Raw genomic sequence first — 105,676 nt, 5'->3', positions numbered from 1 at the left:
CCCCCAAAGTTTCTGTCATTGATTTAAGCGTTGGATCTCAGTCTACATTTTGCTTTGTCTAAAATTAATCATTCTTCATCCTTAGACTAACTGAGGAGGAGGAAGCTGCTTAATATTGTGCATAATAATAATCTGAGGAATAAAACGTCATCAAAACAATAAGCTTTGCTTAATGGTGTCACAGAGAGGAGCAAACAAAGCGGATGGGTAGGCAGAGGGGGTTATTAAGGAGATGGGGGGTCTGCTCACATGGTGATGAATGCTCAAGGGCCCTCAGGGTAATGATCGCAGTGGGGGTCGCAGGCATTCTTCCACACAAAAAACCTAAAAGGAAGAGAGAGGGGCTGTGCAACAGAGGATGTTGCAGCCATGCAGGCGTGTGTGTGTGTGTGTGTGTGTGTGTGTGTGTGTGTGTGTGTGTGTGTGCGGGCATGGGGGCGTGTGTGTGGGGGTGGGTGTGGGCGTGCGTGTGTTTCCATATTCATAAGAATCATAAATGAAACATGCTGCTTATGCACGTCCATAACTACATTTGTATGCAGATGTGTACTCGTGTATGAAAGCTATTTGTTTAGCTTTTGGGAGAATTGTTTTGCAGAAAAGAAAACATGTTCAGTGAATTGTGAAAAGCAGGTCAGGAGGCTGAATTTAAATGACGTTAAACTGTGCTGCTTCTACAAAGAAAATTGAGTCATAAAATGTTGCCAGAAAGAAAAAAAAACATCTTCTGTCTCAGTCTCGTGTTCTTCCTTTGACAGCAATCTGGTCCCTTTTGATATCTTCCCAGAAAATGTTTTCCTGCATCCTCACAACATAAACACTGTTTGCAAGAGTTGCAGAAAACAAAACAATATGCAAACATGCCCACATCTAATTAAACTAAATGATTCACCCCATAATTTTAGCTGCTCATTAACTGACAGATGCACATTGAGCCAGATGACTTCATTTTTTTGAACAATCTGTTATTCCGTAACTTGAACTTTAATGATTTCATAACCAGGTAGAGATGATTTAATTATGTTCAGACACATAGAACAATTTTATGCAATGGTAACTTTGGGCCAGCATTAATGAGGATTAACTCTTCATTGTCGAACGTAAACAAGACAGGCGTCCCACCGCCAGGCTTTAATCATTTCTGACATTCCTTAAATGAACACAAACATAATCTTAATAAACCTTTTATCCTCTGTTTGGAAATAATGAACAAATCTAATTAACAAAGAAGCAACTTTTCTTCTACAGTGATCACAATGTCATTTTGTTTTAATCATGAAAAGAGAAGGACATTTAAAAGACAGAAATACACAATGTGTCGTTTTAAGAAAATCTAATTCTCTGTTTTTGACAAAAATTGCTGTTGTAAGAAATTCTGTAATAAAATGTGAAGACAAAATGTTCCTCATCTGCTTTTGATTCAGGTATTTATTTGCTCTGTTGCTTTGAGAAGCACAGGCAGGATGATGAAAGTATTTCTAATAAGCTTGAACAAACAACGAAAGGCTTCAGCAGTGCAATATTATTAGATTTCATGGAGAGAGAATATCACAAATAGCTTCTCAAAATTAGATGCTATTTTTAAAATTATGTTGATTTTAAAAACCAAAAACCTATTAAATTTTAGAATGTGTAAATTACGTGTACCTAAAATTTCTCAAGTTTTTGTTTCATACCGTGAACCAACCTGCTCACTAAAAATGCATCGTCATTATAGCATATAGATCTAAAAACTAAAGCATCATGAGGTGTAATAATTATGTTTTAATAACAGGGTGGGTATTTTATGACCTGTAAATTACTTCTATCAATCAGAAGCTGCAAAATTGTTTCAAATGTTTGTGTTCCTGCATAACTTTCATAAACCTTTCCTTCCTTATCTGCTCTTTAATATATTCTAGAAAATTGATTTAACTTTTTTCCACATTTCTTTACTTAACAGTTAAATAAAATCACAATAAACATACCAGAGATTATGGTTACTTAAGAAATGCAAAAAAAACATTAAAGAGATTAGTATTTTTGTAAGGTCATGTTTTCATTTTGGATGTTTTTTCTCTCACTTTGTCGCCTTCTTGTCACCATAACCACATGTTTTAAAGTGTTGCTAAAAAAAAAAATTAAAGACAAAAAAAAATGTCTCAGAACCAGACTAATATTTCTGGAAAATTTTGCAATTAATCTCATAGGGGGACTTGAAAGATGCACATTTTTTCTTTTACCAAGTGGTCATCTTTTGAATCACAAAATTTATTCCTCTTGTTGAATTCAGTTTATTTATGTTGTGCGAATTCACAAAAAAAATTTGTCTTAAGGAACTTTACAAAAAAAACCCTCTGTAATGTTTTTGTTGGATTCAGCTAAAGAAACTGAAAAAAAACAGCAGTTCTATGACGGGATGCTGGTAATTAGTAAACCTAATTCATCTTTTAAGCTGAGTACCATTTCATGAATGAATAATTAATAGGTTAAAGTTAATTAAAAAAAAAAAAAAAAAAAAGATCCATGTGAAAATAGCCAGCCTGGACTAAATATTTGTGGAAAAAACTCTTTGAAATAACTTCTGAAGAATCTAATATTACATAAACAAAATGATTTAAATGCAGAAGATTTTATGCTCATGAATTCAACTTAACTCGTGTGCATGAGTTCATCCTTACAGCAGCTAGAAGGAACAAAATGAAGAGATGAGACAAAAGAAGGGGAGAAGGGGAAGGGAGGAGCTCTCATCCTGCTGCTATGAACCTCTGGCCTACTTTACACTTCTCCATATTTTATGACACACACAGTTATTAGCACATAAGCTGTGCTCACACACACAGAGCCATCGCTATGCTCCATTAGGTGCACAGACATAGACATGGCTGCAACAAGTATGCCCTCATCAGCACCAGACAGCATGTGACATGTCAGGGATTGAAATACACATGGCGCGACGTGTATCTAAAAAAGAGAAAGTAAATGTCCTTGGTGGGATTTCACCATCAGTTTGTCTTAAATGTATTAAATCCACTCCATTTAATATGCTGCATTTTTCATATTTACATTGTTCAAGCATGTGTTTACGAATACTGGCTGCTGAAAGGCAAAACATTGATGTTTCTACCTGTAACAGGATCTACCAGCAGCTGCGATGTGTTAAGAAGAAAAAATTCAGTTTTTTTTTTTTTTACCCTCTTTCTACAACAACATCTCAGTGATTAAATAAAGTGGTTTTAAATAAAGCAAAAGCAGTTTTTATTTGAGACTGATCAGGTAGTCTATTTCCAAATGTACACACAGTTAGAGTTTGGGAACTTCTTCTAAACCCACAAACCAAATTGTATAAGATGAATACTGACCGATAAGGCTGCAGCTCACAGCTCCAAACAGTCGAGACTGTTAATGGAGGTATAAATGGCTGTTATGTGACCTCATTAACTATAATCGTTACATCAAATGGCCTCAGAGGAGAGAGATCTCTTAATTGGCCCAGCATTTTGTCAGGGATATAGATGTTGTCAAAAGTCATATTTATGTTTTTTCTTTAACTCATTTACTTGAGCAGTTGGTATGAGCATCTAAAACTGAAGCTGTCATCGGCCTCGCCACTGACCTGCCAGTCGCATCCCAAACGCTGAAGGCAGTGTAACCATGGAGCCGTTGTTATGGCAACAGCCTCCTCCAACAAAAAAGCAAGGATCTGCAGCAGGTTGAGCAGCACTAGAAAGTAAACACACACCAAGTTTGAATTCATTTACCAAATTAAACTCTCACTTTTAAAAATCCAGCATTTTAGGAATTAAAAAAAGTAGATGTTAATAAATCAGTTCCTGGACTCAATCACATCACCATTCATGGTCAACCAGTTGAACAGGTCAGTACTTTCAAATATCTTGGGCTCACAAGAGACAATAAACTGAAGTTCAAAGAACATGTCATCATACAGAAACATTCGCAGCACAGCCACAGACTGTAAAATGCTAAAGAAATCAACTGGAAAGACTATGGATTAACAGCAGCAGTATTATTGTCAAAATGTTGCCTTTACAATAAAGACACTGATGCTGTAAACTGTCTCTATTCAGCCTGAGTGAATCAGAAAATGAAAAGTTGCTGCTTAAAGTAAATTTTCTGTCTTTCAAGTAAGATATGTGAGTTTGTTCAGTTTTATTTGAACATTTTCTTGTTTCTGTTTGATCTATGCAACAAAATCACCAGAGTTAATAAAATGCCATGGTTTGACATTTAGACAGTTTCTTCAATTCAAAGATACTTTATTTGTCTTTACATAAAAATACTGGGGTGTTGTGTGTGCCTGCTGGGTGCTTTGGGTCTGGTGTGCTCGTTGTCTGGCTCAGTGTTGGATTGGGGGGTGTTTCGTTGTTTTTGCTTGCCTGGCTGTGGCCACAGCCCGGGCTGGGCTGGGGATCAGGCCCAGCCCAGCCCGGGCTGATCAATAGTACAAAATTTTATTGTACTATTTTTCAGGGCTTAAGTTTCTTTCTTTCAGAGCTGTTGCTCTGGCCATTCTGCACCGATGATCCAGTGGATGTTTTAACGTGTTGGATGTCTGCCTTCCTTTGCATGGCGAACTCTCATTGCAGATGTCGCAGAGGATGGGCTGGTTGGTTCCTCCTTTGGAGTGGGGATGTGCTCTCAGTCGCTCCAGTACACTCGGTTGGCTGCCTTCCTTGGGATTCGGTGGTTTTTTGGTCGGGTGCGGTATTGGACTGGAGGTCAGGTCTGGGAGTCTGTATGAGTCCAGAGGGGTTTGGGTTGCTGGTCTCAATCCCTTCTCCAGGTTCTGTGCCTGTCCTTGGTCCCTCATGGTTCTGCTGCCACTTAAAATCTGTCAAGTAAAATTTTATGTTAAGTTTTAATTGAGTGACTTGGAGAGGTATTGTTTATTTTTCCAGGGACATAGTGCTGTTTTATGGGACAGTAAAGTTACAATGTTGCCTTTAGTTGTTATAACAATGCTTTATTGAAAATAAAACGTTGATTTTTGCATAATCCCTATAAAATCATTAATTACACTTGCAGTAAATAACATTCACAGAGTGTTAAAAATTGTATTTATATCACTGTATGGGAAAACTTTCTCTAAATTGTAAAAGTTGCCTAAATTATATTGTGCACTGATCAGAATATCTAACTATTGAGTAAGAAAAAATTTTATTGTACTATTTTTCAGGGCTTAAGTTTCTTTTTTTCTCCTCTCAAATTCAACTTTAAGGAAACCAGAGGCATCTCTGATACATTCAAACCTGGGTCCTGTGAAGTGACTTTGATCACAGACGTGGCATGTTAAATATGAAACATTACTCCAAAAACGTTTCATAATTAACACGTCTGGCCCCTCTGGCCTCCCACATCTGCGCTGAATCTGCCACAACTGATGAGCGTCACACTTCACTACTCAGCCGTTGAGGCTGTTGCTGTCCCTGAAATTTACCTGTCAATATCTCCAAAGCCTCTGCTAATTTTTCTGACACCAACAGCTTCACCTCTCCAACCTTCTTAAATTTATCTCCAAATACTTTTAAAGTGTGTAATAATAAACAAAAGGGGATTCATCTGTTCTTGGATTTCCGTGGATTTAGCCAGAACCCTTCCAGAAAAATAAATGATATTGGCAGTGGTGGCAAAGGGAAGGGAGGAGAAATCTGTGGAAAATAAAAGAAAAAGACAACTGAAGTTCCTACATCAGCAGTATTTTATCAGGCTAAGAATAGACTGCTGTGTCGGTAAAAGGTCAGGATGCAAGTGTTTGGGTTTCGGAGTGAAATCTAACCTTTCCTTCTCTTCCCTTTGTCAGATACTCTCAATGGATTGCAGCAAAATGCCAACTCAGTTTTTACTGCCTCGTCGGGAAGCCGGTGGTCTGATATTTTACTTTGTCAGTGCCACACTGTCATGAATGTCTGCTTATCTTTTATTTATTTCACTTCATCTTTTATTGATTGTTTACTGATTAGTTGCATAGTTTTTGTCTTTTCCTCCCTTTTTAAACTTCAAAACTGGTAATATTCAAATAAAAATAAATGCAAAATACTACACAAGTTGAATCAACTTTAGATTTAAAATCTGTTATTCTCGTCATTCGTTTTTATTTCCAAAATGTTAGTTTTAATACATTTCTGTATTAATTTACTTTTCATCTTTCTGATATCTATACGCAAACAAAAGTCATGTTTTGTTTTTTCACTTTAAATCCTGAATTTTATTGTATTTTTTAACTGTTAAACAAAAATAAGATACAATTTCAAGAGGAAATCTGAAACTAAAGTATCAATCTGACATTGATTTATTAATACGGATTGATCCGGCAACTCTCGACTATTGGTACATTCTGATAGAATCTCACAAAACATCAGATATTATACTGTATGTGTTTCTAGAAAGTTTGTAATAATTATCTAGTGATTAGGAGAAAAAATGTCCATTATCTGTTCCATCTAGATTGCAGAAATATGTCCTGGCCCACATCTGAAGGGGAGATGCTTACCCATCCTTCTGGATGCCCTTTCCCAGCTCAAGTGGTACCAATCTCTTTCTACCCTCCCGTCTGGCTGAGTAATCTCTCTCTAGCCCTTCATCCCACTCAGTAACACACTCATGCTCAATCTGCTGGACACTGAAATCCGCCCTCAACAGATTACAGCACCAGGCGGCTTGGATTAGGTTTGAAATGGTATCAGGACTCACTTATTCTTCTCGTTTCTGTGCAGCCGCAGATGCTACAGGAAGTTTATGCTGCAAGAAACGCACACTGCATGGGTCTCCCACTGGTAATAACCAAACATTTACTGATGGTTTTCAATCTCAGTTAAAAGTACAAAGAACATAATCAGAAAGCTATTTAGACATCTAACATGATTTTTATATGCATACACATTATACCTGATAGTACGTAATCATTTCATCTGGATAAATTCAAATTTCTGCTTAAAAAAATGTATTTAAGATTTGTAAATGTGATTTTCACTTAAATAGTTTCTGTTACATGCCTTGATTATATAGTAAAATAACAGTTGTCTGCATCAGAGGATTGAGTTGTTTGAGGAAATTTAAGCAGTTTTCCTTTACAATAGGTGCATAAGCCTGTGAGGACACAAACCACGTAATTCATACAACGTGAATGCCTCGTGTGCAGATGTTTCATAGCGTTGCCCCTAATCCCAAAACAAAAGCAAACCCCAGATAATCCATCTGCTCATTGTGGATCTGCTGTTTTGTGAAAAACACGAACACAGTGAAAGGAAATATTGTAACGATCCAGAACTTCGCAGCCCAAATCCAGTAATCCACTTTTCAATTCTTTATGTTTGTTTTTCCAGAAAAAGTGGTGGTCTCCATGTTGTCATTAGAGATGATTAGTGAGTGCAGCTGGTTGTTTTTCAATGAGGACATAAAGGTTTGACAATGGGAAACAATGGGGGAGAACAAATTAAATCAGTGAATTTCATTGCAGAATTTTACATCTACACCATTTGGGGAAATCCTTTGGAGAAGAAAATATTGCTAAATAGTGAAAACACCAAAATCTTATCTTTACCTTTTGTTTAAAGGCCAGTTTGTGGGAAGTGGACATTTTCTATTCCTTAGAAACAAATTTCCAGCGTTGTTCCTAAGGTGCTGGAAATGTACTCTTTTCAGCTTTATACGGGGTTCACACACTTTCCCTGCAGTGAAATAAAGACAATTTTCAAAGATTTCAAGGTAAGGTTTCAAACTTTTCCAGCAAAACACTTTGGAGATAAAACCAATATAAATGAACTAAAATAGACTGCCACAATTCACTGTTATAAATCATCCACTACTGCTAATGTTTTTGTGACAGTATTCTACATTCTACAGCAGGGACGAGGTAAATTAAAATATAGCAAAATTTTATGTTTTAAATGTTTAACAAAATAAAATATCCTGCAATTTCAATAACACTGTTTCATGTAATACGATTAGTAAGTCATTAAGAATAATAAATATTCATGACATATTTATGAATATCCAAACATATTGTGTAAAAGCAAAATACCTTCCTGATCAAATGCATAAACACAAAATAATAAAGTCACAATTAAATCTCCGAAAATGTTCTCACCACATTTTCTAGCATTTAGAAAATAAAAATAATCTAACTTAAAAAAAGTTCACTCTGATTTAACTTTAGACAGTGAGAAAAAAATAGTCTTTTTATTAGCTGTATGAAAATAGCTGATTTCAAATGTAAAAAACAATTTGCAAATTTATGTTTTTAATCATACTTTTGAGGACTTTATAAATAAATCAACTATTTTTAAACCTTGAAAACACCTAATCAAAATTCAAGCTTTTTCAAGGATTTCAAGCACCCTATTTATATAAGGAATATGATAGAAACAAAATGTTTTGATATTCAACTGATTTTCATTTTTATCCAAATGTGGAATATATTAAAAATCAAACTGCACATTTAAACCTAACTCATTTTGTCTTATTACTTTATACAAGACTTTTAAGTAATGAGAAAATCCCAAACCGATTATTAGAAAACAGTTTATTTGACAGTGTCTAGGTCCAAGTACCAACAGACCCCATACAAAATAAAAATAAAAACAAAACAAATGCTACAAACAGAGAAAACTTCCATCTACACAAAACTTCTCTTTAAAAATACATTACCATTAACACAAAAAAAGCATCCATAAAAGATAATATATGTAAGAAGGGAATCATGTCATGTTTAAGTGAAGATAAATCACACATCTAGTTAGATGTTAACACAGGAAAAAAAAAACAAACAAAGAGGGCACGGTGAATGAGAGCGCGATGAACGAATGTTTGCGTTTTCTTCTTCCTGCAGCCTGGGAGAAGAGGGCAGCGGTGACAGCAGTCATGTGGGCAGCACTCAAAAACAAAGACTAAAAAAGGAAAGAAAAGGCTAACAAGAGGTAGCTAAAGGGTGCGAGAGGTAGCAGAGAGCAAGAGGAAGATTTCTAGAAGAGGTAGCTAGCAGATGAAAGAGGAAGAGGTAGCAGAGACACCGACAGCGCTATAAAGGAAATAGGAACAGTTTGAAGTTAAGGTACCGTTTTTGGGTTTAGTAGTAACTTGTGTGAACTTGTGACTTATTTTATACTAAAGAAGTTGTACACAGGAAGCAGTTATCATATGCAAAACAGATCAAATTTTACATCTATAGGCTTAAATACCGACAACCGAGACAATGGTCAGGGAAAAACAACAGCGATGGTTGTTAGGAGTAATTGCAAACAGAAACGTTTGTTTATAGTTTTGGCTATTGGTGAAGTGAAGCCGAAGTTTAACGTCACATTTCGACAATATTCTTTTCAACCAAACAAGAGGGTACTACTGGACTGCATCAACAGAAATTTCAAGAATCAACACATCATTTGTTTTTCTTTGTTTCGACCACAGATTGCAGAATATTGCAGAGCTTTACGGCGATTTGTGAAAAGTGAGAAACGGAAGAGGAGGAGGTGTTAGCGAGGTAGGCAGTGCTAGGCGTGAGGAAAAGGAGCAGAGGAAGAGGAGGGTCGAATAGCTACAGAATCGGCACCGTCTCGTTCGAGCAGAAACGCAGCGTCTCTCACTGTGTGAAGGTCAGCAGAGGATTTGTGTGTGTGTGTGTGTGTGTGTGTGTTAGAGGGTCAGTGCCAGGTTTTAACCAAGATGTGGGTGTGTGCATGCAGCCTCCAGTGTTTGCCTGAGCTTAGCTTACATTTCTCTGTGCGTTTTCGCGCTCTGGGAGCTGAGACAGAAGAACGGATGTTTACAGTCTGTGAATCCTTTGGCGGCCCGATCAGATCTGTAACAAAATTCTATATTTAAACAAAATAAAATTAAGAAATACTTCAGCTTCGGATTTCTAAGCTTTATTTATTCATATTTTGTTGCTGCTGCTATTGTATTTGAAGCAAAATGAGGTCAGCCTGCACCTGGAAGTAGCTTCCTAACAGCATCAAATATATTTATTACATAAGATCAGAGCAAGGCAGGTGTTTAGTTTAACTTAAAAAGAAGAATGCTGCCATCTTGTTTGTAGAAACTGATCAAAGCAGCTAAAATGTGACGCATTTAGAAGATTCCTGCATAATTTTCTGATATTTTCTTTAATCTGCAACATAAAAGCTATTAAAGACTAAACATATTACACCTACCAGCTTTGTTTGGGAGAACCTCATCAGAAACATAACAGTCTTTCCAGCAACATTTGACCTAGAAGGCTTTTCGTCTGAAGGTAAATCGTAACTTTTTGTCTCTATTGTAAATTTCTGTAACTTCACAGACTACACAGACCAAATTCAAGCCTCCATCTGTCTTCCAGGCGCACACACACACAGAGCTACAGTGTATCATTTAAAAAGAAGAGCGAGAGGTAGATACTCAGCAGGAGTGAGGGCAGGCTGGATCCACTCACATGTCACAGCTCAGGCTACTCAGCACACAGACTGGCTGTCTGGCCCAACAAGCCTCCTCTAGGGGTTTATCGCTTAAGGAAACGGGGAACAGGAGAGCATGGGGTTGTTTTCGTTACTCTGGAAAGCGTTACAGTGTCATTCGAACAAAATAAGAAGCTGAGAAAGGAGGATTTTTCAAAAATATTTTCTGTCTCCTTGTTTGGTTTTCTATACACAGGATTGTTGTCTTCAGCCTCGCTGTTACTCGACAGAGTGTAAAACAGTGTTTATTACTAGATGAACCTCGCCGCTGTGCCCTGAGAGGAAGTCTGCATGTGTGTTTGTGAATTTGGATCCCAGAGTTCTGGGTCTGTGTGTCAGGGGGAGTAAAGTTTATGGTTGCTTGAATGTGAAGGAGAAAAACGTAGCAACAAGCAAAAGTCAGAGACAGAGTTTTAGCTTTATGCACGTGTGCTTTTTCTGTTTGTATGTCTTAATTATCAGACACCCGGCCACTTGGGGGCGCTGGAGGAGCCACAGGAGCTGGAGGAATCGCCTCTGGTTGTGCAGGTGGGGGGCCAGGATCTGCAGAGAGAAGCATGCTAATTTTAGAAAACTTTACAGGGCAGGTAAGAGCAAATTTTCAAGATTGTTCCACTATCAAAGGAAAGATTTGACTTTAACTAAAGTAGGAATATACTAATTGCTACTTAGTATATTGCTTTGAAAATCCAACAGAAAAAGAGATTTGATTCAATGAGTATCTCAGCAAATTATTATGGAAAAGTTACTGCGATGTAAGCAACTTGAGCTCTTTAGGCACATGACTGATCACAAATACCCGAAAGTGAGGCTGTCACAAATAAATATTTTGATATAATCAACATTAAAAAAGAAGAAAAAAAAATTATACCTTTGTATCTCTACCAAACAACTTGACAGTGAAGAACTACACAAATACAAAACCTGAAAAATCGAGACTTATCAGAACAACAGTCAGCTGGTACTGAAATGTAAAACTGCAGTCGTAGCAAGTACAACCAGACATGAACAAGTGCGACGGCTCAGACCAAGTTTTCTTGCCCATAACATTTTTTTTTTTTACAGCAGTTTTAATGACATAATTTCCATCTTTTCACCCCCCAAAAATACAATCTGTGCCGCTTACATATGTGAAACTAAATCAGATACTTGTCTGTTTGTTTTCAAAGCTTCTGCAGCCTTGAAGGTCCTGTCATATTTATTTAATCTGACTTTTATATCATTGGTTTAAAACATGCGTTATAATTCTGCACCAGAAGTAAATCTGGGTGTAAACAATGGCTGAAAATTATAACTGTGAACTTATGAAAGAAGTCTGTCAATAAGTGCATCACAGTAAAACCCCACCACTCCTACAGATCCAAATGAATTTCTCTACAGACGTTGTAGAAAAACACCACAACAAGCCATTGCTATTAATTGTGCTTTCTCTTTATTAGCTTCCTCTTGTGACAATACTGTCAGCTCCAGTTGCTGAATAAACTTTAAAAGCAATCCATAAATGGTGGCATCAATTATTACTTCTATAAAGAAAAGTATGAGAAACAAAATAAATAACTCAAATTGTTAAAATATTTAAACACACAAAAACCAAGTTAAAATATATTTCCATGACCAGAATCTTTAAGGTTAATAACCTGCATTTGTAAAACTTTTAATGAAGACCGATGTAGTATGAAGCACTTAGGAGTCAATCATTCTGTCTTTCATTTACACAATGATAGGGGAAAGCTACAGTGTAGCCACAGCCGCCCTGTGAGTATTCAATCCACGCCATGGGGCTCTGACCACCATCAGCAGGTACAGTGTGTGAAGTGTCTTGGCCAAGGAGCAACAACCGAGGCAGACGGAGCAGGTGTTCAAACCGGCAACCCACCAATTTTAGGAAGAACTACAACTCTCTACAACATAATCGTTAGTTGAAGCCCTAATTTTTATACTCACACATGCCATTGGGGGCTCCAGGGTGACGTGGGGGCATCATGGGAGGCATGCCCCCTGGTGGCGGTCCGGCAGAAGGCGGAGCGGACAGCATCCGTCCCGGCATGGGCTGACCCGGTTCCATCGGTCCTGTAGACAAGTGGAGGCAACGCAAGACATTAAAATGTTAGGATTTTTTTTTTCAACCACACTTTTTATTCATATTTTAAAACGGGTTTCCTTTAAATCAAGACTAAAATCTGCCTGTTTAGAGTTTCTGTTGAATCATAATAAATGGAACATTGATCAACATTTCTGCTGTTGCAAAGTAACTCCAAAATATTCCCTCTGATTCAAAACTAATAAACAAATAAAGTTTTAAAACAGGTTTTTTTATCCACATGGATAAAATTGGCTTTCATTCATTTTTATTAAATGTTACGATGAGTTTAATGAAGGCACTTTACAAAATTCAGTCGTTGTTCTGGTTTTTGGAATTGTTGACTATATGATGTGTTTATGTTTTCATGATGTGAAGCGCTTTTAATTACCTTGCTGCTGAAATGTGCTACACAAAAACTTGATTGATGAACAAATAATAAATATTTCTGCAGTTAAAAGATGTTGGTAACACTTTATTTGAAGGTTATGAATAAGACTGTCATGACACCGTCATAAACATGACATAACACCTGTCATGAACACGAGTTAGTCTTCATGAATATTTATGACTGTTGTCATAAAGTGTCATTCAGTAAATCATGACACTTTTAATACAAAGTTGACATTATTCAAAGTGTCTTTGTTATGACAACTTGACATTAACCAAGAAATCATGATCTGACATAAATTTGTTATAAAGGTATTACTGATTAAACTTTAGCTTCAATAACATAAAGCTACATAATTTTTAAAGTTTAATCAGTAATACTTTTATAACAAATTTATGTCAGATACTAATTTCTTGGTTAATGTCAAGTTGTCATAACGAAAACATTTTTGTCTAGGTTAATGACAAAAATGTAATAAAACTATGACTTCTCCACACACACAGAAAGTCTTAAATTGACCTCTGACCTGTCTGTCCTGGGTGGTGGGGGGCCATGGGATGGTGGCCCATTGGAGGGAACCCAGGATGCATTGCAGCACCTGGTGGCGGTCCTCCATGGTGGGGAGGAGGCCCGCCGTGGTGGGGCGGTGGTCCTCCATGGTGAGCAGTAGGAGGGCCGCCGTGGTGGGGCGGGGGTCCGCCGTGATGCATACCGTGTGGAGGGGGACCGGGGTGGGGTCCAGGTCCAGAGCCCTGACCTTGAGCCTGGGCGGCTGCAGCAGCAGCGGCGGCGGCTTGCTGCTCCATCTGTTGTCTGGCCTTCATCTCAGCGTATTTTAGCTGCTCCATGTGGAACGCCTGGCGCTCGGTGAGGAGCTGCTGCCGCTGAAGCTCCAGCTGCACAAAGAAAGACCAACACAACCAATTAGAGGTCGAAAAATCACTCCTTTCTTAGAAGCATCATGACAATTCGACTGAGGAAGTTATAGGAGCTTGCTGCCAGCAAAAGGTTAATAAAAGTATGTTAACTAGTGCTTCAACCAACTACGTTTAAAAAGCTAATGGTAAATGGCAGAGCTGTAACGATTCATCAGATGAGTAGAAGAACTTATTTGAATAATCATCAGAATAATTTATAAATCACTCCATTAATGAAGTAATTGTTTACAAATGTTCTAGTAAATAGGTAAAGATATGATTTCATGCCAAGACTGTGTTAAGAGTTAGGAGGAAAGCCCCAGATTAATTCACTTATTGGCTATTTCTCACCACCTTTCCACATCTATTAACTTAAACCATTGAATTTCATTATATTTGCCTTGATGCTCACTAGTACATAATCATAAAAATAGTAATGCTTACTTGTTAAACTTAGTTATATAATATTTGACATGAGACTGCAGGAATCTATTTGCTTTTACTGAATGTTTTCTCCATTACCCAGACAGTTTCCGTGTAGAAGAGCCGAAGAATGGTTTGATGTGTTTCTGCTGTTCTGTGTGGATCTTTACAACCACAATGTTTTATAGCAGCAGCCCAGGTTTGGTTTCTCTCCAGTTCTACAAAAACTTCTTTAAACAGTTCTTTTCATGAAGTGTTTGCATCTGTGAAACTGGGCTTGAATCCCACCGCTATGAAAACACAGTTTTCCACTCCCACCAGCGTCTCCAGGACACACGCTTTGAAACTAATAAGCTAAATCACTCATGTGTCCCATGAAGACCACTGTCGGTTCAAACTGCATCACTAAACAACTGCTTTGTTCTTGAAAACCTTCTCCTAGCAGCTCAATTTCTAAAGCTGCCAAGATTTTAAGTTTTGTTTCTGCGTCAGTATCTTTGAAAGACCTAAGACTAACTCAGATTTAACTCACCCAATGAGAACATGTGCTGATGGACTATATGTTTCTTGGCTACATCATCAAAGTGACCACAGAACTGGGCTGTATGGTACAGGAAATGCAAGACAGACAAGTACTCTCAACAAAAACAAGGGTTCCCAGTGTCTCTTATAATAGCCACCCCATTTGCAGTAACAAAAAACAAAAACAAATTCAAAAATTAACAGAAGAAAACCAGGATGAACCATAAAAAATAAATGACCCAGCAGCTTTATGATTTCAGACAAGAGTAATTTGTCTTTGGGAAGCTAACAGAAATAAGTTTATCGCTTGAACAGCAGATAATCTAGCATTTTGTAGTGTTTTCAAGCTCACACATTGTACAAGTATTTATTTCAAAATGGGACTGTGTGTTAAGTGAAGTGGAGGAGGTGCAAAACGTGGCCCGATAAATCCAATTCTGAGCATTTTCTCATTCAGTGAGTGACACTGGATTACCAATGGATGATTTAACCAACATTTTCACAAAATAACAACCTTCATCTAAAATAAAGAAACCCCTGTTTCACAATAACATGGTATTTAAAACCTAAATATCCACCATTATCTAGTCAATTTTATTTAAAACAGAAAAGTAGTAGTTTTATAAAAATAAAAATAACATACCACATTTTGTATCATGGTTATAGTGCTGCCATTTATACCATATTTATTATTTTCATACATAAACTTGCAAAACTTACAAAAATGTTGCTAAAAAGAAATCTCTTAAGGTACTTTTTAAAACAGTTAGTAATAAATTGACCTTTTTAAAATCTCTGTTTATTACAATAATTACTTATAGTATTAGCTTTCAACTAAACATGTTGATTCTGCAGAACAGTTTAACTTTTTTGGACATATGTAATTGGGATAAACTGATGGGAATAAAAATGTGTCATGCAAACACCCCAATCGGGATATTTCATCAGTTCAACTTGATCAAAATTAATTTATAACCTGAATAAGAGGGGTGAGTTATGCCGATTGATAATCTGAATGGCGTGAATGTAAACACAGTTAATGTTAATAAATTTGCTGTGCTGCAAACTTCTTTGACATCTCATTATAAAGGCTTTAAACCAATCAAGATGCACAAACTAGCTTTGTAAATACGTTGTTGATCGATCTTCAGGGTGAAAAACGCGTTTTTCTCCCAATTCCTAACATGTAAACTCTGACTTACAGCTTCCTTTTCGCGGTCCATGATGGTCTCTAGCTCTTCGAAGTGCCTCAGCTTGATTTCCAACTTCTTCATCTGGGTTTCCACCAGCAGAGCAACCAGGGACTTAATTTTCCTTTCTTCAACTGCTGCCAAGTGCTGAGAAGATGGACGAAGTAAGATGATAAATATCCAGGAAAACATAATTCCGCTGCAGGCCAGCATAACGGAAACATGTGATCTGTTGAGCGGCAGGCCTCACCTTGGCTTTGGTGGCTGCAGAAGCGAGAGCAGCAGCGGCCGCTGTAGCGATGTTTCCCTCTCCAATGTCATGCTCCAACTTCTTCTGCTTTTCCTCTCCCTCCTCGGTAGCTGTCTTCTCCTCTTTTTCCTTCTCTTGATCTGAAGATGAGGTGTCCATAGTTTCATCCTTATCTTTATCTGAAAGAAACAGTATAAGAGTTTTTTTATTACTTCATTCCAACAAAACAATCTCATTTCTGTAAAATAAAATGTTTCGAAGGACTAAGAACGTCTTGATAGATGAGGTTGTTTTTAGGCTACAGATTTCTAGTTTGTCTCCAAAAAAGTCTTTTTTTTTGTTTTAGTGGTTCGTTGAAGAGACGTGATGACTTGTATTATGTTTTACCTGCTGAAGCTGTTTTGGTCTCTCCTTCTTCCTCCTTCTCCTGTTCATGCTCTGATCCCTCTGCTCCCTCCTTCTTCACCTTTTCCGTGCTCTCCGTCTTGTCGCTTTTCTCTGCCGACTCACTGGGCTTTTCCGCCTCGTCCTTCATCTCAGCCTGAAAACAAAAAAATCACATACATGAGCTTAACGTATGAGAAAAGACATTATTCTTTGGGACGACTTAACTGTATTAAGTCTGTCTTGTGAAATTAGGAGTGCCTGAAATTAGAATATCTGCTGATGGTGATATTTGTAAATATTGAGATATTTATGGTATCAGGTGCAATATTTCTTTATTTTCTTTTGTCCTTCATTTGTGCTTCCATAACTCCAGGACCTTCACGCACGTTGGACAAAGTCATTTGTGTCGGTGTGAACATCTGCTGCCGTCAGACTCTGTCCAACTGACTAAAAAATGCAAAACTCATACACCAGGAATATATTAGCCAGCAGTTATTGAACTCCAAACAGTCCTTTGCAATACGAGTATGAATACTGCGCACACGATGATGATATATTCACAATATATCGTGCAGCAGCCCTATGTAAAACAACAATTTACATCACTGTGAATTTGTTCTACATTAAATAAAGACTGCGCTGCTTTAAAATGCAGCCATGTTCATTGTTTGTGGATTATTAGTTCAAATGTCTCCTGTAGTGATCCAATCCAAGCACCTGACGCTTGTTAACGAAGGATAATGATTCAGCCACAGACACCACATGCACTTTGGAAAATACATTTACTTTCACCTGCAGCTCCTTCTAAACACAGATGACTGGAAGGATAAACTTTATTCACCCCTTGGGAGACAGAGAGAGCACTTATAAAAGGAAAACTGATGGTTGCCAAGAACTATTTAACACCTTAACAGATTTAAACTGTGTATTGATTTTCCTGTTTAAACATAATGAATGTTCCTGACTGCAGATGTAACGACATGATTTCAACCATTCACACATCACACCAATGGCTCATTGTGTACAGAAATGGTCAGACATGACCATGGTCAGTGTTGATCGTTTGATATGACAAATATAGAAAACCAATGACTATATGTAGGGCTGGGCGATAAATAGGCCTGATCAACTAATCAATTTATTTATTTATTTAGACTTAGGTAAACTCTATGACGGTGATTAGGCTGGACTATGATTTATATTTTTATTCCTTTTTTAAATTACAAGAATAAAATCATAGTATTAGGAGAATGATGTAGTAATTTTATGAGAATTAAAACACAAAAAGAAACAAAAAAATAGAGGAATGTTGAGTATTTCATGACGTTATCCTTTGGTTTCTGCATTATAAATAAGGAAATACACATCAGCATCATAAATTTTTATCTGTACAAACAACTGAGTGTATTTGGAAGAAAGAATCACATGGACTGAGCTGACCATGTCAAATCTTGATAACTAGAAGATTTTTTTCAAATAAAATTACTTTCTCGTAATTTTAAGATGTTCTGGTAAAATTGTGTCTTTATTCTGCTAATAATATGAACATGTTATCTTAATTAAAAAAAGATTATTGAGCCTGGCCCTTATTTTCCATCGTGTAACTCAAAATATTTTCTGCCATTTGTAATTTATTTTATTTTTTAGGAAAGAAAGCAAGAAAAAAAAAGATTTAAAATTGGATCTTGTATGAAAAACACTGGTGAATTTAAAATTGTTTTTATTTAGTTTTTTTAATTAATTTTTATTCCCAGTTATCAATATCTTCAACCTAGATTTTTTCAAACAAATGCACAACTGTAAGAAGAGGTAAGATGGTGGTATAAACTGGTGACTCCATAGGTTTGTAGCATTTCCTCCGGGTTTTATCCTCAATAGTTTGAGGAATTACACTTTTTTTCTAAAGATGGTTTATCAATACATTTCCAAAATAATTTTTTATAAGTTTCCTTTTTATCTCACCTTATCAGCCTGTTGGGAGTCCGAATCTGTTTCCATCTTTTCTGGTTCTGCGGTTTCTGCGAATGAAGAGGTGAAACAAAATATACATCAGGAAAATAATTCATCAAAACAAACTCATCCTTTTTTTTTCTTTTACAAAAACATGTTTTATTCCTTCAGATAAAACCCCTTAAGAGGAATGAGATTAGCAAGTTATTTTTAGTAAACAGACCAGTGGGGAAAAGTGTGAAAGCATCTGCACACAGGAGAGCAGCTGAATGTATGTTTACAGCTGAGAGTTAAACCATGTCACGGTTGCACTTAGGCCAACGTTAAGAGTCTGAAAATTGATTGTGGGTCGGGCAAAGTGCTTCAGGCCGAGTGAGAACTGGAACACATTTAGAGTTATTGATCACTAACTGTAGTTGAAGAGGGCAGTAATTCAGGCAGCAGAGCCATTTTATCAGGGATCATACGTGCTGTGATGACAGTAAAAAGACACATTTTTAAGAAGCTGCTCAGCAAAAATCAAGAGAGACAGAACGATGACCCAGTTTTTCTGTTTTCCCTCCACCCAACTCCTCTGCCCCATCTGCCACTGTTCTTTTAATCCACTGGTTACCACGGCAGTATAAACACACACCAATATCTGCACTGCTCAGCGCGTGCTGATATAAACAGATGCAGATCAGATCCTTCAACGATCATAGAGAGTCATCATCTCCTGCTGGGGTTTCTGTGGATTCTTCCTAAAACATTAACATATTCTCAGAGCACTAATCTGCATCAAAACTCCCAGCTGCATTACCTTTGATACTGTGAATGTGTGCTGCCATCTAGTGGCTGCACATTTTTTATCTGAAATATCTTGTATGCATGATTCATACACTTATCCCACAGTAAAATTCAAGCACTTTTAAATAGGCAAGTGTTCAACTTTTCCACACTTTTGAGTAAAAAACAATACAAATGAACTTAAAAAAAAGAGAGCTTCAATTCACGATTATATATAATTTTCTGTCATTGATAATGTCTTGTGATGGTAATCTACAAGCTACTGCAGGGACACAGTAAACAAAAATATAACAAAATGTTTTAAAATGTCTCACACACACCTTATATACATGACTGCTCCAAAAACAAAATATTAATTTAACAAAACATTTCCTCTAATTTCAATTATGTTGTTTAATGTATAAAATATAAACTTTATTTCAATCACACAGATCAATAAGCCATTGTGAAGTAATAAATATTCATTATACTGAAAAAATTCCAAACAAATTGTGTCAACAGCAACTTAAGTGCTTAGACACAACAAACTAATTCACAAAAAACCTCTAAAAAACATCAATAAGGTATTAAGTTTTCTGGCATTTAGTAAATAGAAATAATTTTGCTAACATTAACTAACCCAAACCAAGAAAAACTAAGTGTGACCGAACTTCATAGAGTAAGAAAAAAATCTGTATGTATGAATTTATTAGGTCTGAAATTTAATGTAAATCATGTTTTCCAAATTTGGGTTTTTAATCAAATGTTAGATTGCACTTTATTACACAACTGTGCACTCAATGAATTTATACATAATACAAGCACTTTAAAAATATTGAAAACACCCAACTGAAACTCAAGCATTTTCAAGGGCTTCAAGCGCCATTACAAACACTTTATGTATTGTAAACTTGCCCAAAAATATTTTTTATAATGGTTCAAAAGAATAAAAAAGTCTCCTCTACATTTGTCCTGAAGCTATGTACCTGTTTTTTCGGGCTCCTCTGGTGCGGTTCCTGCGATGCCGCTGCTCTCCAGGCCGAAGGTGGGGTCCACCTTGCCGGTGCTCCTTGCTGCCTCCTGGACCTTCTTGACGTGAGCTTCCACCAACTCAGCAGGAACTTCCTCACGCACGCGAGAAAACTCCTCTGGAAAAGGAGAAAGGCTATTTTTACCTTCATGTCCTTTAAATGCTACCAGGACTAAAACAATACACGGAGATTTGCTGATTAGTTTTTTGATTAACAGATTAATAATTGGATAGCCAAAGCTCCCTAATAGGAGAAATATTTTAAAGAATTTAAACTACGTAAAACTAAAACTTCACTTGACGAGTTTTGGATAGAACGTATTTACAGACAAAGGCTTTACTTTTATGTTAAATGTGAAATGTATATATTTTTTGGACAGTTTCAGCTTTAATGTTGTTCTGAGAGTGGTGTTCTTTCAACAGATGGCCTTTCTGTGTGTGTATACTGCAGTTAACAAAAACACATTTGTTGAGGATTATTTCAATAATCGATTCATCACGATTGATCCAATTAATGGTTTCAGCCTTAAAATAGTTGAATAATGTCATTGCAAATTCACAAATCAAATTCCAATGCACCAAATTATAGTAAAAGTATGACACAAAACCTGATCTATTTCAGTTCTTTCTCCTGTTCTCACCTAAAGCTGCCTTGGCTGCAGCAGATGCCACTCTGGGATCCACCACAGAGGCCAGGAAGGCGACTGTGCTCATTACTGGGTTTCCAGACTGGCTGAAGGGAATGGGCTGGTAGGCCAGAGGACCCAGAGACGTTTCTGTGCTCTCGAGGTAAGGATCTTCAATGGGCAGCCGCAGGAAGTGCAGGATACATTCATCTTGGGTGCGTGAACCAACATGCTCCGACACTTTGTTCCAGTCGTCTTTAAACATTTCCAGGGCCTACAAAGAGAGAGATCTTTATCAGAACAGAGTATTTGTTTCCAATAGAAAATAAACACAGGCAATGGATCCTAGAACATATTTAAAAATTTAACATTTACTGATTTATTATTATAGTGCAAGAAAGTAAGATAAGGAAGAGTAAAGTTGGAGAAAAGTGTTCTTTGCATAAAAAGACTGACCTCAAGCAGTAGTAGAGTCTCTTGCTCAGTCCATTCTCTGGTGGTACCGCCTCCCTTTCCCTGCTGTGATTCAAAGCAAATACACATATAAAATTAGACCATTTATAAGTCATTTTAAACAGAATTTAGAATTGTACAGGCAAAATCCACTTTGAGTTCTCACTTTGGCGTTTTTCTTGTAGAGGTCAGGGCGGAGGCCAAAGTTCTGCAAGTCAATTGCTTTGTCTTTGGACTTATCTGCAAAGTTGGGCATTGGCTGAGGAGGAGGAATCTGCAGAACACATTATAAACGCCATAATGTTAACCTTTAAGTTTTTAAAGGTTTATTCATGACGGACGATAGAAAATGTTGTCCTTACAGGTGGAGGCCGGTGGTTGAGGGGAATGAGGCCAGAGGGAGTGTCAGCCAGCACAGTGAAGTGGGGCGTGGGAGGGGGGCCCATGGGTAACGGCCGACTCTCAGCATCCACCTGGTAATTTACCAAACCCCACTGCTCCAGGAATGCATGAACCCTGAAGATGATAAAAACAGAAAGTTTAAATTCTACCATTATGAGCGTTTTCGAAGTATTTATACTAGGTCTGAGACAATTAATCATGATTAATCGATTATTTAAATAATCTTCAACTAATGTAGTAACCGATTCTTAACTATACTATAAAGACTAAAAAGGGGCTAATCACGAAAGAACATACTCAGAGCAATAATTAAGACAAAACTGTACAAAAATATTTACATTTGAATTTAAGATAATAAAAAATCTTTGGCTGTAAATATATTTTACCCAGAAATCACTGAATTGTATATTTTTAGCTTTACCTGGTTCAAATTCTGTAAAAAAAAAAAAAAAAAATCTATTATGAAGCACCTTTAGCTTAATTAATTGTCTAATCCAGAAAATAATCAGCAGATTAGCCCTACAATGTATTAGGTCAGACAGAAAGGTCTGTGCTTCTCACTTATTAATGTTAGAAGTATATTCTGGGCTGCAGATCCTTTGCTACAAATGATCAAGAGTACACTAAATGGATTGCTATGTTATTGCATTTTAGGCAATAAAATGTTTTTTATTTAAAAAACAATTTGAAGTATTTGGATTTTAAATATATTTCTAATATTGTACAAAATATTCAATAACAAACATGCAGAATGTGAAAAATTTTATACAAATGCATAATTGACATGTTTTTCATATTTTTTTGCAGAGAACTAAAACTGGGTAAAACTGAAAAGCTAAGAGCCACATATTTAGCAAACCTCATGATGGCACAGACGTCCCCAGTCAGGTTTCTGCGACAGGAAGTGGAGGTCAGGTACTCTTGAGGGTTCAGCCGATAAGTGTCAATCATGAAGTTACGATAGGCCAGGTATCTGTGCAGGAAAACATGAGCATGACAGGAAATGTTTACATTAATACCAGAAATGTTCCTCACAAAGTAACATTTCCAACTCTATGTGGCTGATGCAGGACTGAATGTCAAACTCACATTTCTGGAGTTTTGGATTTGTTCTTCCCATTAAAGAACTCTGGAAGAGCTCTCCTCTCAATCTCATGGATGCTAAAAAGAGTTAAAATAACAATAAAACATTATGTTTAACTTGAAGTAGGCATATATTAATTACTGTAAAATGGTCTGTTGTGATTGAATTTTATATAAAATGTAAAAGAAAAACTATAAATCTGGGTCAACTTAAAAACTCTATCACACTAACTTTCCGAATAAAATTTTATCTGTTGTTGACTCCTCAGAAGGTCCAGCGGTTTTTGACCTTATATGGACAATGCAATAGATTAAAGCATTTATAAACCTTTGTACAAAGCATGTAATCAGTAAAAGCACTAAATGTAGCAACAAAAAAAAAAGGACAAAATAACAGAGATGTTTCCACTCTGTCTGAGCTGACCTGTTGTAGTCGAACCAGGCAGCATAACTGGGAATGATGATATGATGAGTCTGTTCAGTTACATTGTCCTCTCCAGCATCCATCCGATTGACTTCTCCTTTGCCTTGTTCATCATCATCCTGCAGATACAGTTCTCTAAATAATGACACTAAAAATATTGTTTTGATTTTTTCAAAACTGTCAAACTTTAGTTTCTTAGTATACATTTAATATGCCATCTAATCCACAAAAACAAAACTATCCCAACCAAATATATTTCTTTTAAAGACAGCCCAAAGACTAAATTCAAAACAGCCTCAGCTACAAAAGTAAAACTACAGTGGACCACTGAAAAAAATAGCTCTACAAATGTAGCTCAGAATACTCAATACTGAGCTACTGGAACCACATTTAAATATGCTTCCAGTAGTCTGATAAAAACAGCCAACAGGAGCAGGGTGTGAAAATTGTAGGTGTGTCAACTTAAATAGATCACATTTTTAGAGATGTGTTGCTTTCTGACCCCAGTTCACTCTGTGGTGTAGTAGAGTATCGGAGGAGACTGATTGGGACAAAATATCTTCCCAATTTTGAGAGAGAGAGTAGTATATTTTGCGGTTTAGTACAGGTAAATTCCACTTATTTTACTTATCTTAAAAGACGTTTTCAACCGACAAATGGGATGGCAATATTTTTTCCCAATGAGCGTTAATCTGACAAATTAACATAATTCTGCACCAATAAAATACAAACTTCCTGGCACAGATTAAAAATATGGATTTTTCTGGAGTTTGAAGTTCATCTACAGTAACTGAAAACAATTTTTAAAATACTTTGCAGTCCTCATGAAAGTAACAAAGTCTATGTAACGTGCAAGTGAAATAGCTCGTTGTGACATCACTGCTCCAATCACTGAAGGCCTTTTTATGGTGTTTGCAGCTTTTTAATGTTTTTTGTTTGTTTAGTTATTGGAAAATAATTCTCTATAATTTAAAAATTTCTATATTTGAAAATTCTTGATTCATCAGTTTACCAATAAATTTCAATTCACTATGATAAAAATAAAAAAGATAAGTTTTTTCGGACCTTTCCACCGGACAGCACCGAATCATCCTCCATGTCATCTGGGAAAAATGCAAATAAACTTTATGTTAGACACATAGCAGCGCTAAAGGCGACATTTTAAGATGATTAAACACAATTATGTTACCAAACACACAACCAAGCATGCAAATCCAGTTAGGATACAAACCCAAATCTGCCATATTCCCTCCCTTGACTGGAGTATTTTCACTGTCTTTTTTTGAATTAGCTGTGCATGGAACAGAAGTGAGAAAAATGAACCAAGTGAAACACTGGAGGGGAGATAAAAGATTAAAATAAGAAAAACCTTCAGAAAGCATAATTCAGGGGCATGGAGGTATTAACCAACATGAAGCAAAAGTGGGGGGGAAAAAAAGAGGACTCTAAAATAGACTGAATTAGTTCGGGTGCTTCAAAAAAAGATGATTTCTTTGGGGAGACAAAAAGTGGGACAACATTAATGGGACTAGGTAAAAAAAAAATGTTCTCAGTTTTATGTGTTTGGTATTAAAGTATATCCTAAACTCACATCGAGGGGGAAGAAAACGTTTTGAACCTGCTATTCCTCTTAATAGACCAAGTCTTAAAAGTTGGAGAATGGCATTTTGTTACAAGATACAAGTATTACTCAAAAAGTGAAGGACAAAGAGTTAAAAACAAAACTATTGATAAGTAGGTCTGGAAACTTGGGTTTGTTGTAAGTGTAAATGCTGCTGCTGCATTTAAACACCTCCACAGCTCCTCTGAACTCGATCACAGAGCCATCAACATGACGTGCAGAATGTTGAAACAAGTACAATGCTTCTGTATTTACAATTACTCAAACAAACTCGTCTTGTGCAGGATACCTTTAATTAATGTAAAGTTTTGAAAATTTTCTAACATTTTGAAAAACAAAAGTGTAGAGTATCCAGTGTCAATTAACTGGTTCTTTTTATTTTATTTTACACCCGGATAGTAACAAGTTCGGCAAGTGCTCTCCAGAGAATACACCATGCTGTCTTGACTTGAATCATTACAGAAGTTGTCTGTCCTCTCTTGCTTATTGTTTCATCATCGTTTAACTATGTAATACTTTAGCAATGTTATATTATATGATTACAGACAGTATCATCCTGAAAATTACTGATCTGAAGAGCTTGTTTAGGCAGCGTGTGGATGGAGGTCAGGACAAAATTTTATTTTACAATGTTTTCCTTCTGGAAATGAACTTCCAAATACATCTTTTTAAACTAGGTAAATATGCATTCAGAGGCTCCACTGTACATATTTACAGTAGAATTAGAATTTTAATCACAATGAAGGTGAATAAAAATTGCTCTTAAAGAGAAATGTGAATAATTCCACATTGACATTCAATGGTATGTGCAATTTTACTCACTTTAGTACAGTACAGATACATTTTATTAGTACCTTCAGCTACACTTGGCCATAGACTGCGTTGCCCAACTTAAATAATGTATTTTAGTTGTTCCATTTAACAGGATTTTTAAAAAATGGTCAAGATGACTTAAATTAATCAAACTATCGAGATGCTCAGGTCTAGGAGTAGTGAGAGCATTGTGATTCAGGAAAACAAAAGTTAAAAGTAATCAATATTCCAATATGCAGAATAGCTCCTTGTGCAGCTTTCAGAAGCTTTGTCCCTGAAAAAATAAAAACAAATCTAATTTGCTGTAAGCTCTGTCCTTTGCTTAAGCAGCCCACATACCATTCTTGGACACACCATCCTCCATGCTGGCGCCGGCAGAGGAATCATCCATGTCCTTCGTCATGTCCTCCTCAGTGTCCTCTTCCTCTCCTCTGTGTCCCCGTCGCTTCCAGTGAGGCCCTGGGTTCCTGAGAAAGTTCAAGGGTCAATTGAAACCAAATGGAAACTTTTCAGCACTGACTATTTTTTCTGTGTGATTCAACTAAACATTAAGAGAAGTTTTAAGTATGTGCCATAGATCAGCTTTAAATAATGAGACTCATTATTCACTTCTTCATCATTAAAAGTAATTTATTGGGGCCTGCCATGCAAAGCCATAGCAGGAACCTATTGTTATCTTATCTTCCCAATAAGGCGCCTCTTTATTCTTTAGTTCTTCTTCCGTGACCGTTACGCATCACTGTAGTTCTATGGTGGAGACTCAGTTAAAACAGAGGAGGACTGAGCTGCCATTTAGAACTACTTGCTGCCATGGGCTGTATAGAACTGATTTAACTCAGTCACTGTTACACATGGGATGAGTTTGGCCCATTGAAATGAAGCTTACTGAAAATTTCAAAATAAAAGCCTTGAATATTTTTTACATCAGGTAATTACTCTTTTTGGCTTTATGTGACTGGTTTATCCAAAGCACTGTTACACATTGGATTAATGTGGGCATTCAATATGAAGCTTACTGAAAATTTCAAAATAAAAGCCTCAATATGCCCCTCAGGGGCATATTGAGGCTCAATAATATTATTCTGCATTAACTTTTTCTCTCAGGTTAGGGAATTTATTAGCATTAGCCTTTTAGCTTAAATAAGCTATTACCTATTTTTCTTACTTATTAGCCATGTTTAGTATACCGAATGGAGTAGGTCAGTGTTTCTCAATTCCAGTCTTCAGGCCACCCTGCCCTGCATGTTTAAGGTGTTTCCCTTCTGCTACACACCTGGATTGAATCTATGGGTGATCAACAGGTTTCTGCAGCACTTGATGGTCATGCAATCATTTGAATCAGCTGTTCTGGAATAGAGGCACATCTAAAACATGCAGAGCAGGGGGGCCTGAGGACTGGAATTGAGAAGCACTGGAGTAGGTCAATTACAGACAACATGTTACTGATGCCCCACCTGCTACTGAAAGTATTTAGGCTTACATTAGCATTTTGGCTAATTTTAGCTTATAGACTCATTTTAACATACTGAATGGTACAAGTCCATGTTAGGCAAGATGCTTGTGACTTTCCACACACTAATGACTACTATTTAGCTAAGCTTAGCATTGATGCTCATGTTTAGCATCAGAACGCTAGGTCCAAACCGACAGGCACACTTTGGCAGGCCCCGGTTAAATTTCTTCAGGAATTTTCTAGTTTGACAAATACCATTCTGCCATCATTAAAAGGGGAGTTTAAAACAAACATCCATTAAGCCAAAGAATAAAAAAGCCATCTAAGAGATACAGCTTAGAAAATTCACTAAATTGTTTTTCTTACCCCTTCTTTCCTCCTTTTTTTCGGGACTCGGCTGGAGTGCTGGGCGGCGAGGGCGAGCGTCTCCTCTTCTTGCCAGCAGAGTTTGCCTTGCGCTCCTTGCGATCGGGTGTACGGGAAGACTGATCAGACAAACCCCGTGCAGCGTAGGGAGCGAGGGATGGAGGATGAGAGAAAGAGCGGCAGAATGAGAAGAATGGAACGGTTGCACACACAAGGAGGGGAAGCAGAGGGAGAACAACAACAGGGTGGGGGGGGGGGATGTTTTGGTGGGTGGTGGAGGAGACAAACAGGGTTCCTGTACACCGTCCAATCAAAAATAGTCACATTTGGCTAACAAAGTTGCATGTTTGCTCTACAAATGTTGTCATTTTCCAACTTATATTGGTCAAATCCTAAAGAAATTAAAACAACTAAACAGAAAGTAAAAACATTGACTGCCTACGTGGTAACGCTGACAGGAACCCTGAACTCAATCAGAAAGTAGACAAAGTGCAACGAAAGGTTTGAAAAAGGTGAGCAGCAGACAGAAGCCGGATGTGGAAAAGGACGACGAAGAACAAGGCCAAGATACAGGCAAAACGAAGCTAACTTGCAACAAAAAATACTCTCATACAAAACATGCACACATGCCGTCAAACTGAATATTTCAAACACAAGACACACAAACCTACCTCCTCCTCTTTGGGGAAGATTTTCTGTCGGAAGCTGACAGGCTTTTTGTTTTCGTCCAGCTCATAGTCTTCCTCATTCATCCACTCATTGAAGGCATCTGTGTCTAAAACCCACTTGGCATGAACCTAAGGAAGCAAAGAGAGGTCTTACCTCTGTAATATTTGCAAATGATCAAAGGAATATTATTAATAAGCAATGACTGTGAGAGCAAATAATCACCTTACCATTAAAATATTAATGAAATTATTTCATTTAGTTGGTATTTAAATTCAACTGCATTTAATTAGCAGTATCATTATAATTCTGCAATTATTATTCCAAATAAACTGCATTTCATGACATTGGTAGATTTGTTTTTGTACATTTTTTTTTAACCAGAAGCCCAGTTATAGTCTTTTTCTTCAATAAAATCCCAAACTTTAGTTATAACAAAACTTGTAAAGTGATATAAGAAAACAGCATTTTTGAAACTTCCAAGGCATTCAAAACTGATCTTTTCCAGGAACTAGCTTAAAAACTCAAATAATTTTGAAAAGAATCAATTATTTTAAACAGAGCAAAGACATGTTAAGCAGTTTTTTTTTTCTTTTTACACAAAAAACATCTTCATAGACCATGATACTTACCTTCCAGGGTTTCTCAGAGCTGGGAGGATCTTCCACATCACCATCCACCTCACCAGCGGATACCCAGGTGTCATAACTAACAAAACATGAACCGTCAGTGATCAGTCATGCAGCGTAAAGACAAGGTGAACTGAATTTTTTTTTTTTTAAACACTTAAAATAAACATGCAAAACATTATCCAGAAAATATGAGAAAAAACCAGAAGGAAAATCTGAGCTTTTCAGCAACAGACTCTGTTCACCTGTCTGGGTAGAAGCCCCAGTGAACAAGGACCTGCTTGTCCTTCCTCATGACCGGACGCAGCCACTCCTCTGAAAAAAACAAGTCAGTGTTTAAATTCTAAATGTTCAGGAGGAAAACAATACATTTACCATTTCACCCACTTATTACATAATTGTCTATGTTGGTGAAAATGGATATCTATGTCTAAACCACTGTTCGCTATATTTTTATACAACTAAACACACATTATGTGGCATCTAAAAACAGTTGGATTGGACTGGGAACAAAATAAATTTTTCCCCTGAACATTTTTAATACATTTTATATAATTAACAAGTGAATCTGTGAGTCAGAAAAATCGCAATCAAATTTATTTATATTGCATATTTCAGCAGCAAGGTGGTTCAAGGTGTTTTACAAAATAAAAACACAAAATTACAAAGTTATAAAGAAAACAACATACAGTCAACAACTGAAAAAACTACATTTTGATGAGTAGCATCACCAAAATCATACACATCAAATATGATACACATCAATTTTTCACTTATTATGGTTCAAAAGATTTGAAACGAACCGTCTTCCTGCTGTGTCAAAGATGGGTGAATGTGATGAGTTGCCTTTGACTTGTCATCAGTGACTGAACCCTGGAGAGGAGATTAGAAAAAACAACTAATACATCAGCATCTATTATAAAATCTACTTCCCAAATAATTAGGATTTTTTTGGTTTGACCCAAGCTCACCTGGTGCCTCTTGATGATGTCTTTGAGTTTGCTGACCTGCTTCTGTTCAATTTCTGGCGACAGGTAGACGAGGGGCCGTGTCAGGCAGTTATTCTAAAAGCACACAAACACTTTCAGGAAACCAATTAAAAGCTAAATGAAGACATATTTAGTCTAAATAACACACACTGAACATGTACAGTCAGCAGCTTCTTTCTAAACTCTTGCTCTCACCTGGACCAGGTGTTTTTCAACATTTAGGAACATTTCCACATTCCGGTCCATCCGAGACGGATTTTGCAGGTCAAATCTCCTCCTAATAGTGAATGTCAGATAATATATAATAAAAACCCTGATAAATATCTTCAATCAGTACTTATGGACATACATATTAAATCAATCAAGTTTATTTTAATACCACATTTCAGCTACTACTCAGTTCAAAGTGCTTTACATCATAAAAATACAAAGTAGGAGAAAACACAGTTGTAACATTTTGCCAAGTGCCGTCCTTACACATCAAAATGTTGGGTAGTATTTAAATTATTATGGTTCAAAAGAAACAGTTAACTTACCAGCCCTGCTCACTTTTATACTTGTATACTGATCCCAAGATGTGACAGAGAGTTCCTCCTGCCTTGAAATCAAGGAAACATTTGGCCTAGACGAGGAGAAGGAACAAGTACTGTGTTTTAGAACTTAGGGTATGTAGTTAATGTCCTTTTCACAAGTAATGAGTGTGTTCTTACAGGTAGCTTGGTAAGAGGAGGATTGTTGACCCTGCGTCCAAACGCATCCTCTTGAAACTGAAGCAGTTGGACCACCAGGCCAGCCAGGGACTTACTGGATGGAGAGTCATTCTGGACATGCTGGGGGGACACAAAGACAAACACGTTAACTTATCTTATATTTTTAACTCATGTTTAATGAAACAGAAATGCTCCAAGACCTCCAGTCAAAGAAGGCGGTGATAACATCAATAAAATTAATAGTAAAATTCAAAGGAAGAACTCAATCAGTGTTTACCACTGCCTCTCAGTCCATACATTCCTCAGGTTTTCTTTAAGTTTAAAGAGTAAGATAATCAAAACACATATAAAAAATGTCTACAATTGTGATTTCAAGCAAATAAACCAATAATGAGAATGCCTGAAGGCAGTAAACATGCCATCATTTCTAAAAACACCATGGACTACATGAATAAATCAGAAATCAAGTATCTAAATATATGTATATTTTTTTAACAAAAGTTCTGCTTATAGATACAATGGAGATAGAAATGCATCAGAAAGTAGCAGTGCTAGGCTCTAAAATACAAATTATGCTCAAGTAAAGAAATATCTCATATTGCATTTTTCTGCAGTCACCAGTGAAAATCAGAGATGATCTGGGAAATAAGCTGGTGACTGGAATCAGCAGATTTTCAGCTGGATCTGCCCTGACCAATGACCAGACAGAAAGTAGAACATTTGGTGACCAGTGAATGCACAAAGTACAGCCAGGTCACCCAATAGACCCCACTCCTCAGTGTGGATGCATTTAGTGTGTGAAGAAGACTCAAAGTTAAATATTTTTTATATTACTGATGTCTATTAATCAGAATTAGCATGGGGATCTGAGCAACAACTTAAATGGAGGCTGTATTATCAGCAACACATCAAAGACATCTTTCCACTTTATTCAGGCTGCAAAAGAGCGAGAGAGAGCAAAACCCGCAGCAGTTAACAGGGATGTTGAGCAAAATGTCACAATACTGTTCTGTTTTATCCTTTTACCTCCCAGTGAAAGTGCTGCATTATAAAATCTTGTTATTCTCAGTGATAAGGTAATGTGCTACATTATTCAGAACATAAACATATTTTTTCTAATGCTTTCTGCTGAACAGCAATTGTTACCGATATGGAATTACATTGACTCTGACAAAAAATAATTACTGATAACACACAGCAGGGAGCCAAAAAAATACTTTGTATTGTTCTTGCATTTTATATTATCTCTTAATGAGAAATCCAAATTAGCTAAAATCCATTTCAGGAGGTTACATTTTTACAAAATCAAAAGACTGGAAATAATCCACAAAATTATGAATAGTGTGTCCCTTCTTAAGATTCATAAATAATACCATGTAACTCAAAACTAACAAGTAGGTCTTTCATTATGAACAGTCAGAACCACATATGGATCCAAATGAACCTATAAAAACTTTATTTTTTGGAAAAGGCTGATGGAGGTGCAATTACTAAGCAATAAATAGAATTTGTTTAGGTACATATTGACGGATATTTTCTTATTCAACAATTCTGCAGTTCATAGGATAAACTACCATCTTTAGAACATTAGTATGGACACACAAATAAGTTAATACATAAAATAACATCTTCGTAAACTGGTATTTGTATATATTTTAACACTTGCTCAAGGATACTTCAAGAGCGTAATATGTCTGTGTGCATAGTGCTTGCCACGATAAGTTGCATTCTGTTTTTCTAGTATCACTTTCCAGGCATAAGATACACGTCCACATACATAGATGACCTTTATTATAAATCTGAGCACAGAACTGCTTGTAACAAAGGAATCACACTTCTTATACACTGCTTATGCATGAGCAAATTACTTCCTATATTAGATTTCTTTTGTGAAACTGTATTAAAGGCGATAAATATGCCTCAATGTAAATCCAAACATTTCTATGTATTATTTAATTCAAATTTTACCCAGATTACAATCTTAACAATCCCAGTTTAACAGTGGGTTAGATTTGGAGCAGTAGGGGAACACTCTTTGTTTGGCTAACTGAAGTGTGTGAATGTAGCCTGAACTGTGATAAGCTAGTGTGTTGACAAAACACAACCTGCTGTTCTACACAAAATGTAGCTGGGTTTGAAATCTGTACAGTGATCTAATGACTGATTTTATTCCTGAATTTAATACCCCAAAAACTGGATGAATGCGCATTTATCCATATGATTTGTATGAAGGCTATCCCGTGACTTTTCCGTTAGCTCCTGGGGCCTGTTATTATACACGATGACAGAATGTTTTATTTTTATTATCTTAACTGAGTAAAGCTTCAAATGTGTTTTTTCTGTAATAAAACCCACAACCAGCGCATCCGATGGACGTTTATGAACATGTCCTAAACAGTGTTGCCATTTAGAAAGCTGCATGAGAAGTCAGGGAGCTAACTGTGGCTAGGTTAGTTTAGTTAATTCCCACTGGTACTCGTGTGAATACTGCGTATATCTATAATCTATCGTATTTTATAAGAACACGCAAACAGCACAGTGCTAAATACGTTTATATGCGTATATATCAAGAACATGTGTCTCGAGATAGTACTTGTGAGGCTACACGTAGAAGATGTAGCAGCTCCATTGTGCCAACGAGAGGCGGGCCTTCATAGAAAGCAATGGAGCAAGAGAGCAGCTAGCTCACCTTCTTGTAGTGCTTTCCGATCCAAAGTCGCACCGTCTCAAGCTGAGAAATCGTTTCCGAACTTTCCCAAAATTTCGTAGAAGGACCGCCGTCTTTCTTTCGGGCTACCGCCGTTCCGCCGCCGACCAGACCCGCCGCTCCTCCGCCTGAGCCCGTCCCGCCTGCTGCTGTCGCCGACGTCGCCATTGTGTTTAGCTCGCTGCGTTGCCTTTCTCCTCCAAAGCGTCCCTCACCGTGCAAGTTTTCAAATGATATTGCGCAGCCGCAAAACTCTAAATGGAAGCGCTCATGGGAAACGTAGGCAGAGCCTCAAAGAAGAAGAAATGTAGGCATTCAAGAATTATTCACCTTCAACCACTCACACAGTATTTCGTCTGGTACGGCTGTTTTTACAGAAATACAAGATTGAAAATGAAAAAAGTGCAAAAATAGAAAAGAGCAATTATGTAAATTAATTTACAAGGGTATTTTATGTGACCAATTCAGTAATTCTTTTTTTTTATGTCGATGCGCAACAAAATGAGAAAGGAGCAATAAGCTCATCTGCCAGTGCAGCAGCAATAATATATACATTACTTAATGTAATGTATATATTATTTTTAAAATGATTTGAGTTAAATCAAATCCATTTTGAAACTTTTATGTCAACATTTTAAACTGTATTTGGTTTGCAATAGATCAACATTTTCCCAAACACACACACAATTCTGTTGAATACTTATGTTTAATGATATACTCTTGTTTGTATTAGACTTTAAAGAGTAAGTTTTGATTATAGTTTAAATAGGACATAAACCCCGTTGGATAAAGAATGTATAATCATAGTGTACTTTGCAGTGCACATGACAGTACATAGTGATAATTAACTATATTTTACTGCTTTATCTTAACTTAGAAATGTGAACATTAAACAAATGTACTTACTTGGAACTGACAAATGACACATAAAAGAAAGACATAAAACCTAAAGGGAACAAAAAGCAACCTTTAAACTGCCTTTAATTTTATTTGGTAATGTGATTTTAAATGTTTATTCATTTTATTCATAGAATGAATTTGAGACCCCCAGTTATACCAAAATCTGGTTGACTAAAATCTAATATAACCAATAAAGAACTAAAAAAAAAAAAAGTGTGTCATACAGTACCAGAGCTGAGAGATAGGATCAAGAGATGTGGTTTAAGAATTGTATTTTTCAAAAGTTCAAAGCCCTGCTTTTGGTGTGGCGTTACCACATATAGCTCAAAATGTTCACAAAGAAACAACGTAGACTCTATCATATTTTACACTTCTGGTTGCTGTTTTTTACATGCAGTCACAGTTTTGATCTACTTATAAGAGTCATTTTATTCCTTTACAACGTCTATTTATCTTTCCATTTCCATTTAGAACGAACAAAATCCTCCAGAACTGTTGAGTAGGCACAGTAGAAAATAGTTTTCCCTTTCTCATTAGCAACACCTGAACAGAATTACTCTTGACCTTAAAAAACACTGTATCTGTCTCTGGTATAATCAGAAAACAAAATGAAATACAATTCCTGGGTGGTAAACACCAGCAAACAGGAAACATCACTCCTACACACAGTTTGGATCCTCAGACAGTGTTGAGACCCCTTTTATTTCAGCTTCTTTAAACCAGATCCTGGATGGGACATTTGCTGCTTCCCTCACCGTCCTCTGCTGGCCCTCTGCGATCTACATGGCTACTGGGGACCAGGAAATAGGAGGTTTTTCTTCTAAGAGTAAATTAGGATAGATAATGCCTAGAGAAGATGATGATTTGTTATCAGATATGAGATAAGATATGCTTTATATAGAGGGAAAAAACGTGCTGCACGGCAATGATCGGCATTTCTGTTGCATCAAAATAAAGCCATAAAGTTTCTCAGTTTTAAAATGATTCATCGTTGTCCATAACTTACTCATTTTCATTTTAACAGGTGTTACTAAGTTTTAAGATGCTTCAGATGAGAATTTGAGTAAAATGTTGAAACACATAGAAAACAGGCAATAACTAAACTTCAGGTCAACAGTGACAGGTGCTGCACCGATAAAACCCACAAACTGTCTTAAGTTTTTCATTTCAGTCCAGTAAAGTTGGCTTAATTTGACAGGTCTTTATTTAAATTATTATGACCTTCACCTTTTAGCATGAGATGACATATTTTTTCAATCCTGAAAATGAAAGTAAATAGAAATGTGTTAGAAGCTGCAAATCCCTCACGTGTTTGCAGCAATAAATGTTATCTTATTCTAAGGAATAATCAAAGTCATAATCAGAGTAACAAAGCACATATTACGATAAGATTCCTGCATAAATATTCCTTGATAAACAGCAGCTCCTCATTGTCTTCAGTGACTTTTTGACACATCAAGGTACTTGTACCAGAATCTACAGTCTGCAATGTGCATTGAGTTTAGCTTTTATTTTCACAATTAGATTTTGATATCTGACTTGTGAACTTTCTCTGCAGTGTAAATCAGAACAATGAGACACACTTCGGTTCTGCTTCTTCTGCTTCTCCTGGTGACTGCCTTGGCTTATGAATACAGTAAGAATCATGTGCTTTAATCTGCAAATTAAATGTTTTACTTTTCATTCGCTCAATATCAAAATAGTAAACTGTGAGGCTATCATCTTAGTTGCTCAACTAAGTTTCTCTTGTATTTAGTGGCAAGAATAATAAAAAAAAACACAGATTGGGATTTTAAGAAGTTTTTTTTCACTCAGGGGGCTTTCCAGGAATATTTGAAATTCAACACAGAAAATAGAAATGTATATTTATTGATATGAATTGAGAACATTATACATTTTAATTGAATTTCAGCCAGCCCTATTTACAACTCAAACTGGGACTGCATGCACAGTAACACATACACACATTATATTATATACATAAATGGGTGTATTTCTGAACAAAATACATTATTTTATGCCTCATTTTACCAGTTTGTTTCATGTTGGATTCATACTACTTTGTATTAAAAAAACAACTTTTAAAAGTTAAAAGAGTATAGATGAAATGTAATTAGAAATCTAACTGCCCTCCTGCAGTACAACCGGTTGCAACCCTGATGTTAAATACCCATGACTTTAAAGACTCGATGGAACTTCATTCCTCATGAGGGCTGCTTCATTTCTTCATGCTTAGATCAGAAACCTGTTTTTCAAAACACCAAAATGCATAGCAAGAAAGGAAGTGCCACAACAGTTATCATTGTTTCACTGATTTTTATTTTTCTTCAGAAAATGTGGCTTTACGTGGCAAAGCAACTCAGTCTCATCGGCTCCAATCAGATTTTAGTGTGGATGCTTACAATGCTATTGATGGAAACCGAAATTCTGACCTGAGACGGGGATCTTGCACCCACACTGGACCACAAGCACACCCCTGGTGGAGAGTGGACCTGCTGGAGACCTACGTTGTCACTTCCATCTCTGTAACCAACAGAGGAGACTGCTGCTCAGAAAACATTAACGGAGCAGGGATTCATGTAGGAAACTCCCTACAAGACGATGGTACATCAAACCCAGTGTGAGTAAAACCCTTTTTTATTTCAAATGTTTGGAAAGAAAGAGGACAACTTTCAGTCGCGTGAGGATCCTTGAATATAAAGTGTTTTACAATTGGCCTGAAATTATTTGCATTTTACTTGTAAAACGTATATTTATTTTAACAGATGTGTTGATTTTAATTCTACAGGATATGATAAATGTAAAAAATATTTATTATTACATATAATTATATTAGCGGAATAAAGTTTTGAAATCATTTTTTGTGGTCTTCCTTTGTTTGACCTTCCTTTTACATTAACAAGGTATATAGATGTTTGTTATCCACTGAATGACACATAATATGTAAACGATACTGTATTTAAGACCTAGTCTAAAGTTCAATTATTATTTTTGGTTTTGATTTTATATCGCTTTTTTCCATTTTTAAATTCCTTGCAGAAAAGTCATGGTCGATTGATATGTATTGGTTTACAGCTCATTATTTTACTGTTTCGATTGTATTGAAATAAAGTCACATTCGCCCCACTTTCTCTGTTTTAGGGTTGCTGTAATTTCTGGCATCCCACCTGGAAGAACTTTGAGAATAACTTTTACCAGTCCTGTGGAGGGCCGTTATGTGATTGTGTCACTGCCTGGTTTTAACAGGGTGCTTACACTCTGTGAGGTGGAGATCTATGGTTATCGTGCTCCAACTGGTGAGACCTGCATTTATTACTCTCAATATATTATTCAAAAGAAGTTTGAGTTATTTTTATCTCTAATTTTAGGAATAGTATCAGAAGATGAAATTGTGTTTCACATTTTCAGAGTGTAGATAATCTACAAAGACACCAGTACAGAAGAAAGACTGTTTGTAATATAAACAGTTCTGAATGAGTAAGAAGTGCAGGTCAAATATGAAATAACTGCCAGGAACAAATGACACAGTTACAAAAAAAAACATTAAAAATAGGATTGTTTTGCTGCTAACTCCCCTCTCCTGCTTAAAGCTCATTCAAAAGCTTTTGTTTTTGAATCCACTATAATGAGCGACGCAAATACATCCAGGCATCATACCATGAGAACCCACTTTTCACTGAAGTCAAATTGTACATCAATTCTTATACTTTAAAATCTCATGTTGCAGGAGAGAATATAGCAATTTATGGAAAAGCTACTCAGTCGTCACTGCATACTCATGGCATTGCCTACAACTCCATTGATGGGAATCGTGCTGGTCACTGAGGCAAAGCTTCTTGCAGTCATACAATACATGAATTTAATCCCTGGTGGTGACTGGACTTGGGAAAAACCCATAAAGTGTTCTCTGTCAGTGTAACCAGCAGCGTGGAAGCCTACTTACGACTTCAAGGAGCTGAAATTCGTATTGGTGATTCACTTAATAACAACGGCAACAATAATCCCAGGTGCTTGTCAGTCCTACTCATTTTGTAAAGCAACATATTTTCTGCTTTGTCATTTTTTTTCTTAACAGAACCAATTTTTTTTTTTTTCTAACAGGTGTGCTGCGATCGGAGTCATCTCTCCAGGTTTTACTCAAAACTTTCAGTGCAACGGAATGAATGGTCAATACATTAACATTGTCATTCCTGGAAGAACTGAGTATCTCATCTTGTGTGAAGTTGAAGTCTACGCATCAAGACTAGATTAACTAAATAGATCTGCCACTCCTTTAAATGTTATTTTTGTAGAAAAACATGTCTTCATCTAATTTAATGACTAGATCACAATATTCAGTGACAGCTGCAAATTCTTTGACTAGAACCTGATTCAATCACTTTATGTCGCTGTACTGCTGCTTTTATGAAAAATACTTATTGAAAATCCAAAAAGTAAAAAGCAGAAAACAATAATCTTGTTAATTAGTTTACACGCGTGTTTTGTGTAACCAATTCAGTAATTCTTTATTTTTTATACGTTGATGCAGATATGATGAGAAAGGACCAATAATCTGCCAGAGCAGCAGCAATTTGGTTAGATAATGTAGCATATACAGTATATGTGGATATCTGGATTTAAATATTGTTTAATTAAATTAAATCCATTTTGTAGCCTTTATATTTACTTTTTATCTTGTGTTTATAATGTCAACATTTATAATTGACAGTAATGGACTTTTGTTCCTTAGCATAAATAAATTGTTAAAATTTCTTGTGTGGAAATGGCTATTGATGTGCAAATCTATGCTTAAAGTGCAGTGCCAAATAAAGTGCTAGTTTTAATAAAGTGCAAAAGATGCTATGCAAGTTACTAAAGTAAAAAATGTAGTCCCAGTAATGAAAACCTTAGAGGAGAAAATGTGAACAGATTTTGTGTTTTACATATTTCTAACATGAAAACAACGTTAAGTGAAATGTTTTTTTCATATTTTTTTGGGCCACAAACCAGAAAAGGGCTTTGATTTTATTTTCACGTGTTTTATTATAAAACAACATAAAACACTTGTTTATTTTTAATCTGTGGTTTCTGGAGACAAAAATCACATGACCAGAATATGCACTGACCTATTTGATGAGAACAGAAAAACATGTTTCTGAAACTAAATTGTCAAATCTAAAATAACACATCAGTGCTTGAAAAAGTTACATCTTTGTGATGATTAGCACTTTAACATTCTTGACTCATGAAATATGACCTCAAACAAATGACCCTCAAACACCAGTTATTTTCATTTTTGTTTTTTGGCTGCAACAATTCTGCATTGCACAATAAGATATGATGAATAGCTGAGAGATAAATTTTCTCAAAAGAAAAAGAATCATATTGAGGACTATCTCAAGTTCTTTGACACACAAAAGTTATGTTTAGCTCAAAAAGGTACTCAAAAGTCTTCTAACATGTCTACGGGGAATATGTGAGACTGAATACAAAGCAGTGGCTTTAATTCAGCCAAAATTAAAGTTTTAGGCTGAACAAAGCATTGAAACAAGCTGTTTTTGGCTACATTGGATTTGGAAGACCTTTCCATATCGTGTCCAAGTTATTCCTCCTTTCCTTTGCTGCTCTGCCAGTGTCAACCGTCTGAGGTCATTTACAGGGCACCCAGCATTTTGCTGACTCTGCAGCATGCTGTGTGTAACTCATTTTTATGAGCTACACACTTAAAAATTCAGCTATAAGAAATTTCTAAGGAAATAACCTCTAGAACAGGGGTGGGCACTCCTGGTCCTCGAGGGCCGGTGTCCTGCAACTTTTAGATGCATCTCTACTTCAACACACCTGAGTCAAATAATGAGGTCGTTAACAGGACTCTGGAGAACTTGACTGCACTTAGGAGGAGATTCAGCTGTTGGATTCAGGTGTGTTGGACCAGGGAGACATCTAAGAGTTGCAGGACACCGGCCCTCGAGGACCAGGAGTGCCCACCCCTGCTCTAGAAGATCTACAAGAACCTCTACATTGTTTCTACATGGTATATGACCAACCAAGCCTTAAGTTGGCTGTTTCTGTACAAATGTAAAATTCTTCAAATCCAATTTTATGCCCTGTTAAGTTGTGGCCATGCATAACCCCATTCTATTTTCATATTTTGCTATAAAGTCATGAATCAATGTTGAATCATCAAAGCATCAATCATCTGTTCCAGGAAATATATGGCTGTTATCACACTGCACTTTACTGTTCATTTGGCGTTGCAATTGTAGCACTAACTTTATTGTAGTATTTTATTTCTACTGAAAGATGTGACCAGGAAGTCTGAGAATGTCATTTCTCAAAGTATATCAGTAAGTCACATTTAGGACACATATAAAGATATACTTTATCACAGGGGTCTGAAACTCCAGTCCTCGAGGGCCGGAGTCCTGCAACTTTTAGATGTGCCTCTGCTGCACCACCTGAATAGAATAATTAGGTCATTAGCAAGGCTGGGAGAACTGATCTACACAAGAAGGAGGTAATTGAGCCATTTCATTCCAGTGTTTTGTACCTGTGGCACATCTAAAAACTGTAGGTCTGCGGCCCTCAAGGACTGGAGTTTGAGACCCCTGCAAGTGTCCGTTCGTATGTGTGTCCAGTTTTGAACATGGTTTAACAGTTACTATAAATCTTGCCTTCAACTGGCAATGCCTGACCTACAGTACTTCTTTGAAAGAAATGAACTTTATCCAATTTTAACAAATAAAAAAGTTATAGGTGGTGTATGATTTATCAATGCTGTATGTGTTACATAAAGATGTCCGTATACATATCCTTCATGAAATCAGGTCCTCATTATTATTTCCACAGTTACTGTATATCCATTTGTTAGAAAAGGTTTAGCATGAACTGCAGATTGGCTTGAGTCTGATTATAATAAACACATTTTGTGAAAGTTCACATCTTGGTTCAATGAACTGATTTTGTTCCTCATCTTTTACACATACAGTCATACAGTACTACAGACTCACACACACTTACAAGACTAAAATTGCACATATATGCTATTACAATATCAGAGTCATATATACATTTTAAAGTACACATTCTAAAGTGAATGAAAAGACTTTTGATTGGTATTTTAATAGTTTCAAATTGAACTTTAATCTAAAGTTGGATTTAAATTATTTGCCTCTAAACTTGAATTTTAACATTTGTTTCTTTTATGCAAAGTTGTCATACTTGTACTTTGTTTTCTCTTTGTGTCTCCTTTATCGTCCAAAATAAAAAAATGACTTTGCCCTGTGTATTCCAGGAAGTATATATTGACATAATAAATCATTTGCAGAATTATCTAAATTGCACTGCTTTGTCCTTTGTCAGAAACATGAACAGGAAGTACAGAGTATTATTATTTGTGAATTGGCAATAAATGGTCTTTCAAATTTCTTCCTGCTAATTTGTTTACCACTTGGTAATGTGAAACTTGGTGGGTCAAAATTTATTCCACAACATGGTGCCCTATGTTTTGGAAATTATACTGATCATTTGTCTTTTTAATTGTTTCTTTCTTTTGGTCTATACAACAACTTTTGCTTCAACTTTTGTTTGAAGCTAAAGAGTAGCAGCAGTTTCTCACTTTGGTTTGTGCAGATTTATGTCTCCTCTGAAATAAAAGATAAGCTGTAGTGATTTGCAAAATAGCTCAAATTTTTTCAGACTAAATAAAGATGGACATAAGCTTTCAAGTAAAGGGGATGAGTTCTCAATCAGATTTTGAACTTCCTGTTGGTAAAAATAATTTACACCTGCTAATCATATACCAGCTGTCTAAGAAAATAAACCTCATCTCATTCAAAGGTAAAAAATAAAATCATAAAGGTGTATCATTAATCCAAACACCACATCTCAAGATAAGATGCCTACATAAATATCCCTTACAAACAGCAGCATGTTGTTCACTTCAACATTTATTTCACAAGGCAAGGTTTGTGTGTGTTTTTTTGGTGATCTGTTATTTCTGCATGTCCTGTGCATTGACATGATTTTATAACTTCCCTCAATTTTTGGTTACTGATTTGCTAAGTAACGTATTTTGTTGACTGTATGCAGCATAAGAAGCAACCATGAGAAACCTTTCAGCTCTACTTCTGCTGCTTCTCCAGGGAACGGTGCTGGCTCGAACATATAGTATGTTTCATTATCTCTGTGTGTAGCAAAATTGTTCAAAAATATTAAGATAAACACAAAGAAGAAGAATAGTTCTGAAAGATTGAAATTGATCCCATTTATTAATTGGAGAACGTTAAAGAATCATTATTGAAACAGTTTCTTATTCAGTAAATACAGTTCTGTAAAAGTTGTGTGTTGGTCTGTGGCTGTTTCACCTCCCAAGGACCTGAATGACTTAACTGATGGAACCATGTTGTTCGTGAAAGATTAAAAAATTTTGCTGACACTATTTATTTATGTAATTTTTCTACTTTTTTTTATTCACAGAAAATGTTGCATTGCATGGAAAAGCCACCCAGTCTGATCGACATGACAATGCTCTTTCAGCTGCCTACAATGCCATTGATGGTAACCGTCAGGCTGCCTATGGTGCAGGATCATGCACTCACACTGTTGGAATGACCAATCCCTGGTGGAGAGTGGACCTGCTGGATTCTTACATTGTCACTTCTATATCCGTCACCAACAGAGGAGACTGCTGTCCGGAACGATTGAACGGAGCAGAGATTCACATTGGCAATTCTTTACTCTACAACGGTGCTGCAAACCCAGTGTGAGTTATTATAACTGGTTGAGAGATTGTTGGGAGGACTCCTGACAGGAAGTACAGGAAGGTCATGTTCTGTGGCTGTCAGTTGTGAAAGGGAGGTTTCCTGGGCTTAGTTTCTTGTCAGAGAAATATATTTTTGTATAATTTCTTCACTTTAATCAAAACCCCTAAATTACATGTTGTTCTAGTAACATAATGCTGAACTTTATATGTATTTCATGAAGCTTTGTCATGCACAGGTCTTAGCACACAGCTCACTGTGAAACAATTTTTTTCTCTCTCTCTTTTATCACCTTTGCATATAAAGAACTTAGTAGAGATCTTTGCAAATATTTATTGCAATCGGGTTTGTGAATTTAGAATATAAAAAGCATCAGATACTTGTTAAAATTTGGTTAAAATACATGAAAGTAATAAAGGATTTGTAAGCAAAAGCAAAACTACAAAAAACTCTGAACATTTTAGTAGTCTTCCATGGTTAATACTTTCAGGGTTTTCGACCAAGTTAAAAGTCCTTTAATTATGTGGTGAAGAAAAGATCAATACTTATTTGTAATCTCTTTTCTTAAATGTTCAACCTTTATTTTTATGTAGGATTTCTGATATTGTTGTGATCATCATGTTTAGGAATACATTTATCTAAAGTGACAAAACTATTTAGAAAGTGATAAAATAAGTTATGTTGAAACATCAGTGATTACTATTATCAGACAAATCCTAATGTTCCTTTAACATTCTCTGTTTTAGGGTTGCTGTCATTTCCCATATCCCAGCTGGAAGAACTTTAACTATTACATTTACCAGACATGTGGAAGGCCGTTATGTGACTGTTGTGCTTCCAGGTGTTTCCAGAGTACTTACACTCTGCGAGGTGGAGGTTTATGGATACCGTGCTCCAACTGGTGAGGCCTATCCTGCTACTGGGTTTTACATACTCACTATAAAATACTCCAATTATATTACATGCTTTACATTACTTTGTTAGGTTTGATTCAAAGTTTTGATCAAAATGGAGTGAGATGCTTTTGTCATGCAAAGAATGAGTGTAAAGCAAAAAAATAGCTCTTATACATAGATTGTAAATTAATTTCTCATGGAAACAGACATGAAGCATCAAACATTATACCTGGAGGTATAACATTGAGTCATTGCGAGATGAAGTTTATACATAACATTTTCTTCAAATCCTGTTAAAATGAATTACACGTATGACATAGGATAACAACACACACAATATGTGTGGAATGCTATGTAATATAAAAGTTCAGGACTGATAAAAAACAAACTGAAAGATAAGGCAAGGAACTGCTTTAATTCTGAGTCCTAACATTCAGAAAACAGGTTAACGTCGGGAAAACTATGAGAAGGGACATTTATTTTATTTTATCTTTTTGTTGTTGTTGTTTGTTTGCATTAGGGAATGTGGCAATTTATGGAAAAGCCTCACAGTCAACGGTTTATCCTGGAGCCATTGCCAACAACGCCATCGATGGGAGTCGTGCTGCATACTTTAGCCAGGGTTCCTGCAGTGCCACAAATAATGACTTTAACTCCTGGTGGAGACTGGACCTGGGGAGCACCCATAGAGTGTTCAGTATTAACATAACCAATCGGGTAGAAGTTCCCACTCGAATTAACGGAGCTGAAATTCGTATTGGAGATTCACTTGATAACAATGGAAATAACAATCCCAGGTAGTTTACAGTCCTCTTAAAATAAATAAAATATTACAGGACAATATATTTTCTACCAATTCACTTTGTTCCATTTTTTGTTCAAGTAAACACTGAAAAAGAAACAATGTTTATTTCCTTTTGCAGGTGTACTGTGATCTCAACCATCGCTCCAGGTTCTACTGAAACCTTTCAATGTAACGGGATGGATGGTCGATACATCAACGTTTTCATACCTGGAAGAAATGAATATCTCACTCTGTGTGAGGTGGAAGTGTACGCATCCAAACTGGATTGAATTAAAGATGTTAGATGTTACATTATAAGGATCTCATTTCACTGATAGGAGTCTCCACAATATAAATGATGAGGTTGTCATACTTAATTATAGTTAGAGCTTAGAAATTGTGACCACAAGATGGCAGAAAATCCTCACAACAAATTAAGTGTCAAAGTTCTCCTTCAGACATTCATTCACATCACAAAGGATGAGCTTTCAAGTGTTTTATAACTGTGTATATTTACAATATTAAATTAATTTGTATCTCAGACTGAAGCTTATGTTTACAAATGAAACAGTGAATGGCTTTTTACTTAAAGCAGATACTTTCTTTTTTGTATTGCTGTCTGGAGTCTTACGAGATTGTCTGAATGTTTGACTTGATAATCTGCCTTTTGAGATAAGATCATGAATGACATCTGCAATGAATTTAAAGAAGATCTGCCCTCTTATTTTCAAGTGAAATGATTTTTAAGACATTAAAATTTGTTGGTTATTGCTTCTGTTTTCTCCTTTTCCTGAAATGCATTCACTATTTATCACTTACTTGCTTTGCAAAGACAGCTACATCAATCTCAGCAGCCATCTTTATTTCTCCTCAAAAGTAAATAAAGTCTGACTGCTCATGGTATTTATCCTATCAGATTATCACCTGTATCTGGTTTTGGTTTTAAGTTGGGAAATAAGCATGGTATTTTCTAATCTTTTTAGATGACTAAAAACCTCTAAGAACCTTTGCAAAACAATTAAATAAAACAAGGCCAGACAAGTTACTTTATTAACTTTTAGTTTGAAAAAAATACAGATAACATGTGAACTTAGCAAGTTATGTATCTAAAAGACAAATAGTTGACAAAAATATGCTTAAAACCATTTATCAATATAAAAACCTGCTGACCGTTTCATGTCATACAATAATGCAGTACTTCTTAAATTATTACAGATAACATATCTTTATACTGGAATTAATATAAATTCTAATGTTTTCTAAGACACTGTGAAGGTGTTTTGAAACAATACCAAAACTGGAGCTGGACATATTCCCACACAAAAAAGCAGAAGAATAAAAATAAATGCATGATTGTAGCAAAACATCCAACTAAAAATTCCTAGCAGGAAAATTAAACTCAGAGGTCATCTCATCAGCCCCTTCATCAAAATCCAATATGGCTGCTGGCAGTTTGAAACACTGCAGTAGCTGCAACAATTGAGAGTTTATTCACTTTTCTTGTGTTGTGTAAAGTGGTGAACATGTTCCTTTCCCATTAAAATGCATAAAAAAGAAAGGAACAGTTGCTTAACCTGAAGGAAGTTCAACAATGTCTGGTGTTGGTCTCCAGACACTAAACTTCAGAGGTGCCAGCATTTGCTCTTCATTCATTTTCTCTAGATGTTCTTGAAATACTCTTCAGTTCCTTTTGAGTACTATTGGTTTGAAGTAAAACTAATGCACATGAAGGACTTACATTTTTTGTTGTTAAAGCTTACTGGATACATATCATTGCTAATTTATTTCATTTTCACCATGTTAGTGCTTAATCCTGTTGTAACTGGGTTTTTTCCTGTGGACCAGTTCATTATGATGAAGACTGAAAGTAATCTTAGTCTTAATGGTGCACATGTTAATGTGTATCTTTTCTACACAGGAGGCTCTAAATCAAATGAAAGATGAAATTCTCAGGATGAAAGCAGGACATATTAATGACAGATGATAGATGATATGGTTGGATTTCTGAATTTGCTAAAAAATAAGAGGCAGGCTAAATTAAAAAGCCTAATGGACTAATGTCTCAGCCAGATCTAGAGAAACTTATCCATGCGTTCATCTTCAGTCGTATTGATTTTTGTAACAGCGTCTTCACAGGTCTGTCCAACAAATCAATCAAACAGCTTCAGCTGATCCAGAATGCTGCTGCTCGTGCTCTCACTAACACCAGGAAGATAGAGCACATAACACCAGTTTTAAAGTCCCTCCACTGGCTCCCTGTAGCTCAAAGAATAGACTTTAAAATACTGTTGTTAGTTTATAAATCACTGAACGGCTTAGCACCACAATACATTAAAGATCTGCTTTTATTGTATCAACCTTCCAGACCTCTCAGGTCTTCCAGTTCTGGTCTGCTCTGCATCCCCAGAACCAGAACCAAACGAGGAGAAGCAGCTTTCAGCATCTATGCACCACAAATTTGGAGCAAACTTCCAGAAAACTGTTAAACAGCTGAAACAATGACTTCTTTTAAATCTCGACTAAAAACCCACCTGTTTAGAATTGTATTTGAAATGTAATCACTTACAAATTTATTGATGGAACTTGACTTAATGCTTTGTTTTTGATTCTATGTTGCATTGTGTTTCTGTGTTTGTAATGATGTAAAGCACTTTGAAATGCCTTGCTGCTGAAATGTGCTATACAAATAAAATTTGATTGATTGATTGATAATGACTCACAGAGTTATTCAAGATAGTCATCATATTAGCGCCTAAGCATTCCTATTGAAAAAAGTTTAATGAGCAACAGCTAAAAGTTTTTTTACCATCCTGGTTGATGGGCTTTTACATCTTCAAGTCAGAATCTTCGCAGTCCTGCTGTATTCGTCTCATTGATTGTGTTCCTCTGTTTCCTTGATGAAAACTTTTCCTTCTGAGTGTTTTTTCCAGTTAAGATTGTTGACACCACTTACACTTCCACCCAGCCTTTGCTTCATCTGGGATAAAAAAAAGTTAGGTTTTTCCAATAAAGTTTATATTGACTGAACCAAAATGTACCTGCATGAACATCTGGAAAACTTACTTGTTCCAAGATGCTGTTTTGCACTGCAGGGTCATTCAGATCCAAACTTGAGTCCTGCAGGCTGATCCTCAGTTTTATGAACTGCAGTTTAGTTTGTACTAAAATCAAAATTAATCAAAATAATTTGTTATACACTGCTTTCTTATTTTGCACATTTTACAATAGGTTTATATTGCTTAAAATGTTTACTTACTGCATTTGCAGAGAAAAGGATGAACTTCTGTGCATTTCCTGTCTCCCCATTTGCCAGATTCATTCTTCAGCATTGCAACACAGTTTTGATGATATTCTGTATTTACCAGTTGGGATTCCCTCCAGTACCTTAGTGAGGAGTCAGTCAGGTCTGACCACTCGTATGGGTCTCTGAAGAGACCAACAAATACTGCTGTTCCATTGGCTACTTCCTGGACTGTCGCGTATTGGAATAAAAGTTAGAAGTTTTAGATTAGTTATTCGAACTAGATCAAGTAATGACACTTCTAACCTTTGGGATTATAAAGCATATAATTGTAAACGTAAACATGTTTTTTCATTTCAAAATGTAATTTTGTTCAAAATTTCAAAATATCAACTCTCAGATGCTAACATTCCTAATAGGCTCATTAAACAAAATTAAAGAAGTTGTTCCTTTAAAAAAAGTTTCTAGTTTTATTTTCTGACAATCACAATAATACTCCTGTATTTTGAGGATGATTAGTTTGTTTAAAAGATCCACTTTCAGATTCACATTGAATATTAACCAAGTGTCCTGAACTTTGGTTAATATTTTGCTGTGTTATCAGTAATTACCTTTTATATTTAGGAGGCTTAACACTGTTTTATTGTGTCTGCCTAAAGTTTAACTAAACCATGATCTGTTTAAATAGATATGGCAAAGTAGATAACTAAATCCAGTGACAAATGGACTTTGTGAGCTGAAGCGTACTGAGAATTGTAGGAGCTGACTTCTCTTTGAGATGTGATTGGACAACATTTGAGTTTTACCTGATATAAATAGATGAGTGAAGGACTTCACAAACACTCAAAGGCAAATCCCTCACCTCAAACCGCAAACCTACCAAACAATCAAGGTAATTTCTCATTTGAATAATTTTTACCAGAATGTCTCACAAATAGGACAGTAATACTGTAATATAGCATGAAATGTTGAAAATGGTTACACTAATTGTCCTAAATCCCAGCTTTTCCCTCATGTTTCTGTCAAAATCAAAAACAGGACAAGAGGAAACATGAGGTACGATGTACTATTTCATTTGCTGCTCCTCCTGCCAATGTGCTCAGCTTACACTTACCGTAAGTAGCATGCAACAGTATTTGTGTAAATTTAGAGACCATAAGCATTGTTTGTGATAGGAGCATTAATATATGCGCAAAGCAGGTTGGCCTAATTGAACTTATTTAAAATGATTTTTGTCTTTAGAGAAAGGGTTTTCTTAAATTTAAGCAAAAACCTTAATACTCTGACTTCCAAATATATGTAGTTTTTATTTATAAACCTTTACATTGAGGGATCCCTAAATGGGCTAAAAATGTGTTTTCTTGTCCTGTTTTATTTTTAGCTGCTTGTTTTTCCACTTCGTGTTTTTGAGAAAACGCAAAATTGATTGTTTGATTTATTTAAAAAAACATTAAGAGTGCAATCTTTTACAACTCCTTTCAAAGCTGATAAAAGCATTACTTATTATTCATTGCATTGATTGATTTTATGGACACGACTTCATCATTGCCAATTTAGAACAAGCTGTCAAAATGCAAAGACAGTAAAATACTTCATCTGATTTCTCATTGTGTTTTTATATAAATAGCGAAAACATTTGTTTCATGCCTGCATAAAAGACTTGTTATAATGCAAGTACGTGCCACTGAGACGTATAAGTAACATTGAAACTATCAACTATCAAATAAATGGAAGACTTTTTTTAATGACTGCACAAATATCTTAAGCAAAACCACCCACAATAGAATTAATTTATTCTTCATTGGATTTCTCTGTTAATTTCAGAAAATGTGGCTTTACGTGGCAAAGCTACACAGTCTTCTCGCTACAAAGGGGTGCCGTGGAATGGATTTGTGGATGCCTCCAATGCTATTGATGGAAACCTAAATGCTGACCTTGCAAAGGGATCTTGCACCCACACTGATACAGAAAACAACCCCTGGTGGAGGGTGGACCTACTGGACTCATATATAGTCACCCAGGTCATCATCACCAACAGAGGAGACTGCTGTGCAGAGCAACTCAATGGTGTGGAGGTTCGCATTGGAAAATCTTTACGACAAGATGGCACTGCAAACCCACTGTGAGTGATTATGTCATGACTACAGTGTGAAACAAGGGAGGCTCAATGCTGCTCAGATTTGATTTTGTTTTTCATTTCTGCACCTCCCCTAAAACAGAGACATATTTAGTATCCAAAGAAACGTTAGGCTCTTGGCTACAAGCTGATAAGAATCATTGAGCATTTGAGTTTATGCCCAAGGGCTAAAAGACAGACATCAGTTTCCAGAAACCTTCATCAAAAAGGGAGCATTTATAGGGAGCTCTGGAAGTGCAAAAAATATATATATACTTGGTGTTATAATTTTATTTTTTTGTAAAATGTGTCTACAGTGTTACACTGTATTTCAAAAAAATACATTTGAATTAGAGGGAAATGTAGCAATTTATTGTTTTGAATAAAAACAATAGATGAGGGTAATTTTTTAAAAAAAAAGACAAATTTAGACATGCAAAAATAAGTTTAGTGATTAAAGCAAAGGGAATCCCCAGTTTAAAGGCAAAACTCCATTAAACTTTGTAATATGTTCATGTTTTGGTGACACTTGATAATGGAACCAAATGCAGAGAGATGGTGGAGGCTCTCTGCAATTAACAAAATTACAAAAGCCACAGAGAGTCAATAATCCACAATGTAAACGCCAACAAGGAGATAAAGGGAGTACACAGGCCAAAATGAGAAAGCAGTGATGTGCTGTGACTTCTTTCTCATTTCATCATGGAAAAAAATATGATAAAATAATTTATATTGCTATTTTCACCCTGTGGTTTGTACTATAAAGTACCTATCTTTCATTTAGCTTAACCAATTCTGATTATTTTTTTCTTCAAAATCACTGAATTTTGCATTTTCCCATTCAAATGCTCAGAAGCGAAGCCGGTGAGGCAGCAGCGAGCTGAGCCTCACCCTGGATTGTGCAACCTCTCTCTAACTGCACTGGCTGCCATTCTATGGGAATACGTTTCTCCTGTCTGTTTGTCGCCAATAAAATGACTAAAAACATTTAATATATGAACTGATTTTCCATAATTTAGCTTCAGTATATAATGTACAGTGTTTTCTTGTCACCAATTGTGTGTGTAACGTGTTTGGTGTGCTGAGGAGCGATCATTAACAGATTCAAGGTGAGGCAGGCAGTTCTCTTGCCTCATGGCAGGGGGCGCTCATGAGCCCAGACATCGGTTTTGTGACTCCTTAGCAGCAGAGTGACAGCTATACAGTAAAGTGAAGTCCAGCGATATATTTGTAGTTTTCTCCTCTTACCACAGCAATCACTTATTAATAATCGCAAAATAAACATTAAGCCTAAAACCATATTACTGCAACAGACTAAATATTCTGCTTTTTGTGTGAGAAATATTTGAGTGTTTTTTTGTTTTTGTTTGTTTGTTTGTTTTGTGGCGTTGTTGTTAGTTGCTATTACAACGAATCTGCACGTAGCTGTGCTAATACAGACAGCGAGAAAGAAATGGTTTTGAGTTGTACTTTAACGGTTTTTCCCTTTGCTGTGGAGCACAAATCTATCAGCTGCTGTGATCTTTTCACTTCTGATGGATTCTTCCAAATGTAATCTTTATATTGAAACCAAGAATATTAAAATAGTTTGTAAATGCTAAAAAAAAATACTAAATTCGATTTGGGCATGTTATTTTAAACACTTCAGCAAACGCTGTCTGAATTACTCTTACAAAGTCTTGAATGTTACTGACTCAACTCTTCTTTTCTAGGGTTGCAACCGTTTCTACTGTTGCAGCTGGAAGCTCTTATGCAATGAATTTTACTGAGCGTGTGGAAGGACGTTATGTGATCATTATAGCACCTGGTGTGAACAGGGTTCTATCTCTCTGTGAAGTGGAGGTCTATGGATACCGCGCCCCGACTGGTGAGAATCTTTCAAAACATGTTTGTTTAATGATCAGTGAGCACCACTGACAAGCTTGATTTATTAGAGCAAGTTATGTCAGCCGTTATTCATATATCAAAACAATGTGTTTTGCATCAATCAAATACAAAATGGGCTATTTGAACAAACAAAAAAGTAAACTTTTTACATAAAGATATGCAACTGTCAATGTGCACTGTATATTAGAAGACTATGTATCACAGCAGACATTTAAAATTTTGTTTTGCAGAAGAAAATGTGGCAATTTATGGAAAAGCTACTCAGTCATCTTTGTATGATACAGGCATTGCCTACAATGCAATTGATGGGAATCGTGTTGGCCATTCGAACAGGGTTTCTTGCAGTCATACAGCAGGGGAATTTAATCCTTGGTGGCGTCTGGACCTGGGAAAAACCCATAAAGTGTTCTCTATCAACATATCCAACCGTGTAGAATATCACAATCGAATTAATGGAGCTGAAATCCGTGTTGGAGATTCACTAAACAACAACGGAAACAACAATCCCAGGTACTGTAAAGTGTTCTTAACGAGAGCAAGAGAGGACAAGTGCAAAACTCATATGCTCACTGAACCAAAAACAATTTGTGTTTCTAACAGGTGCGCTGTGATCTCAACCATCGCTCCAGGTTTTACTGAAACCTTTCAATGTAACGGGATGGACGGCCGATACATCAATGTTGTCGTACCTGGAAGAACTGAGCACCTCACTCTGTGTGAGGTGGAAGTGTATGGCTCTAGACTGGATTGAGTCTGAAGATACTAAAACATGTTTCCAAAAGCCAGAGTTTGAACTAAGCTATGGAATTTGTTGGTTATTGCTTCTGTTTTCTCCTTTTCCTCAAATGTATTCAATAGTTTATCACTCATGTACTGTACATTAGCAAAGACAGCTACATCAATCTCAGCTGCCATCTTTATTTCTCCTCAAAAGTAAATAAAGTCTGACTGCTCATGGTATTTATCCTATCAGATTATCACCTGTATCTGGTTTTGGTTTTAAGTTGGGAAATAAGCATGGTATTTTCTAATCTTTTTGGATGACTGAAAACCGCAAAGAACCTTTGCAAAACAATTAAATAAAACAAGGCCAGACAAGTTACTTTATTAACTTTTAGTTTGAAAAAAATACAGATAGCATGTGAACTTAGCAAGTCATGTATCTAAAAGACAAATAGTTGGCAAAAAATTTCCTTAAAACCATTTATCAATATAAAATCCTGCTGACCGTTTCATGTCATACAATAATGCAGTACTTCTTAAATTATTACAGATTACATATCTTTATACTGGAATTAATATAAATTCTAATGTTTTCTAAGACACTGTGAAGGTGTTTTGAAACAATACCAAAACTGGAGCTGGACATATTCCCACACAAAAAAGCGGAAGAATAAAAATAAATGCATGATTGTAGCAAAACATCCAACTAAAAATTCCTAGCAGGAAAATTAAACTCGAAGGTCATCTCATCAACCCCTTCATCAAAATCCAATATGGCTGCTGGCAGTTTGAAACACTGCAGTAGCTGCAACAATGGAGAGTTTATGTACTTTTCTTGTGTTGTGTAAAGTGGTGAACATGTTCCTTTCCCATTAAAATGCACAAAAAAGAAAGGAACAGTTGCTTAACCTGAAGGAAGTTCAACAATGTCTGGTGTTGGTCTCCAGACACTAAACTTCAGAGGTGCCAGCATTTGCTCTTCATTCATTTTCTCTAGATGTTCTTGAAATACTCTTCAGTTCCTTTTGAGTACTATTGGTTTGAAGTAAAACTAATATACATGAAGGACTTACATTTTTTGTTGTTAAAGCTTACTGGATACATATCCTTGCTAATTTATTTCGTGTTTACCATGTTAGTGCTTAATCCTGTTGTTACTGGGTTTTTTCCTGTGGACCAGTTCATTATGATGAAGACTGAAAGTAATCTTAGTCTTAATGGTGCACATGTTAATGTGTATCTTTTCTACACAGGAGGCTCTAAATTAAATGAAAGATGAAATTCTCAGGATGAAAGTAGGACATATTAATGATAGATGATAGATCATATGGTTGGATTTCTGAATTTGCTAAAAAATAAGAGGCAGGCTAAATTAAAAAGCCTAATGACTCACAGAGTTATTGAAGATAGTCATCATATTAGCGCCTAAGCATTCCTATTGAAAAGAGTTTAATCAGCAACAGCTAAAAGTTTTTTTACCATCCTGGTTGGTGGGCTTTTACATCTTCAAGTCAGAATCTTAGCAGTCCTGCTGTATTCGTCTCATTGGTTGTGTTCCTCTGTTTCCTTGATGAAAACTTTTCCTTCTGAGTGTTTTTTCCAGTTAAGTTTGTTGACACCACTTACACTTCCACCCAGCCTTTGCTTCATCTGGGATAAAAGAAAGTTAAGGTTTTTCAATAAGGTTTATATTGGCTGAACCAAAATGTACCTGCATGAACATCTGGAAAACTTACTTGTTCCAAGATGCTGTTTTGCACTGCAGGGTCATTCAGATCCAAACTTGAGTCCTGCAGGCTGATCCTCAGTTTTATGAACTGCAGTTTAGTTTGTACTAAAGTCAAAATTAATCAAAATAATTTGTTATACACTGCTTCCTTATTTTGCACATTTTACAATAGGTTTATATTGCTTAAAATGTTTACTTACTGCATTTGCAGAGGAAAGGATGAACTTCTGTGCATTTCCTGTCTCCCCATTTGCCAGATTCATTCTTCAGCATTGCAACACAGTTTTGATGATATTCTGTATTTACCAGTTGGGATTCCCTCCAGTACCTTAGTGAGGAGTCAGTCAGGTTTGACCACTCGTATGGGTCTCTGAAGAGACCAACAAATACTGATTTTCCATTGGCTACTTCCTGGACTGTCGCGTATTCTGCGTCATTCCTCAGGCTGACCAGGTCTGTGTAGTTTTCTCTGCAGAAATCTCGAGCGGCGGTCCATGTCATTAAATTTGGATTGAAGATATACTGAGCTGCTCCTTGCTTTGTTCCTGAAATGAGAAGTTAGATAATATTTTGTATTTATTACAACAAAAACAATAGGTGAGATAAAATCCAATGTGGCTGCTGTGCTGATATAAGGAATTTCAGACTTGCAGAAATAAACCGTTTTTCATGGTTTACATCACATTAAACCACTGTCTCAGAAAATACTGTACAACATCTGTAGAAAAACATGTTTTTTTCACTCTAGAAGACATAAAAATGAAAACGTTCTTATTTGCAAGTAGTAATCCAAAGTTATTCGATTAGTTATTGGAATTAGATCGAGCAATGACTCTTCTAGCCTTTGGGATAATAAAGCACATCAGTGTAAACTTAAAAATTTTCACAACTCAAAATGTAATTGTGTTCAAAATTTTGAAATATACCAACTCCCAGATGCTGGCATTCATAATAGGCTCATTTGGTTTTTGATATGGATAACTCATTCATGTGTGCTGTTTCATTATGTCTTATTAGGACCAAAATACAAAAGTAATACTCACTATCAAAGCAGATTGAATGTCTATTTTCAAGACAGGAGAGTGTAGAAAGTTCTCCATTACTGAAAGTAGCACAGTTATTAGTACTTAAAGGCTTTTTCCATTTTATATAATTTTTTTCTCCATCCTTGTAGAAATATTTGTCTGCCAGAGACCAATGCCAAGTTAGCTCCTTTCCTCTATGCAACCCAATCCATACGGCATCACTGTAGTCATTTCCAACACTTTGAAGAGCCATATCCATCTCCTTCATGTCTTCGATTGTGGCCAGGTCAATGCATGTTTCCCTGCAGTAACTCTGTGCATCGGTCCAGGTTTTTGGACTGTGGAATAAGACATATTGATGCTGATGCATACAAAGACAGAGAGAACACAGTCCTGTGGAAGCAAAGTTAGAAGTGTAAAAAGCAACAAGGATTAGTTGGAAATGTTCTTGTCCGAGACGATTATAATTGTTTTGTTTCCATTAGACAGGTAGCACAGATGTATAAGACTAACCTGCAAGTATTATAAGACATGTGACATTTCCCATGTCTGTAATGAAGTGAATAGGAAGAGAGAAAATAGATTAATTTATGGGAAAACTTCACATAATTCCTCAACAGTGGTCTATAAACTAGATGGAGAGATGGCATTGTAATGAGCTATTGAGGATTTTACTTCAACAATTATATTTATTTTGAAATGTAATCAACTACAAATGTGCATAAAAATTGTTTATTGCCTTAAATGATGAAAAATTGATGGTAAGTATTGAGAATTAAGAAGCTTCTTACCTTATGTATTCTGAGCAAAGTGTTCAAGAAAAATAGTGGCTATAAATTAACTGTTGAACAAATCTTTTGTTACTTTAGCAGTACAGAGTCTGCTTAATGTGTGTGGTGGATGCTTTGGTAGGCATGACTTTATTTATCTTTCTATGTATGCAAAACCATATGGAAATTACAGAGAAGATCACATGTTTACATTCCTTTATGACAATATATTAGGGCCATTGTACAAAAAAGGAGTAAATTTCCACCCAAAAAGGCAGACATTTTTAGATTAACCTCAGAAATTTTCTAGAAAAAGAAAGAACTTTTTTGAGTTTGAAAAGTAAAGAATTTCTTACTTAGTTATGCACATTTAGTAACATGCCATCACAAATTTTCAAAAAGAAAATAAATAAAGAGATAAAGGAGATGAATCTAGGGGATACATAAAAAAGAATGCATAAATACAAGCTTGAGCCAAAATAAGTATCAAACTGAAACTGCAAAAAAAACCTTAAATCATTAAATTCTACAATTTGTTGGATAAAACAATGACGGTAGGGATGTCTGTAACTCAGTCATCTAGAAGTGTTTTATAAAAGAAGGGGCTGCTAATTCATCCAGACCAATCACAGGCAACGAGAGTTTGATAAAAATAAAATAAAACAGTAAAAGGATGTGTGGGTAACTTTTGCAGTTGTTGGTATCTTCAGTGTTCGAAAAGATCAAGAAATCTAAAACTTGTTTCATTTTAAAGATCTCTTTGTGCATCACACGGCCACTTATACTTTCTCACAAAACCTGCTTATGTAGTCAAAATGCCATTTATATCTACTATAGTTTAAAGCTTAATACACCCTTGTAGCATTAGAGAAAACATTAGGCTTATATGGTTGTATCCAGTGGCCAAGTCAAGCAAGGTTAATCAGTATCTAAACACTGTAAAGTATTTTTCTACGCAAATCTCTGTTAGCATTTAAAGCAGACAAATGCAAACTTTATTCTAATTTCTTGTGAACACAGACAAGGTTCTTGTAAAAACAAGAGAGTGACACAAGCAAGCATTGCTTCTCCAGTGCAGCTTCATTCAGCAGAATCATGTTTTAAAGTACTATCTGTGTCACTTTAGCAAGAGAAGCTGAAGGTGAACAAGGCCAAAGAATGATAGGGTCAACTGTGCAAAAAATAATTTCATAAATATCACACACATTCCCAGTGTGTGATCCCGATGCCACATTTTCAAGCATTTGTCTTTCATTTGTTTTTGTTTTTTTAAACTCTGTTTAGTTGCAGGCATGTGGTGTTGAAATGATTCAGTTTTAAAAATATTTCTGAACTTTTTGTACTTTATTGTTTTTACTGTTTACCAGCTCAGAACTTTTCCCTTATTTTTACAGCCAAGCCAGTCTGGGATAACATAAATAGACACAGCTTGGAATTTTCAATATTGCTCAACAACTAAATCCACCTCATTTAAAGCAACTGTTGACTCCTTTAAATTTTGTACTTAAGTGTTTTGGACTAATTTGCAGATATTTCAAAAACTATTTTAAATTAGATGAATAAAAAAGTAAAGTAAGTTTCAATAATATGTTGCATGTTTCAAATTCTCCTATCCTTTTAAAGGAGTCCAACATGACCTGTTTGACTTGTAATTTGTTGTATCAACAATCTTATTGAATGATTTATTATTAGTCAGCCACTTCTAAGAAACAACCACTTCATCTACTCTCCTCTCCAGATATTTGAAGCTTTGTAGAGAATGTATTATGTTGACATAATATTTGGGCTTTAAACTGATAAGAAGGAAAAATGCTGGTGGATGATGAGTGATTGAGGACGTTTCTGCGTTCCTGCTTTTCAGAGATTGTCTCCCACAATTCAAAGAGGAGTCACAAAATAAAACTATAATGCTTTGTGCATAAAGATTAAAAATTGTTTTATTTTAAGACTAACAAATCACAATAGCTACATGAATGTTAATCTGTAATGGTATTCAGACTGACTTCAAAATGGAATTGAAAGAAACAGAAATTATACTCACTAATAACTTACTTTATTAATTTCTCATCAACACTGGCATTTTTACAAACTCCTTTATCAGATGTTTCCCCTGAACAATTGATTAATGTTGTTGGATTCAAAATTTTAAATATTTTCATCAAGCATTTTGCAGCTATGGGTAAAACATTCCTACAGACAATAGCTTGTAAGAACTTACAAATTGAGTATTAGTTTTTCAAAGCAACATGTTCTCTTTATTTAACTTTAAATATATTTCCTAATGTCTAATATTTTAAATTCCAACAGAATTCATGGAAGTGGTTCCTTTAGAAAAGTTTCTAAACCGTTTTTTAATAAGAATAACCATATTACTTTTTTGATCTGAGGATGATTACTAGGTTTCAAAGATCCACTTTCAGATTCACATTGAATTTGAAAGTGTTCTGGACCTTGGTTAATATTTTACTGTGTTGGTGGTAATGACCTCTTTTATTTAGGAGGCATAACACTGAGTTTAACTAAACCATGATCTGTTTAAATAAAGATGGGAAAGTAAATAACTAAATCCAGTGACAGCTGGACTTTGTAAGCTGAAGGTTACTGAGAATTGTAGGAGCTGACTTCTCTTTGAGATGTGATTGGACAACATTTGAGTTTTACCTGATATAAATAGATGAGTGAAGGACTTAGCAAACACTCAAAGGCAAATCCCTCACCTCAAACCGCAAACCCACCAAAGAATCAAGGTAATTTCTCAGTTTTCTTAAATAATTCGTACCAGACTTTCTCACAAATAGGACACTGTTTACTATAATATAGCATGAAATGTTATAAAATAGTTATACTAACTATAACTATAACCTAAATCCAAGTTTTTTGCTCCTGTTTTTGTCAGAATCATGAGGTACGATGTATTATTTCATTTACTGCTCCTCCTGCCAATGTACTCAGGTTACACTTACCGTAAGTAGCATGTCACAGTGTTTGAGTAAATTTAGAATACTGCAACAATAGGATTAATTTATTCTTCGTTGAATTTCTCTATTCATTTCAGAAAATGTGGCTTTGCGTGGCAAAGCTACACAGTCTTCTCAGTACAAAGCGGAGCCGTGGAATGGATTTGTAGGTGCCTCCAATGCTATTGATGGAAACCTAAATGCTGACCTTACAAAGGGATCTTGCACCCACACTGATACAGAAAACAACCCCTGGTGGAGGGTGGACCTGCTGGACTCATATATAGTCACCCAGGTCATCATCACCAACAGAGGAGACTGCTGTGCAGAGCAACTCAATGGTGTGGAGGTTCGCATCGGGAACTCTTTGCGACAAGACGGCACTGCAAACCCACTGTGAGTGATTATGTCATGACTACAGTGTGAAACAAGGGAGGCTCAATGCTGCTCAGATTTGATTTTTTTTTCATTTCTGCACCTCCCCTTAAACAGAGACATATTTAGTATCCAAAGAAACATTAGACTCTTGGCTACACTGATAAAAATCATTTGAGCATTTGAGTATATGCTCAAGGGCTAAAAGACAGACATCAGTTTCCAGAAACCGTCATCAAAAAGACATTATAGGGAGCTCTGGAAGTACGAAAAATTAATATACTGTATACTTGGTGTTATAATTTTATTTTTTTGTAAAATGTGTCTAAAATTGTTGTAATTGTTCTTGTGTTACACTGTATTTCCAAAAAATACACTTCAATTAGAGGCAATTTATTGTTTCGGATTTAAAAAAAATAGATGAGGGTAACTTAGAAAAAAAAAAAGAAAAAAGCAATTTTAGACATGTAAAACAAAGGAAATCCACAGTTTTAAGGCAAAACTCCATTAAACTTTGTAAATGTTACTGTTTTAGTAACACTTGATAATGGAACCAAATGCAAAGAGTTGGTGGAGGCTCTCTGCAATAAACAAAATTACAAAAAACACAGGGAGTAAATAATCCACAATGTAAACGCCAACAAGGAGATAAAGGGAGTATGCAGGGTAAAATGACCAAGTAATGGAAAGAACCAACAAAGAGTGAATGAAAGAGATGTGAAATGCAGGAACAATAGTCTTGGGCTGATGAGTTATTGGGTGAGAGGCGAAAGAGCAGAAGACATGCTCAGGAGAGAGAGAAAAAGAGGAATAGACACAGGGGCTGAGTGAGAGCACACTGTGTACTGGGAAATTAATCTAAATCTAAATCTACTGGGGAATAATTAAACAAAGAAACATAATAAAATTAGAGTAATCAAGTAAAAAATAGACAAAAGAAATAAACATAACTACAATCACTATAGGAACTAAATGAAAAAAGTAAAAACAAGGCAAAACTAACATAGATAAGAAACTAAGGAACACAAATAATGACAAAACCCAAAACAAACTCAAGCAACCTAAGATTTTAACAGCAATTTTATTTTTTTCGTTTACCTTAGATGCATTGACCTTTGCACAGGTATTGTCCAGGGGTGGTTCTATGGTTTCCAAATGATTTTAGCCTTATTTATGATATTTCTAAACATTTATAGTCTGTGTATTGCAAAAACACTTCCAAATGTTATGTTTATATTGATACCAAGATTATCAAAATAGTTAGTAATTGATTAAAAAAAATTACAAAATTAGATTTGGGTATGTTTTTAAACACTTCAGCAAACCCTGTGGGAATTACTCTTACAAAATCTTGAATGTTACTGACTCAACTCTTCTTTTCTAGGGTTGCTACCGTTTCTACTGTTGCAGCTGGAAGCTCTTATGCAATGAATTTTACTGAGCGTGTGGAAGGACGTTATGTGATCATTATAGCACCTGGTGTGAACAGGGTTCTGTCTCTCTGTGAAGTGGAGGTCTATGGATACCGCGCCCCGACTGGTGAGAATCTTTCAAAACATGTTTGTTTAATGATCAGTGAGCACCACTGACAAGCTTGATTTATTAGACCAAGTTACCCCAGGTGTTCTTCAATGAAGATTTCTCACTGTACATCTTGTAACTTCTCAGGTTTCAATTCCAATAAGTCGTATTGCATCTTCTGACTAACATTTAAAACTGCATTCACACCATATATATAACAAAAAAATACATATTTAGCTTTTATGATGCCTGAATTGGGGCATTTACAAAATAAAGTTTACTTAAAGGTTAAAAATGACAAAACAATCTTTTTCAAAATTTTGTGTTGTTTTTATGACTTTTCGAAGCCAAAGTGATAACTATTGAAGACATTTGTCTTAGCCAATATTCAACTCAATCATCAGCAGTGACGTGCGGTCAAGGGAGGTAGGCGAGGCAGAGCCTCACCTGTCATCATATAATTATAAAATAATTTATATTGCTATTTTCACCCTGTGGTTTGCACTATGAAGTATATATTTTTCATTTCGCTTAACCAATTTTGATTATTATTTTTCCTTCAAAATCGCTGAATTTCCGAAATTTCCCATTCAATGATAGGAAGCGATCAGAAACGGCAGAGATCAGAATCGAGGTGAGGCAGACAGTTCTCTTGCCACATGGCAGGGGGCGCTCATGATCCCAGACATTGTGACTGCACAACTGCAGAGTAAGAGACAGTAACAGCGAGCTAGCCATGGAGCTAGCCATACAGTAAAGTACTGCGATATATTTATGGTTTTCCCTTCTTACCACAGCAATCACTTATTAATAATAGCAAAATAAACATTAAGGCTAAAACCATACTACTAAATGTTCTGCTTTTTGTGTGGGAAATATTTAAGTGTTTTTATTTTTGTTTCGGTGTTGTCAGTTGCTATGGCAACGAATCTGCGCATAGCTGCGCTAATACACAGAGAGAAAAAGAAGTGGTTTTGAGTTGTACTTTACGGTTTTCCATTTGCTGTGGAGCACAGCACGAAATTAATAATATCTACATGTCTAAGTTTGATTGAGTTAACGTAATTATTCTACGGCGGCAGCGCGGCTATGCATGACATGTAAAACAATAGTCTTTTTGCCCTCCAGCGTTGTCCGCATGCGCGAAATTTCCTTATGTAAACAATAACATGCAGAGGGTCTATACTTGTAAATATGATTATGATTAAGTTAGTGCTTCACCAAATATGAACCTTACCGCACGTCACTGATCATCAGATAAAACCTGCACAAAAAACACTGTTTTTTCAACGTCAATACTGTTCATGAATGTAAAATATATTTAAAAATATACAGTAGCTTATCTGCTGAAAATTTATGGTAATTTAAAACAAAAAATGGAAAAGAGCACATGGTGGGTGGACTGTCAGAAAGTAGACAGAGATCTATTTTTTATAACAAATTGTATGTCAATCCCTATTCACATGTGAAAACAATAAGTTTTGCATCAATAAAATACAAAATGGACTATTTGAACAAACAAAAAAGTAAACTTTTTAAATAAAGATGTGCAGTTGTCAACAAGCAGTGCATATTAGAAGACTATGTATCACAGCTAACGTTAAACATTTTGTTTTGCAGAAGAAAATGTGGCAGTTTATGGAAAAGCTTCACAGTCAACAGTTTATCCTGGAGCCATTGCCTACTACGCTATCGATGGGTATCGCGAAGGCCGCTTTAGCCAGAGTTCCTGCAGTGCCACAAATAATGACTTTAGCCCCTGGTGGAGACTGGACCTGGGAAGAACCCATAAAGTGTTCAATATTAACATAACCAATCGCGTTGAAGTTCCCACTCGAATTAACGGAGCTGAAATTCGTATTGGAGATTCACTTGACAACAATGGAAATAACAATCCCAGGTAGTTTACAGTCATTTTATCAAAACACTGAATGCAAATAAAACGTTGTTATAAGCAAAAATTAATTTCTCATAATGACTTTTGCTAAAGGACTGTATCTTTAATTTTTTCCTGAAATCTTAAATCTTTTTCCTCTGACAGGTGTGCTGTGATCTCAACCATCGCTCCAGGTTTTACTGAAACCTTTCAGTGCAACGGCATGGATGGTCGATACGTCAACGTTGTCATACCTGGAAGAAATGAATATCTCACTCTGTGTGAGGTGGAAGTGTACGCATCGAGACTGGATTAAAGTTACTAAGTTTTCATGACATGACTGTGGTTTAAAGTTAAAGCTGAATGATTCATTTTACCACTAGAGAGTGTAAAAAGTCTTATGAATATCTGATTGTATTGAAAACCAAAATAAAACTCACTATGGGGAAAGCAGTTCTGAGCTGGGGTAGGCCTCTGATGAACCAATCACGTGTTTTTGGGACACTATGGGATGCTTGCTGGGTCTGATTTTGAAAGATAAGGAAAAATTTGAGGTTGAAAAACTAATAAAAAAGAAAGAGCAACAAATTTATCAGTTAATTTAAAATGAAGAGCTATAATGTGTAACTTTCAAATCTTGTCTTTTGAACAGAATCTGTCAGACTGATTATCTATCATATCTATCAGACAATCAAACTATCTTATGATCTATCATATAGGTCTCTTTCATTCTGTAGTTTATTCAACTGGTCTGAAATCTGGTGTGTATTTCATTATTAAATCACTATAATAAGTCTGCAAAGTTGGTTGTGGATTATTTGAACATAGTGTTATTGCTGCACACCACTTAATTTTCTGTTAAATTGCTTGTTGACACAACTAGAAAATCAACAAATCACATGTAACTCAATGCAATTGGGATGGACTGTTCAACAGTGTCTGATAAAAACAGGGCATCATTGGGATGTTTTCATTTGTTTCATGGATTCATGTTAATATATCTAAAGAATGTTTCCAACACTTACTTGAATCTCTGCCGTGAACAGGAATGAAGTTCTAATGGGTCAAAGGGCCCAACCTGGTCTTTTTGATATATGGAAACTATAATATATATATTTTTTCTTTGCTTTATATTTGCTCTACTAGAGGATTTGTCTTAGTACAAGATCTCCGAAGAGGATCTCTCGTAACCAAATAGGGTTTGACATAAACAATTCAATGGGAGTTTATGTATGATAAAGTCTTTGCCCATTTATAAATTCATATCTGGTTCTGCTACAGTTTAACCTCCTAACTGGCAGAGTCCCACCCATGGGACAAATCTAGTTTGTTTGAATACGCTGCCTTTTTCGCCACCAGTTAATTAACAATGAATTACTGCTTTTCATCTTTCCTTTCCTTCAAAGCCATTTACTGGGTTTTACTTCCTTATTATGCAAATACTTGCAAAATCCACAGCACCAGTCTCCGGTGTCATTTGTTTTCCCCTCAGAAGTAAATCAAGTGTTGCTGATTGTTGTATTTTTTCTGTCAGAAAATCACACGTCTGCAATTTATTTTGGTTTTTAATTGAGAAAAAAGCACATTACTATTTCTAGATCTTTTCCATGATTAAAAACCTGTAAGGACTTTTGTGAAAGGAAATATCAAACCAGGGCAGATAAGTTACTTGATTAACTTTTATTTTTGTAGGTTTCTCATGCAAAAGAAAAAATAGTAGAATATAAATTCACATAATGCTATGCTAGGTAAACCGACTTAAATATTGATGCATCCTTTAGAAGAACATAGAAGATAACAAGAAAGAAACTTATTAGTTATTTGGGTAGATGAGTTTCACAAAAATCTGAAATTAACTTTTTATGCAACTAAAAGACAAATAGACAGCAAGGAATACAAAGATTGTGTTTAAAACCATTTAGTAGTAATAATAATTGAGACAATTTTTTGGATAAGTTTCTACATTCTTATTACTTCTGATATTTAACAGCAACAATAAATAGGATAATCATCACATTGTTTCTAAAATAAGGTATTTTTGCTGGAAAAAAAAACTTTATTAAAGCGTTATGAGCTACAGCAAAATGTTGTTTTTTATTTTCCCATCCTGGTTGGTGGGTTTTTACATCTTCAAGTCAGAATCTTAGCAGTCCTGCTGTATTCCTCTCATGGGTTGTGTTTCTCTGTTTCCTTGATGAAAACTCTTCCATCTGAGTGTTTTTTCCAGTTAACATGGATGACATCATTCACATTTTCACTCAGCCTTTGCTTCATCTGGGGTAAAGAAAACATCCTTTTTAACCAGCATGTAAATGTAGTTTAAGCTAACTGAATCAAAGCATATCTACACTTGAAGGCTTGACATCTGGAAGACTTACTTGCTCCAAGATGCTGTTTTGCACTGAAGGATCATTCAGATCTAAAGTTGAGTCCTGCAGGCTGATCCCCAGTTTCACAATCTGCAGATTAGACTTTTCTAAAATTCAAAATGAAACCAAATCATTTGTCAGCATTGCTTAGAGACTGGTTCTACAGTTTATTTATGCGTAAGTTTCAGGCTGCACTGATTAGAAACTTTTACTTACTGCATTTGCAGAGGAAAGGCTGCATTTCTGTGCACTTCCTGTCTCCCCATTTGCCAGATTCAGTCTTCAGCAAAGCTACACAATATTCACTGTTTTTTGGATTTACCAGTTGGGATTGCCTCCAGTACCTCAGAGAAGAGTCAGTCAGGTCTGACCAAACCCAGGGGTCTCTGAAGAGACCAACAAATACTGAATTTCCATTGGCTACTTCCTGGACTGTTGCGTATTCTGCGTCATTCCTCAAGCTGACCAGGTCTGTGTAATTTCTTCTGCAGAAATCTCGAGCGGTGGTCCAATTCGTCAGCTCTGGTCTGAGGATGTACTGAGCTGCTCCCTGTTCTGAACCTGAAAAGAATATTTTTGTGTTTGCTACAACAAAAGCAATAGCGGGAATGCACCGAACAGGCATCTGCAGCAGTGTTTTTGTTATTCTTAGACTGTTTAATTCACACAGATTAATAGAAAAATCTGTGTGCAAAGTAAACAAAATCTACTTTGGACATATATCAGTTTCTATGTGGACAAGAGGTACAAATGCAGCAGAAACATACATCCATCCTTTGTCTAACTTTTATCTGAGATTGGGTGTCATAAATAACCCAGACATCACTCTGCTGAGCAACACTTCCCAAATCATTCGAGGGGGATCACAATGCATTCTCAGGCTGATAGGGACATCACTGACTAGGCAGAAAATCTTAGAGTTACTGCAATTTCCATGTCAGAGTGTACAAGGAGGGCATTTTGTTTTACTTGGAAGTCAAACAGAACGCTTGATAATGATGGAGTCAGCCACGGTTAGATATCCAATATGGCTGCTGAAATAATATGATGTTGTACACATACTGTACAACATCTCTATGTAAACATGTTCTGATATTATTAGTGAGCACAGTTAGGCTCATTTGTGTTTTGTTATGCATAATTGATTGTCAGCGTTTGCATATTATTAGGAGAAAAATGTAAAAGGAATACTCACTATCAAAGCAGACTGAATATTTGGTAACAGGACAAGAGACTGTAAAAAGTTTTCCAGAATCGTAACCACCACAGTTGTCGGTACCTAATGAGCTCCATATTAGGTGATTATTTTCTCCATCCTTGTAGAAATCTTTGTCTGCTATAGACCAGTGCCACTTTGGGTCGCTTCCTTTGTACAACCCAATCCATACAGCATCACTGTAGTCATCTCCAACACTTTGAAGAGCCATATCCATCTCATTCATGTCTTCCATGGTGGCCAGGTCAACGCACGTTTCCCTGCAGTAGCTCTGTGCCTCCGTCCAGGTTTTTGGAGTGTGGAATAAGACATATTGGTACTGATACACACAGAGACAAAGAGAACAAAGTCCTGTAGAAGAAAAGTAGGAAGTGTAAAAAGCAACAAGGATTAGTTTTAAATTCTTGTCTGAGAAGATAAGTGTTTTGTTCTTTTAGAAAATATGCTCTGAAGGTGACACGTGTTTTACACATGTATAAAACAAATGTATAAAACTTGGAGAAAACTAACCTGCAAGAATCATTAGCTTTATGACATTTTCCATGGCTGCTATAAAGCTATGGGAAGAAAGAAAACTGAGATTAACTTATTTATATAGCAAAGTATTTAGTAACGTTGTAAAAGTGGCTAATAAAACAGATGTTAATGTAACGTGCCATGTATGATTTCTCTCTATGAATTGAATTTATTTAGAAATGTAAACATTTTAAATGTATAGTATTTCAAATTATAATTACCTTAATATTTGATTTTTTTTTAATTAAATGAGCAACAATTTTGTATCTAACCACTGTAGATAAAAGCAAAGCAAAATAAGAACAAAAATACAAGGTGCCAAAATAAAGGCATAAAGTAAATAGAAAATAATCTTACCTTATGTTTCCTGAGTCCTATGTTCAGCAATAATAGAGGCTACTAAAAATTAACTTCTGAATTAAACTTTTGTCACAGTAGCTGTGCAAATTGTGTTTAAAGGTGTCTCTGAATGGTGTGTGGTGGATGTTTTGTGACAGTTGTCTTAAGTTACTTGCTTTTCTTCTTCTGTATGGAAAGCAGCATGCAAATGACAATAAAGACCAGTAATCCACATTCCTTTTCCCCCACTGACATCAAATAAGATTAAACATTTACTGTTTAACAAACATTACATCTCTTTCCTAAATTCCAAAATAAAAAGACTTTATAGGATTTTTTTACGACTTTCTTTTAAGTAAACACACTTGGTATTTAAACAATTTGAAAAACCTGATCTTGGTCAACTGACATGGAAGCCATCAGAAACAACTTAATTATGGATCATTATGTTTGAATAACCTTTAAACATGATGATCCATAGTCATGTTACACAACTTCTTACATAGTTGTGTAAAAAGTCAGATTTTGGTGCTTTTCCAACCCTACACATTCTCCATGTTTTAAAAATAATAAAAAACTGTATGGTCATAAAAACCATCAGCAAAAATTTTGAGACTTATTTTATTCAATCATGACACATTTGGTCCACTTTAAATGGACCAGAGTTGGTTTCCGCCGTTGGTCTGGACCTTTTGTGCAGGTATGAATCCACTGAAGCAAGTCCTGGTATGGAACAAACAAACAAAGAAAATAAATAAACATAAAGTTTGCTTTAATAAAATAATGGACCAAAGAGCTTTTCTTTTGTTGATCCACTCTTAGAAAGTTTTACCATATGTTGGTTTTCTGAGTTCCATGTCCAAAGATAATAGTAGTTACTGAAAATTCACTTGTGAATTTATCTTTTCTTCATTTGGCAGTACAACATGTGCTTAATTTTACTGGTCAATTAGTCAGGAAGGCTTTCAGACGATTAGATCTCAAGAGTTTGGTTTTCTAATCCGTATGCAAAGCAGTATGAAAATTAAAGGTAAGATCAGGTTTTACTTTCTCTATAAAAGTTAGATAACTTTTCTATTTCTTACCAACAACAAATCAGAAAAAAACATTTCCTGATTTCAGGGTTTCAGTCTGATTGCTTTTGTTTCTATGCCTGCTCCTGGTTCAGTCAGTGATCAGTTCTTCCGCCCACCTGTGGCTATTGGATGATAGATTATTGGTAGGTTATTGATATCAGTTCTATGTGTAAATGTCCAGTATTATTTACTTGAGAGGTTCCAAAAATCAAATATCCAAAGAGGATATTTGCTCAGGAGAAACAGATGAATATTTTCTGAGCTCTATAGAATGAGTAACCTCATGGAAATAATTTGGTTAAATATACAAAACATAGGGACTGGCAGGTTTCCACGGTATTGTTGTTCCCATCCTTTCTGAATTATTTACTTCTGAAGTATTTACTGTGATGGTATAGAAAACTTTAAAGATTAGTCAAAGAAATTGTGGGTGTTCTTAATTTTGGGATATGTTTAAATTTCTCCAAATAATTATAATAAAGAGTCATGTCATAAATTAGAATATGCATTTCAGTGAAGATTGTTTCTTTTTTCAGTTCAAAAAGTACATTTTTGAAAGACAAAAACATTTTTGTGTTAGAATGGTACCTTTCTAATTTTACATGTTAAAAAATATTATATACAAAGGATTTAAAAGATCAGTGTTTTCTTAATCTGTATAAAGTGCCTTATTTAGTGAATTGAGTTACTAAAATTAATTGATATTACGCTGATTTGACTTATTCAAAAGATTTTTAAATCTGTCATGTTGAAGAGTTGCAAATTACAGGGAAATGCTAATTTATTCTTTTGAGAAAACCCTGGCTTTAGAAGAGTTACCTTTTCCTTTCACCATCACTGTGGAAGGGGCTAGCAAGTTTAATCAGTATCTAACACTGTTAAAACTTTGCCTCTACACAAATCAGGGTTGTTCTTGAAGCTATAATTCCGGAAAAATGCAAATTCTATTACAATTGATTTGCAAGTGGAGCTGAAGGTGAACAAAGTAACTAGGAAGTATCACCAAGCCACGAAGAGAAGGAGGGTCAACTGCTGTACCTCTCTTTGTTTGGGGGTGGCATGCTACTATTATATGTTATATTAGATTTAAGTAAATACCTGATTGAAAGAATAGACTTATAATAAAACAAACGTTATTTCGAAGATTTTGAAAAGATCCCGGCTTTACAGTCTAAATCTTTAAAGAAAAAGAGAGTAAGGATTATTTAATTTCAGTTTTTCTTTTCTAATTCCCACTGCTTTCCACAAGGTGGCGGCAATGCGCCAACAGATAAATAAATACAGTTGAAGAAGAAGAGGAGCCTCCATCAGGAAGCTGAGGGTAAATACTTGTAATAATTGATCCTTGTTTTTCTTTTTTTGAATATGACGCCTCATTTAACGTCCTTCATTTGTTTTCTTTTATTCAGGTCTTTACCATAACTGTTTGCACCCGGGCGGCTATAACACGGATCGATCCCACGCCAGGTAAAGTCAGGTCCTGGCTACCTGGACGGATGGTGGAGACCCACTGGTACCAGAACTACTCCACTAATCAGAGCTGCCGCATCCCCGTCTGCCTTGCCTTAAATGAAGAAACTGAAATTGTCAGAAATTGTCTTACTAACTAACTACTAACTACAAGTAGAAAATGTTGATTTATTTTTGTATCTATATTTATTTACAGCAAATCTATTATTTATATTAAAGCTATAGTATGTGTTTATCTTTAGTTGAACCGAGTATTGCAGCAATGCCTTCATAAGTCTCCCTGAAAAGTCAGAGCGCTCCTGCTCTGATGTCCTTATACTGGCTCATTGTAGCTCAGAAATAGACTCTAAAACTACTTTTGTGGGTTTATAAACCAATGGATGGCATAAAACCAAAATACTTTAAATATTTGATGATGTTGTATCAACCTCCCAGACTACTGGTTCTACTCTCAATCCCTAGAATCAGAACCAAACTTGGCAAAACAGCATTCGGTTGTTATGCTCATCTAATCTGAAATAAACTTCCAGAAAACTGCAAAGCAGCTGAAATGCTGAGTTCCTTTAAATGAAGGATTAAAGCCCCTTTAAAATTTTATTTTATTTTTGTTAATTTTGCTAAAAAAAAAAAAACTCTGCTAGAAAAGTCTTTTATTATGTGCAATGTATGCTAAAAGAAGCTATTAAATCTTAAAATAGAATCTCAATGCAAAACATGTTGAAGCTGCACAGACGTCCCCTAAGCTAATGTCAGTGTCCACAGTTCACCGATCTGACTGAGTTATCTAATTAAGATTAAAAACAACAAATATGTTTGTTCTTGAGCTCATGTATATTTATTCTATAATTTAGCTGCAAAAAGGCTTTTTTGAACTTTCAAACCAGTTATCAACTGGTTTAAGTTTAAAGTGGACACCGTAATTACAAATCAGTGATTTTATTTAACAAATCGCAGATGAAATGTGATTTTTAATGATGGATGTTCATGTTTTCATTTACAGAACCAGCATTAAGGACAAAGAGTTAAGGGTCTACTTGAGCTGGCTGATCCACTTCCATGCTCTCTTCCTGGGTGTGACCCCAGAGGGTCTGTGGCCAGTTGGCACCTACTGGCACCTGGAGACCCGGCCGGATGAGCTGGAAGCCATGGACGACGTTGAGCTCAAAGCGGCAGCGAGCGACATCAACAGGGTCCTCAACAAGTGTCACTTTAAAACCATCGTTCACGGAGACGCCAAGCTGGCCAACTTCTGCTTCTCAAAGAGGCTGTGGTGTCATCAAAACTCCCAGCTGCATTACCTTTGATACTGTGAATGTGTGCTGCCATCTAGTGGCTGCACATTTTGTATCTGAAATATGTGCAGGATTCATACACTTATCCCACAGTAAAATTCAAGCACTTTTAAATAGGCAAGTGTTCAACTTTTCCACACTTTTGAGTAAAAAACAATACAAATGAACTTAAAAAAGAGCATTTCAATTCAGGATTATATATCATTTTCTGTCATTAATAATGTCTTGTGATGGTAATCTACAAGCTACAGCAGGGACACAGTAAACGAAAATATAACAAAATGTTTTAAAATGTCTCACACACACCTTATATACATGACTGCTCCAAAAGCAAAATATTAATTTAACAAAACATTTCCTCTAATTTCAATTATGTTGTTTAATGTATAAAATATAAACTTTATTTCAATCACACAGATCAATAAGCCATTGAGAAGTAATAAATATTCATTATACTGAAAAAATTCCAAACAAATTGTGTCAAGAGCAACTTAAGTGCTTAGACACAACATACTAATTCACAAAAAACCTATAAAAAACATCAACAAGGTATTAAGTTTTCTGGCATTTAGTAAATAGAAATAATTTTGCTACCTCTAACTACCCAAAACCAAGAAACACTAAGTGCGACCGAACTTCAAAGAGTGAGAAAAAATCTGTATGTATGAATTTATTAGGTCTGAAATTTATTATAAATCATGTTTTCCAAATTTGGGTTTTTAATCAAATGTTAATTTGAACAATCAGTTCAAAGTGCTTTACATCATAAAAACACAAAAATACAAAGTAGGAGAAAACACAGTTGTAACATTTTGCCAAGTCCTTACACATCAAATGTTGGGTAGTATTTAAATTATTATGGTTCAAAAGAAACAGTTAACTTACCAGCCCTGCTCACTTTTATACTTGTATACTGATCCCAAGATGTGACAGAGAGTTCCTCCTGCCTTGAAATCAAGGAAACATTTGGCCTAGACGAGGAGAAGGAACAAGTACTGTGTTTTAGAACTTAGGGTATGTAGTTAATGTCCTTTTCACAAGTAATGAGTGTGTTCTTACAGGTAGCTTGGTAAGAGGAGGATTGTTGACCCTGCGTCCAAACGCATCCTCTTGAAACTGAAGCAGTTGGACCACCAGGCCAGCCAGGGACTTACTGGATGGAGAGTCATTCTGGACATGCTGGGGGGACACAAAGACAAACAAGTTAACTTATCTCATATTTTTAACTCATGTTTAATGAAACAGAAATGCTCCAAGACCTCCAGTCAAAGAAGGCGGTGATAACATCAATAAAATTAATAATAAAATTCAAAGGAAGAACTCAATCAGTGTTTACCACTGCCTCTCAGTCCATACATTCCTCAGCTTTTTCTTTAAGTTTAAAAAGTAAGATAATCAAAACACATATAAAAAATGTCTATGACTGTGATTTCAAGCAAATAAACCAATAATGAGAATGCCTGTTGGCAGTAAACATGCCATCATTTCTAAAAACACCATGGACTTCATGAACAAATCAGAAATCAAGTATCTAAATATATGTATATTTTTTTAACAAAAGTTCTGCTTATAGATAAAATGGAGATAGAAATGCATCAGAAAGTAGCAGTGCTAGGCTCTAAAATACAAATTATGCTCAAGTAAAGAAATATCTCATATTGCATTTTTCTGCAGTCACCAGTGAAAATCAGAGGTGATCTGGGAAATAAGCTGGTGACTGGATTCAGCAGATTTTCAGCTGGATCTGCCCTGACCAATGACCAGACAGAAAGTAGAACATTTGGTGACCAGTGAATGCACAAAGTACAGCCTGGTCACCCGATAGACCCCACTCCTCAGTGTGGATGTATTTAGTGTGTGAAGAAGACTCAAAGTTAGATATTTTTTGTATTACTGATGTCTATTAATCAGAATTAGCATGGGGATCTGAGTAACAACTTAAAAGGAGGCTGTATTATCAGCAACACATCAAAGACATCTTTCCACTTTATTCAGGCTACAAAGGAGCGAGAGAGAGCAAAACCTGCAGCAGTTAACAGGGATGTTGAGCAAAATGTCGCAATACTGTTCTGTTTTATCCTTTTACCTCCCAGTGAAAGTGCTTTAATTATAAAATCTTGTTATTCTCAGTGATAAGGTCTCAGTGATAAGGTAATGTGCTACATTATTCAGAACATAAACATATTTTTTCTAATGCTTTCTGCTGAACAGCAATTGTTACTGATATGGAATTACATTGACTCTGACAAAAAATAATTACTGATCACACACAGCAGGGAGCCAAAAAAACCAAAAAAGCTTTGTATTGTTCTTACATTTTATATTATCTCTTAATGAGAAATCCAAATTGGCTAACAATTCTGCAGTTCATAGGACAAACTACCGTTTTTAGAATATTAGTATGGACACACAAATAATACATAAAATAACATCTTCGTAAACTGATATTTGTATATATTTGAACACTTGCTGAAGGATACTTCAAGAGCGTAATATGTCTGTGTGCATAGTGCTTGCCACGATAAGTTGCACTCTGTTTTTCTAGTATCACTTTCCAGGCATAAGATACACGTCCACATACATAGATGACCTTTATTATAAAGGTCATCTATGCTTGTAACAAAGGACTGAACTGCTTGTAATAAAGGAATAACACTTCTTATACACTGCTTATGCATGAGCAAATTACTTCCTATATTAGATTTCTTTTGTGAAACTGTATTAAAGGTGATAAATATGCCTCCATGTAAATCCAAACAGAGCCTCAAAGAAGAAGAAATGTAGGCATTCAAGAATTATTCACCTTCAACCACTCACACAGTTTTTCGGCTGGTACGGCTGTTTTTACAGAAATACAAGATTGAAAATGAAAAAAGTGCAAAAATAGAAAAGAGCAATTATGTAAATTAATTTACAAGGGTATTTTATGTGACCAATTCAGTAATTCTTTTTTTATGTCAATGCACAACAAAATGAGAAAGGAGCAATAAGCTCATCTGCCAGTGCAGCAGCAATTTGGTTACATAATGTAATTTATATATTATTTTAAAAATGACTGAATTAAGTCAAATCCATTTTGAAACTTTTATGTCAACATTTCAAACTGCATTTGATTTGCACTTGATCAACAGTTTCCCAAACACACACAAAATTCTGGACATAAAACCTGTTGGTTAAAGAATGTATAGTCAGAGTGTATTTACAGTCCACCTAACAGTACATAGTGATAATTAACTATATCTTACTGCTTTATCTTAACTTAGAAATGTGAACTTTAAACGAATGTACTTATTTGGTACTGACAAACAGGGTCGCCTCCAGGAATCCAGGGCTGTTCACTTTTTAAATAATCAAACCTTTGTTTTTGAAGTTTTGGCGATTTTTTTTTTTGTTTGACTTTCTGCATTGAGTTTATCTTGTGTCATCTATCTTGAATTACTGGTCAAAAAATAAAACATTGTAAAGAGAATCATGTTTCTCCCAAAAGGGAGGATGGAAGGAAGAAGATAGAAAATTCCCTGAAACAACATGTCTTCATCTGATGTGTTTTTGTTTGTGTTTTTGTCTGGTTGCAGAGAGGATCACACCTGTCGACAACAAACAAAGGTTTAAAAACGTCTGAATTTTCAGAAATGATCACACCGCCTAGTTGAAGTACCAGTCTCCATGTGCAAGTCAACAAAGGTGAAACAAACACTTAATCAAATGCTGAGTTTATATGATGTTGATGTAGTGCATCATTCTAACTTTTGCTTTGTTTCTGTTTTCCAGCAGAGAGGAAACGCTTGATTGACAACGTCTCAAGCTCAACCTGTGACTTGGAAGACCATAAACATGTTGCACATCATCCTAAGCAAAGTCTGAACTCAGTGACTTGTTACTCTCAACCCAGAGCAAGAATCCTTTTATCACATGCTTTTCTTCTACAATAGGTTATCCCTTATATGGACACATTCTATTTTTTTTCGTATCTCAGTAATACTGTGAGGAAACTGGACAGGACACAGAATCAGTACTTGTTTTTAACCAAATTTTTAAATAGAAATTGTTTCTTTAAGTGGATTACTCGTAGTCTGTATTTTTGTTTAATTTGGACTTATTTTCTTTATAACTTTCCATATTCAAATGCTGACAAACTGCACTTTCTTGTGTGTTGTACTGTAATTTTTATGGTAAAATTCTAGTAACAACAGCTACCGGTAACTTACCATAAAGTTTTTGTTTCTTTTTTTTACAATAAAATGTCAATATGTCATACAATCCTGCCATGTTTTTCACTTAGGTAGGGTAATCTTTAAAGAATATGTGTAGTTTTAATAGTAAGTAGCATAAAAAGTTTACAGTTCTGAACTACTAAAGTCACTGTGGCCAAAATTTTACACCACAATGCCTCAGGCAGTATGGCTGCATTTACTACAGCAAAAACACTTTTAATTTTTTTATTTTAACATATTTTAAGAAATGCGGTATTTCACCGTATTTTAGCAAATACAGTAAAATACTGGCAGTTTTGGTTGCCAGAATTTTACTTTATTTTGGAAAATACTACCATTTAGACACGTTTCACGTTGTTTACATCCGGAAATTTCGCGAAGGCAAAAAGACTTTTCTTTTCCTTGCCATCCGTAGCTGTGCTGCTGCGGTAGAACAGTTCCGGTAACTAAATGAAACCTTCTTAATTTAGAGCAGTGCACCACAGTAAAGGGAAAATAACTCAGAGAAACATTCAAAGAACAACTCAAAACCACTTGTATGCCCAAGGGCGTAAATCCAGTCTCATTAATCTTTAGCTCTTTGATTTTTTGGTTTTTATGTCACTAATAATTTGTATATAAATTGTGAGAATATATAATGCTCATCTCTGGGACATGGAACTTATCTCCTTCCTGAACAATGTGATGACCGAACATTCCCATGGTGTTTATACTTGGTATTAACCGTTTGAACAAATTAATTTGGTACATTTTACGCATCTGATCATTGGATCCAAGCATCATCAAGATTTACGTAGGTCCACAATTTTCAACTTTAAAATTTGAATGGTGTAATTTTTCTGTGATTTCACAAAAGAAGCTTTTGTTTGAGATATTTCCTTAAAATATATCCACATGTTAGGATATGCCAAATTGTTTAAAGGCACAATGCCAATGTTTGACTTTTAAGAAACCTGAGTACGGTCCACCCAAGTGTTTATTCACCAATATTAAAGATGCATTCAAACATCTAAAGAAAACAGTTCAGCAGGACATAAAGATGTTATCAGGCAGCCTTCCTGTAACCTATAACGCCCTCAAATTTATACTTTAGAAATACTTGGTATTAACCGTTTGAACAAATTAATTTGGTACATTTGATTAGACGTGAGCATCATCGTAAACCATTTTGAATGGTGTAATTTTTCTGTGATTTCACAAAAGAAGCTGTATGCTTGAGATATTGCCTTAAAATATATCCACATGTTTGGATATGTCAAATTGTTTAAAGGCACAATGCCAATGTTTGACTTTTAAGAAACCTGAGTACGGTCCACCCAAGTGTTTATTCACCAATATTAAAGATGCATTCAAACATCTAAAGAAAACAGTTCAGCAGGATATAAAGATGTTATCAGGCAGCCTTTTACACGTACTACATCCTAAAATTGACAGATGAGATTAAACACATATGACCTAGCAAACATCTTCAAAATGACTAAAATATCCAAGCACATTATTTAAAGAATATAATGACTTTCCTTATGTCTCTATGTATTCAAATCGATATGAATATGTCCTGTTTCAAGTAATATTGACTTTATTTCTGTCTGCTATATGGCGGACTAAAAAGAATGATTTTTTTATTTCTCTCTTGCAAGTTTGCCTGATAAGCAGCCCTTTCTAATGTACTACAATCTTAACAAACATGTTAATTTGAAGACCATATTTGAGATACACTGCTCTAGACTTTCTTTCAAAACCTGCTTGTGTAGTCAAAATGTTATTTAGAGCTGCTATGGTTTAAAGCTTACTACACTGTTGCAGCACTAGAGCAAACATCGGGTATAAATTGAGTTCTTTTCCTTTTTACAATTACTGTATACAGAGAACATAGGAAACAAGGTTAATATGTACCTAAAAACTGTAAAATATTATGTGTCTGTACAAATCTTTGTTGGGATTTAAAATACAGGTCCAAACACAGACAGTGTACTGTCAGTCTATGTTTTTCAAGAAGAGCTGAAGAGTAACAAGGGCATTACGAAAGAGTGGCAAGGTCAACTGTACAGAATAAAATTTCATAAAATCCACACACTTTCCCAGTGGTGCGAAGGATCTTCTGGAATAACATTATATTTTAAAACTCTTCTTGGCTTTAATGTCACAAGTGATGTGTTGAAGTTTCATTGACATAAATTGGCTAGGGTGAAAAACTGTAACGATCAAAAGTATATTCTTCTTCCTCAGGAAACTGAGACGGGCTGGACTTTCCTCACGGCTGCTCGTGAACTTTTACAGGGCGATGATCGAGAGCATCCTCTGCCTCAACATGACTGTGTGGTATGGTAGCTGCACAGCACTGGAGAGGAAACAACTGACACGGGTGGTGAGAACAGCACAAGGCATTGTGGGATGCCCCCTCCCAGACCTGGACTCCATTTACATAGGCCGGGTCAAGAAGAGAGCTGGATCCATAGCTATGGATTCCAGCCACCCGGGCCACAGATTGTTTGTGCCGCTGCCATCAGGCAAGCGGTACAGGAATATACGGACTACAACAAATAGACTGAGAAACAGTTTCTTCCCCACAGCCGTCAGAGCCATTACTCCCTGCCGCCCCCCCCTCCCACACATATCATAACCTCGCAGTCACACATATATATCCCCCACCCCCACACAGCCATATTGTTCTGCATTTTGCACTGTCACATCATCTGTACTTTGCCATAATTGGACCTGCTGCTACTTCTTTGGTGTGGTTGAGTGCCTTTAGTTAATTTTAGTTGTATATATTGTTATTATTATTATTGTGTGTTTGTTTATTTTATTTATTGTATATATTTGACTTTTTGCACGGGAGTTGCAATAGAAATTTCGTTGAATCCTGTTCAATGACAATAAATGCTATCTATCTATCTATCTATCTATCTATCTATCTATCTATCTATCTATCTATCTATCTATCTATCTATCTATCTATCTATCTATCTATCTATCTATCTATCTATCTATCTATCTATCTATCTATCTATCTATCTATCTATCTATCTATCTATCTATCTATCTATCTATCTATCTATCTATCTATCTATCTATCTATCTATCTATCTATCTATCTATCTATCTATCTATCTATCTATCTATCTATCTATCTATCTATCTATCTATCTATTAATCTGTTAATCTGGGAATAATAAATAAAACATCTGGTCACAGTGTCATCATCCTCTTCCAACTAAGATTTTTGCAGAGCATTTACTCTCCAACAGGCCCCCCAAGCCATTTCTGTCACCTTCCTTGTGCCAGGCCTCAACAAAATGATTGGACTAACACAGCATTTGCCCAAACAATCCTGGTAAGCAAAGGGCATATCATACTTGATATGCCTTTGTTGCCTATATCAGAAATGGCAGTAATTAAATGGAAATGGTATCTTTAAGAAAGTTTCTAAACCATTTTTTTCTAATAACAATAATTCTCTTCATTTCTGAGAATAATTTGTATGTTTAAAACACTTTCAGATTCAGATTGAAAGTATCCTGAACCTTGGTTAATATTTTGCTGCATTATAAGAAATGATCTATCTTATTTAGGATGAACAAAACTGTGCTACATCAAGCTGTTTGAGTGTTTGACTTGCAGGACTGAGCTTACGTGTCTTCATAAAGGCTAACTAAACCATGATCTGTTTAAACAAAGATGGCAAAGTAAATAACTGAATCCAGTGACAATAGGACTTTCTGAGCTGAAGCTTACTGAGAATTGTAGGAGTTGACTTCTCTTTGAGATGTGATTGGACAACATATGACTTTTAAATGATATAAATAGATGAGTGAAGGACTTAGCAAACGCTCAAAGGCAAATCCCTCACCTCAAAAAGAAAACCTACCAAAGAATCAAGGTAATTTCTCAGTTTTCATAAATTAAATCAACAATACTGGACTCATAATCTGCAGTATTTCTCACAAGCTCAGGAAATATTTTTAGAGTTGTTTGAATTTTCTTTATTTAATTTTTTACATTTTTTATCTCCTGTTTTTGGCAGAATCATGAAGTACGATGTACTATTTCATTTGCTGCTCCTCCTGCCAGTGTGCTCAGCTTACACTTATCGTAAGTAACGTGAAATTGATGTAAATTTAGAAACTACAAGATAGAACATTAATCTATGAACTCAACACAATAATCTAATTGAACTTATTCAAAATGAGTTTTGTCTTTAGAGCAAGGCTTTGCTCTAACTTCTAACTTCAGCAAAAAAGCATAATACTCTGCCTTCCATATACAGTATATGTAGTTTATATTTACATTTACTGAGACAGAAAAAGCACCAAAGATTTTTAAACTGACTAACAGATAAACAGATGTGAATTTTCACAACTTTGCATAAATCTCTTAAGCCAAACAACCTACAATAGGATTAATTTATTCTTCATTGAATTTCTTGGTTCTTTTCAGAAAATGTGGCTTTACGTGGCAAAGCTACACAGTCTTCTCAGTTCTTAGGGGAGCCGTGGAATGCATTTGTAGGTGCCTCCAATGCTATTGATGGAAACCTAAATGCTGACCTTACAAAGGGATCTTGCACCCACACTGAGACAGAAAACAACCCCTGGTGGAGGGTGGACCTGCTGGACTCATATATAGTCACCCAGGTCATCATCACCAACAGAGGAGACTGCTGTGCAGAGCGACTCAATGGTGTGGAGGTTCACATCGGAAACTCTTTGCAAAAAGATATCACTGCAAACCCACTGTGAGTGTTTATGTCATGACTACAGTGTGAAACAAGGGAGGCTCAATGCTGCTCAGATATGATTTTTTTTTTCATTTCTGCACCTCCCCCTAAACAGAGACATATTTAGTTTCCAAAGAAAGGTTAGACCCTGAGCTACAAGCTGATTTTGTGCCCAGGCCTTCAGGACAGTGACCACAAACCTTCATCCATAAATTGTAGGGAGTTCTGGAAGTGACAAAATATATATAAGTATTGGTGGTTTCCATTTTAAAAATTTTCAGTAAATGTGACTAAATTTGTTGTAATTGCTCTTTTTTTTACCCTGGTTTTCCAACATATACTCTTCATTGGGAGTAAAATTTAGCAATTTCTTATTGTTTTATTATAGTTGGATAGAAAAGTTGGCTGACTGAGCCCCCCCACCCCCAAAAAGAAAAACATAACATAAGTTTATTAAGTTTAGTAAATGAAACAAAGGAAATCCTCAGTTTGGTAGATGATGCCAATTTCTCTGTAAATTCTCTTGTTTATGTGAGCTACATCAATCTTTGTACAGGTACTGTCCAGTCTTGGAACTATGGTTTCACAAAGTTTGTAGCCCTATTAATTATATTTCTATAATGTTCATATACTGTTACAATCCTCATTTTCTATGAAACTATAGCAGCTCCTGTGATATTTAAACTTCTGTTGGAGTCACACCAGTGTTACCTTTATACTGATACCAAGATTAATGAAATAGTTTGTAATTGCTAAGAAATACTTAAATAGATTTGAGTATGTGATTTTAAACCTTCAGCAAATCCTGTGGGGTGAAAAAAATCTTGAATGTTACTGACTCAACTCTTCTTTTCTAGGGTTGCTACCATTTCTGCTGTTGCAGCTGGAAGCTCTTATGCAATAAATTTTACCAAGCATGTCGAAGGACGTTATGTGATCATTATATTACCTGGTGCGCAGAGGGCTCTACATATCTGTGAAGTGGAGGTCTATGGATACCGCGCCCCGACTGGTCAGAATCTTTCGAAACATTTTTGATCATATTTTTATCAATCAAGTCGGGTTTGTCATTGAGCGTCACTGTGGTTTTTCTATAGTTTGTATTTATGTGGATGTCATTAAACACTTTGACTAGGACAATCTCAGTACTGTGGTGAGCATAGAAACTGGACGGAAAGACACTGAAGTGGTTGGTTATTGTTAGGAAGCTCTTTAGCTGTTGAAACAATGGTTTTTCAATAATTTTGATTACAAGTGGAAGGATGGAGGATGAAAATTTGTTGAAAATGTTATCTTCTGACTAACATTTAAAACTGCAATCATACAACATATAGAACAAAAAATATGTTGAGCTATAACCATGAAAAGTATCATACCCATTTCTTGTTTTCAGGGGGGTTTTTTATTATTATTTGTGTTTTTTTATGACTTTTTTGAGCCAAAATCATAACTGGCAATAAATTAGATTTGTACAGACATCCCTAGCCGATTTATTAACTCAATCATCAGATGACAGCTTGCACAAAAAAGCATTGTTTATGCATTGTCAAGGCTGTTCTTAAAAATTAATTATATATGAAATATATATCCTCTGCTGAAAGTTATTATTAATTTAAAAGAAAAAACACCTTTTGGGATAATATCCTTACAAAAAGCAGTGTGGGGGCACAGAAAGTAGAAAGGTATTTATTTTCTCTAGCAAATTCTCTGTCAATCCTATGCTTATATGAAAACAAGAAGTTTCGGTTTTGCAAGTTTCTAAATACCAAATTGACTACTTGAACAAACAAACAAAATAAATAAAAATATACAATTGTCAATATGTACATAGGTAGAGCATATTCAAAGACTATGTATCACAGCTAACGTTAAACATTTTGTTTTGCAGAAGAAAATGTGGCAGTTTATGGAAAAGCTACTCAGTCATCTTTGTATGATACAGGCATTGCCTACAATGCAATTGATGGGAATCGTGTTGGCCATTCGAACAGGGTTTCTTGCAGTGTTACAGCAGGGGAATTTAATCCTTGGTGGCGTCTGGACCTGGGAAAAACCCATAAAGTGTTCTCTATCAACATATCCAACCGTGTAGAATATCCCAATCGAATTAATGGAGCTGAAATCCGTGTTGGAGATTCACTAAACAACAACGGAAACAACAATCCCAGGTACTGTAAAGTGTTCTTAAAGAAAGCAAGAGAGGACAAGTGCAAAACTCAAATGCTCACTGAACCAAAAACAATTTGTGTTTCTAACAGGTGCGCTGTGATCTCAACCATCGCTGCAGGTGCTACTGAAACCTTTCAGTGCAACGGCATGGATGGTCGATACGTCAACGTTGTCATACCTGGAAGAAATGAATATCTCACTCTGTGTGAGGTGGAAGTGTACGCATCGAGACTGGATTAAAGTTACTAAGTTTTTATGACATCACTGTGGTTTAAAGTTAAAGCCTAATGATTCATTTTGACCACTAAAGATGTAAAAAGCCTTATAAGCATCTGGTTATATTAAATGTAATGAAAAGAAAATACACTATGGGAATAGCAATTCTGGGCTGGGATAAACTGCTGGTGAACCAATCATGTGTTTTTGGGCACTTTGGGATGCTTGATGGGTCTGATTTTGAGGGAAAAAATCAACACCTTTAGACTGCAGATTAAGAAACAAGTAGAAAAGCAAGAGGAGTAAAATCAATTTAGTTAATTTAAAAGAAGACTGAGAGCAATAATGTCAACTCCAACTCTTGGTGACACTGTCTTTTGAACAGAGTCTGTCAGAGTAATCGGTCTGCAATGATTTTATTGTCTATCATCTATTGTATTCATCCTGTGGTTTGTTGTTCTGTTCTGCATCCTGCTGTGTGTTTCTTTACTAAATTGTCCTAATAAGTCTGCAAAGTTATTTGTGGATTCTTTGCATGTAGTATTGTTGATCAGTAGATGTTTATTGTTGAACTATACTTGCTAATTACTTAATTGTCTGTTAAATTGCTTTTTGACACAAAATGCAATTGTAAAGGTTCAACTGACTGCAATGGTTCTGACATGGTAATAATAAAGGTGATTGTGTAAATTATCAGCTGCTAACATACATCTGTAGTCTGTCAAATCAAACTGGTAAATTTCCACATAAAATGAAAATTGCAAAAGTAATCCCACTATGGGAACAGCTTTTACAAACCATATTACAAATTACAAGCCTGTTTTTCTTTTTTTTTACTTCCACAATTCTCCAAAGTTTGGAAATAATATCTGTTGCAAGATTGGATAGATTTATAAATAAACATCAACTACTCTCTGAGAGTCAGCAAGGTCACAAGGATCCCCAGCAATGGCAGTTCTTCAGTTACCAGCTCATTAGACAAAAATAAATCTGAGTTTGGGGTATTTATTGACTAAATAAAGCATTTAATGCAATTAATCATGAAATATTAATCAGGAAACTGGAGCCCTATGACATAAGAGGAGTTGTTTTGCACTGGATTAAAAACTATCTCTGCAACAATATGGGTGAGTTTCAGTCCTCATGTTTAGACATTGTATGTGGTGTCTCCCAGAAGTAGGCATTGAGATCAAAGTTGTTTATTTTAAACATAAATGATATATGGAAGGTTTCAGAAATACTTAATCTCGTTTTGTTTGCATGTGACAAAAATGTTTTGTACAAGAGAAAATTTACAACAGCTCTTGTTAAAAATCAATTGAGTTTGATAAATTAGCAAAGTTATTTGATATTAGTAAATTATCACAAAATTTGGATAAAACTAAGTTTAAATTATTTGGTAATTGTAAAGGTGATAAAGATTTACAAAGGATAATAGCTAACATGAGAGAGTTACTGAAATTAGGTTTTTGGGGGTATTGTTTGATAAGATCTGCTGGAAATCTCACATTAAGTATGTATAATTTAAAATAGTATCGCCAAATTCACTAATGCTGACCAGTGGTGTTTAAAGTCGGTCCTTGAGGGCTGCGTGTTTTAGTTCTCTCCATCAACCTCCTCGGCATGTTTCCTGTGGCCTTCTAACGAGCCATCAATTGACCCACGTGTGTTGAACCAGGGAGAGAACTAAAACATGCAGGATGAGTTTGGACACCACTGTGCTAGACCATTTATGCATTTTTCTGCACTTAATATCCTGTATTGTTCACTTATTTTGCCATATGTAAGTTACTGTTTAGAAGTTTGGGGAACACGTACAAAATCTCACTACTACAATTATGCACATTCAAAAATAAAAGCCATCTAAATAGTTCATAAGGTTGTTTCTAAAGCTACACCCATAATTTATTTATAGATTCCTGCCTCCTCAAAGTCACAGATTTGGTAGAGTTTGAAATTGCACAGTTTATGTACAAAGCTGGAAACAAACTATTTCCAGATAATATTCATAATTTTGTCAATGACAGAGTGTGAGTGTCAACGACTCACAAATTCAGAGAAAAGAAACAAAAATAAAGTTTAAACATTTTAAAACTTTGCAGCTTTGAAGTTTGGAAATTATGTGAAAAGTATGAAAATGCAGGTTTCATACTATAGGGAGCTCTTTAACTTCAGAATCTTAAGTGTTCGAATAACCATGAAGAGAATGTGCATATCAGTCAGTGGTGTGAAGATTTGGAATAAACTCAGCACAGAGCAGGAGCAAAGTCCAAACATGAGGTTGAGAAAAGCCTCAAAATGGTACCGGGATGAGCAGGAGTGATGAATTCGGGCAAGAATTAAAGCACTGAGGATGGGTTGGGCAGGTGTGTAGGTTTGTGTAGGTGTCTTATATGTGTGTGTGTTTACATATATGTATATATTATATATGTGTGTGTATATTATTTACATCTGGATTAGGAACTATTTTTGATTTAGAAGGGAAACAGAAAATGGGAAGATTATATATGATGAAAAAAGGGGCATGATTAAATAGCTTCAACTAATTTATGCCCATATTCAGACACATAATCACCAATGCATATATGTGTATGTATATTGGTAATATGGTTTTGCATTTAGAAAAATGAAAGTGCTACTTTTATTTTGTGTTATCTTTTTTGTAGTGAAAATATCTGAAATAAAATTCATCACCATCAAATAATATCAGCAAATCACATGGCAGTAAATCAATGAAATTGGGAATGGACTACAGAGCAGTGTCTGATGATGATAGAACATAATTGCAATCTGGTGGACTGGGAGAAAAATTGTATGGATGTGCAAACAACTCTGTGGCAAGCATGTGAGGATACCATGTTGATATACACCAAAATATTTAAGGAGTGTTTCAAATACCTAGTTTTATCTCTACCTAGGAGAGAAATGGAGTTCAGAGCGGTAAAGGGACCCACCTGACCTTTTTTGGAGACTGCTGTGCAGAACCTCCCAAATATAGAGATATACAGTACATACACTATACTGCTAAACATATTCGTTCACCTGCCTTGACTCACAAATGAGCTCAAGTGACATCCCATTTCCAATAGATTGGGTTCAATATTACGTTGATCCACCCTTTGCAGCCAGAACAGATTAAATTGTTCTGGGAAGGCAGTCCTCAAGGTTCAGGAGTGTTTATGGGGACTTTTTAATATTCTTCCAGAACTGTATTTGTGAAGTCACACATTGATGTTGGATGAGAAAGCCTGGCTCTCAGTCTTCGCTCTAATTCATCTCAAAGGTGTTCTATTGGGTTGAAGTCAGGATCTGTGCAGGCCAGTCACGTTCATCCACACCAGACTCTGCCATCCATGTCTTTATCAACCTTTGACCTCTGGTGCACAGTCATGTTGGAAGAGAGAGGGGCCAGATTCAAACTGTTCTCACAAAGTTGGAAGAATGGAATCACCTAAAATGTCTTGGTATGCTGAAGCCTTCAGAGTTCCTTTCACTGGAACTTAGGGGCCATGCCCAGCTCCTGAAAAACAACCCCATACCATAAACAACCCTCCACCAAATTTTACACTTGGCACAAACCAGTCAGAAAAGTACCGTTCTCCTGGCAACCACCAAACCCAGACTTTTCCATCAGATTGTCAGATGAAGTGTGATTCGTCACTCCAGAGAACGTGCCTCCACTGCTCTAGAGTCCAGTGGCAGCATGCTTCACACCACTGCCTTCGACGCTTTGCATTGAACTTGGTGATGTATGGCTTGAATGTAGTTATACACCTTGGAAACCCATCCCATGAAGCTCTCTGCACACTGTTCTTGCGATAATCTGAAGGCCACATGAAGTTTGATTGACTTTGCAGATAGCTGGTGACCTCTTGACAATATGCACTTCAGCATCTGCTGACCCCACTCTGTCACTTTATGTGACCTAGCTCTTTGTGGCTGAGTTGCTGTCGCTCCCCAACACTTCCATTTTCTTATAATAGAGCTGACAGTTGAGGACATTTCATGACTAGATTTGTTGCACAGGTGGCATCCTACCACATTTCCATGCTAGAATTCACTAAGCTCTTGAGAGTGGCCCATTCTTTCATAAATGTTTGTAAAAACTGTCTGCATGTCTAAGTGCTTAATTTTATACACCTGGACCATGGTCACAGGTGGTCCCAGGCACGTGGGGGGAATCCAGTGAGCTTGAGCCTCTGTCCCTTTTATTCTTTATGCCCCAATGCCCTTTTTGATTTTTTTTATATTTTTTAAATTTTTTTATTTTTTAACCTTTATGCCAGGAGGGCTGCTTATGCCTCTCAACAGTAATGTTTAGCTAAATAGAACAATTTAGCAAAAATAAATTAATCTGGTTGCCCTCGGCCTCTTAATGAGGATTTTCAGCTTTTCTGCCTCCATGTTGTTCAGACCAATGGTGAGGAGGAGGGTTACAGATCTGAGCTCTCTAACTATCAAATTATGGGTAAGAATCTATATTTTTCTACATACACTTGTTTGTGAATAAAAATGGAGGTCTGATGTTGAAGTTAGAAAAAAATATTTCTATTTATTTTTTGTAATTTATTTGTAATAGCTTAAAAACCATCCTCTCCCCATAGAAGTGATTGGAACAGCTGATTCCAATCATTTGGATGGGTGAGCAAACACTTTTGGCATTATAGTGTATATGTATATCTCTTATTAGCTATTTTTTGGCAATTTCACATAGAAAATGCTTGAGGAGTGAGTTATATGTTCATTTTCATGACCACCTACTCTGTGATAGGAGATTATTCTACGAACACTGCATCTCATTCTAATTAAACTTATTTAGAATGAGTTTTGTCTTTAGAAGGAATGGTCTAATGTCTACAAAAAACTAGATAATTCAGTCAAAAAGCTACAAATATATGGAGTTTCTATTTCTAAACCTATATTTTGAAGTTTTAAAAAGGTATTGTCTTTTCTTGATTCACTTTTGGGCTGAATCTATTTCCACTTTTTGTTTTTATGAAAATGCTAAATTGATTGTTCGATTTAATTTAAAACATTTTCAGAGTGCACATTCCTTTTAAGAAATTGTTGTTTCTGACAAAACTGGGTATAGTGACAGAGAAAGAGCAAGAGGTTTGAGTCCAAGACAGAGACAAGGTCCGGTCCACCCAGGTGTTTATTCACCAATTCAAACAGCTAAGAAACCAGTTCAGCAGGACATAATGATGTTATCAGGCAGCCTTCCTATAACCTATAACGCCCTCAAATTTCTTAGAACATATACAATCATTATTTGCGTATATGTTGTAAGAATATATGATGGTCGCCACTGCTTGCACCAAAGGAAATACCCTTTGGGGACATAATAAAGTGAAGTAAGAGGAAGTAAAAATTAAACTCTATTACCAGCTTCATCAGGTCTTTTTCCAGGATTTGCACCAAGACATATTCATCTCTGTGACACAGAACTTATCTCCTTCCTGAACAATGGGATCCTTGGACATTTCCATGGGGTTTATACTTGGTAATAATTATTTGAACAAATGAACTTGGTACATTTTAGGCACCTGACAACTAGACCCAAACATCATCAAGATTTTCAAAGGTCCACAATTTTCAACTTGATATCTTGGATGGTTTGAGTTTTCTACAATTTCATACAAGAAAGCTGTATGTTTGACATATTGCCTTAAAATATATCCAGATGTTTGGATATGCTAAATTGTTTAAAGGCACAATAATCTTAATGAATGTCAATGTTTGACTTTGAAGGGAGGAATAAAAATTCATTCTTAGAATTCTTTTTAGTCTGCCACTTAGCAAATATAAATAAAGTCAATCTTACATGAAACAGGACATATTTAGTATCACTATGAATACATAGAAACATAAGAAAGGTCATTATATTCTTTAAATAATGTGCTTGGATATTTTAGTCATTTTGAAGATGTTTGCTAGGTCATATGTGTTTAATCTCATCTGTCAATTTTAGGGTGTAGTACGTGTAAAAGGCTGCCTGATAACATCTTTATGTCCTGCTGAACTGTTTTCTTTAGATGTTTGAATGCATCTTTAATATTGGTGAATAAACACTTGGGTGGACCGTACTCAGGTTTCTTAAAAGTCAAACATTGGCATTGTGCCTTTAAACAATTTGACATATCCAAACATGTGGATATATTTTAAGGCAATATCTCAAGCATACAGCTTCTTTTGTGAAATCACAGAAAAATTACACCATTCAAAATGGTTTACGATGATGCTCACGTCTAATCAAATGTACCAAATTAATTTGTTCAAACGGTTAATACCAAGTATTTATAAAGTATAAATTTGAGGGCGTAATAGGTTACAGGAATGCTGCCTGATAACATCTTTACATCCTGCTGAACTGTTTTCTTTAGATGTTTGAATGCATCTTTAATATTGGTGAATAAACACTTGGGTGGACCGTACTCAGGTTTCTTAAAAGTCAAACATTGGCATTGTGCCTTTAAACAATTTGACATATTCAAACATGTGGATATATTTTAAGGAAATATCTCAAACAAAAGCTTCTTTTGTGAAATCACAGAAAAATTACACCATTCAAATTTTAAAGTTGAAAATTGTGGACCTACGTAAATCTTGATGATGCTTGGATCCAATGATCAGATGCGTAAAATGTACCAAATTAATTTGTTCAAACGGTTAATACCAAGTATAAACACCATGGGAATGTTCGGTCATCACATTGTTCAGGAAGGAGATAAGTTCCATGTCCCAGAGATGAGCATTATATATTCTCACAATTTATATACAAATAATTAGTGACATAAAAACCAAAAAATCAAAGAGCTAAAGATTAATGAGACTGGATTTACGCCCTTGGGCATACAAGTGGTTTTGAGTTGTTCTTTGAATGTTTCTCTGAGTTATTTTCCCTTTACTGTGGCGCACTGCTCTAAATTAAGAAGGTTTCATTTAGTTACCGGAACTGTTCTACCGCAGCAGCACAGCTACGGATGGCAAGGAAAAGAAAAGTCTTTTTGCCTTCGCGAAATTTCCGGATGTAAACAACGTGAAAAGTGTCTAAATGGTAGTATTTTCCAAAATAAAGTAAAATTCTGGCAACCAAAACTGCCAGTATTTTACTGTATTTGCTAAAATACGGTGAAATACCGCATTTCTTAAAATATGTTAAAATAAAAAAATTAAAAGTGTTTTTGCTGTAGTAAATGCAGCCATACTGCCTGAGGCATTGTGGTGTAAAATTTTGGCCACAGTGACTTTAGCAGTTCAGAACTGTAAACTTTTTATGCTACTTACTATTAAAACTACACATATTCTTTAAAGATTACAATACCTAAGTGAAAAACATGGCAGGATTGTATGACATATTGACATTTTATTGTAAAAAAAAAGAAACAAAAACTTTATGGTAAGTTACCGGTAGCTGTTGTTACTAGAATTTTACCATAAAAATTACAGTACAACACACAAGAAAGTGCAGTTTGTCAGCATTTGAATATGGAAAGTTATAAAGAAAATAAGTCCAAATTAAACAAAAATACAGACTACGAGTAATCCACTTAAAGAAACAATTTAAAATTTGGTTAAAAACAAGTACTGATTCTGTGTCCTGTCCAGTTTCCTCACAGTATTACTGAGATACGAAAAAAATAGAATGTGTCCATATAAGGGATAACCTATTGTAGAAGAAAAGCATGTGATAAAAGGATTCTTGCTCTGGGTTGAGAGTAACAAGTCACTGAGTTCAGACTTTGCTTAGGATGATGTGCAACATGTTTATGGTCTTCCAAGTCACAGGTTGAGCTTGAGACGTTGTCAATCAAGCGTTTCCTCTCTGCTGGAAAACAGAAACAAAGCAAAAGTTAGAATGATGCACTACATCAACATCATATAAACTCAGCATTTGATTAAGTGTTTGTTTCACCTTTGTTGACTTGCACATGGAGACTGGTACTTCAACTAGGCGGTGTGATCATTTCTGAAAATTCAGACATTTTTAAACCTTTGTTTGTTGTCGACAGGTGTGATCCTCTCTGCAACCAGACAAAAAGCACAAACAAAAACACATCAGATGAAGACATGTTGTTTCAGGGAATTTTCTATCTTCTTCCTTCCATCCTCCCTTTTGGGAGAAACATGATTCTCTTTACAATGTTTTATTTTTTGACCAGTAATTCAAGATAGATGACACAAGATAAACTCAATGCAGAAAGTCAAACAAAAAAAAAAATCGCCAAAACTTCAAAAACAAAGGTTTGATTATTTAAAAAGTGAACATGTTTAATATTGGTGAATAAACACTTGGGTGGACCGTACTCAGGTTTCTTAAAAGTTAAACATTGGCATTGTGCCTTTAAACAATTTGGCATATCCAAGCATGTGGATATATTTTAAGGCAATATCTCAAGCATACAGCTTCTTTTGTGAAATTTAACAAACAGGTCCAAACAAATGCAAACTTTCTTCTAATTGTCTTGTGGACACATAAGAAGATACTGTATGTCTCTTGAAAAAAAAGAAAAAAGAATGTCACAGCTGACCGTTGCTTTTTTTCAGTGCAGCTTCATTCAGCAGGATCATAATGTTTTAGTGTACTGTCTGTGTCACTCTTACAAGAAGAGCTGAAGATTAACAAGGCCATTACAAAAGAGAAGCAAGGTCAACTGTACAAAATAAGATATTGTTATCTGTCTTTCTGAAACTGAAGACCCAATACCCACATAGTTTCTCCAGAATGTACTCAGGATTTCCACTTATCCTGCTTTCTGAATTGAGTTATAAATATGAGTTATAGCATTTTAAAGAAATTTTTTTCCCCTATATTTATATCTTAAAATATATTTATTGAGTTGTAATATTTTAAGCTTCAAAAGAATTACTTGAAGTGGTTCCTTTAGGAATGTTTCTAAATAGTTTTTTTTTTTTTACAATAACCATAATACTCATCTTAATCTGAGGATGATTAGTATTAAAATATCCACTTTCACTTCATTCACATTGAATTTGAAAGTGTTCTGAAAGCTGGTTAAGAGTTTGCTGTGTTTTCAGTAATTACCTTTTAAAGGTTAAAAATGAGAAAACCATCTTTTTTTAAATTTGTGTTGTTTTTAAGACTTTTCGAAGCCAATGTAAGAACAATTAAAGAGATTTGTACAGACAGCCAAAATTTCAACTCAATCTTAAGATAAAACCTGCACAAAAAAGTACTATTTTCTCAATGTCAATACTATTCATAAATGTAAAATGTATTTAAAAATATAGCTTATCTGCTGAGAGTTTATGGGAATTTAAAACAAATAATGGGAAAAAGCACATGCTGGGTGTACTGTCACAGAAAGTAGACAGATATCTATTTTCTATAACAAATTGAATGTCATTCCCTATTCATATATAAAAACAATACGTTTTGCACCAATTAAATACAAAATGGATTATTAGAACAAATAAAGAAGAACACTTTTTAAATAAAGATGTGCAGTTGTCAATATGTACATAGGAAGAGCATATTAGAAGCATCCCATCTGACATTTAAAATTTTGTTTCGCAGACGAAAATGTGGCAATTTATGGAAAAGCTTCACAGTCAACAGTTTATCCTGGAGCCATCGCCTACTACGCTATCGATGGGAACCGTGCAGCACTGTGGAGCCAGAGTTCCTGCAGTGCCACAAATAATGACTTTAGCCCCTGGTGGAGACTGGACCTGGGAAGAACCTATAAAGTGTTCAATATTAACATAACCAATCGGGTTGAATTTCCCACTCGAATTAATGAAGCTGAAATTCGTATTGGAGATTCACTTGACAATAACGGAAATAACAATCCCAGGTAGTTTACAGTCATTTTATCAAAACACTGAATGCAAATAAAACGTTGTTATAAGCAAAATTAATTTCTCATGATTACTTTTGCTGAAGGACTGTATCTTTAATTTTTGCCTGAAATCTTAAATCTTTTTCCTCTGACAGGTGCACTGTGATCTCAACCATCGCTCCAGGTTTTACTGAAACCTTTCAGTGCAACGGCATGGATGGTCGATACGTCAACGTTGTCATACCTGGAAGAAATGAATATCTCACTCTGTGTGAGGTGGAAGTGTACGCATCGAGACTGGATTAAAGTTACTAAGTTTTCATGACATGACTGTGGTTTAAAGTTAAAGCTGAATGATTCATTTTACCACTAGAGGGGGTAAAAAGCCTTATGAATATCTGATTGTATTGAAAACCAAAATAAAACTCACTATGGGGAAAGCAGTTCTGAGCTGGGGTAGGCCTCTGATGAACCAATCACGTGTTTTTGGGACACTATGGGATGCTTGCTGGGTCTGATTTTGAAAGATAAGGAAAAACTTGAGGCTACAGGTTGAAAAACTAATAAAAAAGAAAGAGCAACAAATTTATCAGTTAATTTAAAATGAAGAGCTATAATGTGTAACTTTCAAATCTTGTCTTTTGAACAGAATCTGTCAGACTGATTATCTATCATATCTATCAGACAATCAAACTATCTTATGATCTATCTTATAGGTCTCTTTCATTCTGTGGTTTATTCAACTGGTCTGAAATCTGGTGTGTATTTCTTTATTAAATCACTATAATAAGTCTGCAAAGTTGGTTGTGGATTATTTGAACATAGTGTTATTGCTGCACACCACTTAATTTTCTGTTAAATTGCTTGTTGACACAACTAGAAAATCAACAAATCACATGTAACTCAATGCAATTGGGATGGACTGTTCAACAGTGTCTGATAAAAACAGGGCATCATTGGGATGTTTTCATTTGTTTCTTGGATTCATGTTAATATATCTAAAGAATGTTTCCAACACTTACTTGAATCTCTGCTGTGAACAGGAATGAAGTTCTAATGGGTCAAAGGGCCCAACCTGATCTTTTTTGATATATGGAAACTATAATATATATAATTTTTTTCTTTGCTTTATATTTGGTCTACTAGAGGATTTGTCTTAGTACAAGATCTCCGAAGAGGATCTCTCGTAACCAAATAGGGTTTGACATAAACAATTCAATGGGAGTTTATGTATGATAAAGGCTTTGCCCATTTATAAATTCATATCTGGTTCTGCTACAGTTTAACCTCCTAACTGGCAGAGTCCCACCCATGGGACAAATCTAGTTTGTTTGAATATGCTGCCTTTTTCGCCACCAGTTAATTAACAATGAATTACTGCTTTTCATCTTTCCTTTCCTTCAAGGCCATTTACTGGGTTTTACTTCCTTATTATGCAAATACTTGCAAAATCCACAGCACCAGTCTCCGGTGTCATTTTGTTTTCCCCTCAGTAGTAAATCAAGTGTTGCTGATTGTTGTATTTTTTCTCTCAGAAAATCACACGTCTGCAATGGATTTTGGTTTTTAATTGAGAAAAAAGCACATTACTATTTCTAGATCTTTTCCATGATTAAAATCTTTTAAGGACTTTGGTGAAAGGAAATATCAAACCAGGGCAGATAAGTTACTTGATTAACTTTTATTTTTGTAGGTTTCTCATGCAAAAGAAAAAATAGTAGAATATAAATTCACATAATGCTATGCTAGGTAAACCGACTTAAATATTAATGCATCCTTTAGAAGAACATAGAGGATAACAAGAAAGAAACTTATTAGTAATTTGGGTAGATGAGTTTCACAAAAATCTGAAATTAACTTTTTATGCACCTAAAACACAAATAGACAGCAAGGAATACAAAGATTGTGTTTAAAACCATTTAGTTGTAATAGTAATTGAGACAATTTTTTTGGATAAGTTTCTACATTCTTATTACTTCTGATATTTAACAGCAACAATAAATAGGATAATCATCACATTGTTTCTAAAATAAGGTATTTTTGCTGCAAAGTAAAAAAAACTTTATTAAAGCGTTATGAGCTACAGCAAAATGTTGTTTTTATGTTACCATCCTGGTTGGTGGGTTTTTACATCTTCAAGTCAGAATCTTAGCAGTCCTGCTGTATTCCTCTCATGGGTTGTGTTTCTCTGTTTCCTTGATGAAAACTCTTCCATCTGAGTGTTTTTTCCAGTTAACATGGATGACATCATTCACATTTTCACTCAGCCTTTGCTTCATCTGGGGTAAAGAACACATCCTTTTTAACCAGTATGTAAATGTAGTTTAAGCTAACTGAATCAAAGCATATCTACACTTGAAGGCTTGACATCTGGAAGACTTACTTGCTCCAAGATGCTGTTTTGCACTGTAGGGTCATTCAGATCTAAAGTTGAGTCCTGCAGGCTGATCCCCAGTTTCACAATCTGCAGATTAGACTTTTCTAAAATTCAAAATGAAACCAAATCATTTGTCAGCGTTGCTTAGAGACTGGTTCTACAGTTTATTTATGCATAAGTTTCAGGCTGCACTGATTAGAAACTTTTACTTACTGCATTTGCAGAGGAAAGGCTGCATTTCTGTGCACTTCCTGTCTCCCCATTTACCAGATTCAGTCTTCAGCAAAGCTACACAATATTCACTGTTTTTTGCATATACTGGTTGGGATTGCCTCCAGTACCTTAGTGAAGAGTCACTCAGGTCTGACCAAACCCAGGGGTCTCTGAAGAGACCAACAAATTTTCAGAAACTGAATTTCCATTGGCTACTTCCTGGACTGTTGCGTATTCTGTGTCATTCCTCAAGCTGACCAGGTCTGTGTAATTTTTTCTGCAGAAATCTCGAGCAGTGGTCCAATTCTTCAGCTCTGGTCTGAGGATGTACTGAGCTGCTCCCTGTTCTGAACCTGAAAAGAACATTTTTGTGTTTGCTACAACAAAAGCAATAGCGGGAATGCACCAAACAGGCATCTGCAGCAGTGTTTTTGTTATTCTTAGACTATTTAATTCACACAGATTAATAAAAAAATCTTTGTCCAAAGTAAACAAAATCTACTTTGGACATATATCAGTTTCTATGTGGACAAGAGCTACAAATGCAGCAGAAACATATATCCATCCTTTGTCTAACTGTTATCTGAGATTGGGTGTCATAAATAACCCAGACATCCCTCTGCTGAGCAACACTTCCCAAATCATTCGAGGGGGATCACAATGCATTCTCAGAGTGATAGGGACATCACTGACTAGGCAGAAAATCTTAGTGTTACTGCAATTTCCATGTCAGAGTGTACATGGAGGGCGTTTTGTTTTACTTGGAAGTCAAACAGAACGCTTGATAATGATGGAGTCAGCCACAGTTAGATATCCAATATGGCTGCTGAAATAATATGATGTTGTACACATACTGTACAACATCTCTATGTAAACATGTTCTGATATTATTAGTGAGCACAGTTAGGCTCATTTGTGTTTTGTTATGCATAATTGATTGTCAATGTTTGCATATTATTAGGAGAAAAATGTAACAGGAATACTCACTATCAAAGCAGACTGAATATTTGGTAACAGGACAAGAGACTGTAAAAAGTTTTCCAGAATCGTAACCACCACAGTTGTCGGTACCTAATGAGCTCCATATTAGGTGATTTTTTTCTCCATCCTTGTAGAAATCTTTGTCTGCTATAGACCAGTGCCAGTTTGAGTCGCTTCCTCTGTGCAACCCAATCCATACGGCATCACTGTAGTCATCTCCAACACTTTGAAGAGCCATATCCATCTCATTCATGTCTTCCATGGTGGCCAGGTCAACGCACGTTTCCCTGCAGTAGCTCTGTGCCTCCGTCCAGGTTTTTGGAGTGTGGAATAAGACGTATTGGTACTGATACACACAGAGACAAAGAGAACAAAGTCCTGTAGAAGAAAGGTAGGAAGTGTAAAAAGCAACAAGGATTAGTTTTAAATTCTTGTCTGAGAAGATAAGTGTTTTGTTCTTTTAGAAAATATGCTCTGAAGGTGACACGTGTTTTACACACGTATAAAACAAATGTATAAAACTTGGAGAAAACTAACCTGTAAGAATCATTAGCTTTATGACATTTTCCATGGCTGCTATGAAACTATGGGAAAAAAGAAAACTGAGATTAACTTATTTATATAGCAAAGTATTTAGTAACGTTGTAATAGTGGCTAATAAAACAGATGTTAATGTAACGTGCCATGTATGATTTCTCTCTATGAATTGAATTTATTTAGAAATGTAAACATTTTAAATGTATTTCAAATTATAATTACCTTAATATTTGATTTTTTTTAACTAAATGAGCAACAATTTTATAATCTAACCACTGTAGATAAAAGCAAAGCAAAATAAGAACAAAAATACAAGGTGCCAAAATAAAGGCGTAAAGTAAATAGAAAATAATCTTACCTTATGTTTCCTGAGTCCTATGTTCAGCAATAATAGAGGCTACTAAAAATTAACTTCTGAATTAAACTTTTGTTACAGTAGCTGTGCAAAGTGTGTTTAAAGGTGTCTCTGAATGGTGTGTGGTGGATGTTTTGTGACAGTCGTCTTAAGTTACTTGCTTTTCTTCTGTATGGAAAGCAGCATGCAAATGACAATATAGACCAGTAATCCACATTCCTTTTTCCCCACTGACATCAAATAAGATTAAACATTTACTGTTTAACAAACATTACATCTCTTTCCTAAATGCCAAAATAAAAAGACTTTATAGGATTTTTTTTATGACTTTCTTTTAAGTAAACATAATTTGTATTTAAACAATTTGTAAAAACCTGATCTTGGTCAACTGACATGGAAGCCATCAGAAGCAACTTAATTATGGATCATTATGTTTGAATAACCTTGAAACATGATGATCCATAATCATGTTACACAACCTTTTACATAGTTGTGTAAAAAGTTTGATTTTTAACTTTAATTTTGAGACTTATTGTATTGAATCATGACACATTTGATCCACTTTAAATGGACCAGAGTTGGTTTCTGCCGTTGGTCTGGACCTTTTGTGCAGGTATGAATCCACTGAAGCAAGTCCTGGTATGGAACAAACAAACAAAAAATAATATTTGTTTATTTAAATAAATAAATATTTTACTAAAGTTTGCTTTAATAAAATAATGGACCAAAGAGCTTTTCTTTTGTTGATCCACTCTTAGAAAGTTTTACCATATGTTTTCTGAGCTCCATGTCCAAAAATAATAGTAGCTACTGAAAATTCACTGGTAATTAACCTTTTTTTCATTTGGCAGTACAACATGTGCTTAATTTTACTGCTGAATTCGTCAGGAAGGCTTTCAGACGATCAGATCTCAAGAGATTGGTCTTCTAATCCGTATGCAAAGCCGTATGAAAATTAAAGGTAAGATCAGGTATTTACTTTCTCTATAAAAGTTAGATAACTTTTCTATTTCTTACCAAGAACAAATCAGAACAAACATTTCCTGATTTTAGGGTTTCAGTCTGATTGCTTTTGTTTCTATGCCTGCTCCTGGTTCAGTCAGTGATTGGATGATAGATTATTGGTAGGTTATTGATATCAGTCCTGTATGTAAATGTCCAGTATTATTTACTTGAGAGGTTCCAAAAATCAAATATCCAAAGAGGATATTTGCTCAGGAGAAACAGATGAATATTTTCTGAGCTCTATAGAATGAGTAACCTCATGGAAATAATTTGGTTAAATATGCAAAATGAAGGGACTGGCAGGTTTCCAGGGTATTGTTGTTCCCATCCTTTCTGAATTATTTACTTCTGAAGTATTTACTGTGGTGGTATAGAAAACTGTAAAGATTATTTAAAGTAATCTGTAAAGTTCTTAATTGGGGTGGGTGTTCTTAATTTTGGGATATGTTTAAATTTTCTCCAAATAATTATAATAAAGAGTCATGTTCAATAAATTAGAATATGCATTTCAGTGAAGATTGTTTCTTTTTTCAGTTCAAAAAGTACATTTTTGAAAGACAAAAACAATTCTGTGTTAGAATGGTAACTTTCAAATTTTACATGTTAAAAAATATTATATACAAAAGATTTAAAAGATCAGTGTTTTCTTAATTTGTATAAAGTGCCTTATTTAGTGAATTGAGTTACTAAAATTAATTGATATTACGTTGATCTGATTCATTCAAAAGATTTATAAATCTGTCACTTTGAAGAGTTGCAAATTACAGGGAAATGCTAATTTATTCCTTTGAGAAAACCCTGGCTGTAAAAAAGTTCAATTTTCCTTTCTCCATCACTGTGGACACGGCAAACAAGTTTAAAAGTCCATATTTGCATGATTTTGTAAATAATGACACTCTAATGCAAAGTTAGCATTTTTAATGGACTTTGAATCCAACTTTTAAAGCAACTTTGGATTAAAATTGTCATTTATTGAATGACATTTCATGACAACAGTCATAGACATTAATAAAGACTCCTTCATGTTCATGACAAATGTCATGTTTATGACAGTCATGTCAATTTTATGCACATCCCTTCAAAGTGTTACTGTTTTGTCTTATACAGGTGGACTAAGAAATTTGCAATTGAAACTAGTTTCAGTTTTATATAAGCTGAATTCTTTACATATTAGATTTGATCCTGTTTTGTGTTACAAAAACGACAATTTAAAAGGTCTTGGCAAAGAAACAAGAAAACTAAAACCACCAGATTCAGAAAATTAATGTCGGAACATCAGTTTGTTACTGGAGGACATTATTGGGAGACAAAAAACCCAACAAAGATTGGGATGAATTTATTAGAGTGCCAGTTTAAAGCCAGGAGGTTACTGGTTTGAATCCAAGCTGTTTTCATTTTATGCAAACATCTGATTCTACAGGCAACAAAAATGATCAAAATACTTTTCAGCAACAGCAGTTTCATATTTCAGATTGTTCAATTTTTTTTATCCTCTGGATCAAAATAATAATAATAAAAGGGATTCTCTTAAGGTAGATATTAAAATCCCAATAACACTTCCTATGTATGTATAAAAATAGGCAGCAGGAATCCAACGTGAGGTCCATTTAATTTTTGACTTTACCATGACGTTTCAATGTGGTGCTTTTATGTTCCTATAGTGATCTGGAGTCAAACACAGGCAAATGGGGCAGCTAACTCACTTCCTAAAAATGCAAATTCAGCTTGTTTGAATAAGAAATTATGTTTTCAGACACCAACAAGCTGAAAGTAAATGAAGTAAACAAGGTTCAACATAGAGCTCTAAAATAATGGAGTCAGACTTGGGTTCTAATGAAACAACCAGCAAACGTGACAAACGACAAAAAGTTTAGCATTTTTCATACTGGATATTTAGACGTAAAAGATTCAATCTGTGTTTCACACCTTTCTTATTTGGTTGTGCTACTTTTTGTATTTAGAGTTAATTTTGCTGACTTGATGCCAATTAAAACTTTGCTGATGTTAGAAAACAAACAATCTTCCCATTCACACAAGCTAAAGCTTTTATCTTAAATATTTAATGAATGGTTGTTGTTTTTGTATGTTTCTATGGCAAATAGCTTGTTTTCTCATTAAAAAATTGAGCTTGGCACTAAAATTACTAATGTTTCTAAATGAAATAAAACTTCCAACCTGCATGCCAGTACTCAAAGTATGACAGTGAGTCAGGGCCATTGTAGAAAGAAAAAAAGAAAATTTCAACCAAATAACTCAGAAATTTTGAGATTAATCTCAGAAAATTTCTGCATTTCAAAAGTTTAACATTTTCAGCTTTTGGAGTTTAGAAAATTCCTTGTAAAAGACAAAGTATTGTCTTTTATCTAACTTCTTGAATGTATTCACTTGTACAATTGTGTCATTTAAATAACCTACAAATATTATATCTAAATGTCAACATTTGCATATGTAAATTTTGTGACAAACTGCACATTTCTCATCTTCTTCCCATCTTCAAAAGCTGAGATGTCAACCTTGGAGCAGCAAGCTGCTAACGTCGTGAGTATTGCTTTTACATTTTAGCAGCTATTAATAGGTTGAAGTTTTGATTATTTTTGATAGGTTTTGTTTCATCAGCATTCATAACAACGTATTCGACTAATTTACCAACAACTGAGAGTTTATCATTTTAAGTATATTTTCCAGAGACCAATTGTCTTGTAAATTCAATTTATTTATATCTAAAAATTTAAATCAACTCCAAAACAAGGGAAATTTTGTATTGCTTTTTGTCTAATCACCTGGCTCTGGTAATGCTATGATTTGAATTGTGTAAATCTAATTAAAAAGTTCCAAAAAAATCTTTTTAAAAATCTAATAAATGTAAATTAGATAGAAACTTATATTTTGCTTGTCATTTTTTATTTACTCTATAATGAGTAAATCAAAGATTTCTTTCTATTTTATACAGGAGTATATTTATATTTTCTAGATGTTTTATAATTGTTTGCTTTTGCAGAAACTTCTACAATGAACAAACAAACGTTTGGAACGGCACTCCTCTTTGGTAAGAGCCTAAAAAACAGCTAGAGATGAGAAATCTGGTGAGAGAGAAGTTAAATAAGCATCTGTTTATAAAATGTAATTACTAATTAGCAAAGTAAAATATCTAAATTTATTTCACAACTTCACAAGTATTTTTTTATTGCAAAGTAATCTTAGTTGTTCTTCATCTTTCCCTATGGAGATGACCGGCTGCCAAGACCATAAGAGCTGGAGGCACGACTTAGCATTGTCCATCATGCTCGTGTACATGCTGCAATATGCCACTGTTCCTCTCCCACAGCAGAGCCTGCCATTAATTCGCAGGCTAGTTAGCATGGCCACCGATGATAGCAGATAATGGTTTCTCCGCCATTAGCACAACTGCAGCAAAATAGCAAACTTTAGCTTGTACACACTGGAACATTCATGAGCTTGATTGACAGCACTAAGACCCTTCTTCTGGTTCTGATTGGTTGTTTCTAACCAGAGGGTGTATTTCAGTAGATGGCAGTAGGGCCACATGGTGGAGACATAGGAGTTTGATTTTTTCACACATTATCTGTCTCATGTTATTGGCCTTTTGCAACTACATCACCTAATTACGCTGAGGCGCCATGATGGATGTGGGAAGTGAGGGCAGGAGTATGCAAGCGTTTTTGTCCGTATAGTCTTGGCTCTTACTTGTTCAAGTCACGCTAATTTGTCTGTGGAAGTAGCACAGCTAGTTGGGGTTCATAGACGCCAGTATTTACAAAATCTGGAAATAACTAGCTTAAATACTGATCACTTTCTTCCTCCTGACATGTTTTCTGATTTGATTAAATTGCACCATTTTGCCAAAAGTTACGCTACATTATTTATACCAACATGTCTTTAATTTTGTTTCCAGCGCCATAAGTGTACTAAGCTCCTCTTAATCTTTTATTTCTATTGATGCATTTTATTGTCATTTACTTATTTGTTTTATTATGTGTGCTCAATATGTACATTTTAAATGTGCAGTTGAATGACAAAGTCTGCGTATGTCTTACTAGTTTTTTGTATGCTAGCTGGTTGCGCATTTTTCCTTGATTACAAATAATTAGCTGCGTACCTTGTATAAAATAATATTTTATTACACCCGACTAAGCTTGCTAACTTATTAAGTATATGAACGTTAACCTTCTTACCTTGTAAAATGGTTTTGCTGCAAATCCGCGATCAAGCCGAGGGTTTGCAGTCATGATTGACAGCTGCTGCTATCCTTCACCGTCTGTTTTCCTCATCAAGATGATAAAATGAAGTTTGGTTATCATCCTCATCCGTTTGCCGACAGCCCAGCACCCTGTAACCATTTTGACAGTCAAACCAACAAAATAAAAGCGATATTAGGCAACAAATTCGGTTTTTTGACAGGAGCTAGCGGGCTCACTGGTTTTGACATCCATCATGGCGGAGCGCGCAGCGTTCTGAAGAGCGTCACGCGCCAATGGTCAAATAAATTCGCTTCACGGAAATTCTCCAATTTCGAAAAAACTTGTTTTAGCTCTGGCCCGAGGTAGCTTTTGATTTATTTCACAAAAGTGCAATGGAAACACTTTTTTCCTAACACACGAGTCACATCAGCAACAACGGGATGTTGTCGCTGCCGCAAACCAAAGAAGAAGACAACAGCAGATGGTGCATCTATGCACCACAAATTTGGAACAAACTTCCAGAAAACTGTAAAACAGCTGAAACACTGACTTCTTTTAAATCTCAACTAAAAACCCACCTGTTTAGAATTGTATTTGAAATGTAATCAATTACAAATTTATTGATGTAACTTGACTTAATGATTGATTCTATATTGTATTGTGTTTCTGTGTTTGTAATGATGTAAAGCACTTTGAAATGCCTTGCTGCTGAAATGTGCTATACAAATAAAATTTGATTGATTGATTGATTGATTGAACAGAAAGTACAGTAGTTGGAGGTTCATGGTGCGGCATGTTTTTTAAAGACAGCGTTAACAAACATATTCGCATGTGATTTAATGGAAACACTACAATTGCTAAATTTTGTGAGGGGTGGCGGTTTCAGAATATTTAAAAAGTTTTGTGCACATTTGTAATAGAAACGTAGCTATTGCTAGCTAGCTATCACAAATGCCTGAAGAGGATCATTATGCAAAATCTGTGTGGTGGGGTGAGGGATATGTGATCATTACTCCTGTAACAATTTCCTACATAAAGCACAATATAAGCCATAAACCTAATTCATTAATCATTACCTTCAACCATTTCTTTTTGAATATTCAGGTTTTTGCCTCGGCTCCTGCTTGCAGTTCCCTCTACGAAAGTACTACTATGTTAACCAGTTAGTGACCTGGCCTAAAGCTCAGCAGTTCTGCAGGGAGCATTACACCGACCTGGCCACGTTTGAGAGCTTGGACGACATAAAGAGGCTGCAACCTAATATTTCCTATTCCTGGGCATGGATCGGACTCTGGGATGATCCGAATGCCTGGCAAACTGCAATGGGCAACAAGTCCAACTCCTGGAGATGGTCTGCAACCGGAGAAACCAGTAAAACTGGTTACCGGCCGTGGGGCACTGGTGATCCAAACTTCAAAAATTCAGGGGAGATGTGCGTGTCAATGGCTAATGCTGGGTACTGGTATGATGCTAACTGTGAGATGAAACGCGAATTTATTTGTTACAAAGGTGAGTAAAAATTTAGACTCTATATATTTTGGTATAGAAATATGAGGTTAATTTATATTTCACTAACTTTTGTGTTTATTACAACAGAGTACAGGGCCACGCAAAAATATAAAAAAATGAAATACGAGAAGAAAGTCATAATATTACGACTACTGTGACTTTATTCTCAAAATATTGTGACTTTATTTTAGTATTACTTCTACTTTATTCTCACAATATTTATTTACTTAATATTATGACATTATTCTCATATTGTTATCACTTTATTCTCGTAATTTTATTTATTTATTTTTTACTGTGGCACTAATATTCTGTCGTAGTTAGTTTCTTTTAAAATAAAACATGCTTTTGTTTTTATGCACTTACAGAGCTCAATGTGAAACAACATGTGTTCATCGCAACTCTGGCAACATGGAGTGATGCTCAGAGTTACTGCAGAACGCATCACACCGACTTGGCAATGATTGAGAACGAGGCAGAAAACTCTGCAGTCAAACAGTTAATTCCAGTTGGAGTCGATGTTTGGATCGGGCTGTACCGAGTGCCGTGGAGCTGGTCTGACAAGAGTCCCAGCCTCTTCCGACGATGGGTCTCTTCCGAACCAAACAACTTTGGGGGTATTCAGAACTGTATCTGCGAGAATACAGCACATATATGGGTTGATGAAACGTGTAGTGCCACCAAAGTCTTCATTTGTGAACAAGGTGATTGTTAAATAATAAGATGTTATGACAAAAAACTCTGTTTTTAACAATGTTGTAGTAGGAACAAACTTTGAGATAAAAATTTCTAGAGGAAAAACATTTATGAGGTTGAAAAGTCAAAAATTTCCTTGAAAAAAATTCTGAAAGTTTGAATGTCAGAAAATTTATAGAAAAAAATACGTAAATTTTGGAGTTTGAAAAGTTAAAAATTTGCTAAAAAAAAATGAAATTAATCTCAGAAATGTCCTAGAAAAGTTTGGAAATGTATGAAATTGAAAAGTTATAAGTTTGCTAGAACAAAACTCAGACATTAGAAACTTTCTAGAAAAAATCTGGAAATTTCAGAGTTTGAAAAGTCAAAAAAATTGCTGGAAAAAACTCAAAAAAATTTAGACTAATCTCAGAAATGTCTAAGAAGAATGTTAGAAATTTATGAGATACAAAAGTTTAAAAAATGCTGGAACAAAACTCAGAAATGTGAGAAACAAATTTGGAAAATTCTGAGTGAGCTCTTGAAGAAAACTCAGAGATTTTATGAAACTTGGAAATTTCTGAGTTTAGGAAGTTAAAAATTTGATGGAAAAACTTACATTTTGATAATCTCAGACATTTTCTAGAAAAAACTTGGAAATTTCAGAGTTTGAAAAGTCAAAAAATTGCTGGAAAAAACTCAAATTTTGATATGAATCTCAGAAATTTTCAAAATTTTTTTTTTAAAGTTGAGTTTTTACTTTTTAGATTCATAAATTAACTCACTTTTCCCAGATTTACTCCTTTTTTCTACAAAGGCCGTAAAACTCCATCATAGTTTTGTCTTGTGGTTGTGACATGGATTATTTTTTCTGCTCAGTGGTAAAAATGAGCACCACTGTGAAAATGACGATGACAAGCGACGTGGATCTGACCGATCCAGCCGTCAACGCCCAGGTCCTCCAGCAGGTAAAGTGACCACGTTCCCTTTTACTTGTCTCAATACAAATAAAGGAACGTAACAAAATGTTCCCTTCCTCAGCTTGGTGCCTTGCTGACGAACCAGGGATGGACTGATTTCAAAGTGAAATGGAAGATTGTCTCCAAGAAAAACAAAGAAAACTGAATGCAACAAATTAATTACATCTGCTGATTTACAGGCCTTGTGTTTTTACCTTCTGCTCAATCAAATTGCAAATTATTGTCATAGAAAGTAATGGTATCTTAGGTTTTAAAGGGGACCTATTACTCAAAACTCACTTTTTGTACGTCTTTATACTTACATTTGGGTTTCAACTGCTTCTAAAAACAGATGAAGTACTTCAAAAGACTGTTTTGGGGATCAATAAAATCTTTTTTACTGAATTGAATTTGGAAAAAAACAAAACACCCAGCTATATTTAGGCAGTAAGTTAAAGTTTTTTGGTTTCTGAAAATTGAGTTTCAAAAGCTTCCAGAGTCACAGTCAGGCACTGTGCCGTTACCTAGCAACCCCAGCCCGTCACCTAGCAACCCAAGCTGATTTCCGCCATGTTTGGGCAGCTGGTTCCACCGCTGAGTACATTGTTCAGCGGAAAAGACCAGTGTTTTATTGTTGACTTACCATCCAGA

General features: G+C 35.5%; 4 protein-coding genes, 1 long non-coding RNA gene and 2 pseudogenes across 7 annotated transcripts; 4 read left to right on the top strand and 3 right to left on the bottom strand.

Moving 5' to 3' along the window:
• Positions 1 to 8,504: 8,504 nt before the first annotated feature.
• On the bottom strand, positions 8,505 to 33,488 carry smarcc1 (SWI/SNF related, matrix associated, actin dependent regulator of chromatin subfamily c member 1). Of its 3 annotated transcripts, none has more exons than XM_023330684.1 (28): positions 33,257 to 33,488; positions 30,568 to 30,687; positions 30,394 to 30,479; positions 30,053 to 30,134; positions 29,840 to 29,932; positions 29,672 to 29,741; positions 29,114 to 29,183; positions 28,872 to 28,947; positions 28,245 to 28,370; positions 27,574 to 27,692; positions 26,094 to 26,221; positions 24,552 to 24,611; positions 24,386 to 24,423; positions 23,321 to 23,439; positions 22,903 to 22,974; positions 22,673 to 22,786; positions 21,774 to 21,927; positions 21,578 to 21,685; positions 21,415 to 21,477; positions 20,974 to 21,232; positions 20,289 to 20,450; positions 18,550 to 18,605; positions 16,588 to 16,741; positions 16,201 to 16,379; positions 15,963 to 16,097; positions 13,425 to 13,794; positions 12,372 to 12,497; positions 8,505 to 10,970 (listed from the first exon to the last, which is right to left on the bottom strand). In XM_023330684.1, exons 1-28 carry the CDS (start codon positions 33,440 to 33,442, stop codon positions 10,879 to 10,881), a joined length of 3,417 nt encoding a protein of 1,138 aa, XP_023186452.1. In that variant the 5' UTR covers positions 33,443 to 33,488; the 3' UTR covers positions 8,505 to 10,878. The 3 variants fall into 3 exon arrangements, with proteins under 3 accessions (XP_023186452.1, XP_023186453.1, XP_023186454.1); XM_023330685.1 differs by having other exon boundaries at positions 27,574 to 27,668; XM_023330686.1 differs by lacking the exon at positions 24,552 to 24,611.
• Positions 33,489 to 35,611: 2,123 nt separating this feature from the next.
• LOC102224149 lies at positions 35,612 to 50,717 on the top strand (annotated as a pseudogene).
• Positions 50,718 to 52,704: 1,987 nt separating this feature from the next.
• Positions 52,705 to 56,200, bottom strand: LOC111608108 (macrophage mannose receptor 1-like). Its single transcript, XM_023330810.1, has 6 exons — positions 56,108 to 56,200; positions 55,830 to 55,865; positions 55,335 to 55,709; positions 54,492 to 54,836; positions 54,299 to 54,396; positions 52,705 to 54,212 (listed from the first exon to the last, which is right to left on the bottom strand). Exons 2-6 carry the CDS (start codon positions 55,861 to 55,863, stop codon positions 54,105 to 54,107), a joined length of 960 nt encoding a protein of 319 aa, XP_023186578.1. The 5' UTR covers positions 55,864 to 55,865; positions 56,108 to 56,200; the 3' UTR covers positions 52,705 to 54,104.
• Positions 56,201 to 58,669: 2,469 nt separating this feature from the next.
• On the top strand, positions 58,670 to 63,617 carry LOC102223889 (fucolectin-3-like). Its single transcript, XM_023330811.1, has 6 exons — positions 58,670 to 58,833; positions 58,983 to 59,050; positions 59,142 to 59,439; positions 60,803 to 60,957; positions 62,560 to 62,839; positions 62,981 to 63,617. Exons 2-6 carry the CDS (start codon positions 58,987 to 58,989, stop codon positions 63,129 to 63,131), a joined length of 948 nt encoding a protein of 315 aa, XP_023186579.1. The 5' UTR covers positions 58,670 to 58,833; positions 58,983 to 58,986; the 3' UTR covers positions 63,132 to 63,617.
• Positions 63,618 to 65,392: 1,775 nt separating this feature from the next.
• Positions 65,393 to 67,338, bottom strand: LOC111608109 (macrophage mannose receptor 1-like). Its single transcript, XM_023330812.1, has 4 exons — positions 67,274 to 67,338; positions 66,911 to 66,957; positions 66,380 to 66,751; positions 65,393 to 65,745 (listed from the first exon to the last, which is right to left on the bottom strand). The coding sequence occupies exons 2-4, from the start codon at positions 66,942 to 66,944 to the stop codon at positions 65,393 to 65,395; spliced, it is 759 nt and encodes a 252-aa protein (XP_023186580.1). The 5' UTR covers positions 66,945 to 66,957; positions 67,274 to 67,338.
• Positions 67,339 to 72,207: 4,869 nt separating this feature from the next.
• On the top strand, positions 72,208 to 75,285 carry LOC111608110. Its single transcript, XR_002752539.1, has 3 exons — positions 72,208 to 72,296; positions 74,669 to 74,777; positions 74,865 to 75,285. It is a non-coding gene; the product is annotated as an uncharacterized LOC111608110 (long non-coding RNA).
• Positions 75,286 to 79,111: 3,826 nt separating this feature from the next.
• Positions 79,112 to 92,540, top strand: LOC102233980 (annotated as a pseudogene).
• The last annotated feature ends 13,136 nt before the right edge of the window (positions 92,541 to 105,676 follow it).

This window comes from Xiphophorus maculatus, chromosome 3 (genome assembly GCF_002775205.1).
Source record: "Xiphophorus maculatus strain JP 163 A chromosome 3, X_maculatus-5.0-male, whole genome shotgun sequence".
Taxonomy (NCBI): Eukaryota; Metazoa; Chordata; class Actinopteri; order Cyprinodontiformes; family Poeciliidae; genus Xiphophorus; species Xiphophorus maculatus.
This window is presented reverse-complemented; position numbering and strand designations above follow the sequence as displayed.

Excerpts from the sequence above, each read along its gene's own strand:
- LOC111608108 (XM_023330810.1), bottom strand. The coding sequence starts at position 55,863 with ATGGGAAATGTCACATGTCTTATAATACTTGCAG. Across the intron at positions 54,837-55,334 it reads ACATTCAATCTGCTTTGATA|GAACAAAGCAAGGAGCAGCT; the intron begins GTGAGTATTACT and ends TTCTCATTTCAG. Across the intron at positions 54,397-54,491 it reads TCCTTTCCTCTGCAAATGCA|TACAAACTAAACTGCAGTTC; the intron begins GTAAGTAAACAT and ends TTTTGACTTTAG.
- LOC102223889 (XM_023330811.1), top strand. The coding sequence starts at position 58,987 with ATGAGGTACGATGTATTATTTCATTTACTGCTCCTCCTGCCAATGTAC. Across the intron at positions 59,051-59,141 it reads GTACTCAGGTTACACTTACC|AAAATGTGGCTTTGCGTGGC; the intron begins GTAAGTAGCATG and ends TATTCATTTCAG. Across the intron at positions 62,840-62,980 it reads AATGGAAATAACAATCCCAG|GTGTGCTGTGATCTCAACCA; the intron begins GTAGTTTACAGT and ends TTCCTCTGACAG.
- smarcc1 (XM_023330684.1), bottom strand. The coding sequence starts at position 33,442 with ATGGCGACGTCGGCGACAGCAGCAGGCGGGACGGGCTCAGGCGGAGGA. Across the intron at positions 20,451-20,973 it reads TGCAGCCAAGGCAGCTTTAG|AGGAGTTTTCTCGCGTGCGT; the intron begins GTGAGAACAGGA and ends CTCCTTTTCCAG. Across the intron at positions 12,498-13,424 it reads CCACCACCCAGGACAGACAG|GACCGATGGAACCGGGTCAG; the intron begins GTCAGAGGTCAA and ends ACTTGTCTACAG.
- LOC111608109 (XM_023330812.1), bottom strand. The coding sequence starts at position 66,944 with ATGGAAAATGTCATAAAGCTAATGATTCTTGCAG. Across the intron at positions 66,752-66,910 it reads AAAGCTAATGATTCTTGCAG|GACTTTGTTCTCTTTGTCTC; the intron begins GTTAGTTTTCTC and ends TTTCTTCTACAG. Across the intron at positions 65,746-66,379 it reads ATATTCAGTCTGCTTTGATA|GTTCAGAACAGGGAGCAGCT; the intron begins GTGAGTATTCCT and ends TATTCTTTTCAG.